Genomic DNA, 121,973 nt, shown 5'->3' with positions numbered 1-121,973 from the left:
AATGGTTCAATTAAAAGTTTGATCAATCAAATGCAGATTTCAACTAAAGTTTTATTTCAACAAATCCTTTGTACAATTTAGGTCAGCTGTATTTATTATAAACAATAATACAAGGTGCACATTTCTCACGCACTCACTCATAAGCACACACATGCTGCATTCTAAGTGGCCAAATAAATATTTAACTACTTAAACTAGATATCTAGTTTTCCCCCTTTATAATTAGTACAAATGCATAAAACGAAGTAGCAAACTAGAAATATTGCAACATTATAATTAGTGCAAATACACAAAAACCTTTTCATGAAACTATTTTTAATAATTCTCGACTCTTCCTTAAAAATTCAATTCAATTCAGCTTTATTTGTATAGCGCTTTTACAATGTAAATTTTGTGTCAAAAAGCGAAACTACAAAACTAATGTTTATTGTTTTGCCTCCTGTCTAACTGGCAAGTTACTTCAGTCTGACCTGAATGAGGTTTAATTGTATGTGTAATACGCTGATGTAAATAATGCCCACTTGACTGATTTGTGTGCCGTTTGTGTTTCCTCCCTCAGTGACTGATCTCCTGTGCATGTGAACTGAGCAGTTACAGGAAACTCAGAGAACAGGCTAACATTACTGTGAGTGTTTGATGACCAAGCACACAGTCACTCAAAGATACTCTTTCTCCTTCATTAGGCATATATGCAATGGTCCCACAAACTATTTTTGGACACATAAGTCATGCTTACTCATAAAATCAAGGGTCTCTGCAAACAAATGATGTGTAGCATTTCTCCAAACTAAATATATTCCTGTCTTTTACTTGTGGTTACTTTAACTAGTCTGTCTCAGGATGATTTATAATGAAATATGAAGTCCTTGAGTTGACCACATTGTTTCTCATCACATTAACTATGTACATGATCCACTCACTTTGATAACCATGTAGCGTGTAAACACTTTTTGGCTTCATTTTCTCTAGTGCCATTGTATTATCTAAAATATATAGAAATTCTTTGTGGAGAATATTTTGCTTCAGTACTGTGGTTGTGCTTACTTTCTTTGCAAGTAAACTAACACAAGTTGGTTTGACTAACAAGTTGATTGTTTAACACATGAACATTAATGGTGCTGTATGTAAGGTTTTGACTCTTCTAACGCATAAAAGTATCATAATATGTTTGCAGATATTTAAGAAACATGCCAAGTGAACATTCTTGTTTATCTAAAAAACAATTGATAGTCAGATATTCTGCTTTGAAAATGTGTTTTCTGTTCCGGAATGCTGTCTTGTTTATTTATTTTTTAACCTGCCCAATGCCAGTTTAGCCAATTATTATTCAGCACTCCGGGTTGCCTTGTTGGAAAACCTCATATTTCAGTCATACTGGCTGTTTCTCAATTCCAAGAACGCAGAGAACGGACTTGCGTTCTTGTGGAGACAAGCCTTAGTTACCTCAGAAGAACAAACTTAGGAGAACGCGTCCTCTGAAAAATGAGATGCTGCATTCTTCGATGGTTCTTCCTGATAGTCACGTGACCTTCCCGAGTTTTTAATGGAAAATTATTTAACATTACAGCATTCATACAACATTTTGTTGTTTTTCCCCTTTTCAACATGAAGACATTATAAGTATACATTGCACAATACAAATAAAACAAATTTTAATATGAATTTCAGCAAATAAACAGCTTTATTGTGTTTATGCCTTTATAAAGATTTTCTTGTTAATTTTTACTTTCAGGTTCTCATTAGGGGAAACTCTTGAGACAAGCCTCAGGTGCAGTATGTAAGTTTGACACCCAGTGGTTGAACTAGGTATTGCACTCCTGGTTCAAAACACGCAAGCGCAGGTTGCAAGATTGACAACATCAACAGGAGTGTGCCTATCGAGCCTAAAGACTGATTTATATCGTGTTCTAACTAAAAGCAATAACACGCAAAAGAAGGAATATATTTTAATATTAAATGAGTTTTTGTTCTAACCAACACCTGAAATTTATGTTTTAGAAACAGGTTTCTTGCAGCTTATCAACAGGATAAACTGACAAAGATCACCTCAGGTACACCTCATATGCTATATTCAGTGTTAAATGCTAATAATGTGAGTTTGAATACTGTTTTACATGACATTTATTACCATACTGAAAGCAGCAGCAGATCAGTTCAGCTCAGATCTTGAAAATAAAATAAACCGTTTGAAATTTAACTTTAGCACTGTAACTCAGTGCAAACCAACCCATTTCAGTCATTCAGCATGAACAGTTATTAATGTTAAAGAGGTTTAATATGTATTAATTAGATTATAAACCTTACTATTTTGTTGGAGTGCAGTAAGTGCACTATTCTGTGCTTCTGAATTTCTGTATTTAAATTCCATTTTCAAAGCAGAATATTGGACTTCAACATCACTATAAAAAATGGCCGTGATTTCAACGGTAAAAAACTGTAAAAATGCTACAGTACAAATCCGTAACCTGGTTAACGGTATGTTTCTTTAATATATACAGCGAATAACCGTAAATTGACTTTCTCAGAATTTCTTGCATGGCACATAACTTTTTATGCATTTTGTTGACATTAATATAGATCTTTTTAGTTGTTTCCACATCAGTTATGTTAATTAGAGATTTATGTTACATCTAATGTTGATAAACAATGTTTATTTCATGACTTTATTTTTATGCGTGTTACCATAGTGTTGTTTAGTAGCTGTGTGAATGACAGTGAGCACCTTCTATATGCTGATACTATTTTCTGCTTGTGGGAAAAGTTGATTGTAATGAGCAATAGCTCATTATATAACTTTCTCATCACCACCTGCATGTGGATGTGCTAACGTGTCTAACTGTGTAACAAGAGATGTGCAGATGTTGGTCTTTCAAAATACGGACATATTACCTCTATAAATTAATAAAATACAGTAGTTTAATGTAAAAATGAGAAATTACTTTTACGGTTTGTAATGGTGTTTTTAATTGTAAAGTACTGGCAACCACAGCTGCCGTTTTTTTACCGTAAATTTTACGGATTTATTTTTTACAGTGATTGTTTTTTAGATAAACAAAAATGTTCACTTGGCATGTTTTTATTATTATTATTTATATATTTTCTCACCTTTTATTGAGGTAGGATAGTGGAGGACAGACAGAGAAAGCAGAGAGAGGGAAGGGTTGGCATAATACCTCCAGCCAGTAATCGAACTCGGGTCACCGTGAGCACCATAGTGCTATATGTTGGCGCACTTAATCTCTAGGCTATTAGTGCCAACACTTGGCATGTTTTTTTAAATATCTGCGAACACATTATGGTATTTTTAAGCTTTAGAAGAGTCAAAACATACATACAGCACCTCTAATAATACACTTTATAAAGTATTTATTAATCTTTGTTCATTGTTACCTCATGCTACTAGCTCAGGTATGTTCAATTATCTAAACAAAAATGATTAAAATGTGCATTAATATAATTATATTAATATAGAATTTATGTTTGATGAAATATTATTTATTTTATCTCTAAATGAACTTCAACAAATATAAAATATTGTTAAATTTAATGACATTTCAGTTTGTGTCCCCTCTAATTTATAACAAAACTGTATAATAAGTCTTTTTAATATGATTAAGCAGCACACATTCTATGTAATAATGATTGAATTAAAAGACTGAAGCCGTATTAAACTTTTATTGATACTCTTACATGTTTAAGTCTCACTTAAGTGTCCCAATATACAGTTTTTGAAGCAGAATTGGTTACACCTGCGACACATTTTCAGATTAGACTCCCCAGCCGCTGAAAGAAATTAAAACTAAGATCTGAGTGAAGATATAAAGAGGCCTGAACTTGTTCTTAGCGGCTCCATCATGTCTCTTTTTAATAATTTCAATAGACAAACATCCCTGTGGATTCCGAAATTAAAGCAAGCCTCAGGGGCTGGATGAGCTTCAAGAATGAAGACATCAAGGACGGTCATAAGATGTATTTTTAGATATGCGGCCCATCAATTTTAAACATCCCTTCACTGAGAGACAAATCTGAGCTGTGATTTTACCCAAATAGATACATCAGCACATAAATATATAACACCCACCCTGCTTTAGCTTTTAAAATCAACATTCATCTTTTAAAAAATCTAGTTCTCTGTTTGTTTAGGGTTAATGAGGGATTAGGGATTGCCTTGCCATGTTTTATTCATTGCTGTGAGCCAACTGAAACCACTCATTGTGAATTAATTACATACGTAACATGCCTGTTGTGAATGCAGTCTAGTCCCACGTGTCCTTAAAAGACTCTGAAAATGTTGCTCAGTTCAGCCTTTACAGGAAACCCCGTATTAAATGACTTTTGGTGCGTGCGGTTAATCATTTAATTGAGACTTAAGTATGTTTCACTGAAGGAAAGAAGGTACATCCTAATAAAAAGTCAAGATAATCTACCTAATTAAGAGTGAACTTATTGGGATGCTTTAAGTGCCATGTTCATCAATAGATCATTGCGAGTGTCCACATCGACTTTATTGCGCTTAAGTGTTTAGTATAGCATGCCAAACAGAATATATAGTCTGAAATGCCTTCGCATGCTGATTCCTGCTGAAATGTAACATTCCTGTGGAGATTGCAGCCAACTAATTATTCATGAGAGGAAGTAGCGTGACTAATGGAAAATGATACTTGGACTCGTCGAGCTGTTTGGCATCCGGTCTTTTAAATCTCTTTCTGTGGCCACAGATGTGATAACCTGACCTTTTGTGGTCATCTTAAAAAAATAAAGTATGCAAATCAGTAATCAAAAAGTAGGCTTTGGGGAGACATGGGAAGTCATCACAAGAGTCAATATCTAATGAACTTTCGGATTTTAATGAAATCCAACTGGTTTTAGACAGTTATTTACAAAGATGTGGAATACTTAAGTGCATTTTATCCTTCAATCTGCAGCTGTAATGTAAAAATGTGAAAACAATAATCTTATGTTAAAATATAAAGTTGATTTTAAGATTTTTGTTTCATTTGAACTACTACTTTTTAAGACAAAGGTATTTTTCACAAATTTAGGTTTGGGGTAATACACTTAGCAGGGTACGAATTACAGGGGGGTTTAGGGGGGATTGACCCCCCTAATTAACGATTGATCTCCCCTGAAGGACGTCAAAACAAGGCGTTTGTGGGGGTCAGCCCTTTAATAGTAAGAAATAGTTTTCCCTGATCTGTATCTTAAGTAATAATATTAATAATTAAAATAATGTATAATACAAACATACATTTGACCACCCCTATAAAGGTTCGGGTTCATGCACTAATTCCAGCAGATCTAGAGCAGCGATGGATATTGTAAGTGGTCACGAGACACTTTTCTTGTAAAATAGGTGTTTATATTAAAATATAGCCTATAAGTAAATTAAAATTAGATGCATAGTTTGAAATAATCAAAGGTGACTGTGTGTCAGAATACAGTAAATATCCCTCAAAACATCTAAAACTTCAATACGTCTTAGTAATAAATTGAATATAATTGAAATAAACAGATCAAATTAATTCACAAACTTAACAAAAACACTGAGCCCCGCTGATCACCAATGTATAATTCCCACCCTGCACTTATATAACACTAAAGCTTAAACGTAGTTCACTCACAAAATGAACATTTTGACATTAGTTTATTAGATTAATTCTTCTTCCATTACAGATCATTTCAATGTGATCATGTCATTAGCCCATAAACCTTTTCTGCTTGTTGTCAAACTATTTCATGACTGTAAAAAGAGGCAATTCAATCATAACCTAATGTTAAAACCGCTATCATATCATTATTTATCAGTATGTGGCTCTTTTTGGATTTTCAGAAGCTTTAGAAATTAAAAATGTAAAACAGGAAATACGCTGGGACAATTGTTTTTGCTCATATCCCTCAAAATAGTCTATGCACAAATATCCTTAGTGATTGATTCAGTTTTACTGAATTACATTCAAAAGAAGCTTTGGGCAAGTTTTCTAATATATGTTTTATAATAAATAAAATACAATCAATATATTTTATGTAACTGGATACTGGTTTAATTTTTTCTCATATTACATGCTTGATTGCTCAGTTTTTTACTGTTTATTGCCACCTTGAGATAAATTATATTTATATCACCAATTTGTGAGTTGGATAAAGTTATGATTAACATCTCTCTGCTATATGAATAAAGGTAAATGTAAAATTGTTTCCTAGAAAGGGCAATTATTTTAGTTTATTTTATATAGGTTTACTTTAAAATATATTTAAATTTATTACAACTTTTTTTGTAAGACAGGACAAAACCTACAATATACAGCCAGTGTGACAATAAACACTAAACATGTATTGATGGAACAGTCCCACAAGTCTTTAAATAATGTACTTACTGTGGTTATGTTATATTGAAAATGATTAGCTTTTATTTAAAGTTAGAGATTTTGTGGAATAGTTACGTTAAGTGTGGGTTATTTTACAGATATAATTACAAATATATTTAACAGATGTAATCACACACACGCTTTTAAAAATACAAGCCCGGTGTAAAAATGTGGACGTACACAACAGGTGCGTTGTGTCAAATAATTAATCGTAGATTTCCGTAGCCTGTAAAACTGTAAAGTGCCCACGCAGACTTACAAAAATAATCCTCAGTGCGAAAACCATGGTCTTCCCTACACCAAATCCTAATTATTTATTTTGACATAAATCCTCTGAGTTGCTATGCTGAACCTCGCTCTCGTCTGCAAACATATGTAGCTCCACCAATGGACATTGCATTTCGTTGTCCATCCTGCTGAAACTGGCACAGCCGACCTCCATAGTGGTAACAGAGCTGCCCTGATTATTAATGGCCACTGGATCCTTGCACTGAACACCAACAGGTGTCTTGGAGCACAGGCCATGGCAGCACAGAAGTCGAGCAAAAGCATCTCTGAAGTCCGAGTTGAAAGCATAGATGATCGGGTTGAGCGAGGAGTTGCACCAGCCGAACCACACGAACACGTTAAAAGTCGCTTCGCTGACACAATCCGGCTTGTGGCAGAAGGGAACCGCGCAGTTCAGAACGAAAAACGGGAACCAGCAGCACACAAACACCCCCATAATAACGGACAGCGTTTTGAAGAGTTTGGTTTCTCTTATGGCGCGGTGTTGGAGAGGACAGGTGCGCGCACCTGCGCTGCAGCTCTGTGCGCGCTCCGCTGCGCGCTCCAGCGAAGAAATGCTCTTGATTTGAATCTGAGCGATGCGGTAGATGCGCGTGTATGTGACTAGCATCACTGCTACGGGGATGTAAAAACTTATTAAAGAGGATGAAATGGCGTAAGTTCTGCTCAGACTCGAGTCACACATTTCCTTGGTGGTCCAGTTGCTTGTGTTAACCGTGTCCAGGTCTGCCCTGTGCCAGTTCAGCTGCACGGGCACGAATGATATGGCCACCGATACGATCCACGTTACGCTGACCATAACGAGGGCGACTCTACGGTTCATCTTTCTCTCGTACTGAAACGGGTCCGAAATGGCCCAGTATCGATCCAAGCTGATTACGCACAGGTTGAGGATGGAGGCTGTGGAGCACATGATGTCAAACGCCACCCAGCACTCGCAGAAGGAGCCAAACGCCCAGTGTCCGGTCACTTCCGTAGCCGCTTTCCACGGCATCACGAGAACAGCCACCAGCAGGTCTGACATCGCCAGAGACACGATAAAGACGTTGGTAACTTTTCCTCTCAGGTGACGGAAGCGCAAGACAGCGGCACAAACCATGAAATTCCCCAATAACGTCCATAATACCAGGAGAGAAAGCGCGCAACCTAGGAAAACGCGTCCCGCTGGCTCTCCGTGAACGCTCCATGAAGGTGTCATGGATGTGGTAAAGTTGTACATCTCTTTAAGCGTCACTGAAATATGCTGCGCGTGGTGGACACAGCATACTCTCACTCAAAACAACCTCTTCTAATTGAGCGTGTCTTGTAATGAACCGCATTGTTTGTTAAGACCCTCGCGGAAATGTCCACATGACTGAACGGCAGTCAGGAGTGTCTCGTGTCAGCCTCTCTCTATAGAGCAGGTCACATTCATACTGCTGTGCTGCGGTACGCCCTCTTTTGCCCATTTTACTCAATAGACACATAGTGGCCTCAAAACTCAATCCACACTTAAAAATGCATGAATGCCATAGCTCTTCTTGTGGCACATTTATTTAATTCGAAACACTTTGTAAATAATAGAAACATGGCATGTTCAAGGAAAGTTGAACAGAATTTGTGTAAATGGCTTGTGATATGAATTATTTTTATGCTACTTTAATCTGTGATTTGACATTTTCTAATACAAATTTATGAACTGTTGAATTTGGTCACACTTTACAATAAGGTTTCATTAGTTTATTTATTTGTTTTTAGTTTGTATTTAATAACATAAACTAATTATGAACAACATTTGTATAGCATCTATTAATCACAGTTCAGCCGTTACCAATGCATTAATAATAACATCCAAACTCATGCTTGTTAACATTAGTTAATGCGCTGTGAGTTCACATGAATTAACAATGAACAACTCGTTAATTAACATGAACAAATACTGTAATAAATGCATTATTCACTAGTTGTTCACGTTAATGCATTAACTCACATAAATTAATGTGACCATTCTGTAAAGTGTTAACTTCAATTCTGCAGCTTAACAAAGTGACTCATTTGTTGTACATTTTGTTGAATAGCCAATGTTAATGTAGATTGCCAGTAAATAGATTTGTCTGACAGAAAACATCTTCTATGCCTTATATACTGGCATGCCACGAATATAAACAATTTAATAGAAGATAAGTAATAATAGCAACACTATGCATGCAAATTTAACTATTTAGCTCAATTAAATTATATGTTTTAATGTAAGTGAAGATGTCTGAAATGTGTCAGATTTAGTTCAACAGAAGTTAATCGATCACTATTTTGCAGAGATGCAAAATTATAGATCAGTTAACCTCTGTTGACCTCTAACATGTTGACCATCTGAATTATAAATATTCTTTCTTCCATGTATTTTTCTTTCGGCTTAATCCGTTTTTTTAATCTGGGGTCACCACAGCGGAATGAACCGCCAACTTATCAAGCATATGTTTTGCACAGCGGATGCCCTTCACCTGCAACCCATCACTGGGAAACATCCATACACACTTATTGACACACGTACACTACGGACAATTTAGCTTACCAAATTCACCTATACCACATGTCTTTAGACTGTTTGACAGCAACAGCGTTTCTCTGGGCAAGTTTAAGTCAGCTTCTCTGTCAACTCATTAACTTTTACTAAACATAAAAAATAACTTGTGTTTCTCTTTGATTTTAGTATAGATTTTGTTCAGATTTCATACAGAAAGTATTGTCTTGAAGATGATCCATTTATTCATCTTCTTTTTGGCTTGGTCCCTTTATTAATCAGAGGCCACCATAGTAATTACACAGTTGCAACATTATAATTACTAAGTATTAACATTTTAATTACATTGTTATTAATATGTCGTTTTATTTTATTCACACTGTAATTACTATGTCATTACATTATAATTAGTATGTAATAACGTTATAACTACTATGTAATAACATTATAATTACTTTGCAATAACAATGTAATTATAATGTACATAGTAATTACAATGTGAATAAAATATAACAATATAGTAATTGCAATGTTATAACAATGTGATTACAATGTTATAACTATGGCAATACATTATAATTACTATGTGATAACATTGTAAATACATTGCTATAACATTGTAAATACATTGTTATATTATTGGAAGTAATAAGTCATTATATTATAATTGCTATGTAATAACATTGCAACTTCATTGTTATAACAAAGTAGGTACTGCCAACACATTTACTATGTAATAGCATTGTAATTGCAAAGTTTTGACTTTGTAAATGCTGTCATAACATTAAAATTACTATGTAATAACAATGCAATTACATAGTAAATATAATGTCATAACAGTGTATTTACAATGTTATAACAATGTAAAATTGCTAGGCAATAATAATGTAATTATAATGTTATAACAATGTAATAAAATGCTACTACATGGTAAATACAATGCTATAACAGTCTCATTACAACGTCATAATAATGTAATTACACTGTTATAGCAATGCAATTACAATGCTATTACTAAGTAATTTTTATGTAGAAAGTAATTACAATGTTAAAACAATGAAATTGCCATGCCATTACATTATAGTTACTATGTAATAATATTGTAATTGCATTGTTATAACATTGTAAATAAATTGTTGTTACATTTTAAATATTATGAAATAAATTGTAATTACATTGTTATAACATTGTAACTACTATGTCATTACATTACAACTACTATGCTATAACAATGTAACTGAAATGCTCAAGCAACATAATTACAATGTTATTACATAGTAAATATAATGTAGTGATAGTATTTACATGTTATAACAATTTTTTTCTACAATATTATACAATTATAATTGTTATACACAATATTTTTTCACCATTTTCACTTTTTTCACCTTTATTTGACAGGACAATAGAGAGAATTGACAGGAAAATGTGAGGAGCAGAGAGAGGGGAAGGATTGGCATAGGACTTTGAGGCGGGAATCGAACTCAGGTCGCCGTGAACACCAGAGTGTATGTATTGGTGCACTTTCCACTACGCTATTGGCACCGACTTAATTACATTGTTTTAACATTATAATTAATATGTAATAATATTGCTACTATTGGTATTGGTATATAGTACTATGTACTAACATTTTAATTACATTGTTGTAACTTAATTGCATTGTTGTTCATAAATATAATGTAAGAACATCAAAATTACAATGTTTTGACATTAAAATTACTATTTAATAAAATTGTAACTACATTGTTAAAACACTGTAATTACTGTCATTACATTTTAATTACCATGTACTAACATTGTAATTTAATTGCTATAACATTGTAATTATATTGTGCTTTGTAATTAAAATGTTATAACATTGTAATTATCATGTCAGTGTATTATATTTACTATGTATAAACATTGTAATTGCATTGTTATAACATTGTAATTACATTGATATAACAGTGTAATTACATTATTATAACATAATTACGCTGTTATAAAATTATATTTAATATGCAATGACAGTGTAAATACATTGTTATAACATTATAAATACATTGCTTTTGTGTAGTAATTATAATGTAATGACATAGTAATAACAATGTCATTACAATGTAATTTCTATCATTATATTAAAATTACTGTGATAACATTGTAATTACATTGTTATAACATTGTAATTACCATGCCATTATATTACATTGTTTACTATGTAATGACTTTGTAATTGCATCCTTGTGAATATAAATACTGTCATTACAATATAATTGCTACGTAATAGCATTGTAAAACCATTGCTACAACAATGTAATTACATTGTTATAACGTAATAACAATGTCATAAGATTGTTTACTATGTAATAAAATTGTAAATACATTGTTATAACATTGTAATAGCTTTCATTACATAGTAATTACAATGTATTGACTGTATTGCGTTGTTATAACACCATAAATACTGTGTATTAACATTGTAATTAATATCATTACATTATAATTACTATATATTAACATTGTAATTACATTGTTACAACAGTATGATTAAGTTATACATTATAATTACAGTTTTAACATTGTAATAACATTATAGTTAATATCTAATACAATTGTAATTACATTGTTATACCATTGTACTTGGACTTTTATAACATTATAACTACTAAGTAATAACATTGTAATTACATTGTTGTAACACTGTAATTACTGTCCGGACATTATAATTACTATGTAAAACATTGTTACTATGTAACAACTATGTAACTACATTGTTTTAACATTGTATCTAATGTCATATAATTGCTATGTAATGACATTGTAATTACAATCTTAAGCCGACTCGGATTTTGTGTTTCTTTTGGTCTTTCCCGCTGTCAATGGAGCAGTCCTGTGGAATGTCAAAGAAAGTTCGTGTGTGCACTCAAAATGCTAATTAGCTCACAGAAAGAATCTTATAAAGTCAAGCTAGAGTTCGAACCCTTTTTTTGTCTTTTTAAATAAAAAGTCTTAAAATGTAAACAACTTATAAAAAAACATCTGACATTTAATAAGAATATGTGAATGACTCAATTTTGACCAAAATGTCAGATAGAACCTTATAATTCTAAAGTGACAATATCTAAAAAAAAAAATAACGCTGTTTTTGCTGCCATAAAGCCTGTGTTGGAAGGTTTTGACAAGTCTGTCTGCAGACTGGAGTATTATTAGTTTTATCTCGAACTGATTAACTATGTCCTATGTAAAGAGCACCTGCAGATCAACTACTTGCATTTGAAACAGCCATGTATTGCAGATATCGCCACTGTAAGACTTTTTTTACGTTGTTTGTCTTATTTTCCTGTCCTATTTTAACTTGCTCCCGAATCTACCCCCAATATCTGTCTGTTACTTTCTTTATATGTGATGCATAAATTCCAACCATGCTTCAAGCATTGATCAACTGCTTCAGTATTCTTCAAATTTCTAGTCTTTTCTCAAGTCTTGGCAAATAACTTCTGTTACACCCTCAGCTCGTTCCTGCTCCACCAACCACCGCTCTCTCTCACAAACCACCGCTCTCCAATCCCGGGAACCATTACCGGCCTTCTAATCACCTGCACCTGTTCCCCCTCATCAAAGGACACTATGAAGACCCACCTCATTCTTCCACTCATGCGCCGGTATTGAAGTCGAATGGTTGTCCTCCCCTTCGCTCCTTTGTCTGCTCCTCTTCTTCCATGGATGTTTTTTTATGTGCCTTTAGATCCTTAACCTACTGATCAAGGTAAGTGATTACTCTCTTAAAATCTGCTCTTTACCTGATGAACTGTGTGTCTGTATACTCACCTTCTGATGTTCCTAAGAATGAACTGTGTGTGAGATCGCTAACAGCCGTGACACCACTCTCCTGCTTCCTCAATTTGATTCAGTGACTTCTTTTGAACAAGGCTCACAAAAGATAACCATCCTTGCTTTCCTTTTCTACCAGCGAGATAACTTCTTACAAAGTTTGTTACAGAATTTGATACAAAATATTAAGCCATTTTCATATTTCATATCATTTCAAAATGCTATTTTCTATTTAAAACACATGTATCACGAATACTGCCCATCCCTGTGTATTACTAAGGAGACATGTTAATACGTGGCTGTCAATCAAATCGGTGGGTGGGGAAACCGCACTCCTACATCACATTGTGGTCGGCCTCAATGTGGGAGGGATTTGGATATTAAACTATTGTCTTTATATCACTCCAATATGACTGTGGACACACTATACCTGCACACGGTTCTGTCCAAACAGCCCTCAAAAGATGATTTTCATCATAGGTGCCCTTTAAAACTCAACTAAACTGCACTCTGAACAGACAGACGATAGATCTCGCACAAGTCAAATACAGCGGGAGCATCAACATTTATTTATTTTTCAGACTTTTTCACCAAAGTAAAATTAATTTTCAACAGTCAGTGCATTGGTGGACACCAGCCTACAGAAACTAAAATGGCATCAATCATGAACACCATAAATATTATATAGGCGATACAAAATCACAACAGGGTATGAAAGCAATACCGCAGGCTTGGAAGTGGTCTTGTATTGGTCCAAAACAAAGGATATCTCCTTATTCAGTGGAAGTAAAACATTAAGACCTTTTAGCGTACACAGTGACCGGGCTTTACGTGGAGCAATACTGTAGAAATCTCACAACACATGGAAAAACAGGCATATATTTGAACGCTTGTGCTCAATGCTCATCCAGACGTGGTTTGCATATAGTTTTTCTTTGCATTTGTGACACTGAGGTAATGTGACTACTGTCTTCTCTACAGTCAACATCTCATTTTGCAATAAGCAAAATCTACACGGCCTAAGAAGAGCTTATATGGAGCTAAACTGGCATGCAGACTTATTGAATCAAAGTAGTAAGTTCAATCAAAATAAAAAATGATGTAACAAAAATGTTCTTGTAAAATGATGTCAGTTTCCTAAGATGAAAAATAAGACCGTTCTTCGAAGTATAAAGAGTTAAAAGATCATATACCAACATCTAAAAGTCAGATCATGCAATCCACCACCACTCTTTACCACAAACAGACCAAGAACACAGAATTAAAGACATTTCAGTGCACAGGAAACATCAGAGGTAAAAGTGCTTGCACAACGTGTGGTCACATTGCGAGATGCTCAGAGAAATTTCAGGGGCAAAATTCAGATATTTCAATAGCAATGCAAGTGTTTGGTGAACTAAAGAAAATGAATGAGCTAGGGCTGCACGTTATTTTGTTTCTCTGCGATATACAGTGCATCCGGAAAGTATTGATGGCGCTTTACTTTTTCCACATTTTTTATGTTACAGCCTTATTCCAAAATTGATTAAATTAATTTATTTCCTCAAAATTCTACACACAATACCCCATAATGTGTAAAAAAGATCTTGTGAAATTGTTGCAAATTTATAAAAATAAAAAACCTGAAAAATCACATGTACATCAGTATTCACAACCTTTGCCGTAAAGTTCTAACCTAAGCTCAGGTTACATTCTGTTTCCACTGATCATTCTTGAGATGTTTCAGCAGCTTAATTGGAGTTCACCTGTGGTAATTTCATTTGATTGGACATGATTTGAAAAGGCATACACCTGTCTATATAAGGTTCCAGGGTTACAGAACAATGGCAAAATCACTTGCAAAGTAGTATTATAATCTAGATAAATTAAACCTGACTCAACATTGCGCATACACGTGATGTGACTATTGCAAATGATCACATTGCGATATTAATGCTGAAACGATATATTGTGCAGCCTTAAATACTGGTTTTGAGCATTTTTCAAAATATCTGATTTTGAGTTCAATGCAAAAAAAAAAAAAAGACACTCATAAATGTATGGAACCTCTTAAGGGTGAGTAAAAAGTGAATACATCTTCATTTAATTGACTGAACTATCCCTTTAAGACAACATAGGCTCATTCTGAAAATGTAGCCCTATATACAATTCTGAAGATCGCGAATTATATAGCCAGAGGAACGTATGGCTGCATTTCGTTTTTAAAATGAACACTATCCGGTGCTATGGCATCGTTCCTTTTCGTGCTTACCAGCTGACCGTTTAGCTGCGTTTGAACGGCTTTTCTGCTGTTACCAGTTTGACTAGTTAGTTTGCTACGCACCTCTGAGGATTCGAAATGCAGAGAGGAGTTGATCATGATAACAGAATTTGAGTCTGAAGAATGGTTCCAGAAAGTGGGTAAGACAAAAACAGAAGCCAAAAATAAAATGAACAAGTAAATAAAAGAGTAGAATGTGGTATATTATCTGAAAACGTGTTAAAAATCAGTCAGTAAGTCAGTCGACAGCAGCCTCTGATGGATTTATGGGAGAACAGCAGGTACAAATGGCACTCGTAAGAGAAATTTCGTAAGAGAAATCTCAAAAAGCGTACACATCGGCCTCTGGTGAATTCGCGAAAACAAAAACTGCAAAAAAATGTAGTTCCTGGGACGTATTTGTCGCTCTCCAGAAATGTATATAGAGGCACATTTTCAGAATGAGCCTGGGTTGCTTTAAGTGTGATGCAGTCATTTATAAAAAGTAGCACTCTAATAATCATCTCACGCTCTTAGGTATTGTTAGAATTAATAAAACCAGCCAACTGGGACGCAACACTCTTTTTTTATGCTCACCAACTTTGACTTGCATTTGGTTCTTGATAAGTATTAATTTGAAATAAATCTGTTTTACATCTAAAATTTCACTAATGTGACCACAACTTTAGGGTAAAATAATGTTTTAAAATGTACTTATTAGCAGTACATCTTTTCCAAAACTGATCCCAGACCTTTACAGCACATTTCTCTTCTCTTCATCACTAAAACAAATGATCTTTAGTTCTGTAAGCCATCCAATAGGAGGAGCACCATTTACTGGGATAACCAGTGACTGGTTCCACAGGGTTTAATAACGGACATTTTTAACACAAGATCACAAACACTTGGAGTCACATCGGCAGAATGAGGGGCTGAATAGCTCAAAATGTGTTATTATATTAGCACTGATTAGATGCTACTTTTTCTAAACTCTTATAGAGTATTTTTCTAGTGATTGTCTAGCTATCTATAGGTATTTCTCTAGGGATGCTTTAGCAGTGAGAATAGTTTGTACGATATTCACTGTGGATGGGACATCTGCTGCACAGGTAAGTTGGAGTGATATTTGAACATGCACGTGTTGCACAACAAACCTGTTTATAGCATAACCCTGTGAAAGGAGAATACTGATGATTTGTCAACAGAGAACTGTAATAATACACCTTCTCTCTCCCTCACACACACACACATACACACACTCATAGTCAATTGGGAGCTACTGAAGGCTCAACCAAGGCTGGTAATATTGGACCGACCACCAGGGGGAGCTACAATGCGGTGGCCAGAGCGCCGAGGAATGTTGTCATCAATTTGAGACCCTGAGGGAATAGAAATAATAAAGAAAACACACACTTGCTATAAAATGCTGTTTAATAAAAGCATACTTAATATGTAGATTGTGGGAATATATTAGAAAATAATTAGAAATGCATGGGAATAATTAAAACAGTTGTTTTGTGCCGTCTGATCTTATCTCCTTACCTGATAGGCTGAAGTTAGACTGGTGCAAGTTTCTGATTGGTGGAGGCTGGTGTGTAGTGGGCGAGGTCTTAGCGGAGGGGGCAGGAGTTATGTATTTGGGAGTAGCTGGTACGTCATATACTGGACCATCATACATGCCACGAGAAACACCTTGCATGTTCATTATCTGCCAAAACAATGGTACGAAGAGTTGATTGTGCATATATGAAAATACTAATACTGATCATGATACAGCTATCAATACTGTAACGAACATGTTTAATTAACACCTAAAACTTTGGTAGTACACATATTTTTTATCTATTTTGCCAACTTTAACCATTTTTGCATTTTGTTTTTGTATCATATCAATGATATGTTATATATAAATTCAAATCTGGTTTATATTTATGCTGGTAATTTACATAAATATATGCTAAGAACCTATTTATCCTTCTCACTATTGTAGAAAGGTTTATAATCAGTGAGATTATTATAAAAATAACTTTTTTATAAGCAAAGACATACTAAAATAAGATATAATAAGATTTGATAAAAAGATAATGATTTCCATGATTTAACAGAAGGATCTGTCAAAATAAATGCTGTTATTCTGATTAATATTTCTATTAATTATAAAAATCATGCAATAAAGGTTTAAACAATTACATTCACTTAAATGTGTTATACTTATAGTTCATAAATGCAGCCTTGGTGACAATAAGTCTTTGTCAGTTTATTTGGTCAAATGCTTACTATTTAAATGAGCTGAAATGACTAAACCAGATATACCTTGTTGCGGTATTTAATCCTCTGGTAGGCAAAGTCAGGGAAGGGTTTGCGGGAGATGAAACGTCCCGTTCCCTGTTGAACCTGAAGCTTCCCTTCCTCAAACACAACCCTGCCCTGACTGACCACATGCAGAGGACCACCACGACAGTCCATGCCCTCAAAAATGTTATACTCCAGAGCCTGGAAAGAAGAGCACAGACATAATAATTACTAATGTTGATATGTAATACTTTTCTATAAAAAAGACAAATCATATGTGTTTTAAATCAAATTATTGCTATATTACTTTTATGTATAAAAATATATTCAACATTCTATTAAAAATATATAAAATGCAAAATTAAATATATGTATAACCAAAGTTTGGAGTCAATCCAATCTAAAAATCACAAAGCAAAAATGTATTCTTTGAAATAAAAATTTAGTTTTTTACTAACAAAAATAAAAATAAAGAACTGCAAATAAAAATCAAGCAGTGTAAAAAAATTTTGAAAAGTGAAAATATTAGCAATAAATAAGTAAATATATATAAAATGCTATAAAAATGTTTGCAAATATATATATATATATATATATATATATATATATATATATATATATATATATATATATATATATATATATATATATATATATATATATATATATATATATATATATATTTGCAAAACATTTTTATAGCATTGTCTTTACTGAACCCATTAAGATTGACTCAGTACTAAAGTTGTGTTTACTCTTTATATTTGTTTTTGGTTCTTTTGTTCTGGACCAAATAAAAAAAAAACATTTATCTCTGGTTCACTTAATGTTCACCTAGAGATCCAAAAAAGGGATTTTATGATGTATACTTTGGAGTAACACACTTGTAGAATGTGTGTGCTGTACATGTGATAATATTTGTATTCACTGAGAACCCATGAAGAGTTTTTAAAATGTGCAAAGGAGTCATAAAAGCAGAAGAAATTCCTACTTTAAACACAAATAAATAATAATAATAATAATATTTCCTTACATTTATATGAAGTGCTATTCTGGAAACTCAAAGAGCTTTACACATTTTTGAAGAGGGAATCTTGGATGACGCGACGGCAGCCACTTTGCGCCAGTCTGCCCACCACACACAAGCTGATTGGTGGAAAGGAGACAGATTACTGAAGCCAATTATAATATGGGGTTGGTTAGTAGGCCACAATGGAAAGAGGCCAGGATGCCGGGGTTAAACCCCTACTTTTTATTCAAATTATTTTTTTTGGGATTGGGATTTTTAATGACCACAGACAGGATCTCGGTTCTCGGTTCTTAAGAAGGACGACCCACACTGAGCAGTATAGCGTACCCTTCACTATATTGGGGCATTAGGACTCACACAGACTGCAGGTTGAGTGAGCCCTGCTGGCCTCACTAACACCATTTTCGGCAGCCAGCAACCTAGCTTTCCCATGTTGTCTCCCATCCAGGTACTGACCGGGTGCAGCCCTGCTTTGCTTCAGTGGGCGACCATGTGAGAGTTGCAGAGAGCTAGTAAATAACCATTTTCTCCAAGATGTTCTACTAGACTGTAATGGCTGAAATAAAACTAAATAGAAAAAAAGGAACACTTGAACATCCAGTGCTTCTATGATAGCATAACGTGACATTATGTGCTGTTTTTAATTCATTTAGATGTCTTTGGTTTGCATTCATACTTAAGTCAAATAGCAGAAACAGACTGAGAACTGGCCTCAACACACTTACCCACTTATTCAGTTCAATTCAAGTTCATTTGTATAGCGCTTTCATAATAATTATTGTTTCAAAGCCGCTTTACAAAATGTGCACATGTATTGCAATCAAAATCAGAAAAGTTAAGGTTATTAGTTCCTTTAACTAAATGAACTGCACAAAGCATTCACACCACAGTTTGTTTAAATCAGGACATATACAGGAATTAGAGAATTAAAATTAAATACCTTTTACAAACTTTTTTAAGACTCTTTCAACACATTTTAAGACCTTAATGCTACTTTAGGTTTTAAACTGAAACATTACCGACTTACAGTATATTTAGAAGATTAAATTTAGGTAAACTTTAGCATACAACTATACTTTGCATAATCAAAAAAACTATATACACAATTTAATACCTTGTAAATTAGCATTTAAAACTTTTTAATGGCCTTAAATTTCTCTATGAATTGAATCAAGCCATCCAATGTATTTAGGAAAACACTTTAAATCCAGAAGTCCAGAGTATCATTCAGAATAGCTCACCGACTGCTGTGATTTAGCTGTGATGGTCTTGATCTTGTCGGGGTCCCAAATAACAATGTCAGCATCCGATCCCACAGCTATCCGCCCCTTACGAGGGTACAGGTTGAAGATTTTGGCTGCGTTTGTACTTGTAACTGCAACAAACTGATTTTCATCCATCTTCCCCATGGCCTGTAGGAAATAAATAGGGGGTGAACATGATGAATAAGGAATGTGACCTGTAGCCACTATTCATAGACATGCACTTACCACAGCTTTATCCCAAACAAACCCCATTCTCTCCTCCACTCCGTTGGTTCCCTCGGGTATAAGGGTGAAGTTGTCCTTCCCTATGGCCTTTTGAGAAGTGCTGTATGCACAATGTCCACTGCCCACAACCTGCAGATCCCCACTGCAAAAACAACATTTAGGTCACAGTTTTTATTTTTTGCAATCCTGCAGTATTTATTATAAACCATTTATTTGTGAACGTCCATAGTTTGTGAAACATCATGTGTTATCTTGCTATCTCTGAACACAGTTGGCTGAGTGAGTGATTAGTGATGAGAGAGCAGGACAACTTGTCACTATGAGATCCACCAATAGCAAGCCATTATATTTTTTCTAGTTCGAAATGCTGTTTTATTCAGAAATATATCATATCGTATCATACTATATTATATATCATATCATAGCATATATCATATCATATATCATATCATAAGATGTCATGTATCATCCTATCATAGTTTATGACATGTTAGCCACAACTGCTATTTGCAATGCAAAAACATTTAATTAAAAATATACAATTAAAAACCACAAACAAATGAATACATAACTGAATACATAAGTTGGAATACATAAATTTAACATTACTAATATATGTTAAATCTTCTGAAAAAATATTTCTGGTCACGCTTTGCTGAGTATAATGAGTTCATTTCTTTAAAAAAAAAAAAAAAAAAACTTGGATTTAGAAATAAATAACAAAGAAAAAAATATTCTAACACGCTTCATTAATACAAGGGTATTTATGGGGTCTTCCAGAGCTAGATGATTTTTTGTTTGTGACCTATTTTTTATATTTGAGGCTGCATAACATGTCATGGTCATGGAAATATACATTATGTTTAGAGACATTTTTTAGACTGCATTTATTTGATCATAAATACTGTAAAATTAATATTGTAAAACACTATTAAAATTTCTTTATTTTACTATATTTTTAGATGAAATGTATTCATGTGAACAAGCTCTCTGATGAATGGTTTGAAAAGGATAATTTCATTTAAATGTGAATCTTTCACAACATAAAAGGTCTACTGTCACCTTATGTTCTTGCCGAATTATTAGTATAATTATTATAAGGCTTTATTGAATTATTAAGTTTAATTAAATTATAAATATTAATATATTATTATGAATACATTACATTAAGTACTTTTTCATCAAATAAAATGTAATCATAATTGCACTGCTAACAATTTATTGCAATCCTAGATTGATTAAATATTGGATGAATATTACAAAAATGACAACGAACATCTCATCTATCCTTTGATTTACCAGCTTTGCTATTATTTTGGAGACAGAACATACAGTGCTTAGCATATATGAGTACACCCCTCACAAATCTATCTTTTAAATTCATATTTTAATAGGAGACTATACAATATTATATTTGGGCATATACATTAGATTAGTCAGTACTGAAGCCAAATCAGCAGCTTATCTAACATTATAATAACTTATAATAATGGTTCAAATGTGATAGAAAATATTAAATACAAATTTACAAAAGAGGAAAAATTAAGAGAAGCAAATTTTTTTTTTAATTTAGTTGAAATTGTGTAGTTTGTCATTTATTTTTGCAATATTTTGCCTAAATTTAATTGTATTATCTTCCCATTTTTAAATAAGTTTGGCGGCTAAATATTATGTTAATAAATTTATCTGTTTAACAAATCTGTTTTGTTCAAATGCACCAAAATACATTGCCTATATTTACTGAGAAATGGAGAAAAATGTTCATTTTCAAAATGGGCTGTACTCAATTATGCTGAGCACTGTATTTATTTTTAAGATATTTCCACCAACGACAGATACAATAGATGTATTTACTGAGCAATCTGAATCGAGTTACAGTCATGTAGGCTAACCATTAAATTACCAATCTTTTAAAATAATTTCAATTTATCAGCTTAAACAATTTAACTTACTAAAATATAAGACATAATATGCAACAATTTGGTTAATAATACCATTTTAATGATAAAATAAAGAAAAAATCATCCAGAAATGAAATTTTCTTTGCAACAGTGCACATCTACACAATATAATTCAAGTTGACTTGTTTAGCACTTTTCACAGTAATACAGCACAACTAAAGTTTGTCTTCACAGTATACATATGTTTAACAATAAATGAACATTCTTTTCTAGAAATATTCAGGCATTTTCACTAATCTTTGGGCTCCGCTAATCTGTCTATGCTAAAAATAAATGTCCTCTCTCCAGCTGTGTCAGTCTGCCTCTGTGTGGCTGTGGATGTCAGCATAATGACATTTCTCCCATAGTAGCAGCCTGCAAGTCCACAAGTTATGTGTGTGTGTGTGTGTGTGTGTGTGTGTGTGTGTGTGTGTGTGGTGGGGAGCGAGAAGGAGGGTGCTGTGTAACCATGGTAACAAGCGATGAAAGCCTGTTCTATTTTTAGAAACGGGGGCAGGAAAAGGTGTGCCTGTGGTTTTGGTTTGGGTGTTGCATTGAAGTAATCGAGAGAGTAGATAGAAAATTGCTGAATGATGTCAGTCGTGGCCTTCATCCAAAGGATCCGGTGTTATGCTGCATCTATCACAATGATTGAAATAAGTCCAAATGTTCTTACCAGGCCAGCAGAGAGTGAAGATGCTCTGGTGTGGTCGGGTCAGGGCTGAGGGGTGGAGAGGTCACATACGCTGCCGCTTTTGCCCAGTTTTTGCTCCAATAGTGAGATCCGTCTGTTGCCAAGCTGGCTGTGATTGGCTCACCGAAAACAACAGAGCCTAAAGCCGGTGCAGTGAAGAGAATACATCCAAAACTTAACGGTTGGGGTGTGTAAGTCTTTTAAAATAGAGTTTTGCTAGATACTGCAATTGTCTAGTAAGATGTCACATTGATTTAACTTAAATGAGTGTGAACAGAATAGACTGATTCTACAGAAGCAGACTGTAGGTCAGAGAAAACATCATTGTTACAATTCATTAACTACAGATATTAATTAATTATATCAAGAAATTAATTATATATATATAATATATATATATATAATTATACATATATATATGTATTATTATGTATTATACACCGAATATATATTATATTATCTAAAAATTCTTAAATCAAGAAGCATTTTCTACATAAGGGCAAATTACTTTCTTATTAAAAAAAAAGAAATGTGTCAAAATTAAAGGTGCCTAAATGCTAACCGGTTAGCATAATGTTTGAAACCCATTCCCTCCCCTGCCATTCCAGCCACACCTCCTGGAATCACGAACATGCTCATCAAAGATGACAGAGGCCCACTAGATCATGTCATTCACCAGTTAGAAAACTTTATAGTCCTTTATAATACTACAATTCTGAACAAAACTGTATTATATCTAGCACATTTTCAGTTGTGTAGCAAGCAAAACTTGTCAATGTGCAATATTTCATGCATGCAAGGATCACTCACTCTCTCACGCGCTGTCCTGAAGCAACTACTGAATGCTTATTGTTTGGCCGGCGGTGTACAGGACTTCTTACTAAGCCATACTTACATGCTATTTCAGAGCGAATATTTAGAGTAGCATGGTAAACACTATTTGGAGCTATATATAAGGCTAGGTGGAATAGTGCTATTTACTTATGTTTTACTTACAGTAAAAGGTATCTTATGAAACTGAAAATAGTCAATCAATCTTTCGCCGGAAGATTTCAGTAAACAACACTTCCATGCATATACCCATTAGTAACAACCAAATCTACATCAGCTTTGCGTGACTAAAACAGCTTTAAAACAGAACATTACCTGTCTAACAGAAATACCAGAGCAATGATGTCATCCTTCCTCCAGCGTGCAAAACTAACTCCAACATTGATTCAGGAATTTAAAGAGTTCTGATTCAGCAGTTGTTTTTACTGCTGTCACATGTGTCCACGCGAACACGCTAATGGCAGATCTGCATGAACAGAGGAGCGCAGTTCTACAAATCTACATTTGCTAACAGACAATTTGGGCTACCTATCAGAATTATGGGAAGTGTCGGCCTGACAATTTTTAACTGGATGAACATTTTTGAGTCTTATGCCTTACCCAGAACATAAAAATACATATTAAAACATTTAGATCATTTACTTTAATAATTTCTGTTGGACTGTGAAGAGACTTTCAACCAGCACAACAAAACATGTTTCTGAAGACAATCACCTACTGCACCTTTAACTGAGTTTCTTCATAAAACAAGTTAAAAATCTGCTACTGGGGTAAGCAAAACAATCTAAAAACAAGTTTATTTTACTTATCCAACTGGCAGATTATTGTGTTTGTTTTAAAGATATTTTAGTGTGTTTTTTCTGAAGAAAAGACAATCATTTTTGCTTCTAGAAAATGCTTCCTTAAGAATTTTTAAATATATGGACTGCAAACAAGATATCCCGCACTACCCTGACTAAAGTCATTACAAGAACTTTCTAGAAATGTACACTAATGTTTAAAGATTTGGAGTTAGTAAGACTTTTTTAAAGAAATAAATACTTATATTTAGCAAGAATGCATTAAATGATCAAAAGAGAATACATTTATGTAAGTTTTCAACTTTGATCATAACAGGTAATGTGTCTTGATCATTTGATACAAAAGTCTGAATTCATGATTTATTCAGTTCAGCTTTGCCATCAAAGTATTACATTACATTTAAAATATATTCAAATATCAAACATAGAAAAATAATATGAATCTGTAATAATATTTCACAATAATTCCGTTTTGACTGTATTTGTGATCAAATAAATGCAGCCTGGGTGAGGATTAGGGACTTCTTTCAGCAATATGCTGTCACCTTTCTTGCGTGCAATGGCCACAGTCTCTGCGGCACTCTTACTCATCACTTTGGTGATGTACACAGGACAGTTGACTCTGTTGCCAATGGTGATGGCCCGGAAAACAGCCTCCGCCTCCAGCTGTGAAACAGAAAACCAGCCGCATCAGGACTGTTCGCATCACTAAAACAATCAGCAAGTTAATCAGCTAAATAGTTCATCACTTTGTTTATTGATCCCACCTCTTCTGGACGGCTCAGTGGGTGACCTTCCGGACCAATGATGCCCATTCCCAAGATTTTGCTTTGTTCCTTGAACACAAACGTTAACACAGTTAAATAAATGGATAAATTGTAAAAATTTACGACAGTATGGTCAATAAACAGATCCTGCAATAAACATGTAATAAATAAATAAATACTCTATTTATATTGTATTATTCATTTATTCATTTTCTTTTAGGCTTAGTCCCTTTATTAATCCGTAGTCGCCCCAGCGGAATGAACCGCCAACTAATCCAGCACATTTTGACACAGCGGATGCCCTTCCAGCCGCAACCCATCTCTAGGATTATATTATATTATATTATATTATATTATATTATATTATATTATATTATATTATATTATACAGATATTTTGAAGAATGTTGATAACAAAACAGTTGATATTCCCAAATGAATTCCAAAGTAGACTCAATGGGGATCATCAACTGTTCATGAAAATATTCTCTTGCTTTCAATAGACAAAAGAAACTCACATATTTTTGGATCAAGTGGACATTTTTGAGTGCACTGACCCTTTAAGAGTCTACCAAAGTAAGTGAATTTTACAGAAATGTGTCAATGCATTCAAGCTACCATTGGGCCATGATGATTATGTAATAGGTAGGTGTGGCTCTGAGGCCCCGCCTTCTTTCACTTGAAAATGTTCAGACAACATGCCATGAGAAAAGTTACCTAATAGAAACTGAAGAGTAATTCTAATTTCAAGCAATGCAGATGTGTTTTAAGGTTTAATACTGTAAAGCTTATAGAAATTAAAATCAATTTAATATATAAAGTGTTACAGTATATAACAATACATTATGTAACAATATGTTATTGGAAAGCAGAGCTCGCACTAACATCCACATCGCTGTAATCAGATGCTTTCTTAACTGCTGATTTCTCACTCTTGTTTTTTTCCCCCTCAGATATTTTTTGTTATTGAGAGGAGAAGGGCAGCACATAATAACATCAAACTTAGTTTTACCCCTAAAAGAAGAACGAAAATAAAATAGAGATTTATTATAGAGCTGTACAATATACAGATTTAACATCAATATTGCAATGTGAGAATCTGCAATAGTCACATCACAAGATCTGAAATGCTGACTTGGAATTATAGTTGACCAGGCACCAAAACGTGATTTGTCACAAAGATTAACCCTAATAGAGTGAAAGATTTTCATCTGGATGTATTTTTATGGGCTATGACGGAGTAAGACTTCAAGCGAATTTAAGCCTAACTTGATTATGACTATTATTAGGGATTTAAGTGAGTAGGTACCTGTGCTATCAGGTCTCCATTCTCTGCATGCACCAGCACTACTGCCCCCAGCTCCTTAAGGAAAGAGAACGCTTCGTACAACTAGAAGAAAAAACAGAGATGCTATTAGTTACTTTATTGTATTTCTGCATATTTTGCTCTAAATATAGAGCCACAGATGGCATTTTTGCAAACGGCAGCATTTACTCACCTGAGAGTCAGGCATTTGGTATAACCCTTTGTAAGCCATGTACACTTGGAAAGAGTTGATTCCTGTCAAAAGAAAAGAACATTAGCTTGCATTTGCCTTCACAACCATTCAAAACGTTCGGTTTCCTGTAAGATATCTGAAAGTTAATTGATTATATAAATACGTCCTTGCTGAATAAAAGACAACACATTTGACTGAAGGTTATTAACAACCATTAACATTTGGCAGGTTTCAACAAGTGGCTGTTAAACATCAGTATAATCAAGTATGTAGTATAAAAAGTACTGAGTATATTCAGCTTTGCAGAACTATTGTGTTGGGATATTGTTTCATCTTTAAATACATATTCACCTTTTTCCTGTACCAGCTGTTCCAGCTCCTCCTTCACTCCTTCATGCCAGTGTGGAATATCGACATGTAGTGAATAATCACAGCAGGACTTCTTATCCGCCGCTTCCTGCCACTTCTCAAAGGCCTCCAATAGACCATCTCCAGGCTGTGGTGTCACATGATCAACTGAAACAGGAAATTATACATTCTGTAATCTATTACTACCATAAATATAGGCCTTTTTTGTTTTGTATGTTTTTTTTTGAAGATAGTATTAATGTTAATGCTTTAATGTTACTCTTTTAATCAATTATTGTATTAAACTCACTGTGTCCTTCTAAGTCTTACAATACAGACTGTTTTCCCTGTTTGTGACTGGAAATGTTGTCACTGTCAACACCTTAATAGAGGTTAATTCCTTGTTTAAAGAAAACAAGCTATTGTAACCATAACAGACTCAGCTCAGACTCCTGGAGGAAGAGAAATCTGATTGGCTGTAGCCGACATGCAGGACAGACATTCCTAGGGCATGCCCTTGTCGCAAAGCCACAACAGACATTATTTGGGACACTGCTTTGCTCTCACAGAGAGATACAAGTGATTCCTGCCTTTCTCTACCTTCTTATTAGAGACATTTATCCAAATCAGAAGATTTGCATCCAGGAAATTCCACAATATTGCACATTTGTCGAACTGAGCAAAATAAGCTTAATTTTGCTCGTAATTTTGATTTTAGTTTCATTTGAGTTTACCTTTCATTTAGAGTGTAACATGCAGCTGTCTTTGAATGTCTGCTTATGTCAGTCTAGGAATGTCTGCTAATGTTATAATGTGAATGAAATGATCTAGCGGTAGCATGGTGGATAAGTGATTAGCACTGTCACCTTACAAGAAGGTTGCTAGTTCGAGTCTTGGTTGGACCTGGAGGCCTTTCTGTGTGGAGTTTGTATGTTCTGTGCAGGTTTTCTCTGGGTGCTCTCCTCTCAAACATGCAGTATATGAGAATTGAATAAACTAAAATTGTCTGTAGTGTGTAAATGGCAGAGTGCGTGGGTGTTTCCCAGCACTGAAGGTTGTACTCTCAGTGCTGGGTTAGAGCAGGAAGGGCATCCACTGTATAAAACATGACAGAGTAATTGCCGGTTTATTCAACTGTGGCGACTCCTGAAAAAGCAGGCAATAAGCTGTGTGTTCTTACAACGTTTTAAATGATTTTTTTAAAATAGGAATGTTCTAATGAAATTTTAAATTAAATTTTGAGAACGGGACGAGGCAGTGGCGCAGGAGGTAGTGTTGTCGCCTCACAGCAAGAAGGTCGCTGGTTCGAACCTCGGCTCAGTTGGCGTTTCTGTGTGGAGTTTGCATCTTCTCCCTGCCTTCGCGTGGGTTTCCGCCGGGTGCTCGGGTTTCCCCCACAGTCCAAAGACATGCGGTACAGGTGAATTGGGTAGGCTAAATTGTCCGTAGTGTATGAGTGTGTGTGTGTGAATGTGTGTGTGCATGTTTCCCAGACATGGGTTGCAGCTGGAAGGCCATCAGCTGCGTAAAAACTTGCTGGATAAGTTGGCGGTTCATTCCGCTGTGGCGACCCCGGATTAAAAAAAGGGACTAAGCCAACAAGAAAATGAATGAATGAATGACATTTTGAGAACATTAATATAACACGAGACTATCATGTGGGAATAGCATTTTTATAAACAACAATATAATGTGGATGATTTGTCTAAAAACTGGATACTTCCAATCATCCAAAAACCTTCCACAAAAACTTTTTTACTGCAAATGTTACAAAATTTGTCTAAGAACACTTATAAATTGCAAATGGAAAGTTCTAATAATCTTTTAAATATCATTCTGAGAACATTAGTATAGCATGAAACTGAAACTTTTATTTTAACAAAGTAAAAATATTTTTATTATAACATTACCATGTGTTAGGCTCAAATTGATATGGTACAACCAACACTATCAGTGATGTTTATACTAATATGTATAAATTGTGCTTATAAAACCTCCAGAGCTGGTAATGGGTGTAATGTTTTGGACATAATAAGAAACCTATACAAAATAAAATAGAAACCTTTAAAATAGTATTAAAAAATTGCTTTTGAAAAATAATATGCTTTATTTTTTTAAAGCATTTAAAAATATTAAGTTAACAATTTATCCAGACTCACTGATCATGGTGGTGCCGCCTGCCAGAGCAGCTTTGGTGCCCTGGTAGAAGTCATCTACAGGTGGGGTGCCCAGATAAGGCTTATGCAGGCAGGTGTTCACATCAATCCCTCCAGGGATGACCATACAGCCATTAGCCTCAATCACCTTCACTCCCCCGGGCACAATCAGGTTCTCCCCAACCTGTCTGGAGGAGAGATGGAGTGTTTTATGAAGAAGAGAGTGGACCAAAGGGGTAAAGGAAATGCTCTTGGTAAAGTACACTGCATACTACAAATCATAAACTCAAATATAAATATAATATGATTTGATTACACAGGAGAACTTCATATCATCCCATATAAAAAAACAGGTTGTGCAAGTGTCATTATTAATGTTGTTTCAATACTTTGATACTTTTTTCTTTATAAGATATTTTTGATGATTTTTTGTCATGCTGGAAACATTTTTAACATGCCAGTAAAACTGCATTGTGCTTTGTGAAATAGTATTCACATAAGACTGATGTCCATTTTCACATAAACATCAGGGTTCTTTCTAAATAACCTTGCATTAAAATGTGGAAACAAAAATGGGAACTTTTCATATTTTCATATAATGTATTATTATTATTATTATTAGTTTCATGCACTGTAAAAAAAATCTAGCTACGTAAACTTTAGTTGAAGCTTTTCTAGTCATTTCAATTTACTTCAAACAAACTGACACAAAATATTAAACCTGATTACCCTAATAAAATAAAATAAAATAAAATAAGCTAAAGTAGCACAAAAACATTTGTTGTAATTACTTTTTTCATATCATTTTTTATAGTATGGAAGTGAAATTTCTAAGCAAGACAAAATTGCTAATTTTAAAGTTATAGTTCACCCAGAAATTTAAATTCTTGATATGCTCACCTATTACTTGATGCAATCCTTTATGATTTTCTTTCTTCTGTGAAACACAGAAGATATTTTGAAAATGTTGGAAACCTGTAATCATTGACAGTCATAGTAATAGTTTTTGCTATGTGGAAGTCAATGGTTACAGATTTTCAGCTTTCTTCACAACATTTTCTTCTGTGTTAAACAGAAAGGCGAGTAAATAGAGAATACAATTACATTTTTTGGGTGAACTAAGCCTTTAAGAGGAGCCAAACTTAAAACGTCTTGCATCTGACCTTTTGTTGCTTATTACATATCAGTTCAGATACTGAAAAACTTCGGTAAGGATGGGGGGCATGGGGTTGGGGGGTTCGAAAGACCCACCCCTCAATCACTAAGGTCCAGAATTTGTCCCATATGTGAGCCCATATATCTTATTTTGGCTACTAAGCCATCATAAATCGTAAAAGTAGCCCATCAAAGTCTTTAAGACCAAGCAGAATCTGAAGTAAGTGAAGTCATCTTTCACTAATGACTACTGTACTGTTGTTAAACAGAGACAAGCAATTTTACAAGGAATGTTTATTCTAAATCTTGGACCTTATTCTTGAAAGAAAAAAGACAAAATTTTAATACTAATTAGGCTACTGTTGTTATTCATGATTTTTCACATTATTATTATTATTGTTATTATTATTATTATGCTTTAATTGTTCAATATTCAAATGGCCAAATTCTGATGGAGGAAAGTTGAATGTGCTGCTCAGTTTGTTAATTGCCTAATAAATGACAATAGACTAGTTTTTAATTTAAAACATTAAGATTCCTATTTTAATTTGGCGGTTCATTCCGCTGTGGTGACCCTGGATTAATAAACTAAGCCGTAAAGAAAATGAATGAATAAATGAGATTCCTATTTTTTCCTAATGACATATGATGTAATAAATATGTATTTTAATAATAAGTATTTTTGTCTTCATATTTCTTTATCCTAAATCTTTAAGACATATTTTAGTTAATCAAAAAGTGTGGTAATGATGACCATCCGACAAGCTAATCCAGCTAAAAGTAGTGCTTATAGTAGCCCATAATTAAGTAAATAACTGCAAAAAGGTCCACTTTTTGAAAGAAAGGAAGCACCCCTTTCACCAGGCTAACTACAGACCTGGACCCTCCACATTAAAAGCCACTGTTCCAAAATATTGTAAATGTTTCTTAAAATAAAATATACTGTGTTCAATGTGGGGAAAAAGTTGTTTTTTTACCTAGAAATTAAAAAAGAACTTATTTTAGAGCAGTAATCACAATGCTGTGATACTGTAAAACCGTAATATTTTTATGCAAGGTTATCATACTGTCACAATCTTATACTGGCCCATGACTATATGTAACTATTAAGGAAAATCTCCATTGTGCTGTGGAAACAGTTAACATTTGCTTGTGCGTGAAAGTGTGTCTTACTTAATAATTCCATCTTCAACATAAACATCAGCATACAGTGACTGATCATCATTGACCACTCGTCCACCTTTAATCAGCAGCCGCTCGCTCTGAAAAAACAAGAGGAACAGAAACAGCAAAAGTGAGTGCTTCAAAAACCAGCTTAAACCTTATTTTACCAGCTTTATTTGCAATTCGGTGAAGTGCTCTTACAACAACCACCGATAAAAGAGCCTTCTGCACAGTTTCAGCTTCACTCTCTGTGAATGGGTGCGGTTCTATGAACAGAGAAGAGCAAATGTGGTGATGTGGAAAGATGTTAGGTTGTCATGGTAACCTCACATCATCCTGCTGTCAGGAAGCCACATACCATGGCTCTCCCCTTGGAGCATTTACACCTCCTCTTCATAGCAAAATCATTTTAATCTGAGCTCAAAATATACACTATTCCTAGATATCAAGCAGGCATGGATCGGAAAGATTGCTCAAGTCAAGGATTAGGATCGTTCTAATCCACTACTCATAACTAGAGGCAAAAATACAACACGTAGGGCACAGAATCCTCCTGTTTTTGGCTTAATATGTGCAGTGACATTTAAAAAGTGTCCCCTTTATTCCAGATTCCTGCTCTTAGCGACAGACCCTGTTGCGTTTCATGCGCTGCAAATGCACTCGCCGTGATTTGAAACGCGCCCCAACAAGGCTGCTTTATTATGTATTCCTGCATCTATTCTAAAATGAACCGGAGCATTCGTCGCTTCATGCACGGTAGATATGCCTGTCTGCCTGGGACACGCTGTAGCGGTAATGTTCACCTTCCCTTTGGTTGATTTTTCAGTGCTCTTCTAAGCGGCCTCAGCTTTTGTTGGCTCGCTAAGAATTTAATCCCTTCTCGTTTCCCTCATGCGCAGGATTTACCGGGTGGCAGCAGCAGACGGGTCGCCTCGCAGCCGGTGCCTTACCGTCAAATGCGGGATGTTCTTCTTCCCCTGGTAGCCCGTCCCAGACATCTCTCCTTTAAGACTTGAGGAGATGAACAATCAGCAGTCACCCGCTTTTCTGTGCTACCAACCCACTAAACGAACCAGCGCTCCCTCAGTGCTGTACAAGCGAGCGCCTCCGCCGAGGGGTGTGTGTGTGAGTGTGTGTCAAGCGTGTATCTGTTAGCAGACGTGTTTAGTATTGGTGTCTGTTGGAGCGCCCCCCTTACACTGAACAAAGGGAGCATGAACCGGGCGAGAATCGGTAAAACGGTATGGTGTTATGAGTCAGGTCAACATAATTTGTTTTTGATGTATATGCTGTAAAACTTATCGAATTAGTAGTCAAATACACATTTAGACTTTTTAAAAAATAACTATTTACAGTACGTTGTATTGACATACTTGGCATTTTACAATCAACTTTCCAATAATGCAAAGTTAAAACAATTTAGAAATTTAGTAATGCCTAATATAAGGCAACAGTTCTGTCTGGTTCTTCAATCTGATTGGCTGATAGCCGTGTGCTATTCCAAAACAATCTCACGACAATTCGTAACTTTTTGATTTAGTAGCTAATTTGTATGAATTCTTCCAATCTAATTCGTACAATTTAGTACGATTTGCTCATCCCCCAATGACGGTTGGGTTTAGGGGTGGGGTTAGGTGCCATGCCTTCTTTTTAAAATTGTACAATTTCGTACGGCTGAACTCGTACAAATTTGTACGAATTAGCTACTAAACTGGCAAAACGTAAAATACTTACGTTTTCTCGCGAGATCAGGCTGGATATTCTGCAAATAACAGCACTCGTCCAGCCTCTTTACCCTTGTGAATTACTTCGCCCACATACAGCGACAAGCAGAGAACACTACAGTTTGACAAATATTGCTGCTGTTGGACAACGTAAAGTGTTTTTGAGGCTTTTATAGTCGAGAATGTAGTTGTTTAGATTGCAACTAAGCAGTTTATTTATAAGAATAGTGCCTATTTTAAAATATTTAAAATTTCTGAAATACAGTGAAGCGGCAGCCATTAACCTGTCATTGAGCAGACTCAAGCCTGATTTATACTTCTGCGTCAGGTGACCGGCGTAACCCACGGCGCAGGCAACGCGCGTGGCTGTGCATTTATACTTCTGCGCGCTGTCTCTGTCGGTCTGCATTATCACTTCCGAAACGCTAGTGGGCAGTGAGGTGTAAATGTTCCTCTGTGTCAAGTTTCTTCGCTACTTTTTTGCATTTCCTGAACACTTCCGGGATGTACAAGTGGCTCAAACTCGCTCATTTTGAGGCAGGAACCAGCGGACGTGCAACAACTTTAACTATGAGGTAAACACAAAACAAAACTTTACATCCGGAGCTCCTTCACGGGACTCCACACTTGTAAACAATCGCTCGCACCATTCGCGCGGCTCTCGGTCCCGCCTAGACTCGTCAGCGCTACCAAGCCGACCAATCACAGAGCTTACGCTACGCGTCGTTGCGACGTGTAGTTACATTTTTTGAGAGGTGCACGTCAGCGACGGCGATGGCCACGGCGAAGGGCTATGCCTTTTTAAATGGTTTACTAACGGCTGTGTAAGCATTTTGCGCGCTGCTTATGCAGCTGCGTGCTTCGTGTTTTTGCCCTTGCGCGCTATGCGCACCCAGTTGAAAAAAGTCAACTCTGAGCGGAAAAAGCACGATACTTTAGTCACCTCTTTTTCAACACTTTCTCACAATAGCTAGCTGACTCAGTCATAGCGACAAAAAAAAAATAAGCACACTGCTGTAATGACTGTCTGTGTCCACCAGAGGGCACTGTAGTTCGCTATTAACTCAGAGCGAACTATAGTCCCTAAAGACTACAAATCCATACATACCGCGCGCATACACCCGGAACCCACTTACACTGATTTGTATTCACAGCTGTCTCCGTTTCCTGTTGATTTCTTGGACTATTTATACAGCCATTCACCCATTGTTTGTCAGTTCGTTGTTCGTCCTTGTTGGTATGTTGTTCTGAGACATATTATTTTTCCTGACATAGTTCTTGAGTCTTGTTCGAGTTAATCTGTCATAGTTCCTTGTTTTGTTTGTTTGTTTGCTACTTTGTTACTTTGTACTTTTGGATTTTTTTCTTACACCTTTTTGTCTCCGTCCCTTCAATGTACCGTGACAACTGTGCTTCTGTTTTTCAGCAAAAAAGGCAGTGAGGTGTGCCTCGTTTTTTGGAACGTAAATGTGCGTGTGATCGGCCCCTAAGATGGTTGACGTTGTTCATCCACAAGATGGCGACAGAGACGCATAAATATCGATTAGAAGAGAAGAACAGCGTAATTTCTAACAGCTGATCAAATCATTATTAAACAGGTAAATGACATTATAAGTCGATCTCTCTCTTTTGTATGTTGTAGTGCTGTATTTATACCATATACTTATTGAGTGTGAGATAAGACTTGTATATCAGAAATGTATGTATTTTGTGTTGCCCACTTGTTGTATAACCCCGAGTTCCTTTTTGGTTGGCCATCTGTTTGTTTCAAATGCGTCTTCTGGTTTCGTTACTGCAGACTAGTTCAGTAAAAAGAAAAAAAGAAGAAATGCCTGCATGTGTTCAGCGTTTTTCCTTAGTGTTGTAGTGTAATGTAGTGTTGGCGATGCTTTGGCTTTTTCTGGGTTAATTACTGTGATTTCCCGATTGCAACAGAGAAATGTGTAATCTCTGTAGATTGATGGTATTTTATTTCATTTCATTTCATCTTTATAATCTTAAACTTTGAGCAAAATCACCTGTTTTTGAATCATTTCAGATATTATGCTAGAAAATCATGCAAATGCTAGCTCTAAAATGACGTTTGTGAGTAGCAATGGTTTCATCTCTGATGTCGGCTGCAGATGTGAATGAATGGCGGAAGAAAGTAGATCCTCATAAAAAAAGGTTTTTTGAAACTCTGTGTTTGATTTTCTTTTTTATATACACAATTATGCTGTTGAACTGTTGAATAAATCAACTTAAAGAGATTGTGTCAGACTTTTCAAACATTATTGCATATTGTACAATCATATTGCAATGTGCAAACAGCTTGTAGGCCTTTGTAGACTGGCTTTTATGTGACGGAATTGGGACATTTTAGCTAAGTAAAAGCACAAACTCTTTTGAGTCTGACACATGAAACACATGCTTATGCATTTTATGCTATTTTTACTGCTATGTCAATGTGTCCTGCTAAGAAAAGGAAGTAATTCAAGTCTCAGTTATATCTTTAATATTGACAGTGTGATTTTAACTTCATCTGTTGACATGATAAAGCTGAACTGCAGGGTTTGTCCAAACAAATACACATCACTGTTATCATGCTCTGTAAATTGTTATTTTTGTGTGTTTATTTTGTTATTGAGAGGAAAGGCACATATATTTGAATGGACATCTGCATGTCCATTGACAATAGACTATATCACCGGAAAATTATGTCCGCAGTCTTTTAACTACTAAGCAGAAAAAAAATGAGAAAGAACTTCAACAATGAAGTTTAGTCTCTTATAAGTTGTTGGCTGCAGTTTAACTACTAGTGGGGCTATTAACAATGGTTTCTGAATTGTATATCGCTTTTATGGGTTACTTCACATAAAATTAAAAATGTACTCAACTTCAAGTGGTTGCAATTATAGAGCTTCTTCTTCTCTTTTTTTGGTAAACACAAAATTATATATTTTAAAAAACGTTGGTTAATGCAAATGGACCATTGGCTATCAGCAACAATCCTAGAAATATATGCCTATATGTTTTTGTGTTCAACAGTAAATATTGGAAAAGTAGAAGGTAAGTATGGTGACAGAATTTAAATTTTTGGCGCTCTTCTATAACTTTTATGGGTAAAAATAGACCGTTAAATGATGTTAAAATAAATAAATAGCCCTAAAAATATTAAATACAACTGATAAAAAACATGGAGAGCCTGCACTTGAAGTTCCCCATAAATTATATAAATAAGGCTACTATGAAGAAATAATAAATAAATAAATAAACAAACTGTAACTTCTCATTAATTTTTTATAAATGAGAATACAAAAAAATCTCATTAACAAATATTTTCCCATATTTTACTATAAAATTAAATATTGCGTTAAAATATATCTGCTGTCACATTAGATAAGGTAACTTACAACCTATTCGCCTAGAATTTTAACTGATTCATTCAAATGATAAATATTAGGCTATGTAAACAAAGAAATGCATTTAATCGTTAGCATGATCATCATATTACCATTGTTAAGTGAAATAATCGATACAATATATTCTTATCAATGGAAATTAAAGCCCACCTCGTCGTTGCTTCGCTCGTTAAGGGATTCCTTTTCGGTCTGATCCGTGATTTCGACACCCGGACGCCCGTCGCCTCTTTCGCGCGGGGAACTGATGATGGACCTCCCGCTAATCTCATAGGCTTCAAAATCCCCGTCAACAATGCGCTCCCTGCTGCTGCTCCGCGAGGTCCTGCTCCTTCCCACGGCGTACTGCTCGAAATCAATAGTCTTACTGTCATACGCGCCCTCCACCGAGCTAAACATTCCGTGAGACTTCTGCCGCTGGTTGCCCGCCGAGATGGGCTTTGCCAGATATACCGGGAGTTCATCCTCCCGGTTCCACTGTCGCCTATAGTCCGACATCTTTCACAGGAGGCAGATGATGATGCTCTGATACAGTGAGGAAGCGAGATGCTAGTTCAGAAAACCAGGTCAGGCTTGGTTTGCCGGGGGATGCGGAGCGGAGGTCGCAGCGCGCAGACTGAGAATGCGAATGAAGCTGCGATCTACTTTCCAGACACAAGGGCAGTCATATAATAATAAGGCGCTTTAATGATATTTCATCCTCCAATCCAATTCTGCATGATTAGTCAGTGCTATTTTAATTTATTGTTTAAACTAAATTTAAAGTTTTCTTTTTGACTTTTGATTTGTAATGTGACTGCCATGCTCCATCCAAAAGTGCGTGCAAGATGCGCAAAAAGACTGCAGTGAGCTGCACTGACTAGCGTGAAACTATCAAGACTGGGTAAACGGAGGGTTTGGTGAGCTCTAGTGGTCCCTTAAACAGTCAGCGTTTTAAAAGAAACTTATAATATTGATTTCTGCCACAGGATAAAAAAGGACAATATTGTTTAATGTCTAATGCTATATTGTTGATGTCCTGTTCAGTAATTTCAGTCTGCTATTTTATTTACATTTCAAGAAAAAGAAATCAAATTCAGAGAAGTTGCAATGTTTTTTGCATTTTAAGGTTTTTATACTTTGATTCTGTTTTAATTCCTAACATTTTTGAATTCTCTATTCATGGACATTTTAGAACAAAAGGGGATCAGAAGACCTCAGGAAAGCTGAAATTATGCAGGACAAAAAAGGCTATATCTCCTGATTCCAGTGGTGTAAATATTTGAGTAAATGCAAATTGTTACTACTTCTAACCATCTTTTTTACTTTGTGTATCAATATTACAGCAACTTTTGTTGTTTACTTGTCTACGTTTTATACTCTTTAATACATTTGTTGGGAGTAATGGAAAGTTGCATTTTACTTGATGTCTAATTTCTCCTTCAGCAGTTTATTTCTGCTACAAATTGTACACTTTAAAAAAAAATCCGTAGTTTTACGGTTTATTTCTAGCAGCTGGGGTGCTGTAAAAAAAGTAAAATAATGAGCGTTAAACTACAGAAATTTACTGTGAAATAACAAACATTAAGTTACAGAAATTTTCTTAAATTTAAATTTCTGGTAATTCAACCTTCGTTATTTTACAGTAAATTTCTGTAATTTAACAGCTGTTATTGTACGTTTGTTTTTCAGCACCCCAGCCGTGTTTTACATTTTATTTTTACAGTGTACAGTGTTGAAGGTGCTAATTTGTTTTGCCATTATTCACCCAAACCTGTGAACCAGGTTGCTTTGTGAGTGCATTAGCAGAGGATGACTGTAGTCAGTAAACCAGCAGTGCAAGCAGGCTTTGAGTTCACATTTTAAATGTATTATTTAACATTATTTGATTTTCCTAGGCTGAGGCCGTGGTGCTTATCTTGTAAAACGATGGCTTGTCATCTCTAGTTTGAAGGAGAGTCCCTGCCCCAGGTAGAGGAGTTCAATTATCTTAGGTTTTGTTTATGAGCAAGGGAAGGATGGAATGCAAAATCGACAGGCAATTCATTTTTCTTTGCTTTAGTCCCTTATTTATCATGAGTAAAGAACCACCAACTATTCCACACATATGTTTTACACAGCGGATGCCCTTCCAGCCGCAACCCAGTACTAGGAAACACCCATACGCTCTCGCTTTCACACATATTCTACAGCCAATTTTGTTTTAGCCAATCACCTGCATCTTTGGACTGTGGGGGAAACCAGAGCACCAGGAGGAAACCCACGTGAACACGAGGAGAACATGCAAACTCCAAACAGAAATGCCAACTGGCCCAACCACTGAGCCACCATGCCAATCCCAGCCGAAAGGCAAAGCTATCAAATTACTGGTCAATCTACATTTCAACTCTCATATGATCATGAACTGAGAGTCATGACTGAAAGAACAAGATCGAGAGTACCAGTGGCTGAAATGAATCTCTTTTGCAGGGTGGTAGGGCGCACACTCAGAGATAGGGTGAGGAGATATGTCACCATGGGAAGAGCTCGGAGTAGAGCCATTGCCCCTTCACACAGAGAGAAGCCAGTTGAGATGGCTCAGGCATCTGTTTTGGATGCTTCTGATGCCTTTGGAGGCTTGTTCCACTGAGAGGAGGCCCTGGGGAAGACCCAACATGCTGAAGGAACTATGTCTCTCGGCTGCTGGGAACACCTTGGGCTTGGGAGACCCTGGAGGAAGTTGTCCTATATAGTTTCCCTTGTTAGTATTCTTTTCAATACATTATAAAAAATAAAAAACATTACTTTGTTGCAATCAGTGGGAGCTAGTAATTAAAGCAGCAGACAACATAAAAAAAAGCTTAACATTATGTGTTAAACATAGGTGTTTAGACTATAGATCACCCGGGAGAAAACACTACAGTTATTTAGAGTAAATGATAGTCATTTTACTATAATAAAAGTGAATATAATACAGTCTTCATTAATATTTATTAATTATTAGTATTTTTGTTAATAAATTCTACAGCTTCCTATAGGGCTGTGCGATTGATTGAAATCGTGATTTGAAGCGTTGCGATTAGCTAATCGCAAGAGGCTGCGATATCAAATATATTTGCATTATTTATATAATTAATTTCCCCTGCCCAGAGCAAATGCCTGACTGCAGTCTATGTGTGATAGTCTTACTGAACAATTGAGTGAGCACAATTTAGTGATGTGTGTCTTGGTAAATAGTCAACTGAAAGTTTTGCCAGTAACACTTAATATTGTAGTTGTTTCAGCCATGTTAGTTTGCAAAATGTTCTGTATTTTTTTTATTGTTTTTTTGTTTTGTTTTTATAATAAGCTACACTATCTTCCTAATTTGAGTTCAACTTGTTTACAGAAAGGTAAGGTCATATGTGTTTACTGTTTGCTCTAGAGAGTGTTTCATATCTGAATATTTAAAAGCAAATTTGAATAAATGTTTAAGTAAGTTAATCTCTTTTCTGTTCCTTTTTTTAAACGAACACTCACTGCATTTTAGCAGTAAGAAGCTAAAATACAGAATATCGAGCTGAAGCTTGACTAGAAAATTAAAAATATTATTTATAAATAATTAAATATCTGTCAAGAAAATCACAATTAATTTTTTTCCCCAAACTGCACAACCTTGGCTTCCTTTTAGTATTATGAACGGATATACTGTAATAAAACTTCAGTGTGTTGTAAGGCTATGTTTTAGCTGTTGAAAACTTATTTGTTTATATTAGGCTAGTTGTTTTATTACAGCATCTACAAATACAAAAGCATATCATTTCAAGTACTTTATTATATATATATATATATATATATATATATATATATATATATATATATATATATATATATATATATATATATATATATATATATATATGAATATATATACTATCATTTTATTTATCTGGTTATTTATCATATTAACTGAAGTAACAGCGATAAAAATCGATTCGAGTCGCTGAGATCAATAAAAATCTTCAAGCTGCTATAGTATAGACTCTATGCCATAGAGTGCTACAATTATAAACACATAGAGCACTGTTTTAGAGTTAAAAAAGTATTTCTCATCCCTTCATTGACATCTAGTGGCTGCCCATCAGTTCTGTTAAGCATGGTGTTCCTTCACTAGATATTTTTCACTTTACCATGATCAAGAAGGACTGTAATTATTATTATTTTACTATACTCCAAGTTTACCCGTTAATCCTCCGCCAAAGCAAGACTGCGTTCGTCACGCGAATCCAAAATAAGTGCGATGACAATCCTTTTAGCAATGCAGCGCACCCCTCGACTTGCATCCAATCAGACAGCGGATCTAGTTGATTGACATTTGAATAATCCAATCGACGCTCCGTTTTCTAGAGTTATGGTGGGCTTTAGCCACTGCAATACCTTAGTGGGGCTCTGGTTTCTCATGGTGGTTGTGTGTGGACAGGATCGAAACCTTTTAAACTCATTTAAGTTTATTGTACTACACAGTATGTTGTGTGCCTGAAGACCGTCTGTTGCTTCATCTTAAAGAGTAAGTTATATTCAGCTTTCCGTAATTTTGAGAGATAAATAAATGCTTTTAATTCCAGACCAGTTATTTTCTAAGGTTTATTAAAACATGCTATATGGAAGTAACTGTCACATACAAAATAAATAAAAGTACTTTATACAATACTCATACAAAATTTTGTCTTGGATATAACACGTTTAACATATATCTGTTAAACCAGAGAGTGGTTATTTATATAGCCGAAATAAAATGTGTAAGAAAGCCATCTTGCATAATTTATCTAACGGAGAATACAGAGAATAACATATTCACTAATAACTTTTTGTAAATATTATTTTATGGGTCAAATATAAGCACATATTTCATATATCATTTAGTTGGCTGCATCAAATTTACAAATTTTATATATATAGAAAGTAAATGCAAGGTGTCTAGTATAAAATTACAAATAACATAGAGTCTTTAATTGTTAAATGATTTAACAAATAATGAAATTCTTCTTCTTTTAAATATACCTGACAATATTAGTCTTTTTTCACTGATCTAAAAATAATACTTAAACGTATGACACTCATTATTTTTGGCTCTGTAAACACAAACACACACAAATCAATATACAGCGGAGAAAATAAGTATTGAACACTTTTTTTGTCCAGGGAATAATGTTTTTTAAGGAGCTGTTGACACCCAAAACCCCAAACAATACAACTATAGAAATAAAACAAAATAAAACAAATCTGAAAAATGAGTTGTGTAATAACAATGAAATGACTCAAGGAGAAAGTACTGAAACATATTTAATACTTTATATAAAAGTCTTTTTTGGTGATGGCAGCTTAAAGACGCCTCTCATATTGAGAATAAGGTCACATGAATTGCTCAGTGTAAAAGTGGTTGCAGTGTAAAAATGTTTCTGTGGGTTTCGTCTGTCAAATCTGATCTGTATTTTGGATTCAAGTAAAGTGATTGGCTGGTCCATTCTACAGCTTGATTGTCTTTCTCTGAAAGCATTTGAGAGTGTTTTTGACTGTGTTTTGGATCATTGTCTGGCTGAAATGTCCACCCTGATCTCATCTTCATCATCCTGATAATGCAGATGTTGGACTGAAGCATATTTATTCATAACGAGGAAGGGCAGAAGATTGCTGAAGAACTACTGAGAGATTTCAGCTGTCTGGGCTTTACTGCCTTTCTACACTTCACTTTCTTCATGTGTTCTATACTTTCCTCATGCATGATTTAATTTTATTACGCATAAGTTAAATTGTAAACTAATTAGATTTGTTGTGTTTGCATATATGGACTTCTTTACCAACATCTGGGGAAAAAGTTCAAGTCAACAGCACCTTTAGGAATATGTTTTCTGAGAAAAATGGTGACATGCTCAATACTTATTTTCCCCGCTGTATGCTAAGAAGTTAAGACGTTAATCAATTGTTTAAGAGTACATGAAAGAAATAAGAGTAAGTGATGAAAAACTGTTATGGTGTTTGTTGCCTTTTAGGAAACATGGATCTTAATGCCAACCCACCATCATCTCCTGAGACATCCAAGGAGAAAAGTGCAACCCATAAACGTCTCAACCCTCCCGTTCCAGCCACCAAATCCATTCCAGGCACAGAGACGGCCGGTCCTCCTCTCTCCAAATCAGGCAGCCTAGAAAAAACATCCCCTTCTTCAACTCTGGATACTAAATTAAAACACGGCAGTGTTAAAACCTCAAAAGTTCCAGCTAAACCAACACCTGAGAAACAACCCACCCCTGCATCATCACATATCATCTCTAAACCTGTTCCATCTATGCAAGCCCCAACATCATCAAAAACAACACAGCCAATATTATCTTCTCCCAATGAACCATCCGCACCAAGCATTGCCATTTCCGCTGACCCACCCCCACCTACAGCTCCTCCTGAGGGCTTAACGTCCACCACCAAAACACCTGCATCTGACTCCGGTAAACTTCCCCGCCAGCGGAGCTTTTTGGCTGCGGCACAAAAGGTGATGATGCAGGAGAAAACAAGAAAGGCTGAAGAACAGGCCAAAGCTGAAGAGTGTGGTGAGTGAAGCTTCTGCATGTTGATGAATGTGTTTTAAAAAAATCAAGGACATTATATTAGTCAATTAAAGATTGACAGACACACTTATTATTTGTAACCTCAAGTGCTTCCAAACCTTGATGTGTTTCTTTATTATGTTGACTACAAAAGTAGACATTCTGAAGAAAGCTGAAAACTGGTAACCATTGACTTCCATAAAGGAAAACCTAATTCTTTGGAAGTCAATGGTTATTCAGCATTCTTCAAAATATCGTCTTTTGTGTTCAACAGAAAAAAAGTCAAATAGGTTTAGACCAAAACAAAAAATTAAGTGTGAGTAAATGATGACAGAACTTACAACTATTAACAACTAGTTCATCCAAAAATGTTCTTATCATTATCTCAATCTCAGATGGTTTTAAACCTGTGTGAGTTTATTCCTCTGTTAAACAAAAAAGAACGTATTTTGAAAAATTTTAGATGCAGCCACTGACAGTAGGAAAAATTCATTCAGTCATTTTCTTTTCGGCTTAGTTCTGGGGTCGCCACAGCGGAATGAATCGCCAACTATTTCAGCATATGTTTTATACAGGGGTTGCCCTTCCATGCTGCAACCCAGTACTGAGAAACATTCATACACACTCATACACTATGGCCAATTTAGCTTACCCAATTCACCTATACCACTTGTCTTTGGACTTTGGGGGAAACTGGAGCACCCTGAGGAAACCCACACGAACACGGAGAGAACATGCAAACTCCACACAGAAATGCCAACTGACCCAGCCAGGGCTTGAACTAGCGACCTTCTTGCTGTGAGACGATCATGCTACCCACCGTGCCACCATGTCAACACCAGTAGGAAAAATATACAATGGAAGTCAATGACTACCAGAGTCCAACATTCTTCAAAATATCTTCTTTTGTGTCCAACAGAAGAAAAAAAAAAGTAAAATAGGTTTAAAACAAAAATGAAGGGTGAGTAAATGATATTACAGTTTTGGCTGAACTATTTATTTAAAAAAAAAAGTAAAATCTTAAAGGGATGGTTCAGCCAAAAATGTAAATGTTCTTATAATTTTCTCAACCTCAGATGTTTCTAAACTAGTATGAGTTTATTCCTCTGTTGAACCAAAAAGAAGGCATTTTGAAGAATGTTGAATGCAGCTACTGACATTACAAAAAAGACACTACAGTATAAAAGTCAATGGCTACCAGACATTTTTCAAAATATCTTCTTTTGTGTTCAACAGAAAAAAGTCATATAGGTTAAGAACAGAAATGGGTGAGTAAACAGGGATAGAATTGGTTTAGGATGAACTTTTTATTAAATACATTTTAAAATCTTACAGTAATAGTTCATCCAAAAATGTAAATGTCCTTATCAATTTCTCAACCTGAGATAGCTCTAAACTTGTATGAGTTTATTCCTCCGTTGTTCCAAAAAGAAGGTATTTGAAAGAAGATTCGATGGTTAGATGCAGTAATTGACATCCATAGTAGAAAAAACAGATACTATGGAAGTCAATAGACCAGAGTCCAACAAAATATCTTCAAACAGGTTTAGAACTAATAAAGGATGAGTAAATTAAGATTATTTTTTTTCAATTTTGGCTGAACTATTTAATACTTTTTAAAATCTTAAAGTGATAGTTCTTCCAAAAATGTAAATGTACTCAGCTTTTTCTCAACCTCAGATCTTTCTATTCTTGTATGAGTTTATTTTCTCTGTTGGATCAAAAAGAAGGTAATTTGAAGAATGTTGGATGCAGCCATTGACAATAGGGAAAAAATACTATGGAAGACAATGGCTACTAGATTCCAACATTCTACAAAATATCATCGTACTCAACTGAAGAAAACAGTCAAACAGGTTTAGAACAAATAAAAAGGTGAGTAAATCATGATGGAATTTTTCAGTTTTGGCTGAACTATTTAGTTAAATACATTTTAAAATCTTAATTTGAATGTTCAGTCAAAAATTTTAATGAAATGATCATTTTCTCAATCTCAGAAGAGTTTCTTTCTCTGTTAAATCAAAAAGAAGGTATTTTCAAAAATGTTGGATGCAGTCATTGACATCCATAGTCGGAAAAGAACATATTGTGAAAGGCAGCTACCAGAGTCCAACATTCTTCAAAATATCTTCTTTTGTTTTCATTATTAAAAAAAGCATAAACATTTGGAACAAGTGACATGAAGTGAGTAAATAATAAGATAATTGTCTTTTCTGGAGGGTGAACTGTCTGATAATGTGCTGACGGCTCATTATACTATTCCCAGAGTTTTACATTTTACTTTTTGTAAATAATTTTAGAAACTATGTCAAAAAATAAAGCATCCTTATTGTTTTTGATAGTTTCGCATTATCTTTAAAGACACTTAATATGAATAATATGTATCACGCTAAAGGAGTGCTCATGTGAATGAGGGTCACCAGTGAGACATTCTAGTGCTGGTGGCAGATGCTGGAGTGTGCTCGCTTTATTTTCACCAAGAACATAAAGACTATTTTTATCACCAACTAATGGGCTTCTGAGGACACGTCTGCATGAGGACATCTGTGCTCAAAAAATAGATTCCCCTCTCATTTCAAAATCAGAGGGATACATTTATTTACTGGTGGTCTGGTTTTGCCTTTCTAGTTTGTTTTTGGCTTATAGTGTCAGATAGTAATGGATATGTCAACTCTGAATTTGAATTCAATTTATTAATGGCATGAATTAAGACAAAGAATCAAATAAAACAAGCCAGTTGGTAGAAAAGTACACATACATGTAAAGAATGCTCTGCAAATGTCTTGAACTTTTCAAGTGTAACTCTAAAAAGCGTAAGTCCATGATTTATTAGTTCATTAGTAGAACATTATATTACTTTTAGCTAAAACTCTGGTCCTCGCTGATTCATAAAATAGATTCATGGCTTTAAAACATACAGTGCTCAACATATATGAGTATATCCCTCACAAATCTCTCATTTAAATCTCTCCCGCATGGGAGTCGGTTGCTCTACCAAGGAGGCTAAAGACCATGGCCTCTAGTGTCTGTCGCTAGAGCACCTTTAGAGCTCAGAGGAGTGAGGTTTACCTGCACAGCACTTACTAGCTGGCCTCTGCTACACATGCATTAGGCTAGTCAGTAGCCACTGAAACCAAATCTGGAGCTTATCTAACAAAATAACTTATGATAACGGTGCAAAATTGGTATACACCCAAATTTATATGTTAGATAAAAATATGAAATAAAAATATTCAAAAAGAACAAAACTGAAGAGAAACAAAACATTTTAAAACACGATATTTTGCATGAATTTGAGTGAAGTTTCACAAACTAATTTCAAGAGGAACAGGTGATATAATCGACTACAGCTGATCCTTATTACTAATCATTAGCTAGCCTCTCGGATCATACCAAAATGACTATAAATATCCTGCCTAAACTTCATTCCCTATCTTCGATTTGGAAGATCTGGCGACCAATGGTTCATGTTTTGATTGAGCCAGTCGGTACTCTCTGCGCGGAGTTTGCATGTTCTCCCTTTGTTCCTATGGGTTTTCCCTGTTTACCTGTTTCCTCCCGCAGTCTAAAAACCTGTACATAAGCCAATTGTAATAACAGGCACAAGCACTTAACGATTAACCAAAGTATAGGTAAAAAACTAACTGGGGGGCCCTCGAAAAATACCTGATCTTGTATCACTCCTAATGCTCATTGACCAGGCATGCAGGAATCTTGGGCTCATATATCTCCGAGCTCAGGGTTCTCTCCCGGGACAGCATGCCAAACCTGCTATTATAAGCATTATCTAAGTGCAAACTCTTGAAATGTATTATCTTTCTATTTGTAAAGATGTTCTGTGACTAAAATATTATATTATCAATAAATTTTGTTTTAATGCACCAAAATATATTACCTATATTCACAGAAATGGATAAAATTATTCATTTTCAAAATGGGTTGTATTCATTTATGTTGAGCACTTTATAAACATGTACGCAGTGTCAACTCTTGTATGTCAACTTGCTAAGGCTGTATGATAATAATGCTGTAAATAATGCTCATTTTCATGCACAGAATGATCGTTTCAGTTAAAAAGACTTCAACATATTGTCAGAAGCCACAAAATGCTTTAGTCTCTATATTTTTTCTTCTGAAGTACTGGTAGTTATTGCATTTATTTTTTTGAATTATCATTGACCACATTTTCAGCTGAAGGTCTTGTTAATGAAAAAATATAAGATGTTACCAGTGGTGTGAAATAACAAATTACAAGTACTCAGGTTACTGTAATTGAGTAGGTTTTCTCAGGAATTGCACTTAAGTAGTCTTAAAAATGTGTACTTTTACTTTCACTTGAAGACATTTTAGTGCCGTATCTACTTCTACTCCACTATTTTCCTTCATTATCCTTATTATTATTTATTATTTATTCATTATCCTATATTTATTATTTATTTTGTCTATGGCAAGGGTAGGGAACCTATGGCTCGGGAGCTACATGTGGCTCTTTGACCAAAAATGTGTGGCTCTCCAGCTGTCTCCCTTCATTAAAAAATTAAAACTGTCACTAAAAATTAGTTTCCTATTGAAAATACAATTAAAATGACCTTTTTATTGTATATTTTTTACAGCAAAATGAATAAGAATAAAAATAAAATGACATTTCAATGCGCATGTGCAGCGCTGTGGATTAACTTGAATCGGATATCAATAAAGGTTATGCAACTTCCATTTCTATGTTAACCTTGCGCACGTAAATTCAAACCACATTCATGAGTGCTGATGGCGAAAAGTAAACGATTCTATAAATTAGCCTTTCTTAATCCATGCACTTAATCAACATGTGATGCTTATGCTTCTCTAAAAAATGCATTTGCCAAAAAAAAATCAGAAATGGCTCTTTGGCCAAAAAAGGTTCTTTACCCCTGGTCTATGGTAATTTGCTGAAGTAGAATAATCAGTAATGTGATTCAGAGACAGTCTAGCCTCCATGTCATTGATTAGAAAAGGATTCATGTCTGCTATAGGATGACTGAAACTGCCAAATGGCCTTAAATAATAATTAAAGTGTGCTACAGAATGTTACATTTTCACACACTTGCACAAATTGAATGTACTGTAAATGCATCAAGCTTTCACTCACTACTCTTGAGCACTTTTAAAAGGGCTACATTTTCCTCATACTTTGAGTAATATTTACAAAATACTTTTGCTCTACATTTTAGGGTAAGTAGGTCATATATCGAATGGCCCAAAGGTGACTAAAATAACTGCAAATGTATATATTTGAGTGAACTTTAAGATTTCAGTTAGTTTAATATTGTGTTAAAACAGAGTTGATTTTATTGCAAATTTGTTTCCTAGATGATATGGAAGACGATCTGCCTTTTGAGGAGCTCCTGAAAAAAGCTGAAGCAGGAGACCCTAGAGCACAGAGTCGAGTGAGTACATGAGGATTAAGTTAAAGCGATGTTGACAATTTTCATCTTTTTATGATCTAAAATTAAATGAAAATGTGAAGTTGATCATAAAGTTTATGAATAGGTTTATTTTGAAAAATATGTTGCATTTTATCTGATAACATACTGTGAATTAGGCTAAATGCAAATATAAAGAGGGCGTTAAATAAATGTGCAAACACCAGTAAACTGACTCAATTAAAACATTCCTCTGTGAAATTTGCATCTACAATGGACATTCCTGCTGAGTCACAAACTCTAAAGCTTTAACTATGACATACACTCAATTTTAATGAAATATTTTCACTAATTTATACAGGGAAATCAATTAGTGAGTAAGTATGCAGAAATGGGATTTGGTACAATGACAAACAAAATTAAGTACATGCAAGTTTAGGCAAACTCAATTGTAATCAAAAAATTTAAAGTCTAATATTTATTAATAATATTAATTTATTTCCTTTTTAACATTTAATTACGGCACACGTATGCTGTTACAGTTTTGCATATTATTTATTGTCTGCTGGATCTGCTATAGAAACTTTACTACTATTTACTTTTTCACATCCTAATTTTGTTAAATAAACATTTTACATTTTTTTAAACATACATTAAAGCATTTACTGTAGTGTTGACAGTAAAGACAGAAATTCATTTCACAGGGAACCTTACTGTGCATATGACAATAAACATTTTGAGTCTTTAAAAAAATACTCCACATGACCCTTTTATATACATTACCTGACAAAAGTCTTGTCATCGATCCCAGCTGTAAGAGCAACAAACAATAACTTGATTTCTAGTTGATCATTTGGAAATGTGGCAGAAGGTAGAATTTTCCAATGAGTCATCTGTTGAACTGCATCCCAATCATCACAAATACTGCAGAAGACCTATTGGCATGGACCCAAGATTCTCTTAGAAATCAGTACAGTTTGGGTTACATTCAGTATGTGGGCATGTAAGAGATCTGCAGAGTGGATGGCAACATCAGCAGCCTGAGGTATCAATACATTTGTGCTGCCCATTACATTACAAACCACAGGAGGGGGCAATATTTTCATCAGGATAGTGCACCTTCTCATACTTCAGACTCCACATCCAAGTTCCTGAAAGCAAAGAAGGTCAAGGTGCTCCAGCACTGGCCAGCCCAGTCACCAGACATGAACATTATTGAGCATGTCTGAGGTAAAGTCAGACCTTACCATACCAATAAAAGAATTAAAAAAAAAAAAAAAAAAATCGAGGCATGATCATATTTTATTTTGGTAAAATAAGCATAATCTAGAGGCTTTTGTCTTTCATATCAGCCACTTCTGATTCCAAATCATCCACTTGAAGTCAAGTTATTATTTGTTGTTCCTAAAACTTGGAAAGGCGACAAGACTTTTGTCAGGTAGTGTATAAGACTGTATTTCCAATGAGTTCACAATCCAGCATGTTTTAGAGATTTTTCTATTATTGTGATATTTTTAAACCACTGTTTTACATTTTAAGGTTACGACCTTGTCTTCCCTTCCAGGGTTTCCGTTGGGTATTAAAAAGTCTTACATTTTAAAAACAAAATTTTAGGCCTTAAAAAGTTTTAAATTCCCTGAAATATTGGCTTGTAGATCTAAAACAAGTATATTTTCATCTGTCCCTGTCTCCAGCAGTCCATATAAAAAAAACTTTCAACCAAACTCCTTCATGTTTTTGTTTTGGAAGAGAAGTTAGGTTAAAACATGTGTAAGTATACAACTAAGCTTTGCTTGTTTTGACACATTATTTAAAATATGTGGCAAAGAAATAACTAATTAGACAGTTTTTTTGGATGAGGCAAGTAAACTTTTTTCAGCAGGACCAACGGGGCCATTCGAAAAATTCAGTGTTTAGCCCTGTATAAGTCCGAAATTTCATTTATTACAGTCTTAAAATGTCTTCAGTTTGATGTTGTGAAACCTGCAGAAACCCTGCCCTCCTCTTACCTTTTGGTGGCCTCACACTGTGACGTCACTGTTAATTAGTTAATTTATATATTGAGGATTTACAGTTGAAGTCAAAATTATTAGCCCCCCTTTGAATTTTTTTTCTTTTTAAATGTTTCCCAAATGATGTTTAACAGCGAAAGGAAAATTTCACAGTATGTCTGATAATGTTTTTTCTTTTGGAGAAAGTCTTATTTGCTTTATTTCGGCTAGAATAAAAGCAGCTTTTAGTTTTTAAAAAAACATTTTTGGGACAAAGTTATTAGGCCTTTTACACTATTTTTTTTTCTCTCTATAGTCTATCAAACAAACCAGTGTTATACAATAACTTCCCTAATTACTCTAACCTGCCTATTTAACCTAGTTAAGCCTTTAAATGTCACTTTAAGCTGTACAGAAGTGTCTTGAAAAATATCTAGTAAAATATTATTTACTGTCATCATGAAAAAGATAAAATAAATCCGTTATTAGAAATGAGTTATTAAAACTATTATGTTTAATAATGTGTTGAACAAATCATCTCTCCGTTAAACAGAAATTGGGAAAAGAAAATAAACAGGGCCGCTAATAATTCAGAGGGGCTAATAATTCTGACTTCAACTGTATAACTGAGTTTTTGTAAAGAACGGTACTTCCTCTGGTGGACCGTTATTTCCCAGAGAGGTCATTTTGTTCTAACTCTCTTGTTTTGCCATCTTATGTTTTTTTTTTTTTTCTTTACAGAAGGCTGAATTTTGTTGAGAAAGAATTTCTAATTTATTTCAAATCTCTACACATTTCGTTATTCCTTCAAATAAATGTTTATTTCAAGGGGAAAAGAATATTATCTATATCATTTTACAGCTGTTTTTTCACATTTTGGCTTTAGTAAATCCTGACAGGTGCTAACTTTTAGTAAATTACTGATTTTTAATAGTATTAAATGTTAATGGGGTGACGCGGTGGCGCAGTGGGTAGTGCTGTCGCCTCACAGGAAGAAGGTCGCTGGTTCAAACCTCGGCTGGGTCAGTTGGCATTTCTGTGTGGAGTTTGCTTGTTCTCCCCGTGTTCGTGTGGATTTTCCCTGGGTGTATTGGGTATGCTAAATTGGTCGAAGTTTAAGTGTGTGAATGAGTGTGTATGGATGTCTCCCAGTGATAGAAGGGTATCCGCTGCATGATAACATATGCTGGATGAGTTCTCCTGTGAAATTTGGATCATTCTGCAGATTAATAAAGAAACTAAGCCGAAAAGAAAATGAATGAATAATTAAATGTTATTGGATGCTATGTAAATCTTTTTGACCTATATAACGTACACAAGTGTCTGTAATTTTATATGATTTTAAACAATCTACAGTGTATTTTGCGGTACAGATTAAATTCTGTAGTGTGTCTGTCTCAGTAGTTGACATGTCCTTTCTAGCATGGTCATGAGTGTGTCTATTTTCAGCGTCTGGAAGCTGAGCCCGGCCTCAATATAACTCATACACATTCTCACACATACACACACAGTCAGAGCAAACGTGTCTGCATATACAGACTGCTGGCATACATACTGCAAATGCATACATTGTACCATGAGTCCTAACTGTTCTTTTTACTACAGCACCATTACCTTGTGTCAATCACATTTGCTTAGTTATGAAGACATCAATGCATAAAGCATTATGAGAGAAAAATCGAAGGGATCAGCCAAATATTTGACAGCATATTTGACTTTCTGTTAATGATTTGGCATCTGTGAAGGTGTCGGTAAAGTCACACTGTAAACATCTTAGTGTGGTTTGATAATCAGGGTTTAGTGTTTAAGCTAAGATTAGATATGGATACGCGTCTAGCTTTGAGCCTCTGGGATATTGGATCACTTCTTATTGTTAATCAAAATGACATGGGGAATGATGGGTAATGTAGTCAATTCTGCAACATGTTATCATAAATAAAAATAAAAGATAAATGCGTTGTTTCTAACAAAAAACATAGATCAAACAGCATTTCTCAACCCCGGTCCTCACGGCCCACTGCTCTACATATTTTCTATTTGCCTTTCTTTTTTTAAATTTTTACTTCAGATGCTTGCTCAAATTCAACCAAATGCCCTGCAAAGTGGACTCCATGCAATATTCCACCATGATTTTAGTTTGGCATACGGAGCATATATGTATTATTCGAATGACATTTTAGTGTGTGATATGTAAATTTACTGTATATTGCATTTAATTATAGAGTATGTAATGTAGACGTCACTCTTATCTTAGAAGACACTGCAGGCAATAGCAGTATGCAAATTCATGAATGAACATTCTGAAGTGAAACCAAGTTTAATTGTGCTCTGGTAGAAAGCGATATAAGAGACAAGGGAGTAGGGAGCAATGCACATTGTTTAGGGACCTAATTCATTCATTCATTTTCTTGTCGGCTTAGTCCCTTTATAATACGGGGTCGCCACAGCGGAATGAACCACCAACTTATCCAGCAAGTTTTTACGCAGCGAATGCCCTTCCAGCCACAACCCATCTCTGGGAAACATCCACACACAAATTCTCATACACTACGGACAATTTAGCCTACCCAATTCACCTGTACCGCATGTCTTTCGACTGTGGGGGAAACCGGAGCACCCGGAGGAAACGCACACGAAGGCAGGGAGAACATGCAAACTCCTCACAGAAACGCTAACTGAGCCAAGGATCAAACCAGCGACTTTCTTGCTGAGAGGCGACAGCACTACCTACTGCGCCACTGCTTTGCCCCTGTTTAGGGACCTGTCAAACAGAAAATCGTTCATGCATAGAGCTCATATACACTACCTGACAAAAGTCTTGTCGCTTATCCAAGTATTAAGAACAACACATTATACCTTGACTTCTAGTTGATGACTTGATATCAGAAGTGGCTTATATGAAAGGCAAAAGCCTCTAGATTATGCTTATGTAATCAAAATAAAATATGACCATGCCTTGATTTTTAATTTTTTAATTAGGACAGGTTAAGGTCTGACTTTGCTTAGACAGAAATAATGTACAGTATAGAATATATAGTCATGGTGCAGTGGAAAAAAGAATTAATATTGTGTATGAGCCCTATGAGCTGGGAGGACTGCATCCATACATCTCTGCAACGATTCAAAGAACGTATTAATAAAGTCATCTGAAATGGCAAAGAAAGCATTCTTGCAGGACTCCCAGAATTCATAAAGATTCTTTGGATTCATCTTCAATGCCTCCTTCTTCATCTTTTTCCCAGACATGCTCAATAATGTTCATGTCTGGTGACTGGGTTGGCCAAGCCTGAAGCACCTTGATCTTCTTTGCTTTCAGGAATTTTCAATGTGGAGGCTGAAGTATGAGAAGGAGTGCTATCCTGCTGAAGAGTTTGCCCACTCCTGTGGTTTCTAATGTAATGGGCAGCAAAAAAATGTTTTGATATCTCTGGCTGTTAATGTTGCCATCCACTCTGCAGATCTCTCACATGCCCACATACTGAATGTAACCCCAAACCATGATTTTTCTTTCACCTAACTTGACTGATTTCTGGGAGACTCTTGGATCCATGTGTGTTCAAATAGGTCTTTTGCAGTATTGGTGATGATTGGGATGCAGTTCAACAGATGATTCATCTGAAAAATCTACCTTCTGCCACTTTTCCAAATGATGAACCCGACAACAAGACTTTTGTCAGTATATATATATAGAACTGGTTATCTAAATCAGGTGTGTTAAATAAGAGAGGCATGAGAAATATGAAGATCAGTGGGGTGTGAGGACGGGGATTGAGAAATGTTGAAATAAAAGAAACAAACTGATTTGACAATTACCTGCTTCTGTATTGACCTGCTGACATTCTCTTGCATCTCAGACATACTTTCCATTTTCTGTTGGAACATGTTTTCATATAAGCAAATTACACCAAATAAATTAAAACAAAAATCTAACAAAAAAGCACTGAATTCATAACAAAAAAGTATAGTAATGTATATTATATAATCTGTTTGCTTTAGCTAGGTAAATACTACATTAAAATGGTTTTGTATCATGTTAATAATGTATAATCTGTGTGCTTTAGCTCGGTAGATACTACCTTAAACTGGCAGAAGAAAAAGATGCAGAGAAAAATAACCTCACAGCTGTCGAATGGTTGATGAAGGCTGCAAAACAAGGCCGAAGGGATGCAGCCAAACTACTTCAGAAATGCTGGATACAAAAGAAAGGTAAGGAGAAATCTGAGGATGTCTTAGCTACACCGGGTTTCAGTACGGACAGTGTAATCTTAGGATTTGTTGTAATTGATACATTGTTGGTCAAAATCACAAATGTATGCGTTTTCTCGTTCTCTGCTGATAGGTATTACAGCAGAGAACGCACAGGAGGTGAGATGTCTGTCTTCAGAGAGTAAGTTTGAGCAGGCAGTGAGGAGAGCAGCCATGACCATGTACTGGAAACTCAATCCCGACAGAAAGAAGAAAGTAGCCATGTCTGAGATGCTGGAGAATGTCAGCCAGGTCAATACTGTACCAGGTAATCCATTTCTTTCTTTTATTTAAAAGGCTCTACAGTATATGCTATTTTGCTTTGAACTTCCTGTATTGTGTAATCTTGGTGTTAGAGCATGAAAATCTGCATTTACAAAGAACAAAGTTTACTCCAAAGCACTACTATTGCTAAAATATCTTGTTATTAAATTTAAATAATTCTCGCTGGGGCTGAGACTGGCAGCTCATTTGCATTTAAAGAAACATATATGAAAACAGCATGGTGTATGAGTAATAGATCAAATAAGTTGAGCTGGCATATTATGACCCCTTTACTAGCAGTATTTTTAAAATGACATTTCTGACCAAATGTTCATTCATTTATTAATTTTCCTTTGGCTTAGTCTCTTATTTATCCAACTCAGGCTCATTCTGAAAACGTACCTCTATATACATTTCTGGAGCCCGCAAAATATTTCAGAGGAGGTACGTTTTTTGCTGTTTTTTTTTCTTCGCAAATCCACCAGAGGTCACTGTGTACGCTTTTTGAGCTCTCAATTTTCTCACACCTGCTGTTCTCACGAAAACACAACGGAGGCTGCTGTTGACCGACTGAATAACTGATCGACTGACCCATTCCACTCTTTCACTAAACCCAACCAATTGTATTGATTGATCCGCTCACCCACTTCCCTAAACCCAACCAACAGTTTTCAAAAGCATTCCAAAAAAGACGTTTTCAGATTTTAACACATTCTCACTCTGTTATTTACTTGTCTATTTTATTTTTTGGATTCTGTTTTTGTCTTACCTGCTTTCCGGACTCGAACACCGTCATCATGGTCAACTCCTCTCTGCGTCTTAAGTCTGCCGTCGTACAGGGCGAGTTTACGGGACAATCTGGTAACTGTTGGAAAGCAGTTCATATGGAGGTAAGCAGTGAGTTGGTAAGCGGGAAAAGGAATTGCGTCATACTGCCCTTTAGCGTTCATTTTAAAAATGAAATGCAGTCTTATGTAACTCTTGATACATAAATCACGATCTCCAAAAACGTATTAGAGCTACGTTTTCAGAATGAGCCTATGTTGCATTTATTAAGGGTAACCACAGCGGAATGAACCGCCAACTATTCCGACATACGTTTTATGCAGCAGATGCCCTTCCAGCCGCAACCCAGTACTTCGAAAGACCAAATGTTGAATTCAGTAATACAGTATATGGTGTTGTACCTCTGATTAAGGAATCAATTTAGTTTCTTAGTATTAATCACATCATCCTAACAGGTGAAGCTTCTGTATGTGGTGTAGCGCCCAGCATTCAAACTCAGAGGAAAATCCTGGAGACAATGGTGTCCAATGAATGTAAGTGTACAAATATTTTTTTTCTGTTATCATCAACAGATATTAAAAAAAGACTTTTTAAGCTTTTGTTCAACTCTTTTGAACTTTTTTTTTTTTAATTTTGAAGATAAAATATGTTTGAAGCCATTCGTTTTCAATGTGAACAAATTTCCTGACATTTTATCCTACCGATTGTACTACAGCAATACATTTGAATAGTTCTAAGTTTGGGGTTAGGGTTTATATTGCGTCATCAAGATGTGATACCTACACTACCTAAAAAGTCTTGTCGTCGATCCCAGTTGTAAGAGCAACAGATAATAATTTGACTTCTAGATGATCATAAGGAAAAGTGGGAGAAGGTAGATTTTTTCCAGATGAATCGTGTTGAACTGCATCCCAATCATCCCCAATACTGCAGAAGACCTATTGGAACCCACATGGACCCAAGATTCTCACAGATTTTCAGTCAAGGTTGGTGAAGGAAAAATCATGGTTTGGGGTTACATTAAGTTTGTGGGCATGTGAGAGATCTGCAGAGTGGATGGCAACTTCAGCAGCCTGAGGTATCAAGACATTTGTGCTGACCATTACATTACAAACCACCGGAGAGGGAAAATTCTTAAGCAGGATAACACTCCTTCTCATACTTCAGCCTCCACATCAAAGTTCCTGAAAGCAAAGAAGGTAAAGGCGCTCCAGGATTGGGCTGCCCAGTCACCAGAAATGAACATTATTGAGCATGTCTAGGGTAAGATGGAGGAGGAGGCCTTGAAGATGAATCCAGAGAATCTTGATGAACTCTGCGTGTCCTGCAAGAATGCTCTTCGCCATTCCAGATGACTTTATTAATAATTTCATCATGGGAGTCACCCACAATAATAATTCTGTTACCACTGCAACATGACTGTATATTCTATGCTGTGCATTATTTCTGTTAAGTGACAAAACATTTGTCTCAGCAAAGTCAGACCTTACTGTCCTAATTAAATAATTAAAATTAAGGCATCGTCATATTTTATTTCGTGAAATACACATAATCTAGAGGCCATTGACTTTCATATAAGCCACATCTGATACCAAATCATCAACTAGAAGTCAAGTTATTAATTGTTTTTCCTAAAGCTTGGATAGGCGTCAAGACTTTTTTGGTATTTTTTATTAAATGTATGGTAGTAATGACCTATGATGTGGTCAGGCTGCTACCAATCAAAAGTCCAAAGAAAGTTTTCCTATAAACTTTGTTTCAGATCACTATAGAATGATACTCTCAATGATGTTAGTGTGAATGCACAGATACTCATAACAGCCAATCATTTCTTTTTACAGCTAGCTCTAAATATGTGGATGTGGAAGATTTTGTGGAGATGACAAAAAAGTTCACAGAAGGCATTTCCCGTACTCCCACACTAAGCCCCTCTGGTGTATATGCAAATGAAGAGGAGGGGATATTACATAAAAGCGATGTAGCCAGATTTGATAAGGTGAGTGCTACACTGTAAAAAAAAAAAAAAAGCATTCAAAGTCTTAAAATGAAGATTATTGGAGTATGTTTTACTTGAGAAAAAAGGGTTTTGTAATTCAAAATTGTATGTTTTAATCCTATCTCTTGCGTTATCTTGTGTGGCTATCTGTCCTTTTTATCTTAAAAAATCTGTATTTGAACATAATGGAAGTCAAAGCAACTCAGAGTCATTTGACAGTATTTTTATTTTTGTGTTAACCCTAAGTTTCTGTGTAATTTAATTGGCTAAAAGCAGGTGCCAAATAATAGCTTATGCCGAATTGAGACTGCATGATTTAGCTCCGATTTTGACTTTTTGACTCCGACGGGTTTTGAGAAATCACAACAAATGCCTGAAATCACAGAAAAATTAGTGCTCGTTCACGCGAGTAACAATCACACAGTGTGAACTATCAAAGATGCGATCTGAGAGAATTGTAAATTCTTGCAAAATATCCGGACCTGTCCACAATTCAAAATCATGCCGTGTGAAATGTGTTCTGATTGAAAATAACATCAGCGATTACCTGCAGCCAATGAGAGAGCAGCATCCAGGCCAGTGTAAAATTGAGAGAGGAGTAATGAAGGTATAGACCACAATATCAAAAAGCATGGCTTCGGTTCAGAAAAAGGCTTTTTGGGGCCTATTTGGACAAAATAATATCTAGTGGATCTTAGACAGGAGCAACTGTGTCTGTTTGACTTGTCATCTGAGCAATACTAAAAACGGGTTGAAAAAGAAAAAAGTAAGGAGACAAAATGCTAAATGCTAATAGTTTGTTGTGGGACGTAGTGTGCAGACTGAGACAAAGTTGTTGGCAGTGTGAATACAACAGCATTGGAATACTACCCTAGATAGTCATGCAGGATTAAAACATCTGTGATGCAACTACTTTAAAAATCGTGCAGTCTGAACTCGGCATCACTGTCCTTGGTTACAAATCAAATTAAAATCTTAAAAAAAGAGTGTAATGGTTTCAAATGAGCTGCAAGACTTAAACGTTCTGCTATTTTCAAACAGGAAAAAAACGAAATGGCTCCTGTTACTCATAAGCGCCAACGAAAGTCTAGCTGGGGAATGAGGAGCAGTGGGTTGATGCTGACTACCAGACGCAGCGATGCCATGAGGAGAGCCCTGGACATAAAAGCTCACTTTTTGGTGAAAAACTAATAAACAAACTTGATGTAGAAGTGACTGATATTCACAATCATCATTAGTTTATTGAAGTTTTACTTCAAACACATCACACACAGATTTAAATGTTCATTCTTTCACTTTAGGGTCTGCAATATCCTCTTCATGCCATTATTGATATGAAGGAACATTTAATTGACTGGGCGTCTCGTGCCGGTGTCCAGTGGCTGAGCACTATTATCCCGACACAACATGTCAATGCCCTTATCTTCTTCTTCATCATCTCCAATCTCACCATCGATTTGTTTGCCTTCGCCATCCCGCTCCTCATCTTCTACCTGTCCTTTATTTCCATGGCCATCTGCACACTGAGAGTCTTCCAGAGCAGCAAAGGTTGGGAGAACTTCCGTGCCTTTACCGCGCTCCTCACACACTTTGAGCCCAGCCTGGATGTAGAGCAAGCGGAGAACAACTTTGGCTGGAACAACCTGGAGCAGTACCTCTACTTCATGATATCGGTGTTCTTTGTGATCTTCACGTTCCCAGTTGCAGATAAAGGCTGGATCCCATGTTCAGAACTGTCCACCGTGGCCATTTTCTTCACAGCATTGAGCTACATGAGCCTGAGTCCATCTGCGGCAGCCTACGCAAGAAAGGCACTCTTCATTGAGGTGGCTTCATCTCTGTGTGCATTGACCAGCAGGTTGCCAAAGGACATGGTGACGGCCAGAATGCTGGGACAAATTTTCACAACCATCCCTCTTGGGGAATCATTGGTGTTGGAGCTCAGTGTGCCCTGTGTGCTCTACATCTACCTGTTTTATTTGTTCTTCAGGTGAAGGCTCTCACATACACTTATTTAAGCCTATTTATTACATCTTGGAATGCTTGTCAGCTGATTGGTTAGACAAGTCCTTCTTGCAATTTTGGCATAATCTCATTCCTCAGAATGCACAACCAATCAGAATGAACAGCAGTGTGTTATATAGCACTTTTACTTTTAGTCACGACTGGCAGGATACGGTCAAACTACTTGGTATAATAATATAATTACAAATTTAAGCAGCACAACAAGTTGTTTTTATAACTCAAAATCAATGGAAGTGAATGCGACGAGAAGTCTAGTAGATCAATATTACAACTAATATGAATCAGCATGTGTTGATATCAGCATGATTCTAGTATGAATTACCGTGTATCTAGAGTGTTTCAAGCAAGAATTAGCATGTTAGTATTAAAGATTCCCATGTTGTTAGCAAGAATGACCATGTTCATTACATGAATTAACTTGTTTTGAGCATGGATCTGCATGTCTTTGCCATAAACTAGCAAGAATTAGCATGTTGCTATCAGTTTTATAACATGAATAAGCATGTTTCTTGTATGAATTAGCATTTTGATAGATTCTAGGTGGTAGTTATAGTGAATGAGACCAGAAACCAGTCTTGAGCCAATAAGTTTCCAATGGTTTTGCCTGCTCTTACTTGAAGAAAAAGGTCAATACTAAAAAATGTGTATTAAGTTTTGCCAAAAATAAAAACATGGCACTGATGTAGTAGATCATTATAACAACTAATATGAATTAGCATGTGCTGATACTAGCACGTTTCTAGTATGAATTACTGTGTATTTAGTGTGTTTGAAGCAAGAATTAGCATGTTGGTACTAAAGATTCCTATGCTGTTGGCAAGAATGACCATGTTCATTACATTAACTTGTTTTGAGCATAGAGCTGCATGTTTTTGCCATGAACTAGCAAGAATTAGCATGTTTCTTGCATGGATTAGCATTTTGATAGATTCTTGGTGCTAGTTATAGTGAATGAGACCAGAAGTCTTGAGCCAATAAGTTTCCAATGGTTTTGCCTTCTCTTACGTGAAGAAAAAGGTCAATACTAAAAAATGTGTATCAAGTTTTGCCAAAATAAAAAGATGGAATTGATGGAGTAGATCATTATTACAACTAATATGAATTAGCATGTGTTGATACTAGCATGTTTCTAGTAAGAATTACTGTGTATCTAGAGTGTTTCAAGCAAGAATTAGCATGTTGGTACTTAAGATTCCCATGCTGTTAGCAATGACCATGTTCATTACATGAATTAACTTGTTTTGAGCACAGAGCTGCATGTTTTTGCCATAAACTTCCAAGAACTAGCATGTTGCTATCAGTTTTATAACATGACTTAGCATGTTTCTTGCATGAATTAGCGTTTTGATAGATTCTTGGTGCTAGTTATAGTGAACGAGACCAGAAGTCTAGAGCCATTAAGTTTCCAATGGTTTTGCCTGCTCTTACGTAAAGAAAAAGGTCAATACTAAAAAATGTGTATCGAGTTTTGCCAAAATAAAAACATTGAATTGATGTAGTAGATCATTATTACAACTAATATGAATTAGCATGTGTTGATACTAGCATGTTTCTAGTATGAATAACAATGTATCTAGTGTGTTTCAAGCAGGAATTAGCATGCTGTTAGCAAGAATGACCAAGTTCATTACATGAATTAACTTGTTTTCAGCATAGAGCTGCATGTTTTTGCCATGAACTTGCAAGAACTAGCATGTTGCTATCAGTTTTATAACATGAATTTGCATGTTTCTTGCATGAATTAGCATTTTGAGATTCTAGGTGCTAGTTATATACATAAGATGAAAGCCTGAAGACCTTGAATTGGGTGTTAATTGTGATTAACTGTTTAAAAGTTTTGACTGCCTCAAAGAAAGTTAATGGGATGTTTTGTAGTTTCAGCCATTTTTTTTAAATCTTATGTTTGATTAAAGCTTAGTTGTAGATCAGCTTAAAGCAGGGGTGTCCAAACCTGTTCCTGAAGGGCCAGTATCCTGCAAAGTTTAGTTCCAACCCCAATCAGATACACCTTGGCTACCTTATCAAGCTCTTACTAGGCTTTCTAGAAATATCACTGGAGGTGTGTTGGGGCAAGTTGGAGCTAAAATCTGCAGGACATCGCCCTCCAGAACCAAGTTTGGATTATATATTTTGATACTGATGTTTAAATATCATGATCAAACCTACCTCTTTTTTTGCTGTTCATAGTATGGCGCGCATGAGGGGCTTCAGAGGGACGTACTGTTTCCTGGTGCCGTACTTGGTCTGCTTTGTCTGGTGCGAGTTCTCTGTGGTTCTGCTTCGGAACTCCACCACCATCGGCCTGATCCGCACTTGTGTTGCCTACTTCCTCTTCCTGTTCGCCCTACCAGTCTTAATCATGGGTCTGATAGCTTTGCTGCTGATTCAGCTGATTAAGTGGTTCCTGGAGTTAGAGTTAACGAAGATGCTGGTGACCCTGGCAGTGTGTGCCGTCCCTGTGACACTGCGACTCTGGACTCGATTTAGCCTCTCAATTCTGAATGTCTTCCGCTCCATCACCCACCGAGGTCCAGTCAAACTGATCCTCCTGTGCATCACTACAGTGATTTTACTCTGCGGCGTCTATGTTTATAACGCTGAAGGCCTCAAGGTTTATAACTCCACACTCACCTGGGAGGAATATGGCACACTGTGCGGCCCGCAAGCCTGGAAAGAACGAGGAATGGCTCAAACGCAGCTCTCCTGCAGCCATCTGGAAGGCCATCGTGTCACATGGACCGGAATATTCCGTTATGTTCGTGTAGCAGAGAAGGAAAATGGAGCTCAGTCTGTTATAAACATGCTACCGGTGTTCATGGGCGACTGGTTGCGGTGTCTCTACGGTGAGGTTTATCCGAAGTGTGAACCACTAAACAATACATTTCCGATCGTGAATGTTACTCAAGTCACCACAGGAACTGTCAACACAACAATACTGATCCTAAGGCAGGAAGAGGAAGAGTTATGTCGGATAAAAGCTTATGCTACACACCAATGCCACGTTAAACGTTTTGACAGTTACCGTTTCGAGGTGACGGTTGGCATGCCGGTGGATGGTGTCACAAAAGTGGACAATCCAGCAGGTGACATTCTCTTAATGGCAAGTCATGAATTCAGACAAGTGCTGCTGAATCTTAACCCAGGCAGCATGGTGGAGTTCAGCACAAAACTGGAGGGAAAATTGGGTAGCAAACTACCTGCGTTTGAACTGAAAGCCATACACTGCCTGAACTGCAGCTCGAATCTGGTGCCTGAGGGACGACAGGTCAAGATTGAGCGCAACTGGAGGAAGAGCATGCTTAAAGCCATTAAATTTGCATTTGACTTCTTCTTTGCTCCTTTCCTTTGTGCTAGGATCAACGTGTAAAGAAGATGTACAATCACAGTGGCTGCATCTGAAATTGCATCAAACTATACTAGAAGTACCCGGACGACCTATTACTTTAGGCAAGATTCTGAAGTGCGCATCCGATGAATGCTACACTATCCCATAATCCTTCGGCAGAGAATTTATGAATACAAGTGAAGCGACACAACTAACGTGGGTAGGTCATGTGATTATGACAAAATGGCAGATGTAATACATCCGAGTTCCAGTCATACTACCCACATTCATACTGTATAGAACAGGGGTGTCCAAACTTGGTCTTGGAGGGCCGGTGTCCTGCAGATTTAGCTCCAACTTGCCTCAATACAGCTGCAAGGATGTTTCTAGTAAGCCTATCAGAGCTTCATTAGCTAGTCCAAGTGTGTCTGATTGGGGTTGGAACTAAACTTTGCAGAACACTGGCCCAGGACTGAGTATGGACACCCCTGGTATAGAACATACTTTCCAAAAAGTCAAATATAGTACCTACTGAGTAGTGGGCGATTTCGGACGCAGCCCAGTGAAAGTGTTCAAAGTGAGATTAAAGCAACAGTTTATCCGAACATGAAAATTCTGTCATCATTTACTCATCCTCCCACTTGTTCCAAACCAGTTTGATTCAAATCTTTGTTAGGACATTTTAAAAATTTGGTTGAACCTTCCCTTTAATTCTAAATGGTTGTGCTTACTGCAGTCACAGTTTGCACATTTAACAGGCAACATTTAGCTTTTATTATTACTTTTAATCAAGCTAAATTTGACATTTGTAAGCTACTTAAAGATCTTACACTCACTGGCCACTTTATTAGGTACACCTTCTTAGTTTCAAGTTGGACCCGCTTTTGCCTTTAGAACTGCCTTGATCCTTCATATAAATTCAACAACGTACTGGAAATATTCCTCTGAGGTTTCAGTCCATATTGACATGATAGCATCACTCAGTTGCTGCAAATTTGTCGGCTGCACATTCATGATTTGAATCTCCCATTCCACCATATCCCAAAAATGCTCTACTGGATTGAGTTCTGGTGACTGTGGAGGCCATTTAAGTACCGTGAACTCATTGTCATGTTTTTTGAGTTACTGTCACCTTCCTCTCAGCTACATGCCTAAATGCACTGAGTTGCTGCCATGTGATTGGCTGATAAGAAATTTGCATTAATAAGCAGTTGGACAGTATAATAAAGTGCCCAGTCAGTGTATACAGTATATGATTATTGTTGAGGCATTGAGACAATGGATTTTATGTTTGGCAGTTTTTGATATAAGTTTGATGATGCCCCTTTTCAGAAACACTTGATTGGTTACTGATGCAAGATGAATATTATATGAATCATTAGTTAAACTACACGTTTGGAATAATTAAGATCTCTTGGTCACACTTTATTTTGATGGTCTGTTTGTTGAATTTATGTTACATAGCATCTACATGCCAACTAATTGTCATTAGATATTAAGTAGACTGTTAGGTTGGGGTTAGGGTTAGTGGAAGTTGACATGTTTAATATAGTCAGTTAAATGTCTGTTGAAGGAGCAGAATCAAGAAATATTAAGCAGTCTACTAATACTCAAATGGACCATCAAAATAAAGTGTTACCAATCTCTTAAATCTATTATGCTCCTCAAAGCAGCCTTTACTTAAAAAAAAAAAAAAAAAAAAAAAAAAAAATATATATATATATATATATATATATATATATATATATATATATATATATATATATATATAGTAAAATAGTATTACAATCAAAAGGAATTGATTAAAAAGGAATTTAAAATGTTATTTACTGCTGTGATATGCAGAAATTTCAGCAGTGATTTTCTCAAATAATTCTTAAGGAATCATTGTAATATGCTTATCATTAGTGTGCAAGTTTCTGTTTTATTCCATGTTTTGTATTATTGTACAAATGTTATTAGTATATTAAAGTTATATTCTAATGTACACTATAAAACACATTGTGTTTCATTAATGTACACCATTTCTTAATGTAATAGCTCACCCAAAATCTGTTCATATAGCTTTCAGGAAGCTATTACAGGAAGTGTAATAGTATCCAACTGCAGCAAGACATGGAGCAAGACATCTAAATGTGTAAAAAAAAGTGTGAAAAATGTATGTTATGTGTGAACTGGTTGCTGTATGTTTTTGTCTTGTGTGCAAACACTTTGATCTACATTTCTTGCTAAGTCATATCTCTGCCTTGCTCCATGCTTCATATCAGTGGTTCTCAAACAAACTGTGGTACATGTACAAGTGGTACGCAGGCTTCCTTCTAGTGGGACGCGGAGGAATCGCTGAATAATTCAAGTAAAAAAAATTAACACACTTTTAACCCTTTGACGCTTACGATAACAACGATGTGATCAGGAAATTGATTTTATTAGGTTAAACTTTTTATTTTCATTTCATCTTTCTAATGTTTGTTATGTATTCTATCATTTGAGGTTATTTTCCTCCCCATACTTGTAACCATTGTTGGGGGCGTATCTTGTTTTTTTATATCCAAATGTTGACAGGTATAGTTTAATCACTTGCTTCTCTGACACACAAAGCCTATTCTAACGAGCAGTAAGCAGATCTAATTTCTAATTTAAATATGTAAATCCAATTCATATATTTAAAATACATGTTACCGTATAGATTTCCAAGATATACAAATAAGTCATACATACATGCAACATGAATTTCAAAATTGATCAAACAGAGTTATATAGAATATTATGACATACAGTATAACCTATGTTTATGAGGTCCAAGAAACATTTGCAGGTTTTGATGAATAGATTTCTTTATCATAATCTGGGCTGGCCCACGTGGAACCCACCTGGGATGTCCAGCATTATTATTTATGATAATACTTTACATTTAAGTACAGCAGTTTTCTTGTACTTAAAGAGCAGAGCCGTTTTTAATTAACGTTCAAAATCGCATTTTAATTTAAACGTTGACATTTTATTATTTTTTTTTAACAGTAAGTTTGTTATTGCTCAAACTATTTATTATGTTTAAAGTGGCTGACAATAATAAATATTCATAATAATAAGAATTTATCTGCCACGTTTGTGAACTGTGCAGAGCTGTAGCCGCTTAATTGGGCCTACTATGTACTGTATTTTAATACCAGTCATTATGGTGGTACGTGGAGAGACAATTTTTTTCTGAGGTGGAACTTGGTGAAAAAAGTTTGAGAAGAACTGCTTTATATCATAAACCACCAGTTCTGGGAAAAAGAAAGCACATGGTGTCTGACCTTTTTCCATTTCTCCCCCACAAAGCTTCAGAAATTCAGTCAGATTTATCATTATGATCCAAGTAGAATGGATCTTTAATCACATTTGTTGGGTTTTTGTTTCTAACTGATTTTGTTTTTGTCATGAATATGAATGCATGAAATATTTCCAATTATTAATTAGAATCTTCATCCAATTAATTGTTTCTGTAAACACTTGCCTCATATATCGCTTGGTAACTTTTACATTTTATTTTTAATGCGCACATAACTACAACACACTCTGATGATGCCGCTGTCTGTTTCGAGGAAAAACTCTTCACACAGGTGTTTTCCTTAAAGGTCTTATGACAAGATGTTTACAACGTTTTTTTGTGATTATTCTTTCATTTTTGCTGGAAATGTAAAAAAAAAATAATAATAAAGTGCCTTTAAAATTCAAAATATCTCAATGCTGCAGTCATGTGCTGTTAGTTTACTGTAAGCCTGTCAGTTCATGTGTGTGTGTGTGTGTGTGTGTGTGTGTGTTAAATACAAAGAGACAGAAAGAGCAAGAAAAAGCACTAGAAAAAAAACAAAAAAAAAACAACAACAACTATAATCTAAGTGGGCATACAGAGATCATATCAATTTAATCACATTCCTCCATTGGCCTCTTTTATTTTTCCATTAAGTGTCAATAGAATATGTTTAGGCATCATAGATATACACATTAGTAACACTGGATAATGATAAACATGCGTTTCTGTGTGTATGCTTGCATGTATAGACCTATTTGTGTGTGTGTGTGTGTGTGTGTACGTGTGTGTGAGAAAGAAAGTGTGTGCCCTGAAAAACTCAAGCTATTATTCCCTGGTTGCATTGTAAATGTGAGTGTGTGTTTGTGTGTGTGTTTCACTGCATGTCTGAGAAAAAAGCATGAGAGAATGCATAATGGCAAGACTATCGCCATGGTAACAGAGAACGAAAGATTGAGAAAGAGAGAAACAGCAGTCGTCTGAGGGTAGAAAAATGATGTGAATGAACTACCGATGTAAAACAAACGGGTAAGAGTAGCTGGAGACTGATTGTACGAGGCACAGCCTCAGTAGATGTAGAGCAAAGAGTACTAGAAAAAATGGGACAGCAAAACACGTGAACATCAGAAAACACAGAAGAGCAAGGGAAATGAGAAAGCAAGCAAGCAAGCAAGCTCGCTCGTCAGTTGGAGAGCACCCCGTTAACATTAGAACACTTTAAAAATGGATTCATTAAAAGCATGTGTTTAACAGTTACATTCATTCAGCCTTTTTCATATTATATTAAAAACAATCACTGACCCCCGTGTCAAAGTCTACACAGACAACCCAACAATTCATCACCACATCGACACCAAACAAACAGTCACCCAAAGAGGTGAATGGCACCTTAAACGAAAGAGAACTCGCCGTGTTCTTTCTACAGTGGATACAGAGAGTTACATGTACACCTGCGTGGTCACAACATGTACACAGTGTGCAGACTCACATTTGGAAATGTTCACCCACTTATACTGACTGATGCATTTTGGAACGTTCCAGATTCAATTCAAGTTGAGCTTTTTGGCGATCAATTTGGCAAACAATTTCAACACTTCATCGGTATCAATGCACTTACAATGGAAGTCCAGAAAGAAGGGGCAAGTCCTGAAAAAGCATCAATATTATACATGCACTGGAAAAAGGGGTTTCAAACAATTGTTGTCCCAACACAATTCCATTAAGTTAACAATAGTTTTTAGAAATTAAGGTAGATTGAACACGCAATTATTAAGAAAAAAAAAAAAACCTTAAGAACCGTGTTGGTTCAACTCATATAAAGTAAGAAGTTTGACCAAACTGTAAAAAATTTTTTTGAGATTGTTAAAATAATCTACAATCATAATTTAAAGCCCTCGATTTTGTTAACTCATGCTAGGACTTCAAAAGAAATCAGAATTATGAAGATAATGCATATAATAAACAATTTAGACAACTTTCTAGCTGAAATATCACACATATTTGGAAAGATTGAATTAATAAAAGCTTGTAGTACTTAAGCAAGGGTTTGTCCTAAAAAAAAAACTTAAAATAAGATAAATATTACTTTAAATTATATTAGATATTTTTCTTATCTTAAACTTTAACTGCATTTGAATTTATGTGTCTGATTTTTATCATGGAAATGACTTGCATCTTAAAACTCTAAAACTGATTAACATTTTTATTGGCCTAATCATTCCAAACCAAAAATAGTTATTAAATATAAACTGTGAATATCAGTTTGTGAAATAATTGTCTTCAAAATTGTATTCCGTAAATCAATTAATAAACTTTAAATATGGAACTGTGAACAAAAAGTTTGAGAACTGCTCTTGTAGGAGCAAATTATATCTGAAAAGAAATCTGCTTTCAATACCTCACAGACTTCCATTGCAAGAACATTTCCAGCAAACTGAGGAAAGTGTCAAAATTATTATTTTTGGAAAAGCTCTCACAATTCAAAATTCAGTCATAATTTACTCACCCTGGCATTGTATCCAGGACACATACGGCATTCTTTATATAAAGAGAAGTAGATAAAACAACAAGCTTGTGCTCATCCATAAAATGGTAGTGAAAAGTGACGAGCATTAAGCCCACAAGTTTTAAAAAATTGTCCCATGCAACATGTCAATGCAGTTCAGTAAAAACAAACTGAAATTTGATGTATCATTTAATTAAAATCCTGAACAAAAAGCACACAAGTGCAATGCTTTCATAAAGTAAAACTAATCAAAGCAAGACATAACATACCATGTTCAAAAAATCCCAAAAGTTATTCATTTTCCTTTAAGTCCCTAATTCAGCACGGGTCGCCACAGCAGAATGAACAACCAACTATTCCAGCATATGGTTTACGCAGCGGATGCCCTTCCAGCCACAACCCAATACTGGGAAACACTCACATTCATACACTCAAACACTACGGACAATTTTTTTAGCCAATTCACCTAAAGCGCATGTCTTTGGACTGAGGGGGAAACCGGAGCACCCAGAGGAAAACATGCAAACTCCAAACAGATTTGCCAACTAGCCCAGCTAGGACTTGAACCAGCAACCTTCTTGCTGTGAGATACAGTGCTAACCACTGAGCTGCCCATATCCAAGGTCGAACTCTGGACAAGTTCGGCTGACACATTAAAGTCAGAATTATGGTACATGAATGATATTTTGCATTGCATTTCTATTAATCCTGATTTTTGTATCACCATGCACATGGCTTTTCATATACTGTACATCTAAAACATTTAACAAATATAACAAATGTACAGGAACATTCTGGGGTATTAAATGCATTTTTTTAAATTCTGGTCAATATTCACTACCATAATATGTACAAACAGAGGCAGGACTTTTTTGTTTTACGAAAAAAAAGCACATATATGTGTCATTTATACATATGGCTAGGCTGAGCAAATAATGACTCAATTAAAATTTTTGTGTGAACAGTCCCTTGTTTTAATGCCAGACTATTCATTTTAATTACCTAACCAATCATCCAATCTTTGTCAGCATTGTTTTCATTATTATTTTCACACACTTTTTGAAAACTCCCATTCTGAGTAGCTACAATCATTAATAAAAAGGCAGTGCTTCGCTGTGAGAGTCCAGAACTCTGGACTAGATCAGAGTTTGACCCTAATGCATGTGCACAGCGTTGCAGGAGGCCCTTATCAAAGCATATTAGCAGTGCGATGGTATATTATTAACTTGTTTTTTTTTTTTTTTGAGACTGACCAATACCTTTCCTACCATACAGGTGTGAATGTAACCCATCGTGAGGTGTAACCTGGTTAAGACAGTGTTCAGATGAAGAAGTGGATCAATCCTTCAGGTTTTTTCGCATACATTTGAGACAAGTACTGGAATTTATTCCTCCTCCAAGTGCGAGATATAGTGATTCGGTCGTATAGGCATTCACAAATGGTCGATGTGAAGCAAAATGAGTGCTCGTAAAGCAGATGCATTGTGGGATTGGATTTTTCGGGAAGCACGTGATAGGAAGACTGCTCAGAGCACTCTTGTTATCATGACGCAGAGGAGTCTCATTCCTAGACCAAAAGCCCAAATCGAACACCAATCACAGATTGGTGCAGCCAATCAGGAAATGGTCATCGACATCCATCCACACATCAAAGGAGTCCAGGATTGGCTGATCATGATGTCAGTCATAAATTCCACGTACCACAGCTCATTGGCAACATTCTTGGCGGTGTGATTAACCAAAGTGTTATCAGATCAAGTCATTAGCTATACATAACTGCTCTTCTGGATCGGCAAACTCCATCAGTCTACTTTTGAGTAAGCCGTGCTTCCGCAGGACCAAAAATGTATGTGTTTTAAAGGATAAATCTGATATGATTTGAATGCATGTGTGGCCCTGTGAAGAGCATAACTGCGGCCCCTTTTATGTCTCTTCACACTGGTTTTCTGGTTTGACCCTGTCCTGAAAGATATAGAGGTTGTTGGTGGCGGCGATGGCGATGATGTTTTCAGCCGGGTGCCAAGCCATGTGCAGAATCTTTTTGGTGAAGTCCAGACTGTCTACGCCCACGTCCCCTCGTCGCCGCCGACCCCCGGTGTAAACGCGGCGAGTTCGCAGCACTGCACGCGGTTTACTGCTCTCACGCCAGGCCTCCAGGGTCACACCACGACCCGTCTCGCGGTCAAACATCCGAAAAAAGCTGTTATACGCTCCTGTCATGATCACACTTAAGGAGGCGCAATGAGAGATAGCAAAGTACGATGGGTAAATAAACAAAGTGGAGTGAATTATAAAGAGAAAATGCGATGAGGAAAAGAAAAAAAATGAAAGAGCAAAGAAGAAAGAGAGAGAAAGGGGGTTTAAGTACAATACAGGAATAATGCCTATACTGCATAAACATGATCAATTAAAATGGTTACCTGTCAGTGCTGTTCCAGACACACTCAAACTTGTCGAAGATGCAGTCGTTTTCATACAAAGAGCAAAGTCTGCTTCTTAGATATTCATGAACCTGACATAGAAAGAAATATTATAAAAGAGCGAAATCTTTTTTTATGGCTGATTTATTGCTGTTTTTTATTTCTCAGATGCTTAATTTATGGGATAAAATGTATTAAATTAAGCTCCTAGCTGTTGCACTTTTCGGATAGCAGATCTACTAAAGGGTGCTGTCTATATTTTTGCATATCTTAAATAAATTAGTTAGGTTACATTTTGTTATTTGTTTCTGACACACTTAATTCTTTTACACAGTCATGTGAAGTAGATGTCTGCATTCCAGCGGGACCTGACCAGATTTCTTTTGACGTGGGAATAAATTTCCGAATAAAGTGCGGGAACGGTCGGTAACTGGTGTAATTTTGGACGGGAGTTGGCAGTCTAACAATATCACTCCCGACTCCCGTGCGAGCGAGTACGCATATGTATGTGTGTGAATGAGACAGCCTGATGCTGCGTTTAGCTTGTTTGTTGCTGTTTGTGTGTGTGTGTGTGTGTGTGTGTGCACGAACGAGAGAGAGAGCTATGTGCCATGTGTGTGTGTGTGTGTGTGTATGTGTGTAAATGAGAGAGCAGGATGTTGCTGTCTGTGTGTGTGTGTCCCTTGCTTGGCTTGCTTGGTGCTGTGTGTGTGTGTGTTTATACAGACAGCGTGTTATAGGCTGTCTGGACTCTGTATAGCTGGTTTCCGGTTTTGTTCTCTCCCCGCCCAATAGCGGAAACGGGTGCGGCAGGTAGAAAATGGAGCGGGTCGGGCAGCAGGACAACGAATGCAGAACATAAGCGGGAGAGGTCAGGTTTGGAATAAAACCTGGCGGGTGCGGGCGGGAGCGTGATTTAAAATTTAGTCCTGCGCAGATTTCTAATGTGAAGCTTGTCGTACAGATCACTTAGACAAGCTAACAACCAACTGAAAACCAGACCATATACAGTTAACTAAACCCTAACCCTAAACCAACTAATGGCCCGTTTCCACTGAGTAGTACAGTATGGTACTGTACAGGGTTGGTATGGGTTACCCTTATCATGCTTGCGTTTCCACTGCCAAAAGGGTACCAATGGCATAGTGTACAGTGGTGTATTTGGGTTCAAAAACACACAACATATAGCCCACAGTCAGTGCAAACCTCTCATCTGTATCTTTAATCTTCATCAGCACATGTAACCTTTTTTTAGAAAGTAATTTCCTCATTCCGAGGTTATAATAGTCCAAAAGGTGATGATAATAGTTAAACACGACAATTTGTTCATGTTTTAGGTTGCTGAAAGAATCATTTGCTGCTTTGTTTATCCAGCTTAAACTTTGTTTTTTCGCACTTCCCTCTCCCGTTTGTCCGTTTCTGAAAGGATCGGATGTCAGAAGCACTTCAATAATCATGCGTACGTTATTATCATCATATCAAGAAAGCGAATCTGCTTGCACTTTTAGACGGCCTCGTATAAAAAACAAAACAAGGCAGATTTTGTTCTTTGTTCTTCTTCTTGGCTTTGTGGCTGTGATCAAGACGACGACAAGGTTTGTTTGAGCTCAGGTCGACCATGGCTTGTTATTATATGTATATATTATTACAGTGTAATTTCTCTGCTGTATTTAAAAAATGGCGGTTTCTTTGTTCTCATTCTTCTGGCTTGTTGCAGGATTGAGTGAAGTATCTCTGTAAACCAATAGCGTCCAGTTACGCATCTAGCTCCGCCTTTAGGTACCCTTTTGGCGTGCTAGGTACCCTTTGCAAAGGGTACCCAAAAATGGGTACAGTATGGTTTGCTTTTAGGTAACTTTTCACAGTGGAAACAGCCATAAAGCGTATTGAACCGAACCAAACCGTACTGTACAACTCAGATAAAACAAGCCATAATAGTGCTTTCAAAAGAAAACAAAAGACAAAAGTGCACAGGTTGAAAAACCGTGCTTCACTGCACTTCAATCCAAGTGTTCGGCACAGATTTAACTCCGTACAAAGTAGGGGTTGGAATCTTTAGTGACTTCTTGATCCAATCTGATTCGGCATCTATAATGGCAAGGTTTCACTTTCACTTTAAAGAGGATCTTGAAGCCGGCCGCACAACGAAGTGCTGCATCTAGCTTGTAATTATCCATCCGTCCAAATGAAGGGAATTCAGCAGCATACGTAAATGCACCTTCAATGCATATTATTCTTCAGTTTAGAGCTCATGCCCACATTGTCATGGTCAAATTTAAATACAGAATTAATTCTGAATTATTAGAGAAAGAATCACGATGCATTCGTTTTTTTCTCCCACCTCTAGTTTAAAGTGAGCTACTGAGCTGACCATGCTGGAAAAGTTGTCCATATGAACAAATAGACAGGTAGACATCTAAGACAAATGTATCTGATTACAAATCACAGACACCATTGGTATTTATTTGGTGTTGTGCTGAAGAGCTGCACTAAGTAATAATTCATTCATCAATAATAATGTCTCTGTAACTATCATTAGTGTGAAAAGGAACAAATAATGGTGAGTTGTTGTCATACTGCTCCATAGCATCCATTTTAGCTAAAAACTACAGTTTCACAAAATTCTAAGCTAACTACATAATTCCAATGAGCCTGTGTTGATTGTTCAATGACCAAAAAAGCATACCTTTTGTGTTCCTAGCAGACTACCCACACTTGATTATTATTGTATGCCATCACCTTCATGGTACCCACCTGGTATGTCTCCACTGGGCCCTTTTCCATGTGGAGGTCCCAGACTTTGACAGTCAGATAGTCTCTGGTGAGCAAATATCGTCCACTATGGCTGAACTTAACATCAGAAACTGATGATATGATCTCAGAGAAAAAGGAACGATTGCCTGGGTCCTCTGGCTCCTCAAAGACTAAGTTGGAGAAAAGACAAAGATTCAGTTGACAATCAGAATGAGGCAGCTTTTATCAGCATAATGAGTCTCCATAATGTTTAGCTTAACTTTTACAGTGCTGTCTGTGAATCATTAGCTATTTTAGGTTAGTCAGAGTATGAATGAAAGAACTGAAACATCTTCAACACTGTGGCCTGCTTGTCTTTTACTGCAGCTATAGGTGTAAATCTCACTACATCTGCTACAGTGTTAATTCCCCCAGCTGCTAGCACAGCCATTCGTAATTGTTTTCAGTCAGTGTCTCGCTGTCTTTTTAACTAAGCTACTTCCAGCAGGTTCTGGCTAAGTAACAAATTCCTCAAAATGACTTTAATCTTAAAGTTGAATTCAAGATTTGTATAAGATTCACATGTTACAGTAAGAGGCACTTTCTTCTATTTATGAAATGATTAATTTCATGCTGACTGTGAAAACTGTGTAAAGCATCCTTAATCTAAATATTATCATTCTCAATGTTGAAAACTACAGCTTAACGTTTTTGGGAATTTTTTTTAAAGATCCAGATAACCTAGAGGGGGAAAAAAGCCTTTATTTAAACCGAGAAACGACATGAAGCTATTAAAGAATTGAGACTATTCAATTTCTCTGAATTTAAAATGTATAGTTGTGTGTATGAGTGAAATGTCATTTTAGTTTAGTTCTATTATCTACTGATGAAATTTCTATCAAATTTGAAATAAAAATATAATTATTTAGAGCTTTTTATTTGCATAAAAGAACAAAAAGACACCATGATTTGAGACTTTCATATTCATTTTTGGACTACACCAATATACCAATTTGTTTAACTAAGAAGAGTTAGGAAATCTATATTAAGACGTTGAGTCTTAATTTGGCCACAACCTTCTCTGTGTTTCAGCAAATGGAATGAATTTTTAAAGACAAATATTATTTTGACACATATTTTGGAAAAATACTTTGAAAATTTTCAAACATTCAACAATTCACTCTGGGCAAAATTGTTGTGTTTGTGACTTTTTTTGCCCCCCTGACTTCCATTATAATGACATTTATTGATTGCCTCTATGACACCATATAATCATGCATTCTTTGTTGTTGCTGGTTTTCCCTGTTAGGAAGAGGTACAATTTAACATTTTTACTGTTGATCATTAATTGCATTGACAAAAAAGCTTAGCTTCGGGATAAAAAAGCATATAGTTATATAAAGCATAGTGTGTGTGTGTGTGTGTGTGTGTGTGTGTGTGTGTGTGTGTGTGTGTGTGTGTGTGTGAGTGTGGGTATGTGCGAGTGTGTGAGCGAGACCTTTATGCACTTACCTTGAAATGTTTGAGAAAATATAAAATATGCACCTCAGCTCTCAGAACATATTAAACAAAGTACATGTATTTATGAACGGGCACTATAATTTGCTGTTTTACTCTTTAAAACTCCATATGAAGACAGAAACTTTTTTTACACAGGCCTATCTAAAGGGTTAATGCAGCGCACTTATGATCAACAGTAAAAATGAAAAGTTTTACTTCTTTCCAATAGGGAAGAACACCAACAGTCAAGAATGCATGACTATTTGGTGTCGTAGCTTCGCAATCAAAAAATGTCATTATAATGGAAGTCAATAGGGCAAAAACAACCACAAACATAATAAGGTAGTCAATTTGAACAGTACTGAAGAGTTAACAATTTATTCAAAAACGATATCCAATAAATCAAAACTTTCAAGTGGTCTCTTAATTGTTTTTCATAGCCATATGTCTTTATTGTCGCTCTTGATCAATGCACTAGGCACGTTCTTACTTTTGGAGTGTCTGTCGCAGAGTGCCGACTCTCTCATGTCACAGAGGCGTAGTGTTCCTTTACTGCTGCTGTACACAAACAGATGGCAGTGCTGTGGGTGGAACTCTGCAGCTGTTATCACCTCCGTCAGGTCCTCCATATTGGCTGGCTTAATGTCCACAATGTCTGAGAAGGAGTCAAGGAGCATCTCGGATTTACAGCCCTAAAGCTACTTTTAGTTTGAGCTTAAGACTAAAACTTTCAGAAACTTTCATGAATGCAGATGTTAAGATCTGATTTATTTATGACGAATAAATAATGGAATAAAATTTTATCTGTTCCTCGGACAAATATTGTATTATTTCAAAATACATTGAAAGAATCAATCATACTAACCACTTTATTTAAGCTTTAAAAGCCATTAAAGCTTCTAAAGCTTTTAGATATTTTGATACAGTGCATCTGGAAAGTATTTATAGTACTTCACTTTTTCCACATTTTTTTCCTGTTACAGCCTTATTATAAAATGGATAAATAATTTATTTTCTCAAAATTCTACACACAATACCCCATAATGACAATGTGAAAAGATTTTTTGAAATTGTTGGAAATTAAAAAAATAAATAAAAAACTGAAAAATCACATGTACATTAGTATTCACAGCATTTGCTCAAAACATTGTTGATGTGCTTTTTGCAGCAATTACAGCCTCAAGTCTTTTTGAAAATGATGCCAAATGATGCAAGATGTTGTGAAGTAACTCCATTGATATTTTGGCGGTATGCTTTGGGTCATTGTCCTGCTGGAAGATGAACCATCACTCCATTCTGAAGTCAAGAGCACTCTGAAGCAGGTTTTCATTTAGGATGTCTCTGTACATTGCTGCATTCATCTTTCTCTCTAGCCTGACTAGTCCTCCAGTTCCTGCTGCTGAAAAGCACCCCCACAGCACGATGCTGCCAAAAACATGCATCAATAGCCCCTTTCACACAGTGATACCGGTAAATATCTGGAAAATGTCCCGAAAGACTTTACCGGTATATTGAAAAAAGCGCTGTTCACACAGGCGAGGAAGTTACGGAAATTTTCCGGAAAAGAGCATTCACACATCCATTCCAAAATACCGGTAAATTCTGACATCATTCACCACAAATGAGCTTTAAACGGCTGCGCTTGTGTTTGTAAACATTTGACTAAATTAAAAACTCTGTGGATGATCAATATTGTGAACAACTTTCGCAGGATCACTTTCGCATGTCGAGATGTTCATAATATGTGCGTGTGCAGGCGCTCACAGGCTGTTTCACAAGCACACGCAAAGCTTGAAGGTAAACAAACAACGGCTTATCATAAGCATCTCATCGATGATTATTTACACAGTTGGTATTAAGAAGAACATATAAACGAGATCTGACTAACTTCTAGCAGCTAAATGTGTCTGGAAAAATATTCAAAGGCTTTTATCCTCAAACCGCGCGGACGTAAATGCGTCTGACTGTTGTGATTGGCTAAAGCAGACGTCTCACGTCAGCACGTTCTAGACGTGCACGCGCTTATTACGGTAATCTTCCTTCTGCATTCACACAGCGCAGCATTCCGGCAAATTGCCGGTAATGTTACAACTTCTCTTTCCGGAAAATAGCCAGAACGAATTTACCGGTATTTTCAAAAAGGACCTGTTCACACATACAACCTTTCCGGAAAATTGCCGGCAATTTTCCGGAAAGGTCTGTATGTGTGAAAGGGGCTAATGTAAGGATGGCATTAGCCTGGTGATGAGCGGTGGCTGCTTTTCTCCAAACGTAACGCCTGGCATTCACTCCAAAGAGTTAAATTTTAGTCTCATTAGACCAGAGAATTTTGTTTCTGATGGTCTGAGAGTCCTTCAGATGCCTATTGGCAAATTCCAGGCGGGGAGTAGCTTCCGTCTGGCCACTCTACAGGCCTGATTGGTGGATTGCTGCACAGATGGTTGTCCCTCTGTAAGGTTCTCCTTTCTTCACAGAAGAACACTAGAGCTCAGACAGAGTGACTATCAGGTTATTGATCACTTCCCTGAGTTAGGCCCGTCTCGCCTGATCACCCAGCTTAGATGGCCGGCCAGCTCTAGGAAGAGTCCTGGTGGCTCCAAACATCCTCCACTTACGGATGATGGAGGCCACTGTGCTCATTGGAACTTTCAGAGCAGCAGAAATTTTTCTGTAACCTTCCCCAGGCTTGTGCCTTGAGACAATCCCGTCTCAGAGGTCTACAGACAATTCCTTTGTCTTCATGCTTAGTTTGCGCTTTGACATGCACTGTCAACCCTGCGACCTTATATAGACAGGTGTATGTCTTTTCACATCATGTTCAATCAACTGAATTTACCACAGGTGAACTCCAATTAAGCTGCTGAAACATCAAGAATGATCAGTAAAAACAGAATGTACCTGAGCTCAGTTAGAGCTTTACGGCAAAGGTAGTGAATACTGATGAACGTGATTTTTCAGGTTTTTATTTTTAATAAATTTGCAACAGTTTCAAAAATCTTTTTTCACATTGTCATTCTGGGGTATTGTGTGTAAAACTTTGGGGAAAAAATTATTTGAATCTATTCTGAAATAAGGCTTTAAAGTAAAAAATGTGGAATAAATGAAGGGTAATGAATACTTTCTGGATGCACTGTAAAGTAGTGCTAAATAAAGTTAAATAGGGTCAATAGGATAGCAGGTAAGATCATAGGATTTAAACAAAAATCTATAAATGAATTGTATAACAGCAATTTGGAGGAAGACCATGGCCATATGTGATGATGATAAGCACCCATTAAACAAGGCCTTCATGTTGTTGCCATCTGGACACCATTACAGGTCAGTGAAGGCAATTAACGTAACTTACAAATAACCCTTCGCGCCAAACGCACTTCATCTTTTGAATAAAGCAGGAGTGCAATGTTCTTAGTTGAGGTAAGACTTTAAAGTATATGTTTTGTGACTGTGTTATGTGTACGTTCAAGATCAAAGTAACTAACTAACCACTGACCTCCATAGTTAGAAAAAAACCAACAACATTGAAGTCAATCACTTTTCAACATTCTTCAAAATAACTTCTTTAGACAAAACTCAAACAGGTTTGAAACAAATGAAGAGTGAGAAATGATGGCAGAATAAAATTTATGGGAGAACTATCACTTTTATTTTCACACCACTTAATGCTAAAGCCCAGTGTAGAAACAGACATCGCACCCGCTCTACAAATGAAAGCACATTCGAACAGCGGTAGCTTATAAATAAACTATGTATCATCAGCTTCCTGAATGGTGTAAATGTGCATGGTTGTAGGATTATTATTTCCAGCACACACACACACACATACATCCTTCACACATCCACCAAGTAACCACTACACATCACGTGCAGGCATAAAAGCACAACCTGCAATTTTCCTGAAGGCAGCTATTATGTGTTTTAGAGGAGACTGTTTCCTTGGTGAATTATTTAAATGTTTCCATAGATATTTTATTTCTAGGTCAGAGAGCCCTGCTCCAAAGAAGAGCAGCTACACAATCTGGAACACAAAACCACTGCCTTCAGTCCAGTCCCAAAAACACAAAGGAACAAAAGCATTCCAGTTCAAGCACAGCACGCTTTTTTCATGCTGCATTCACCTGACTGCAAAGCCAATGCCTTTGTCCCAGTTACTTAGTTTTATATAGTAACTCATTCCCAATGGCTGTCTGCATTTTGTTTGGTCTTTTACTAGATAAGATGATGCATGAAGGATACTGAAGCTTCGGTCTGTGATGTCCAGGTGCCACATGTTGATCCGGAGATCATCGGCTGACAGATACGTCTCTCCATCGCTGTTGACGGAGATGGAGTTGACGTGGTAAGTGTGGCCATTAGCAAAGACTCTCCTCGGTCGCACTTCAACCATCAGGTCAGTGGGCTTTAGGACTGGCACCTGAAACAAATTGATTTCTGTATCAGTTGGCTTCTCTTGCTTTAGATCAACTCGAAATCTTGGCAGCACTACTCTGTGACAAAACGGTGACCTGCAATAGTTAAAGGAGACAGGAATTGGAAATAGGCTAATTTTATAAGTCCTTTAGAGTTTTTTTAAAAGATTTATTTATCAGAACAAACAAAAGTAAAAGAGAAAATAACAGTACGAATAGAAAAAAATATGTATAACAGTACAAAATTGATTAAAAGATTAAAAATAAATTGCACTGTAACTCTCATTTTGTGCAACAAACAGTATATGATGTGCACAAATAGTATATGATGTCAGGGTTCAACACTAGGGATGTTTTCTACTGGCCGGTTAAGATTTTTACTTGCCCTGCCAAAATTTCCTCTGCCCCCACCAAAAAAAGAAGTTAGCCATTCAATTATTCAGCATAACTTTTTTTTTAAATATAACTGACAATTTAGATTTTTTTTATTTAAATAAAATAATGATTAGATTAATTAAAGTGAATTGTTTAATGTTGGGTTTAGTTGAAATCTACAACAATTTTATGTTTTTTGTTTGTTTAAAACCCACCAAAATGCCTAATTTTAGAAACAGGCTCATTGCATCAGTCTATGATACAATCAATATTTTTATTTTATCATTTATTTGTAAACCTAGATTTAAAATGCATTTCACTTCTTGTTCTTGCTTGATCCATCAACATTATAATCATATTAGCCTACGTTTTAATCAATTATGGCCTTTGAGTTTTTTTCATGAAGCAATCATGAAGCAATTTTGATCTTTCTTTTGAGGTGTCGAAATGAACAAAACAAATTAACAAAACAACAGGCCTAATACAAAATATAAGATTCAAATATGGAAAAATATTCCATATTCCGGTAACACTTTACAATAAGGTTCATCAGTTCATGCATTTACTAACATGAACTAATCATGAACAACACTTGTACAGCATTTATTAATCATAATTGAACATTCACTAATGCATTATTGACATCCAAGTCTATGCTTGTTAACATTAGTTAATGCACCATGAGTTAACATGAACTAACAATGAACTACTGTATTTTCATTAACTAACGTTAACTAACATGAACAAATACAGTAGTAAATGTTTTGTTCATTATTTGTTCATGTTAGTAAATACATTAATTAACATTAACTAATGAACCTTATTGTAAAGTGTGACCCATATTCCTAACGGATAAACAGCACTCTGTAATATTTCAGCATGCTTCCACTTTCATATTAAACATGAAACGCACATTTGCTGGTAGAAATGACATCCTGTCCTACTCATCATTCTCTCTTCACATAGTGGTATATATGGCCATTACACAACCATAAAACACTGTGATATAGCCTGGTTCGTTGGATCGTTTTATTTCACTACAATCGATCTGCTCAATCAAGCCAAGACCACCTCATTCTGGTGATCTCAGACCGATTGATTTGGCGTGGATTCGAGCACGATTGCGGAATTCACATATGCCACACGAACCATGGGCATGAAAGCACGCAATTGACAAACAGTTGGAGCCAAAATAAACTTTAGTGACAAGGCAGCCCCGATCGGGCCAGTGACCATTCTGTATACTGTCCCAAGCGTCTCGCACGCTGGCCCCGGGCAGTCCCTATTGTTGAGCCCTCGATATGAATTTGTTTTACATATTAACAGCATATAAACTTGTCAGTACTGAAAGTTGAGGTTTGCAGCATGGTGTATTAGGTAAAATAATTATTGATAATAAATTAAAAAACATAATAAAAAATTAGAAAAGAGAAAATATTTTAAACTGAATAGGCTTTGGGGTGGGACATTCTTCAAAGATGTGGTTTTATGTCAAGAAGAGTTGTATGCTAGTGCTATCTCGGCACTGGTATTCATCTGGAAGGTAAAGACTAAACGTGCAAGATGAGCAACTATTCATTCTACAGTAAATGCTCTGCCAACAGTTGAGTTTAAACATTTTTGAATCCATTTCTCCAATCCTAGGAAATTGCGGGATCACTTTTAGCTTAGCTTAGCATAATTTATTGAGTCAGATTAGACCATTAGCATCTCGCTCAAAAAAAAAAAATTGAAAAAAAAAAATTGAAAAAAAAAAAAAAAATGTTGATAATTTTTTATCTACCATTGCTGCAGCAGGCACAATGATATTATACGCAGCGTCACATAGTTAACAAGCTGGGGAGTATTTTAGGTGTTGCGTAATATTGCGTAATATTATTGTGCCTGCTGCAGCCACGGTAGAGCAGGGAATGGTTTATTATTATGCCATAGTGAGAGTATAGTTCCTTTTTATATTGACCATTTTCTACAGAAGTGTAAAGCTGTAAATAGGAAAATTGTTTGAGCGAGATGCTAATGAACTAATCCGATTCAATGATATACAGTAGGCTAAGCTAAGCTAAAAGTGCTCCTGCCAGAACTAGAGATTGGCTGAACAGATACAAAACTGTTTAAATATCCAAAGAAGTGATCTTTTAATGTAAACAAATATTTCTTCTTGCTTTAATTAATAGAAAAACAGTTTTTGTGAATATAGATTCAGGCATGTTAATTAATATTTTTCACAAAAAAACATGTTACAGCTTTTAGGGTACCACTTTTTTCAGTGAGTATAATTCATATAATACATGGCAGCTAATTTTGTAGCTTTAATTAACTTACAGTATTTTAAATGTACATAAACATACAGTTGTGCTTCTTGCAATAGGGCAATTTAATTTTTTTTTCACAATATTTAATTTTTTTATCATAAATGCTTAGATTTGTAACATTTTGTTATTATTTGACATTCTTATTTGGCTACTTAATCAGAAGTCTTGAAGCAACATATTACAATAAAATAATACAAACAAAACTCCACATAAACTGGATGGCAACTCATAATTCTTTAACAAACACAGGATAAAAATGTTATGTACATTCATTTATGACTTAAAATTGTGCATATTCTCTTGCTTGTAAATTGATATGAATATTAATAAAATTCTTTCTGTGTGAATATGTATTAATTAGGATTTTTCAAGCAGTGAAGGTTATACAGTATAATTTAATGATTGGTAAATGCAGTCAAGCAAGGATTTAAAAATAAAGATTTTCTTAAGATAAATAAACACATATTAGTATAAAAGAAACAAACATCCAGAACACTTTAAATAATTTTACATTAATACTACATTAATAATTTGAGAATATTAAATAAATTAAAATGTAATATTTGACTAAACCAAAGCAAATTAACAAATTTTAACTAAATAATTAGATTAAACATAATAAAAACATAAATTACAATATGTAATTATTAAAATATTTACATAAAATGCTACAATAAGTAGAAAAGAAAGCAAATATTTTCCCAAAAATATTTTAGACCCATTTAAAATGAGAATTTTTGACAGTATAACCTTTTTTTTGTCTTTTTTTTAGGATGGGGTCCCTCATCATATTAGGGGGTCCATGACATCGAAAACATTTAAAACTACTAAAATAAGACAAACTATACAGTCAGCATCGCAGGGTCATCTTGTATTACTCTAAAGAGATAATATTTTGCCATAATGGCCGCTGACTGTAAATCTGCTGGTTTTTTTTACACCACTACTTACCAAATAAATCGAAAACTGGACATGAACTATTGATTTGGGTTATTATTATCATCATCATGTGGGAAGACGACGACCACAGAGAAATATGAGAAATTGCACTGCTATTGTACAGGAAATTGGCTGATAATGACAATGTACAGTTAAGCAATTCAGCGGACATTACATGAAAAAATTTAATCAGAGAATGTAATGACTGACTAATCAGAAATCTATTTCCAGTTAGAAGTGTATAATAAGCTCTTATGGAGTCTGACATAAATCAGTGACTGTAACAAATGCTAAATCAAAGCAGTAGTAAAACTTTCTGCACTAAATTGATCTAAAGAGCAATTACAGCTGTGAAAATACCCGTAATGAGGTCACGGTGGAGATGTCCTTTATTCGCCCTTCTTCATCCTTCAGATTGTAGCCCTCTGGCCGCTTGTCTCTCTCGCTCACCTTCCATAGCTTTATCGTTTTATCTGTTGAATCACACACAAGAAATTATCAGTCAATCATTTTAACTATATAGCTGACACCTTCTAAACTAAGACATTGTTATATATTTTGATGCCTTTGCAAATGCAGGTCATTTTTGATAATGAAACTAATAACAATGTCGTATGATGACTCAACATTGATTGGTTGGTTGATTTAATAGGTATGTGTTGCAGTTCAGTTAGGGGATGTGCAATATTATCATTAATGGTAATATCATAATCATAGTTTTTTTTTTGTTTTTCGCAACCCAGGCTCATTCTGAAAACTTACTGCTATATGCATTTCTTGAGAGTACCAAATACGTCTCTGCTGTTCTGACAGACTGTCGACTGACTGAATGACCCTCCTCCTTTCCTAAACCCAACCAACATTGTTTTCAAAAGCACTAATTGATCAGGTAAAGCTGTCCATACGGAGGTAAGCGCTCAGCTGGTAAGCACGAAAAGGAACAGCGTCATACTGCCCCCTACCGTTCGTTTTAAAGACGAAATGCAGCCATACATACTTCTGGCTGCATAATTCGCTATCTCCAGAAATGTGTATAGAGCTGGATTTCAGAATGAGCCTATGTTGGTTTAACTTCATTGTTCACTTGAGTGGAAAGTTGTTTAATAGTGATATACGACAGGATAAAAACTCATCACAATTACACACACACACACACACACACACACACACACACACACACACACACACACACACACACACACACACACACACACACAAAACGTCTTAAGCCTGATTTATACTTCTGCGTCAAACACCGGCATATGCTACGGCGCTGACGCATAGCCCTTCGCCGTGGCCATCGCCGTCGCTGACGTGCACCTCTCAAAAAATGTAACTACACGTTGCAACGACACGTAGCGTAAGCTCTGTGATTGGTCGGCTTGGTAGCGCTGACGAGTCTGGGCGGGACCGAGAGGCGCGCGAATGGCGCAACACCGCGCGAGCGATTGTTTACAAGTGTGGAGTCCCGTGAAGGAGCTCCGGATGGAAAGTTTTGTTTTGTGTTTACCTCATAGTTAAAGTTGTTGCACGTCCGCCGGTTCCTGCCTCAAAATGAGCGAGTTTGAGCCACTTGTACATCCCGGAAGTGTTCAGGAAATGCAAAAAAGTAGCGAAGAAACTTGACACAGAGGAACATTTACACCTCACTGCCAACTAGCGTTTCGGAAGTGTTAATGCAGACCGACAGAGACAGCGCGCAGAAGTATAAATGCACAGCCACGCGCGTTGCCTGCGCCGTGGGTTACGCCGGTCACCTGACGCAGAAGTATAAATCAGGCTTTAGTTTTAAAATGGCATTTTAGATTCATGTAGACAATGGCGTCTATCGTGATGTTGCACATTAGACATCGTACGACGCCAAATTGGTCTACATCGCCCAACCCTAATATATATATATATATATATATATATATATATATATATATATATATATATATATATATATATATATATATATTTAATAGTAATAAAAAATAAATGAAAAAATATATATAAATAAAAATTATATTGAATAAGTAAATATGACTTTGCAAAATAATAATGAAAACATGCCTTGACATCCAAAAGCATTAATGAAGACAACCAGAATGCAGTAAAAATAAACTTACAGTTGTTGTTGTTATGGATGCAAAATTATTCTTGCATGATCATTGGTTTTACAATATACGATAAGTAATATCACACAAAATGTTATAAAGAACATCAGGAAATTAGATTTAACAGGCTTTCTGCAGGTTTCACCAAGTTAAATTTAAGACTTTTTAAGTAATTTTTAAGACCATTATGAATGAAATTTTAGACTTTGACTTTAGACATTCAATAATGCAATAATAATAATTTTGTTTGAATATTGATTTTTATTAATTTTCAAATATATCTATTCACAAACCCTTACCAATAGAACTAAACATAGCTGTGAATTACTACAATCTACAATAATATCAATTTAATAATAAAAAATTACATCAGGTTAGTATATTCAGCAGTAAATAAATGGAGAACTTTTAAGCAAATGCTACTGTAAGAAAAGTAAATAAATGCTCATTTTAAATAAAAAGTTAAAAGTTTTATTGAGATGGATTGTTGGTGTTGTGTGGGTGTTAATGGCCAGATTGGGCAGCTACACATGAAGGAAAATTAAGACCTGTTAATAAAGATTAAAGGCCTACAACAGAACATTTCAGTAGATTTAAGACTTTTTAAGGCCTAAATTAGCTTTTGAGAGTTTTAAGTTGTAAGCTTTTGAGAGTTATACCCTGATTTAGGGAAAAAACATAATTTTTCAAAATGATTTCCAAGAAAACCCAGAACAGTTGTGTGTCTAAGAGCAACACTGCATGTTTTCATTGCTAAATGAATATGTTTTTGATTCAATTCAATTATAAATCATTATTCAATTATTTATTCATAAAGACAATCACTTTGCTTTGTTTATAAATGTATCAGCGGCTTTAAACAATTCATTTTAGTGAATGACTCACTAAATTACTCATTTAGACAGAGGCTTGTACCCACATACTGGTGTTTTTAAAGTGCTATTTTGATAAATTCATGGCTAACGTATAAGCAAAAACACACACAAAATAAAAAGCCTTCAGTAAAAGAATATTTATCATCATCATCATCATCAAGAGTGAGACATTGTTTTATGTCAATAGCGCACAGAATAATCACATTACCTTTCAATGTTAGCCTTAAACTATTTCCATTTGCAATGTACTGCATACTGTATCACATTTTGTAATTAGGAGAGCAATATGGACAAATACGGGTGAACTGTAATCCCCTGTAATCCTCAGACAGGAGGAGGTGTAATTACCGTTAGTGGAGAGGAGAAAGTGAGCAGCGTTTTGCTGTGGCAGCCAGCGGATCTTATTGATCTTCTCCTCGATTTCCAAACTCTTCAGATAGTCAAAGTCCGGTTCATGACTCTGGAACGTGCTGTAGACATTATACTCACCCGATTCTCCCAGCTCTTCAGATTCACCTTTAGACTGAATTAAAAAGAAAGACCCAGTTAAATAATATCCCAAAATATTTTATTGGTTAACCCAAACATAAAAACTCTGCCATGATTTCCTCACCTTCCAGATCTGTTATCAAATATTTTGAAGAATGTTAAAAATTAAATTCCATAGTACTTGTTTTTGCTACTATGGATGTCAATAGATTCTTCAATATATCTTCTAGCATTGAGGGCCAGTAAACGGTGAGTGAATTTTCATTTTTGGGTGAATTATTCCTTTGAAAATTAAAATTCTATTCAGTTTTAAAGTATTGCTGATTAAACAGTAGACTACTTTCTTAATTAATACCTTCCTGCATTCAAAATCTAGTTTATACTGTCCATGTGTTTGACATCTCCCAGAAAATTAACTAAAGATTCAAATTTAGGCCTGAAATTCTCCCACTAGCATTTTTATGACCTCCAAAGTATAAACAGAAGTGTTTAAATCACTTAAGTGCCTAATATTTTAATGTATCCACACTCAATGTCTCAAAAATAATGTGCTTTGTATTAAGGTTAAAATCTGGGTTAATACAGGTCAAGTTAAGGCATCTTTATTTCTGTAGTGCTTTTACAATATATAGTGTCAAAGCAGCTTAAAGAACAGCTTACAAGAAACATTGAATGCAATATCCTTGAGAATGCAAACAGATGGCTTTATTTATTTATTTAGCTGATGCTTTTATCCAAAGCGACTTACAAATGAGGACAAGGAAGCAATTTACACAACTATAAGAGCAACAATGAATAAGTGCAACAATGAATAAGAGCAAGTTTCAGGTCTGTACAGTCTAAGAAGGAAAGTATTAGTAATATTTAAGTAATTTTTTTGTTGTTGTTGTAATTTTTTAGTAAAAAATTTATTTTTATTTTATTTATTTATTTTTTGAGTACAGTTAGTGGTATATCCAGAGAGGCAATTGCAGATTAGGAAGTGAAGTGGAGACTAAATAGTTGAGTTTTTAGTCGTTTCTTGAAAACAGCGAGTGACTCTGCCGTTCTGATGCAGTTAGGGAGTTCACTCCACCAACTGGGCAGATTGAACGTGAGCGTTTGCGAAAGTGATTTCTTATTTTATATATTTAATTTTTATTTTTTACTAAAGTTCATCTTTTTTAAATGTTGTCTTAAGGATCTCTGGGAAATGTTCATTAAAATCCCCTCACACATTTTCAGTGCCCTATACTATAAAGTGACAAAATACATGTAAAGTGCTTAGAAAAACAGCATTTTTAAATCATTATTATGACATTTAATCTTCTTCTCCCATAAAGACAAATATGCTCACTGCTTAAAAAAACAAGGTTTTAATCTTCCTTTATCAATAATCCACAGCAAATGTTTTGCTCACAATTTGACCTACCTCTGTCTCTCTCTGGAAGATGACCACTCTCCCCCCCTTATCCCCAGTGGCCAGCAGATCCCCCGTCTGGTTAAACTCCACTGTAGAAATGACATCAGCTTCAAAGAAAGAGAGAAAATAGTGTTGATATATCAGTGAAAATAATAATAATTTTAAAAATAACAATACAAATTATTATTATTCTTAACAAACATTTTAATGATCATTTTTGTTGTTATGAATATTTAACAATATATATTGTATATATGTTATCCATATTACAACAAAGCAAATTCTATAAATGTATATTTCTTTTGATAATATTTAACAATATAATATAATAAATATAATTATTTAAAACTTATTATTAAATAACAATTTTCAACTCTTTTGTTAAGTTATTTGTACTAATTTTAAAGACTTGAACAACTCCAGCTAGGCACTATAAATTCCAAGTTGCATAGTAAACAAATACTAATGTGCACAGAATCACTACCTGGAGCTCAATGCCTATACATTTACACAATAGTCTCACTTGAAAATCCGAGCCAAAAATTATTTTAGCAGTGCAAGTTACTTAAAGTAATAAGAGGCTCATGCACATGTGCAAGCACAGCAGAACTATGGTTTTGTCTACGCAAACACTTTCAGTCAAGAGCTTCGTCTAGGCATATGGCTTCACAATGCACACTGTAATAGTTGATAAACAGCATGACATGCTCCTGCTCCTGCCAGCGCATTGATGATGACACTAAATAAAACAGCCTGGCCTGCTGCTGATAACATGATTATGGAAAGGTTCTGGAAAGCAATAAACAACCCCTACTAGACCATATTAGGTATGATGTGAATAAAATGCAAATGCAAACAAAAAAAAATCATATGCATGCAGTTGATACACATCAAATTCAAAAGAGTGCTTCTGTTTGTACGTGCACTATTACAGTTGAAGTCATAATTATTAGCCCTCCTGTCATTTTTTTTTTTTTTTTTTTTTAATATTTCCCAAATAATGTTTAACAGAGCAAGGGATTTTTCACAGTATTTCCTATAATATATTTTTCTTTCGGAGAAAGTCTTATTTGTTTTATTTTGGCTAAAATAAAAGCTATTTTTTTATTTAAAAAAAGAATTTTAAAGTCAAAATTATTTGCCCCCTTAAGAAATACTTTGTGATTGTCTATACAACAAAACCATTGAAATACAATGACATGCCTAATTACCAAAACTACTGTAGCCTAATTAACCTAGTAAAACTTTTAAGTTGCACTTTTAAGCTGAATACTAGTATCTTGAAAAATATCTAGTAAAATATTAAATACTGTTATCATGGCAAAGATAAAAGTAAACAGTTATCAGATATTAGTCATTAAAACTAGGGCTGGGCAATTAATCGAAAAAGTAATTAAAATCGCTATTCAGAAACTATAATCGATCAAAATTTTCAAGGAGATTTTTTTAAGTGACTTTCCCTATCGCGTGTGGAGTCACCTGATCAAGCTCTCTTAAGGCTGATTTATACTTTTGCAGCCAAATCTGATCTTTGGTCAAGTAGGGTGATGGACCCATTCCTGAGCTATACGTTGCATTACATTGACAATTATTGAAAGCTGCTCCAGAGATGCCCTGAGACGGCATATTTTCCATTACATTAAAAATATTATTTACATTAAAATATTTGTTTATGGAAGATGCAACAAATGCACTGTTTAACATGTTATTTACAGGATATACAAGAGTTAATTTATTTAGGAGAGATCCTGCTTATTTTCTACTTTTGATATATATATAAAGAAAACACTTAAAATAATTGATTTTGTTGCTAAAAGTGCAAGTTATTTATTTTCATCAGATTTTTTTTATAAGAAAAAAGTTACAGTTTGTTTTAGGCAATGTGTGTTTTAATTTCAGTTGTTCAATGCTGATGTTCAATAAATAATCATGGCTAGTGGATAGTGTGTGTGTTTACTTCAATTCTTTTAAAACCAAGTAATGCACCCTTCATTCAAACAACTCTCACTTGTAAAATGTGAGCATATTTACTGTACAACACCTGTTAGTGAACTAGGTAAATAAAATAAATAATCATTCATTAATCGTAATTGAGTTAAAAATTTCAATTAATCGAGATTTAGATTTTAGGCCAAATCGCCCAGCCCTACCCCCAACTAATGAATTTCTTTCTTTTTTAAATATTTCTCAAATGATGTTTAACAGAGCGAGGAAATTTTAATAAGTATGTTTGATATTATTTTTTCTTCTGGAGAAAGTCTTATTTGTTTAATTTCGGCTAGAATAAAAGCAGTTTTTTAATTTTTTAAAAACAATTTTAAGATCAAAATAATTAGCCCCTTTAAGCTAGATTTTGTTTCGATAGTCCACAGAATAACCATCATTATACAATAACTTGCCTGATTACCCTAACCTGGCGTGCGTTTCTAAAAAACCATTGTTAGCCAACTAAGGTCACAAGTTCCGTCAATAAAAACATAGTTCATTGATTCGACGTTTCCCAAATTCATCCTTTCAACAAACATTCGCAAACTGCATCGCAAACTTGTATGCTTGCAACTACACCTCTAGAGCTGTAGGTAGAAACATAGTTCCTGGCTGTGTTCTTTTCCTAGTTATCCCCCCATCCCCTATTCATTTATAACATTCTGACATTTAAACTTGAAATTATTAACAAAAAGCATTAAAGTCATCTCACTTAGGTGTAATTTGCTTTCAAAGTGTTTTTTACAGTTCAGTTTTAGCAATTTTCATGTTTACAGTGCACTTTGAAAACATTGATGTCATTTTGAACACAGCCGTGGCTCATGACGAAAGCTATAGGTGACCTACAGTATTATTTAAAAGCTAAATTTATGTTACGTCTTCAAAGCTTGTGAAACCACAAAACAGAGCATACGTTAAGGCTTTTTATTTAGAGTTGGTTATTTATTAAGTATCTGTACTGTATATAACATGGATCTGTTGGTCACAACACTTCTGCAGTGGTTTGCATGAGTCAAATTGTAAGAGTAGGCTTTCAAAAATTAAAAAAAATAAATATACAATATAATACCTATTAATAATAATCATCATCATTAATACTATCAATATTATTATTAAAGTAGGATTTTTTTCAATTCCTAATAAATAATGAATATTAAATTTAATTTTTTTAATAAACCGCCACATTATTTATTTATTTATATGATTTATATATGATATTAGAGTATGTGTTTTATTTGTGTTATTATTGTAAGTGCTTTTATGTTTTAGAATAAAATATTTAATATTCTCAATAATATTTGTAAAGGAAACAAAGGCCCTGTATGTGTCATTTACATATATTTTATTTAATATGGAAAGTGAGTCCATGTTTTTACTAAAACTAATACTGGATTTTTTTTTAAATGCTTGTGCGTGTAAAACTATATAATTTGCACAAGAAATGATGGGGTTCTTCTCTATAGAAGTAGTTCCCACCCCGTTTAGAACATTATTATGGGCGTTTTACGTTATAACTAACTTGGTTAAAATGATGGATCTGCGACAGAGAAACTACGGTTTGGGGAAACACTCGTCACTACACCGTTCTGTTCCAAAACGATGCATTGTACTATGATAGTTTAGCCGTGAGGTATGTCATTGTTTGGGAAACGCACCTCTGCCTAGTTAGCATAATTAACCTAGGTAAGCCTAGGTAAAGTATGTCACTTTAAGCTGTATAGAAGTGTCTTGAAAAATATCTAGTCAAATATTCTTTACTGTCATCACAGCAAAGATAAAAGAAATCAATTATTAGAAATGAGTTATTAAAACTATTATGTTTTTAAATGTGTTTAAAAAAAATCTTCTCTCCATTAAACAGAAATTGGGGAATAAAATATACAGGGGGGCTAATAATTCTGACTTCAACTGTATAGCCAACCTAAAGCACCAGATAGTTGAGTGAAGACTGTCTCACTGATGCATGCTGTAACCCAATAACAGGTGTGTGGCGGGAGCTCAAAATCTGATGAGTCAGCTGAATGAGACGACCACACCGCACAGCTGCCGAAATCAAGGTTATATTCGGGACTTCAGAGAGAAGGACAGGATCAAATTTCGCGTGTGTATTATGAGAAGGGAGGAGCGAGTGCTCGTGCAGGTGTGTGTGTGTGCACACATACCTTCAGTGACATAGTCTCGGAGGAAGCTGTGATTGATTTTGGTGCTCTCGCCGTCCTCACCCATCGGAAGCGGCGGAGTGCGTAAGCGCGCCCGTCCGGAGCTGAGCCGTCCAATCCGTGCTGTCCCACCCCCCCGGTGCTTTGCCCATGCTTCTGCGGCCTAGCAGAGTGGCCTGCCGCACGGCATCCTGGGATACAGTCCGCCTTTGTCAGAATGAAGCGGCAAGTGATGCGAAGAGTATGGATGCGATTAAAAAACCCACGTTCAGTCAGCTGGAGAAACGCAGCCCGTCACATGCACACATGCTCACGTCCTGACGCTCAGCCAACACTGCCTGGCAACAAGAAACGCAGAGAGAGGAAAAAGAAAAAAATGAGGATGTAGGTGTGTGTGTGAATCTGTAGATCCGTCGTTCTGCGGTTAGTCCTTTTCCAGGCGCTTCCTGGGTGCGGTAGTCCTTGACGGAGAGCAGATGAGAGAGAGAGGGATGATGGAGGAGGAAGAGGAGAGGCCTGGTCCTACCTCACAGCTTCACGGTGCGTCCTCTCCCTTCTGCTGCAGTGTGACGGAGTGCGCGTGTGTGTATGCGTGCGTGCCTGTGCGTGAAGGGAAAGGAAAGATGAAAAAGAGGGGGAGGGAGAGAAAGAGAGGGAGAGAGAGAGAGAGGATACCGCTAGCCTGTCTTTCTCGACTACCACTGCTGCTGAGCATCTGCACAGCATCACGATGTCACCGAAGCCTCCTCCTTGCTCAGCCAATCAGTGTTCAGCCATCCTGCAGAGCCCCTCCCACTGCAGGTGACAAGAGGAATGAGCCTGGAGAGAAGAGTAGATGGGGAAATCAAGAGAGATGGAGGCTAGTGCATCTGTGTTGCAGAGGAGCCACAGATATTCACTGGAGATGTGCTGCGAGGAGACTGACGGGAAAGGGGGAGAGATGTCATCTGAAATGGGAATAAAGGAAAGGGGAGATGCTGATTATAAAAATGCAGATAACGGAAGGATAAGACGCACGTTGGAGGTAAGCAATAGATTTGAATGAATGTGAATTTAGATTTAACTGAATAAAAGTGGAGAGACTAGAGAAGATTTATAGTGGATATGGTGGATGCTCTGAAACCTTGTTGAGTTGCTCCCCCTAGTGTTTGTAAAAATTAAAGGGATAGTTCATCCAAAAATTGTCATCATTTAATTAGCCTTACAGCAAGAAGGTCGCTGGGTCGAGCCCCAGCTGGGCCAGTTGGCATTTGGCATTGGTGTGGGTTTCCTCCAGGTGCACCGGTTTCCCCCACATGTCCATAAAACATGTGCTAGATAAGTTGGCGGTTCATTCCGCTGTGGCGACCCCAGATTAATAAAAGGACTAAGTTGAAAATGAATGAATGAATGAATGAATGGTTCGAAACCTATTTGAGTTTTTTTCTACTGTTGAACACAAAAGAAGATATTTTGAAGAAAGCTGGAAACCTGTAACCATTCACTAGCATTGAATTTGCTTTTCCTGGCCATGAAGTTACAGGTTTTTGTCTTTCTTCAAAATATCTTTTTTATTGAAGATTTGAACAAAAGAAAGAAACTCATAAAAATAAATAGTGAGTAAATTTTGGTTTTGGGGTGATCTTTAATGCGAAGTAGGATGGAGGTTAGGATTTATACCACAATAACAACTGTCATAATCATCGTAAATAAGCCAGCAGGCAGATATTAGAATAAGAGTGCAGAGGTCAGGTTGAAGCAATAAACATATATTTTTTCTCCATATGGATTGATTTTTAATAATAATTAATAAACCTTTAAACACAGACCTGTTGTGATTCTGGGGTTGTTTAATTTAGTTGAACCCATTTATTTTTGCATTAAATCCACTTTTGTTTTCTTTTTTTAAGTCAGTTAAATTAATTCATTTATTTTATTTTCGGCTTAGTCCCTTTATTAATCCGGGCTCGCCACAGCGGAGTGAACCGCAATCTTATCCAGCACATGTTTTAGGCAGCGGATGCCCTTCCAGCCGCAACCCATCACTGGGAAACACACATAAACTCTCATTTACTACGGACAATATAGCTGACCCAATTCACCTATAGCGCATGTCTTTGGACTTGTGGAGGAAACCCACGCCAACATGGGAAGAACATGCAAACTCCACACAGAAATGCCAACTGACCCAGCTGAGGCTCGAACCAGCTACCTTTTTGCTGTGAGGCAATCGTGCTATCCACTGCGCCTAAGTAATTCATTCATTCATTTTCTTTTTGGCTTAGTTCCTTTATTCATCTGGGGTCGTTAGAGTGGAATAAACCGCCAACTTATCCAGCATATATTGTTACGCAGCGGATACCCTTTCAGCTGCAACCCATCACTGAGAAACATCCATACACACTCATTCACAACAGTCAATTTTAGCATCCCCAAATCACCTATACCACAAGTCTTTGGACTTGTGGGGGAAACCGGAGCAACCGGAGGAAACCCACGCAAACACTGGGAGAGCATGCAAACTCCACACAAAAATGCCAACTGACCTAGCCAAGGCTGGAACCAGCGACCTTCTTGGTATGAAGTGACATTGCTGCCCACTGCGCCATCGCATCGCCCACACCTAAGTCAGTTAAAAAGACAAATAAAAAAAAAAACATTACCCATAATGCTGTACAGCAAATTTTACCAATCAGGGAGAAAAGCAAGTGCATACCAAAACATACTTAGCTCGATCGACTCTCATGCAGCAACTTCATATTTAAATTTAATTGCTTAACAATTAAATTGTTTTATAAAACATTTTTTGCTGGTTCGAGCCTCGGATGGGTCAGTTGGCATTTCTGTGTGGAGTTTGCATGTTCTCCCCGTGTTTGTGTGGGTTTCCTCCGGGTGCTCCGGTTTTCCCCACAGTCCAAAGACATGTGGTATAGGTGAATTGGGTAAGCTAAATTGTCCGTAGTGTATGTGTGTGAATAGGATTGTATGGGGGTTTCCCAGTGATGGGTTGCAGCTGGAAGGGCATCTGCTGTGTCAAACATATGCTGGATAAGTTGGCGGTTTAATCTGCTGTGGCAACCCCTGATTAATAAAGAGACTAAGCTGAAAAGAAAATGAATAAATGAATGAATAAATGAAAATGTTGTAGAAATGACTGAGAAGGGAATAATTATTTACAATGCTACTCTTAAGGAAAAATTACTTTATAAATAACAGATATGAGATTCAATTATATGGGACATTCTACCAGAAACGAAAATTTTTCACTTATAAAATGTGAAAGGACCTGACTTAAGCTAGTTGTCTTAAAAAAATCATACAAAAACAAGCATAAATTCATATATTCGATGACAGAACGCATTCCTTGATCACCCTCAGCTTCTCCTCCGTCAAATGATGTCACTTCCAAGTCATAGCCTTCAAGGTGTATTGCACACATTTTATGTTAAATTTAATGCAAATATGACAGGAATGACCAAAACACGGGGGCAATTGTAAATTTATTTGTATTATATATCTGTAGTATTTATTAGTAGAATTCATTTATAATTTCATGTTTTTTAAGTCAATTGGTGAATGATAACAACTTAAACTTTGCTATTTCTGAAGTATATGTTTTAAATTAATTACAGTTTTTACCAAAACAAAACTATTAAAGCTGTCGGTTCAATTGGGCTGAGGACAAGAACAATGAGGGTTTGTAAACTTGTAAAGTGTTTTTAATAAAGAACACAAAATCTGAGAACCAAATGAGTTACATATTCCTTAACAGAACAACTCACAGAAATCAACCATCAGTCCACTTTAGGAATTTTTGGGATGAAATAATTTTTATTTACTGTATTTCTGTTTTCATTTCAGGGGCAGATAATGCACATTTCTAGTAGAATGTCCTATATATATAAAAGGTTTTCTTTTAAAGGTCTGTACATTTACATTTAGAAAACATTATTAGATGAGACTTAATTGGTGTATCACAGCATTATATATATAAAAAAAAACCTACCAACAATCAGTATTGAATTTGATTGCCGGTCAAAAATGGCATAGGAGGGTTGACAACATTTGGGTGGTTTTCTAACGTAAACTTTATACTGAACAACTATAGAACAAAACATGACTGTGTGCTCCTACTCCATTCAGTTAGCAGTGGCTAATACGCATGGGATGATAACAGTTTTCAAGGTATACCGCGGTTTGGAAAAGCAGAGGTTTTAAACCATGTGGGTGAGAGGAGGGCAATGTTTTGAAGTGATCCGGTTGTGGTTCTGTGACTGCTTGTGTTGGCTACTGTTTTGTTAAAATTATGACAGTTAAAGTGGTTAATTTCAATTTAAATAAATTTAAATTAAACAAAAATTTTATCTAATATTTTGAGCGTTTTTTGTGCGTTTTGAACAGCTTTTGGGCTGGAAAATTCAGTTATATCTCGCAACACTGCCAACAATTTTTAGATAGGCCTACTACAAGTAAAGATTTCAGAAACCTGTGGTGTCTGAAAATAAGTTTCCTCATACTCCCATTTGTTCAATTATTTCTATTTAAATTATTATTATTTTATGAATAATTATTTCATTATTTTACAATAAAAATAACTTTTCCATAAAAGTAAAAATGAATCTTCACAAAGCTGGATAAACATGCTTATATTAGAAGAAATTTTCAGACGACGTTTAACGTTAGAGGCCTTTTGTATGTAAACTCTCCAAGTGTTCACCCTATAGCAGTAGCACAGAGATGTAAGCAGCACTAGTTTCACACGACTGAGCAAAGGTAAACGAGACCTTAATAGCACTGGCGATTTAATGATAAAATAAGATAGACTTTAATTTATAACGTAGAGCGTGTAGGGTTGCTGTTTTTAAAACCTATTTGAAGGCTATTTTAGTAACGTTGTAGCAGCGAATTTAGTTTAGTCAGTTATATTTTAGGCCACGAAGTTAGCAGAGAAGAAATTATGTAAACGTCGCTTAAACATGTTATAAAGCTGTATAAATGCACAATATTAAAGTTATTGAGACTATAAATGTGCTGGCTTACTTGTACAAATGTGGGCTGAGGAATCATGCAATATTCAGATCTTAGAAAGTTCGGTAGGTTCGTCCATCTATAGGTCTTTGCCTTTGGTATTGTCGTGTCCGTTTTGTATCAGTATTTTATTTTCCAGAGTAAGGCTACCACTAGAGGCCGCTAGTATCAAATACATTTTCAAAGATATACTGACAGGACTATTTCATTTTCAATAGCCTATTGCTTAAGCAATTTGAACAAATAAATAAATAAATACAAATCACATATCAAGCATACAAGTTCATGTTTGGATTTCACAAATATAAAAATATATGTCATATAATAAAGCATGATAATTACAAATATGTACACATATATGTTTGAATATATTAGCTATATATTTCACATTCCCATATGGGGTTACAAGGAACTCTGGTGTCCTCTTTTAAATGTGTGGCTTATCACGTTGCACTGCATTTATTTGCGGCACCGAAACTTTCATGGGAGAAGTGCTTTCTAGAAAAAAAAAAATGCAAGATCCTCTTTTTTTTTAAAAGATACAGGGAAATTCTTCATGATGACACTTTAAGACTAAGTTATGTTTGGATGATTACGTAATCTGTTATAATAGACAAATATCATGGATATAATAAGTTTTATTGGGTACATCTTGCTAGTACCAAGGCTGACCAACTTTGATTACATAACTACCTTTATTCTTAGATTCAACAAGGTGCTATAAACATTCCTCAGAGATTTTGGTCATCTGAGTATAGGTAATTTATTGCATGTTCAAGAAAGCAATCTGGGATGATTTGAGGTTTAATGTGTATTATCCTGCCGGAAGTACCTATCAAATTTAGTGACCACAATGTGGTCATAAAGTAATGAATATGAGCAGCAACAACAGTCTGCGGCATTTAAATAAAGTTCTGTTGGTATTAAAAGACCTAAAATTAGCCAAAAACTTTGTTTCACGCCATTACACCAGCAGCAGCCTGAATTATTGATAAAAGGCAAGACTCTTGTTCTCATAAAATGAGAATCAAAATTCATGAGACTGGGTGAATTTTTTTTTTTGTCTTAGGTTTTCAAGTTTCAGTAAACCTGTGTGATTTGAAGCTTCTGTTTTCTCTTCTTAACCGACAGGAATGGCCCAGCTGTGCTCTTTTTCTGCTGCTGTTGCTCATCTGCTTCAAGGTTTGACATGTGTTTCTGTTGATGACAGACTGTAAACTTTCTGTCTGCTCAAACCAGTTTGGTCATATATCTAATCAGATATTTGCAATAAGGTGAAAATTCTGTCATCAGTTACTCACACTTCATTCATTCATTCATTCATTCATTCATTCATTCATTCATTCATTCATTCATTCATTCATCCATCCATCCATCCATTCAATCATTCATTCATCCATCCATCCATCCATCCATCCATCCATCCATCCATCCATCCATTCATTCATTCATTCATTCATTCATTCATTCATTCATCCATCCATCCATCCATCCATCCATCCATCCATTTATTCATTCATTCATTTATTAATTCATTCATTCATTCATTCATTTATTAATTCATTCATTTTCTTTTCGGGTTATTCCCTTTATTAATCTGGGGTCGCCACAGCAGAATTAACTACCAACTTATCCAGCACACTATATGTTTTACGCAGCGGATGCCCTTCCAGCCGCAACCCATCACTGGGAAAACTCACTCTTTTCTTGTTTAAAATTTAAAAAGCGATTTATGATTTTTTATCTTCTGTTAAGCACAAAAAATATTCTCAAGAAAGCTGAAAACCTGTAACCACTGACTTCCACAGTATTTGTTTTTCCTGAATGGATGAGTATGGTTACGGCTTCTTCTTTTGTGTTAAACAGAAGAAATAAACCATGTGAGGGTGAGTTAATAGTGAGTGAATTGTTTTTTTTTTTACTATCCCTTTAACAAACAGTACCTAATAAATTGGCCTGTGTCTATACTTTCATTACCAACACCCACTATTGTTCATATAATTATCTGTTATATATTTATTTAACCAAATTCCAATAAAAGTTTAACATTTTTACACATGTTTATACCTTAATAAACAGCCACTAATTGGTTAATAGTGTGGCCTCATGCTCTGTAGTCTTTAATCAGTTAACGTTTTTCCGGGTTTGGATTGTGTGGTGTTTGTCTATTTACAGTACTGCATGTCCACTTGACATTTTCTAATAGCCTTTTAGCAGGTAGCGAGGACAAAAGTCAAGGGTGCAAAGTCATTAATAGTTTGCTAGGACACTAATCCCGTTCCCTGAATGGGCAAAACAGGGCCTTTTCTTGTTATCAGGATTAGTTTTATGTAACAGATTAGCCTCCACTGTGTAGAGTTGGGATGTTAGTGTAGGCAGTGACAGAAAAGCTTAATCCTTTGACCTGACTCAGACCAAAAGCAAGCATCAGTGCTTTTCATCTCTCTTTATTGCACTTTCAGGAAGTTCCATCTACTCAGGGGTCTGAATCTTTTATTGGAGAGACGAAAGCATGCCGTGCCTGCATACGGAGTCTCTGCCCTCTTTGCAAACTGAAAGCAGGTATGGAGTTGCCTCTTCACGCAGGGGGTCTCAAGGGTCCAGGTCCAAATCAGGGAAAAAAAGGAAAAGTGGAGAGAAATCTACACGTGTGGAGAGGAATGAGATTGAGAAAGAGCAGTGTGCCATAACCAGTGCTGCATGGTTCTTCACGCCGCTCTGGGTCCCAGGGGCCAAAACCCAGAGGCTGGGATTCAGGATGGGAAAGGAAAGTGAGAAAGTGAAGGCATGGCTGGATGATTATTCAGATTCTGCCAGATCTTACTTCAGCAGATCCTCTAGGTGAGAATGATTATGTTCTATTTAATTAAGTATATCCGTTTATTCAGTTTCTTGAGAAAAACGACTCTTAAAAGCACCTGATCATGTTTTTGGTGGTTCTGGGTTGAGTAAGAATTTTTTAACAATTAAATGATTGTACAGTATATAATGTTGCTTATACCTACCTACACTGTTAACTCACTGTTATTTCTTGTAGAGTCTACAGTAGCCTACTGGCAACAGTTCAGTGAATCAATTACAGCAAATACACTTTATCAGAAATATTCCATTTTGTTGTATAAGTATTTACAGTATTGTATATTTGCTGAAGTTTGCCATGCGCGCTTGCGGTTGTAAAGACACTTCTTTGGTGCGTCAATCTTGTCAATGCTATTATTCAAAAAGGTAATGATTCGCACTCATCAAGTAATTGCTTCATACTATTTTTATTTTTTCTTCTTACATTCTTCGGGTGATTTTAAGACAGAGCTGAATTTTCAGCATCATTACATTTCAGCATCATTAACAGTATTATTAGGAAACAAAACAAACCTTGTCCAGGAGTAAAGCCTCAAACACAACATCAAAGCACTATTTCAGCATAACAGCAACAAGAATCAGTCCAAGGCACTTTCGAGTCCCTTACCCAAAGAGCACTGACCATATATGTATATATATATATTTTTGAGCTTACCCCAGAGCGCTTTTTGTTCGTTTTTTTCTGGACTATTTCAGCATATCAGGGTTGCTTCTGTAATAATTAGGAGTAGTTAATATTAGTGTATCACATAAACTTAGTCTGGCTGGGCTGGTTGGCATTTCTGTGTGGAGTTTGCATGTTCTCCCTGTGTGTGCGTGGGTTTCTTCTGGGTGCTCCGATTTCCCCCACAGTCCAAAGACATTCGCTATAGGTGAATTGAATAAACTAAATTGTTCAAAGCGTATGAGTGTGTATGGGTGTTTCCCAGTACTGGAATGTTCCATATGCTAATATAGTTGGTGGTTCATTCCACTTTGGTGACCTCTGAAATAGAGCCTAAGCCAAAGGAAAATGAATGAATGAATGAACATAAACCTTAATGAAACCTTCATCTTGAGAGACACTATAAATCAGGGGTGCTCAACCCTGTTCCTGGAGATCTACCTTTTTACAGAGTTTATCCCCAACCCTGATCAAGCACACATGAACCAATTAATTAGGAAATGAACAGCACTTGATAATTACAGGCAGGTGTGTTTGATATAGGTTGCAGCTAAAATCCGCTGGAAGGTAGGGTTAAGCACCTCTGCTATAAATGATCTCATATACACCGTTTGATGGATAAACTGGTCGAACAAAAATGTGTTTTAAAAGGACAGTTCACCCTAAAAGGAACCCTCTCACCCTCTTCTTGCTCCAAACCTGAGTTTCTTTAATTTGTTAAACACAATGGAAGCCTGATAACTAATCCTAATGAGTACGGTGAACTTAATTCATTTGAGTAAATTAAGCAATTTGAACACAGTAAAACCCAGTAAATGAAGAGAACTCAAACCAACTGAGTACTGTAAAACCCAATAAGTTAAAGCAACTCAAACCGCTTGAGGAAACCAATTGCTACAAACCATTTGAGTTAAAAAACGTATACGTGTATATATGACTCGAGTACTGTGAACGTACTCCATTCAAGTTGAAGTACTGAGGTATTTAGTTAACTCATTTCATTCCCTTCAACACTGAGTTCAAAACTCTTTTCAAATGAGCAGAATTACCTTTCAGTAAATTTTGAAATAACTACACTTGATAAAGTTGACTTAAAGTTTCTTATTTTGGGCTCAGCATTTTGTGTGAGCTATCAGCTATATGAGTGAGGATCTTAAATGCAGTCCTACTGACCACACATGCTAAACATTTCTTTTTTTTAAATTAGTGTCTTTATATCACATTCATCCATAGCTTTGCTCAAAATGATTCTACTGTAATAAAATGATTATAATGCTTTTAATTTATTCATGATTTTAATGGTAAAAACTGTAAAATTCATACAGTAAAAATATATAACCTGATTAACAGTAAGTTTTATATATATATATATATATATATATATATATATATATATATATATATATATATATATATATATATATATGGTGAATAAGCATTAATGAGCTTTCCCAGTATTCCCTGCATGACACTATGGTTCTTTTTCATTTTTTTTCTCTTCACTTGTGTCCTTTAGAGTTTTATCTAACATCATTGTGCCGCTTTAATTTTATGCTTGTTACACTGTTGGTGTTTATCAAATTTATGACCTTCAATAAGTATGTTTCTCTGCTTCGGAGCCATTGCTGCGGTGGCCTGGGAGCATTTGGGGGATCGTGCCTTGCTCAAGAGACTCACTTCAGCCGTGGTATTTAGGGTGGTGAGAGCGCTGGATATTCACTCTTACCACCCACAATCCCTGCCAGAGCTGGGATTCGAACCTGCGATCTTCAAATCACAAGTCCAACTCTCTAACCATTAGTTTTTGTCTTTTAAACGAAGATTTGATCTGTAGATGTAATTAAATCCAAAACATTAGTCTATTACACCATGAAATACTAAATTTATTTCAAATCTGGCAACCACAGCTACCAGTGTTTTACTGTAAATTTGTCAGATTTAATGTGGCAGTGTAGTGTCATTTATCCTGCATATCTGTCTGTTCTCTTCTTAGAAACTGGATGAATGGCTGTGCAGAAAGAGCCCAAGCTGCCCAAACCCTCATCACAGAGCCGAGGTCTAAGACGACAGTTCTTGGCCGCCGGAGAGTGTCACATCCTATGTCTGGTCCATCTCGAGCTCTCGTCCACCCTGTCACGATGCAAAGACCACAGTCCTGCCTCTCTGTCCATCAGACTGATCATCCTGAGAGTTTGGACCAGGGCGGAGGTCATTTTCCTCGATCATTACAGCCTATACACTTTACATTTTCACCCTGTCGGTCGAGATCAAGGTGTTCAAGTTTTCTGGGCTCCCCAAGACCTGCGGGACAGTGTAGAAGAGGCGAGTCCTGTGCCTTCATGATGCAGCTCTTCAGTGGTCTGATTGGAGCTCTACAGGACAAAAACCTGCATCTTCAGGTCCTGCAGCACCTCTGTGAGGTCACTGAGGCTCAACGCGTCAGTCTCTCGATGACAACGGTAGACAAAACAGGTGGAAAGTGTTTAGGTCCCGTCCTTCAATCAGATGCAGACTCTGTTCACAGCAACGCACAGACCAAATGGAACAAGTCCATTATGGAATATGTAGTCAGGACTGGGAGACCTCTTACCGTCAAGGATGCCCATGAGGTACAGTATGAGGGATGTTCTTGTCTAAACCTTCTCCAAGTCATTTCAGGTCACTGATGAATGTCCAGGATTTCCCTTGTAACAGAAGTGCTAATTGCTCAGTCATTTCAGGACAGATCTAAAGTTCACTGCCCTCGAAACAGAGCGTTAATTCAAGATGCTGTACTGTACACTTTCCTAATGAGGCAGGTTATTCAGAGCTCATCTAGAGCTTTTAACAGTTTAACTTCTTTAAACCTGGAAGGACTTGAATGGTCTTACTAAGGTCATACAGTAGTAATGGTAAATGTGCAAACAAATACTCATATAGTGACATCACAATGGCATTTTTTAATTGAGCATTTTGTATTAAAGAGGCAAAGTAGGCCTATATTTAGTGCTGTTGTTTGTAATTTATATTACATTATTGCAGTTTTGGAGGATGATAATGTTATAATATATGGATAAAAAAGCTGTAAGCTGATATATAGATCAATATGGAATCTGCTTATACCATACTTTAGAACAGTGCTTCTCAACCACGTTGCTGAAGGACCACCAGCACTGCACATTTTCCGTGTCTCTTTAACCAAACACACCTGATTTGGATCATCAGCTCATTAGCAGAGACTAAAAGACATGTAATGAGAGAGACAGACAAAGAAGACATCCAAAACATGCAGTGTTTGTGGATCTCCAGGAACGTGGTTGAGAAACACTGCTTTAGAATATAATGTTGCGAAGCCAAAATGCGATTTAAAATATTTAATTTTAGTTTTTAGTTTTTTTCATTTTATTTTATTTAGACAAAGTAGTCGAAATACATTAATGTTCATTTATTTGTCTAAACACATTAACAAGAAATTGCTAAAAGCTAAAATAAACTACAAATAAATATAGGCTAAAACACATCATAGTACCACTTCACCCTAAAGACCACAATGGAAATAAGTTTTGTTTTTAAAACTTTATTCTGCTATCCTTGACAAATTAGCTGTATTTACTTATTGTTTTGTCAAATAAAAAGAAACAAAGAGAAAGATAGTATGAAAAACAGATGTTCATCCAGGTTTGATAAAAAATAAACTTCAATTATTTAGAAATATTTTCTTGAAATTGATCGTACACAATGAAATACAGTATTTAATGCTGAATGGAAGCATATACCACTGATGGTACTGCAAAGATATGAGATCAGCATGAATAATGTATTATTGAATAACAGTTTCAGTTTGTACCTTTATAACAACATTTTATGGTCACACACAATTTATACAGTTGAAGTCAGAATTATTAGCCCCCCTTTGAATTTTTTTTCTTATTTAAATATTTCCTAAATGATGTTTAATAGTCTTGTCTAATGTCTAATGTTTAAAGTCTTATTTGTTTTATTTAATCTAGAATAAAAGCAGTTAAAAAAAAATATTTTAGGGACAAAATTATCAGCCCCTTTAAGCTAATTTTATTTCTATTGTCTACAGAACAAACCATTGTTATACAATAACTTGCCTAATCACCCAAACCTGCCTAGTTAACCTAATTAACCTAGTTAAGCCTTTAAATGTCACTTTAAGCTGTAAAGAAGTGTCTTGAAAAATATATTGTCAAATATTATTTACTGTCATCATGGCAAAGATAAAATAAATCAGTTATTAGAGATGAGTTATTAAAACTATTATGTTTAGAAATGTGTTGAAAAAAATCTCTCCGTTAAACTGAAATTGGGGAAAAAATTAAACAAGGGAGCAAATGATTCAGGGGGGCTAATAATTCTGACTTCAACTGTATATATTCGGAAAGGTGGCTACTCCAAAGCTCCAAAAATGCCAATTTATTAAATTAAAAATGCCGATACTAGGCATGGGACGATAACCTGTTTCAAGGTTTACTGCGGTTTGAAATAGTCAAGGTTTTAAAACTGCAAAAGTTTTTCTTTCCTACTGTATAATATGTAGATTAATTTTATTTTATTTTTTTAACAACTGCTTCATTCAGATTTTTAGCCATTTAACCGCACGTCGTTAAGTTATGCACAGACACAAATTGAGTTTTATTTACTTATTATTTGAATTTATTTTTATTAATTAAACCAAGAATATAAAGTATTTTTAGAAACATATAATAATTTGCACATCACACTTTAGCTGCCAGCTTCTTGCATCTGTGCTTTTTTTACTGCAGGCGGTAAAATCTTTCTGTGATTGGTCATGTTTCGCGCTTATTTGTTTTACTGTATTTTGATTTACAGCAAATTAAAAATACTGTATTTTATGGCGCAAGTTTACTGTTCCAAAATATTTTACATTTTTTACAATAAAATATATTCTGTTCAATAAGGGAAAAAATGTTTTTTATCTTTTACCAGAAAATTAAAAAAAGAATATATTTAGACCAGGAATCACTATAGCGTGAAACAGTTATCATATCATCAGAATCTCATGCCTAGCTGATACAGGGCATGTAACATTTCAAGCACACTGGCTCTTCATATATATATATATATTTATATATATATATATATATATATATATATATATATATATATATATATATATATATATATATATATATATATATATATATATATATTTATATTTGCTGTTTGACTGAACCTTATTTTAAAAGCTTAATGTACACACTGTCACAGAGAAACAGAAAGAAAGTTATTTCAAAGATCAAACATCAGATGAGAAGTGTCATACAGGAAGATCCAGAAATATCAATTTCTCACAGTTTTTTCCACTGTAAATCATACAATGACATGTTCTCTTCCTCTTCCAAAATCTGTAAATATAACACCAGTTTTTCAGTGTTGCAGTATATCACGCATCTTTATTTTTTTCATTATAGCCGAGTGTGTGGGAATGAGTGGTGAGACTGTGTGTACTTGTCAGTCTTTATATGCTCTGGGGCATTTATGTTGGAAGAGAAATCCTTTCCTTCACTAAGCTTTAAATCCTGATCTGGCACTGTGACAGCTGACAGAATGTGAGCTGAGAAGAGAAACAGACTGATTAGAGTATTGTGTTTCAACTAGTATCTCTCTCTCAAAAACATGTCACTTTGCTGTAATCTTTTGCACTCCTTGAGGCTTTGTTTAAACTTCACGGTTTACTATTCATAAAATCATAAAACAAACAAGCAGACTGTCATCACTGATTCTTTCAACTGTGTTTTTATAGGACCCAAGATTTCAGGTTGAATTATATGAGGGAGAAGAAGACAGACCCACGAGTGTTCTCAGCGTGCCCGTCTTGAACCACAAGAAGGAGGTTGGACTTTTATAGATTATCTATAATTCTATTTTCATAATAATGAATAATGAGAAACACCAAACTCGAAGGGGTGTTCATAAAACTGTCATGAAACCTGTATAATCATTCTATTGTCATATTATTAATGAATAATGGGTAACACTTTACTCTAAGGAGTGTTCATAAGACTGTCATGAAACTGCCTGTTTTCATAAAGCTGTATATTCAGGGGATATTTAGTGTCATTTACTGAGTTATGACATTTTATTGGCAAAGATGACATTGTTTGTTATAACAACATGACATAGATTGCAACCAGTCTTTATCTTGTAAACCAGTCTTATAATATTAACTTGTCATAAATCTGTCATAAACATGATTGTCAGAGGGCCATTATAATTGTGTCATGAATATGTTTCTAATCATACAGGGTTTTGACTATTTGTCATTCTCATAAAACTTTACTAAACATTACTCTGTCAAATTAATTTTAGGAGCGTTATTAATATTTAATGACATTTTAATGAAAACTTGTACGACTGTAGAGGTAAAAAATATTTTTTTTACCTCTACGAATCTGCTCAATCTTGCAGATTCGCACTCTATGACATCAGAAAGCTCCGACCCTTCCTATCTGAACATGCAGCTCAACTCCTTGTTCAAGCTCTTGTTCTCTCCAGACTGGACTATTGCAACTCTGTTAGCCAGGCTTCCAGCTAACTCTATCAAACCTCTTCAGCTGCTTCAGAACGCAGCAGCACGAGTGGTCTTTAATGAACCTAAAAGAGCACATGTCACTCCGCTGCTCATCCGTAAGCACTAGCTGCCAGTTGCTGCTCGCATCAAATTCAAAGCTCTGATGTTTGCTTACAAAGCGACGTCTGGCTTAACAGCTGAGCAACCATGTCGCCAATATTTTCTTTACATTTATGAATTATAAAGGTTTCACGACAGTCTTATGAACACTCCCTTCAAGTAAAGTGTTACCGAATAATGTTCAATAATGTTTTTGATGGGCTGTATTTGGCAGGTTATTGGTGTTGTCTTGGCTGTGAACAAAACCAGAACATGCGCAAGCAGCTTTTTCTCTGAGCAAGATGAAAAAGTAAGTATGGATCAGTAATAAGCAAAATAAACCTATGGATTTTTTAATACTATAAAAAATGCTGAGTTTTTTAAGCTAAATATAAAATATAGTCCAGCTCGACAGTTTGATTAAATTTTGATTTCAAAAAATAAACAAAAATAATAAAAATAACCCCTAACAATAGGCATTATGAGACCTTGATCCTTGCTCTGTTGACTTTTGATGTGAAAAATTCACCTCTGCTGTTTATTATATTAATAATTATATTTTATTAGTTTGAAATAATATAATGGGTAAGCTAATGAATTGGGTAAGCTAAATGTTCATACTGTATGTGTGTAAAAGAGTGTGTATGGATGTTTCCCAGTGATGGGTTGTGGCTGGAAGGGCATCTGCTGCATAAAACATATGCTGGATAAGTTGGCGGTTCATTCCGCTGTGGCGACCCTAGATTAATAAAGCGACTAAGCCGAAAATAAAATAAATGAATGAATAAGAAATAATATATGGAGAAATAAATCAAAAAATGTACTGGCAGTTTTATAGCATAAGCTTTTTGTACTGTAACATGCAACACCAACCCAAACAATATATTACTTTAAACTACAGACTAAAAATGTCAATAAAAGGCACTTTTTTGAAACTTTTGAGATAAAAAGAAATAATTGTTGGAAGAAAGATCAACATCCCATAATGCAATTCAAAAGCTACTTTTACAGATATTTTTTACAGTGTTGGTTTAAAATAGCTCCTACATCCAGTGTTGTGCTTATACTGTATATATAATTATGTTGATTTACGTAGCACCGGGGTTTTGACATGACATTTCATTCCACCGTATGTCCACACATGTAGCGGAATGACAATAAAGCTCTACTTGACTTGACTTGACTTTAGGCTAAATCTGAGGTTAAAGCATTCCCCACTGTACTAATGGTGAGACAGCTTGCAGACCCCTGTTGCACACACACCTTTTACCGCAGGCCTTATCTTTATCAGCCTTTTTTTACTTTTAGGAATTCCAAATGACTTATTTAGGGCAAAAAGACAAGGTTTGGAGTGAAAAAACAAATGCCTTAAATCATTTCCAGCCTTAAAGAATGGGCCATGATTTTACCTGCAGGTGCTGTCATCACACATGATGCTGTTCGGACTGATCCTGGAAAACCATCAGTTGTGTGAGAGTTCTGAGCAAGAGAACAAACGCAACCAGGTATCACACAGACTTCACATTGATCAAGTTAAATAACATAAACATGAGGAATGTGACAACATAATAACATGGAGGAAATGCACAGTTATAATTTCACTCTTAAAAAGTACTGTGTTGTGAAAGTGATTGCAACACCAGCTCTGATCCTATGGGCTATATGCACCGCTAGTGTTTTACAGCCAATGATAAACTTCCGGTAAAAGCTTAATGTGACTATTATCTTTTTCATAAGGTTGCTTTTATAGCATTGATATTGTGTTGTAATTAAAATACAATCAGTTAAATAAACTTTAGCATTATTTAGTTGTTTAAGCATAAAATGAGATGAAAGACAGTGTAACTGCTAGCGCCGTCAGTAGCAGGAGGCTAACCAAGAAACTCCATTGAAAATACTGGGGTAAAATAAACTGTCATATTTTAAAGACATGGCAGGGGAAATGTAGTTTAAAGCAGTGCTTCTTGTTCGGTCTGAGACCCACTTCATATTGAATATCTATCAGGCAGTGAAGATTCCTGAATTTTAAGGAAATCAGACCTTAAACGTGGCAATTTTATCATGGAAAGAGTTCACCGGAAGCCCTGAGGCTGGCTGGCTGGCTGAAAATGAAAAGCCCATGTGCAAACACCCCATTGTTACTTTAAGAACTCCTCATAAAATTGATCCTTTTTATAATTCACTGTTGTGGATTTGATTGACAGGTGCTGTTGGAGTTGGCTCAGCTGGTGTCACATGACTATCCATCTGTGGACGCCATGCTCGGTGAACTGGCTGCCGTTATTCTACCAATTACAAAAGCACAATTCTGCACTGTTTTCATTTCAGATGACAGCTCCACGGTAGTACACAAGTCAATACAATTAATTGGATGATTGCTAACTTTTAAAACCAAAAAGGATTTGTTTATTTGCATGCTTATAGTAATGGTTTTAATCTTGTTGTCCTAAATAATCTTCTTATATGAACTACTAAGAAGCTGATACTGATAGATTCTTATTTATTGTTGACTTGCAGAGGCTTTTCTCAAGGATGGTCCGTATAGAGTATGAGGAAATCGAATGTTCTGTTCATTGTTCCTCAAGGTAAGTGAAATAGGGTTTCTTAAATCTTAATTCATTAGCTTTTAGACAATTTGTCCTCATAAAGGACTCAAATTAGAGCAGGAGGTATTCAGTGTTGTATTTTTTGTGTTGTTTTTTAGTACAATCAGTAGAGTTAAATTTAATAGAGTTAAATTTTAGTTTAAAAGAAACTGAACATTAAAGTGAGCATTGGAAGTTTGTTTTGTTTTAATCTGGTATTATTTTTATCAATTTCACAGAAAACAAGACACAATAATAAGACACAAAACAATAATCACAACATAAAAGTAAATGTATCCTGAATTAAGAATCTGTAGATCAGTGTTTCTCAAACACAATCCTAGAGGACCAACAGTACTGCATGTTTCAGAGTATAGTCATTACAAGTCTTTCATTCTCTGCTAACGAGCTGTTGATCTAAATCAGGTGTGTTTGGTTAAGGAGAAAATATGCCGAGCTGGTGGTCCTCCAGCATAGTGGCTATTAAACACTCCATTTAGACCTGGGAAAAAAATATATAATATACTATATAATAATATAGGCGAGGCAGTGGCGCAGTAGGTAGTACTGTCGCCTCACAGCAAGAAGGTCGCTGGGTCGCTGGTTCGAACCTCGGCTCAGTTGGCGTTTCTGTGTGGAGTTTGCATGTTCTCCCTGCTTTCGCGTAGGTTTCCTACAGGTGCTACGGTTTCCCCCACAGTCCAAAGACATGTGGCAAAGGTGAATTGGGTTGGCTAAATTGTCCGTAGTGTATGAGTGTGTATGTGTGTGTATGTGTGTGGATGTTTCCCAGAGATGGGTTGCGGCTGGAAGGGCATCCGCTGCGTAAAAACTTGCTGGATAAGTTGGCGGTTCGTTCCACTGTGGCGACCCCGGATTAATAAAGGGACTAAGCCGACAAGAAAATGAATGAATGAATGAATAATAATATATCCATTATAAAATATACAATGGATAATCCTGGAAAACAAGCTTTTTTTACAGCATGATTAGAAGGTAAAAAAATAAAGAAATATAATTTTCACAGAACAGCTGAAGTGTTCAGAATTGAAAATTTGTTTATTGTTTATTTACACTTTTTTTTTCTTCTGTTAAACACGAAAGAAGAGACGTGTCATAAATGTCAAGCTGATAACCATTGACTTCCATAGCATTTAATGTATGTCATTGGCTACCTGGCTACTGCAACTGGCAACATTTTTCAAAACATCTTCTTTTGTGTTCAAAATCAAGAAATTCAAACAGATTTAAAACAATTGAAGGATTAGCAAATGATGACAGAATTTTAATTCTTTGCAATTTTGAGAATTGTTAAGCTTTTTTGTCAACTTAAGTCAAAGGTAATGGAGATCAGTGCGATGTTGCATTGTGAAGCTTTAAATTACTGTTAATATAACTTTCTATACCGTGAACACATTGATTTATTGTGTTTCCTTTTAATTAAATACTCATAAATTGACACGGTGGCTCAGTGGTTAGCAATTTCACCTCACAGCAAGAATGTTGCTGATTCAAGCCCTGGCTGGGTCAGTGAGCATTTGTGTGTGGAGTTTGCATGTTCTCCTTGTTTTCTTGTTTGCTTTGGTTTCCCCCATAGTCCGAAAACATGCGCTATAGATGAATCAGGTGAAATGAATAAACTAAATTGTCCGTAGTGTATGAGTGTGAATGAGTGTGTATGAATGTTTCCCAGTACTGGGTTGCAGCTGGAAGGGCATCCGCTGTGTAAAACATATGCTGTAATAGTTGGCTGTTCATTCCACTGTGGCGACCCCTGATGAATAAAGAGACAGAAGGAAAATTAATGAATGTATTCTTTACTTGGTTTTAAAAAGTGTTGAATTGGCTTTACTTACAGAAAGCGAGGCAAAAGTACATCATCATTTGTTCACAATTACCAAAATAAGAGTTAGTTTGTTTTGATTGAGCCCATTATGTTGAAAATAACACAGAGTTCAGTATTACTTATTTAGCAAACCAAAAAAGAATGTACTTTAGTGTACTTACGCATACAGTGAATTTTTAGTAAGTGTAAAATATGCAACTCTTGCCTTTTAGGGATTGTGACACTGACGACGTCAGCTACATCTATGCAATGCATGTGCAAAACTCAATGGAGACGCTCAATATTGTCAACCGGCCTGTAAGTTGATTTGATTGATTCGTTTGCTATAACTTAGGAATTTCAGTAGAAGTATAGGTAAAGATACTTTTCCTAATTTATTAAATTAGATCACGTGTTAACTTTGAAACCTGTGACTGCTTTTTTCATAGTTTTTCTTCCTTTTTTATTAATCTTGTTTCCTGGAAAACCATATCAGCATTTGACCAAAAAGTACCTCATATGTGGGATTTTCCATGTTCGTACGTGACATGTGCTGTTTTTGTGTGTTCTTCAGATTTCCATGGTCTCTCCGATTAGAAGTTTGATTGGTGCTCCTCTGAGAGGCAAACAGAGCAGTAACGTCATAGGTAAATATTCACATTCTTATATTGTTCTGTCGAACCAAAGCCATCATGATTTCCCACAAGAACATCTAGCTCAAGTCGTTCTCTTTTATAACGAGGGAGATAATATTATATTATACTGCATACTGAGAGGATGGAGCTAAGCTTTTAACATGGGATAGATTTATTTAGTTCATACTGATTTTAATCTTGGAAAAATCTGTGTTGTAGAGATCATTTCTGAACATTTATAACAGTTGAATTATTTAATGGCGTGTTTTAACTATGTGGCAAAAATAATCACCAATGAAGTAAATACCTAATCAATGATTTTATTAAGTTTAGAAACAAATACAACAGGCAATGTATCTGCATGGAAAATAAATGTACAAAGTTGATGATGATGATGATATATACAAACTGTAATATAAAAGTAGTGGGCTGCAAATATTACTATGAAGAGCCCTTTCTAAAGCTCAGGAAAAATAAAGACCACTTTATTATCAGTTATTATCAGTAATCTGCATTTGTCATTGATAGTTTCTGAGGAAAAAAGGCATAGTGATTTAGTAGTTACTGTTACCTTACAGCAAAAAGGTTGCTGGTTCTGGTTGTGTGGAGTTTGCATTAGAGGATGACGTCGGAGTGGATTTTTACTCCTGTCCCATTCCTCTCCCACAGAAAGAAATCTTGTCCCATCCCACTCCTAGAACAAAATAAAAAAATAATCCTTTCTCATCCCGCTCCTGGTAAAATGACCCCCTACTCCCATCCCACTGTTTAAAATGACCCCCGCTCCTGTACTGCTCCCATATATTTTTTTCTACTTTTAGTTTTTAGGCATTACATAGAATTTGATTTAATCTGCTCCCCATCTTGTTTTAGACCAGCTGCTGAGTTCCTGTTTCTAGATTTTCTTGAGATCAGTTACAGTAAATAAAAAAACAGTACATACTGTAGTTCACAGCTGCATTTTATTTAGCTGCATTGATTCTGCTTTTATAGAGAAAGTTAGGCACATGGAAATGTTAACAGCAGATACTCCAGTCTTCTCCACTCACCACCAAACATGCATACAATAATTATTCTTGTTTCAATTCAATTCATTATATTTAATTTACTTTGGATGAAAACAAAGATGACTCCCAAATCTGAATCTGACAGAAAATGAAGAGCACACAGTACAGAGTACACGCCTACTCTCTAAAATAAAATCTGACAAGTGTCTTTCACATATATTTGGAATAAGCATGTGTAAGTAATTTAAAGCAGTCATATCTTCGTGTTTTTTATTTGGGATGTAGAATGCAGGGAAAGCGGCCGTATAGAGAGACACTGCAGTGCTGGTGAAGATTGTGGCTGTTTACAGCGGTTTGCCGGATAAATCTAAATTTGTAGCTAAATGTTAGCTGTGCCAAACAGCATTTCCCGTTGTTTACCTCCTTGTTTATGTTCTTGCTACAACATACCGTTAACACTAGAAACTGTGCAAATAATAGATCAATTTTAACAAATAAAAATACTCACAATCCACAGCTTCGTCAGTTGGAGGAGTTTTTAGCCAAATCCAGCAGTGAACTGAGAGAGATTTTGGAAGCTGTCTTTTGTCAAATGCTAGCTATATATTTTTCTATAATTCTCTTGAGCATAATTAAAATAGAATTGTAAGCTCTTCTGTCTTTATGTTGTGTCTTTTGGAAGCTCAAATACAGAAACAGAACAACCTCTGTGGATATAGCAGAATTTGAAAGGCATTTAGCTTTCTCTTCTATAACATTACAGCGCCTCTGGCCACATTGCTGCGTAGGGTGAATGCACATAGCCTGAAGTGTTTGCGATCTAACTTACCCAGATGTATCGTTTTTTAGCCTCCAAACTTTGTTTGCTGTAGGCTTTACTAAGCTTAATCTGTAAAAGCCAAGGTCTCCCTTTGCATTGAACTTTGAGCGTCTTACATTTCGAGATGTTGTTTATGTTCCCACAGCTACATTACACATCAACTAAAGTTTAAAATGTGATATCGTAGTGGACCACCCCTATGAAAAAATATTATTATGTACGTGATAATAATATTACATGAAAATATGAAGATCATCAGCAGTTTATAAAATAAAGCACATGTTACTTAAAACATAACTAGGAAGTTATTAACTCTTTATTTATTTCCACAACATATTATTGTAATAAATGTATTTAAGTTGATTCAGCCGTAAAAAAATAAAATAAAAAGAAATAATAATAATAATAATAAATAAAAAAATAACAATAAAAATGATGTAAATATGTAAATAATTACAATAAATGTAAAAAAATATTACTTTATATTCAAACATTGTACAAAATTCATATTCTCTGTCTTTCAATGTATATATGAACAAAAAGCTAGATATGCTTCAGTAGTGTGTTTCTTTACTCATACAAAAGTGGGCTAAGAAAAATATCTAAATCTAACATTAGCCCATGGGCCTTTGCGTTGGGCATCTCTAATCTGACAGTTTACACATTGCTTTGTCCAATAGGTGTGTGTCAACTGGTCAATAAAAGAATGGCTATCGCTGAGAGTGAAGCTTTTAGCCGAGCCGATGAGCACCTCCTGGAGGACTTTGCAGTATACTGTGCTCTTGGATTGCAAAAATTCAACACCCAGCAGACGGCAGATAAAACCAGAGTCAGGCTGGCTGTGACTAAAGAGGTAGGAAATGCCATCACATTTCCTTTTTTGAGTCACTGGAAATCACTTCATATTGTAAGATTAGTAAGCAAGAGATTTAAACGCTGACTCAACAATTACACAAAGCCAGGATTTAATACAGCTTTAAGCAAAGCATACGTTGTTTTGTTTCACACTCTGAATATATCTAGTGTGTGTGTGTGTGTTTGTTTGCACCAACAGGTCTTATCTTATCAAATCTCTGCTTCACAAGAAGAGATTAATGAATTAGAGGTAACTCCGCTTTTTAGAACTGTACTTCCTTTTATTTTGATCGAAAAAGTACCTCTAATCCTGCTGCATCTGCACATGCATTAACATATTGTGTAATTAACTATTGACGAAACAAAGGGGAACTTCTTGTGGTTATGGTCATTTAGTCTTGTGGTTTTGTCAGTTGCACTTCAAGAAAGGAAGTCATTTAAAAAAGACATATCGATAATCTCCCCTCGCATTTCTTTCCTTCAGGAGGCCGCCATCCCATCAGCAGATACCCTCTCTCTGCTTGATTTTGGCTTCAGTGATTTCGATATGTCGCAGAATGCCATGACTCAGGCTGTCGTGCGCATGTTTCTGGATCTCAATTTGCCACAGGAATTTAAAATCGATTACAAGGTTTCAAGTTGAATCACACTTTTATAACCAACGTCACAACAATCAAGCCTTGAGTAACTCTTGTGTAAGCAGTGGATCTAGAGTTTTTGTATGTCCGTTTGTTTTTCAGGCTTTGTGTCAGTGGGTTCTGAGTGTGCAGAAGTGCTACAGGAGCAATGTGGTCTATCATAACTGGAGTCATGCACTGCGCACCGCTCAGTGTATGTTTGCAATGCTGCAGACAAAGGAACTAAAGGTCAGTCTGTTGATAAGAGACTAGTTTAATCTCTTAAACCCCAGTAGTGCATGCTGGGTTAATAAGTTAAATGGTTTATTCTTTGAAAATTGGATTAGGCTAATTATTGGTTAATTAATCCCTGTCCTGACAAATCTCTGATATTTCGTTGCTTTTACACTCAGCGCGATTACTTAATATTTCTTGTGCTTTAATCCAGAGCAATTTGAGCAGTCTGGAGGTTCTCGCGCTCATGATTGCCAGTCTGAGTCATGATCTTGACCACAGAGGTGTGAATAACTCCTACATACAGAGGTAAATTCTGCTATTCCTACCAGAACTCAATTCTGACTATGGTGGCATTATAAACACCTGTCTAAAGTTCATTAATGCTGTGCAGCTTCATTTGACTGGTTTTGGAGCCATATTTAAATACTGCGTATATCCGCTTGTTAAGTGTGACGTCACGCAAAGCGGCTTTCGGATCCAAGTGCTCAATCTCACTGAATGGCGAGAGTCATCAAATGGTAATAATAAATGTTTACAAAGCCATGTAATACTTTCGAAAATCACGATCGCAATATATATATATATTTGTATATATGTCCATGCCTAATATCTGATGGCCAGAAAGGGATACATTTTTTATAAAATGGTAAAATTTAGCTGTTTGTGATGCAGCAAGTCCAGAGATTGTTATGTACACTATGAATTTATATAAAATTCCCTTTAAAGTGTGATAGGACTAATAAGTGGTCATAAACCAATATTTTCTCAATTCAAATGAGTAGCAGCTTGGACCTGGAAACAGTATTACACACGTCACCGATACGATCACGATACCGTCACGACTTAACAAGCGGATTATGTTTAAATTGACTCAATTTTATTTCATCCTTTCTGTTGTTTGTCTTAGGAGTAACCAGCCTCTGGCACAACTGTATGGTCAATCCTCCCTCGAGCACCATCATTATGACATGTGCCTTCTCATTCTTAACAACCCTGTAAGATCATGTAGCATAAATTAATCCATCCATCCATCCATCCATCCATCATTCCATCCATCTCAATCCTCATATCTTGCTATCTTCATCCATCTACCCATGCATCCATCCCCCATCCATCCATCCATATGTTTATTAATTCATTCATTTGTTTCTCCATCTATGCATACCCTTTTGTTTGTCTGTTCTACCATTTCTCCATACATTCATTCATCCACTCTGATTTTTGTAAAAATGTCTATTCAGTTCATATTCTCCCCCCACCCATCAATCCATCCTTCCATCTGTTTGTCCATCAATTCCATCCTTTTAGTTGTTCATCCTTACATCCATCCATCCATCCATCCATCCATCCATCCATCCATCCATCCATCCATTCATCCAACTGTGATCCACTAATTGGTACATTTGTCTATCTATCTATCTATCTATCTATCTATCTATCTATCTATCTATCTATCTATCTATCTATCTATCTATCTATCTATCTATCTATCTATCTATCTATCTATCTATATATATATATATATATATATATATTCAATTTTCTGTCCATCTGTTTGTCAATTCATGCATTAGTTTTCCATTCATCTATGCAATCATCCAACAATCCATTTGTCTATTGACCTATTATCAACTATTCATCCATTTGTCCATCCATCCATCCATCCATCATATCTTATTATCTTCATCCATCCATCCATCCATCCATCCATCCATCCATCCATCCATCCATCCATCCATCCATCCATCCATCCATCCATCCATCCATCCATCCATCCATCCATCCATCCATTTGTTAATCCATTCACTTGTTTCTCCATCTACGTTTACACCTTTTGTTTGTCCATTATTCCATTTATCTATCCATCCATCCATCCATCCATCCCTCCATCCATCCATCCCTCCATCCATCCTTCTATATATTTGCTCATCTATCCATCCATTCATTCATCCACTCAGATTTTTGTAAAAAACATCTATACATATTCTATTCATTCATTCATTCATTCATTCATTCATCCATCCATCCATCCATCCATCCCTCCATCCATTCTTTTTTAATCCATTCACTTGTTTCTCCATCTACGTTTACACATTTTGTTTGTCCATTCTTCCATTTATCTATCCATCCCTCCATCCATCCTTCTATATATTTGTTCATCTATCCAATTATTCATTCATCCACTTAGATTTTTGTAAAAAACATCTATACATATTCTATTCATTCATTCATTCATTCATTCATTCATTCATTCATTCATTCATTCATCCATCCATCCATCCATCCAATACTTTTGTCCTTACATCTATAATTCTCTTTATTCATATATTGACGTCCATGCGCATCTGTTCCATATATATCTCGCTCTTCTCTCTCAGGGCAGTCAGATTCTCAGTTCACTCTCAGTAAACGAATACATGGCCTGTTTGCAGATGATTGAGAAGAACATTCTGGCAACAGACCTTGCCATTTTTTTTGAGTAAGCTTATTTTTCTTTCCAAATCAAGCTGTAAACATGGATGTACAAAGAAAATATTAATGTGCTGAGTGTTTGTGTTTTTACCTATAGGAAGAGAACTAAATTCTTCAAACTTGCTGAGAATAACAGCTGTCTGTGGAAGGATGAAGGACACAGAGAACTCCTAAGGTACAAACATTTTAAATAACAATAACGCACAATATTCAAACATTTACTCATACAAACCACTATAAATCTACATATGTTGCTTATGACACTTACACATAGTAATTTTTTGCCTGTTTGCGCCGATCTGCAGTCATTTTATCTACAATAAGAAAAAAACAGCATGAAAACAGGAAACCCCAGCCACATTTGCTTGCTTATGACCACTTCCTGCTTCTATATTAACTGATGTTCTTGTTGTAAATAGGTCAATGCTAATGACAGCGAGTGACATATGTGCAATAACCAAACCATGGCCTGTTCAGAAGCGGGTGAGCATCTCCCACACACACATTCACGTGCGTGCAGATGCACTACAACCACGCATGCATGCAAACACACACACACACACACACATACATGCACATACACAAATGACTCGTTCTTTATCTCAACCTCAACAGATCGCTGAGCTTGTAGCAACTGAATTTTATGCGCAAGGAGACAGAGAGAAGCGTGAACTCAACATTCAACCCATTGTAAGTCAACCATCCTATTTCATCATTCTCTTTATACAGCAAGACAAGTAGCTTCAGATAAGTGTTGCAATCAGTTTGAATAATACGTTGAATCTCTTTCTCACAGGATGTGATGGACCGTGAAAATGCGTCTCGCTTACCTCAGATGCAGGTTGATTATATTGACGGGATTTGCTCACCGCTCTATGAGGTGAAGGCCTGCCCGCACACATCCTGTTACAAATGTGTGTCAGTGTGTGTGTCTAGTGAGACATTTCTGCTGCATTGCTGTGCCTCTGGGTGTTTCAGAAGAAGCAGAAGGTCTGTAGTGTGTTTACAGTTTCTTTGTGTCTGTTTTTTCAGGCCTTGGCTTTCATTTGTGAGTCCTGCTCTCCTCTGAAAGAAGGTTGTAGCAAGAACAGAAAACACTGGCAAGAAATGGTGGACGATAGAAAGGAGGACAACATTAAAGAACAAGAAAATTAAAAATATAAGCAAGTTAAAACTGAAATCCATCAAGAAAGGAAGCGGGACTCTAAGTTGTGTCTGATATTCAGATTTTAGTAATTATTTCTCATTTGCAAAGATGAAAAATGGTGCAACTGTATAACACATAGTCTTGAAGTATTAGGAAACTATCATAATCACTGGTGTCATGCTCATCTATTCTTGATCTTTACGTTTTTTAACATTACACAAAGTTGACCAGCTTTGTCATACTCGTGGATCGATGAATAAAAATAAATGAATAAATCATCATTTATTATTTTTAATATTGTGTTGAAATGTTTCAGAAAATATATTGATAATCTTTATGCTTTAAAATAGGATCACTTTTAATTCAATTGTTTTGAAAAGCTGATGTTGTTGTTGAAGGGATTTCCAATAAAAATATATATATTTTAATAAAAAAAACATTGCAATGATCTCTCTGTTGAGTTTTTATAAAACAAGTTAATAGTGTTGTATTTATTGACTTTCATATGTTGTTCAAATACTTCCTGTAATATAGTGAAGTGCAATGGAGTTGGTGCCAGATAACGGGGGAGTGCCTGAAGGTGCAACAGAATGGTGTTTTCACTTGATGTGGTCAAAGCCTTCATGTGATCTGTGAAAACATGTGCAGTCTAGTATAGAAACAAGTTTGCCACAATCTTCACAAGCAGCTCAGTGCACTGAAGAGGGCAATGCTCTGAGTGAGACTAACAGAAGAACAAGCTGAGCAAATGCAGATCCCTTCACTATTAGCTGGGCAGAGTTCTGCACTATTTTTTTATTTGGGATCATTTTGCATGACTAATTCTAAAGACATAAATTTGATAAAAACTTGAAAATATATTTAAGAAGAATCGCAGTGCTGCCCATAAATGTTAACTTTTTAATTTAACCCTTGTGTATTGTACAAATTGATCATCCTTACGTTATCTTCAGGCTTTTGCACCATTGACTTCCTTTATAACAACCTTTTTGATTGCAAAGCCATGATACTGACAGCACACAAATGCACTTTATTTCATATAAAAGCCAGAAACTAACATTTTTGCAGTGTAACTAATTATAAACAGTATAAAAATGACAAATTTGACCTTTTCCCTGACAGGAAAAACCACACTAAAAAATCATGGTTGCCTTAATTATTTAAAGCTAAATCAAATTAACCATATGAGTCCATTGAACTTATATTATGTTAAACTGACTTAAAACAGCTCGCATAACTTATAAAATTAGATTAGAACATGATTAACTTAGTTTAATAAGTTACATTGACTTACAAACATATGCTGTCAGGACCAATTCATTCATTCATTCATTATCTTTTCGGCTTAGTCTGTTTATTAATCTGGGGTCGCCACAGCGAAATGAACCGCCAACTTATTCAGCACGTTTCATGCAGCGGATGCCCTTCTAGCTGCAACCCATCTCTGGGAAACATCCATACACACTCATTCACACTCATACACTACTGACAATTTAGCCTGTACCCAACTCACCCACGCGAACGCAGGGAGAACATGCAAACTCCACACAGAAACCCCAACTGACCCAGCCGAGGCTCGAACCAGTGACCTTCTTGCTGTGAGGCGACAGCACTACCTACTGCACCAGTGCGTCGCCTGTCAGGACTAATTGAGCATATTTGTTTACAGTGCAGCAACAATCAAGAATACATAAAAATACTGTGTCATTATAATGAAAGTCAATTGGGCAAAAACAGCCACGAACATAATGAAAGTGTATCAAATTCGCCTCAAGTGTATTGTCGAGATTTTGAAAAATTTCAAAACATTTTCCCTGACCACGTGTGAAAATAAGGTTTGTCACCAAAAATCATTCCATTTGCTGAAACACTGAGAGATGTGGCCAAAGTAAGACTCAAAATGACCCAAGAGTGGATGAACATAGCACACAAGTGTTAAATCTTTGGCATTATCCTTTACAACTGTCTGGATTTACCCATTTGTCAGCAAGGAACAATTAGCATTAAAATTATAATAAAGTTTTGTTTGATCAAGTGATAAAGTGAAGTCA

At 35.8% G+C, this 121,973-nt stretch overlaps 5 protein-coding genes across 22 annotated transcripts; 2 read left to right on the top strand and 3 right to left on the bottom strand.

Moving 5' to 3' along the window:
- Nucleotides 1–5,627: 5,627 nt before the first annotated feature.
- Nucleotides 5,628–8,064, bottom strand: LOC567498 (D(1) dopamine receptor-like). Its single transcript, XM_005159850.6, has one exon. It carries the CDS (start codon nt 7,870–7,872, stop codon nt 6,676–6,678), a length of 1,197 nt encoding a protein of 398 aa, XP_005159907.2. The 5' UTR covers nt 7,873–8,064; the 3' UTR covers nt 5,628–6,675.
- Nucleotides 8,065–13,512: 5,448 nt separating this feature from the next.
- crmp1 (collapsin response mediator protein 1) lies at nt 13,513–37,110 on the bottom strand. 3 transcript variants are annotated; one of them, XM_073944367.1, is made up of 15 exons: nt 31,729–32,247; nt 31,572–31,636; nt 31,380–31,468; nt 29,055–29,239; nt 26,899–27,063; nt 26,548–26,609; nt 26,358–26,438; nt 25,050–25,118; nt 24,828–24,948; nt 22,634–22,790; nt 20,018–20,159; nt 19,769–19,939; nt 17,519–17,698; nt 16,748–16,913; nt 13,513–16,584 (listed from the first exon to the last, which is right to left on the bottom strand). In XM_073944367.1, exons 1-15 carry the CDS (start codon nt 31,748–31,750, stop codon nt 16,493–16,495), a joined length of 1,767 nt encoding a protein of 588 aa, XP_073800468.1. In that variant the 5' UTR covers nt 31,751–32,247; the 3' UTR covers nt 13,513–16,492.
- A 3,759-nt stretch (nt 37,111–40,869) lies between these two features.
- Nucleotides 40,870–63,675, top strand: wfs1a (Wolfram syndrome 1a (wolframin)). Its single transcript, XM_690160.11, has 10 exons — nt 40,870–40,996; nt 42,480–43,034; nt 48,378–48,454; nt 54,483–54,627; nt 54,761–54,934; nt 56,172–56,249; nt 57,558–57,712; nt 58,754–58,891; nt 59,014–59,702; nt 61,925–63,675. The coding sequence occupies exons 2-10, from the start codon at nt 42,485–42,487 to the stop codon at nt 63,102–63,104; spliced, it is 3,186 nt and encodes a 1,061-aa protein (XP_695252.6). The 5' UTR covers nt 40,870–40,996; nt 42,480–42,484; the 3' UTR covers nt 63,105–63,675.
- On the bottom strand, nt 54,403–97,723 carry ppp2r2ca (protein phosphatase 2, regulatory subunit B, gamma a). Of its 8 annotated transcripts, XM_073910862.1 has the most exons (12): nt 97,575–97,723; nt 95,081–95,157; nt 92,822–92,893; nt 92,559–92,746; nt 88,420–88,517; nt 86,868–87,042; nt 83,906–84,018; nt 79,747–79,924; nt 76,004–76,168; nt 74,035–74,204; nt 71,281–71,372; nt 66,941–71,087 (listed from the first exon to the last, which is right to left on the bottom strand). In XM_073910862.1, the coding sequence occupies exons 4-12, from the start codon at nt 92,620–92,622 to the stop codon at nt 70,784–70,786; spliced, it is 1,359 nt and encodes a 452-aa protein (XP_073766963.1). In that variant the 5' UTR covers nt 92,623–92,746; nt 92,822–92,893; nt 95,081–95,157; nt 97,575–97,723; the 3' UTR covers nt 66,941–70,783.
- On the top strand, nt 93,386–120,359 carry pde5aa (phosphodiesterase 5A, cGMP-specific, a). Of its 9 annotated transcripts, none has more exons than XM_073949445.1 (23): nt 93,386–93,579; nt 98,694–98,744; nt 100,025–100,403; nt 103,079–103,694; nt 106,856–106,945; nt 107,958–108,032; nt 109,138–109,227; nt 109,927–110,064; nt 110,240–110,307; nt 112,366–112,450; nt 112,707–112,779; nt 115,275–115,447; nt 115,649–115,699; nt 115,934–116,080; nt 116,190–116,315; nt 116,515–116,609; nt 117,211–117,298; nt 118,682–118,782; nt 118,873–118,950; nt 119,195–119,258; nt 119,391–119,465; nt 119,572–119,655; nt 119,808–120,359. In XM_073949445.1, exons 3-23 carry the CDS (start codon nt 100,075–100,077, stop codon nt 119,928–119,930), a joined length of 2,769 nt encoding a protein of 922 aa, XP_073805546.1. In that variant the 5' UTR covers nt 93,386–93,579; nt 98,694–98,744; nt 100,025–100,074; the 3' UTR covers nt 119,931–120,359. The 9 variants fall into 9 exon arrangements, with proteins under 9 accessions (XP_073805546.1, XP_073805547.1, XP_009305135.1 ...); XM_073949446.1 differs by having other exon boundaries at nt 98,694–98,836; XM_073949444.1 differs by lacking the exon at nt 93,386–93,579 and adding an exon at nt 97,257–97,307.
- Nucleotides 120,360–121,973: the final 1,614 nt, after the last annotated feature.

This window comes from Danio rerio, chromosome 1 (genome assembly GCF_049306965.1).
Source record: "Danio rerio strain Tuebingen ecotype United States chromosome 1, GRCz12tu, whole genome shotgun sequence".
Lineage (NCBI taxonomy): Eukaryota > Metazoa > Chordata > Actinopteri > Cypriniformes > Danionidae > Danio > Danio rerio.
Note: the sequence above shows the minus strand (reverse complement) of the source record. Positions and strands in the feature narration are given on the sequence as shown.

What these genes read in the sequence shown, in the direction of transcription:
- LOC567498 (XM_005159850.6), bottom strand. Translation starts at nt 7,872, where the DNA reads ATGTACAACTTTACCACATCCATGACACCTTCATGGAGCGTTCACGGA.
- crmp1 (XM_005159843.6), bottom strand. Translation starts at nt 36,990, where the DNA reads ATGTCGGACTATAGGCGACAGTGGAACCGGGAGGATGAACTCCCGGTA. An exon ending in GGCCATTGCACGCAAGAAAG is followed by an intron (nt 22,791 to 24,827) that starts GTGACAGCATAT and finishes CACCGGCTTTAG; the next exon opens with GCTCTGTTGTTTTCGGTGAG. An exon ending in CAGCTAAATCACAGCAGTCG is followed by an intron (nt 17,699 to 19,768) that starts GTGAGCTATTCT and finishes TCTTCTTTCCAG; the next exon opens with GCTCTGGAGTATAACATTTT.
- wfs1a (XM_690160.11), top strand. Translation starts at nt 42,485, where the DNA reads ATGGATCTTAATGCCAACCCACCATCATCTCCTGAGACATCCAAGGAG. An exon ending in ACCCTAGAGCACAGAGTCGA is followed by an intron (nt 48,455 to 54,482) that starts GTGAGTACATGA and finishes TGTGTGCTTTAG; the next exon opens with CTCGGTAGATACTACCTTAA. An exon ending in CTGTTTTATTTGTTCTTCAG is followed by an intron (nt 59,703 to 61,924) that starts GTGAAGGCTCTC and finishes TGCTGTTCATAG; the next exon opens with TATGGCGCGCATGAGGGGCT.
- ppp2r2ca (XM_073909951.1), bottom strand. Translation starts at nt 92,622, where the DNA reads ATGGGTGAGGACGGCGAGAGCACCAAAATCAATCACAGCTTCCTCCGA. An exon ending in GCCCAGTGGAGACATACCAG is followed by an intron (nt 71,373 to 74,034) that starts GTGGGTACCATG and finishes TTTCTATGTCAG; the next exon opens with GTTCATGAATATCTAAGAAG. An exon ending in GTCTGGAACAGCACTGACAG is followed by an intron (nt 71,088 to 71,280) that starts GTAACCATTTTA and finishes CGCCTCCTTAAG; the next exon opens with TGTGATCATGACAGGAGCGT.
- pde5aa (XM_009306860.5), top strand. Translation starts at nt 100,075, where the DNA reads ATGCCGTGCCTGCATACGGAGTCTCTGCCCTCTTTGCAAACTGAAAGC. An exon ending in GGCTGGCTGTGACTAAAGAG is followed by an intron (nt 115,448 to 115,648) that starts GTAGGAAATGCC and finishes TTGCACCAACAG; the next exon opens with GTCTTATCTTATCAAATCTC. An exon ending in GACCTTGCCATTTTTTTTGA is followed by an intron (nt 118,783 to 118,872) that starts GTAAGCTTATTT and finishes TTTTACCTATAG; the next exon opens with GAAGAGAACTAAATTCTTCA.